General features: G+C 34.4%; 12 protein-coding genes, 1 non-coding gene and 1 pseudogene across 13 annotated transcripts in view; 9 read left to right on the top strand and 5 right to left on the bottom strand.

The window, feature by feature from the left end:
• Positions 1-7,077: 7,077 nt before the first annotated feature.
• Positions 7,078-8,058, bottom strand: LOC126018449 (olfactory receptor 51F2-like). The gene has a single exon (XM_049780583.1). The coding sequence runs from the start codon at positions 8,026-8,028 to the stop codon at positions 7,078-7,080; it is 951 nt and encodes a 316-aa protein (XP_049636540.1). The 5' UTR covers positions 8,029-8,058.
• Positions 8,059-17,679: 9,621 nt separating this feature from the next.
• LOC126018448 (olfactory receptor 52R1) lies at positions 17,680-18,624 on the bottom strand. The gene has a single exon (XM_049780582.1). The coding sequence runs from the start codon at positions 18,622-18,624 to the stop codon at positions 17,680-17,682; it is 945 nt and encodes a 314-aa protein (XP_049636539.1).
• Positions 18,625-19,786: 1,162 nt separating this feature from the next.
• LOC126019616 (U6 spliceosomal RNA) lies at positions 19,787-19,893 on the top strand. The gene has a single exon (XR_007499249.1). It is a non-coding gene; the product is annotated as a U6 spliceosomal RNA (small nuclear RNA).
• An 18,802-nt stretch (positions 19,894-38,695) lies between these two features.
• LOC126018446 (leukocyte immunoglobulin-like receptor subfamily A member 5) lies at positions 38,696-43,282 on the top strand. Its single transcript, XM_049780581.1, has 6 exons — positions 38,696-38,808; positions 38,934-38,969; positions 39,142-39,429; positions 39,543-39,845; positions 42,936-42,986; positions 43,122-43,282. The coding sequence occupies exons 1-6, from the start codon at positions 38,697-38,699 to the stop codon at positions 43,280-43,282; spliced, it is 951 nt and encodes a 316-aa protein (XP_049636538.1). The 5' UTR covers position 38,696.
• An 11,745-nt stretch (positions 43,283-55,027) lies between these two features.
• LOC126018322 (olfactory receptor 52R1-like) lies at positions 55,028-55,981 on the bottom strand. Its single transcript, XM_049780475.1, has one exon. The coding sequence runs from the start codon at positions 55,973-55,975 to the stop codon at positions 55,028-55,030; it is 948 nt and encodes a 315-aa protein (XP_049636432.1). The 5' UTR covers positions 55,976-55,981.
• A 6,408-nt stretch (positions 55,982-62,389) lies between these two features.
• LOC126018445 (olfactory receptor 51F1-like) lies at positions 62,390-70,784 on the top strand (the record flags this gene model as incomplete). The annotated part of the gene is made up of 2 exons (XM_049780580.1): positions 62,390-62,438; positions 69,859-70,784. Coding segments are annotated over 2 exons (975 nt in total), but the record flags the coding sequence as incomplete, so codon positions are not given.
• Positions 70,785-77,050: 6,266 nt separating this feature from the next.
• Positions 77,051-77,992, top strand: LOC126018251 (olfactory receptor 51F1-like). Its single transcript, XM_049780395.1, has one exon. It carries the CDS (start codon positions 77,051-77,053, stop codon positions 77,990-77,992), a length of 942 nt encoding a protein of 313 aa, XP_049636352.1.
• A 6,434-nt stretch (positions 77,993-84,426) lies between these two features.
• LOC126018444 (olfactory receptor 51F1-like) lies at positions 84,427-86,165 on the top strand. The gene is made up of 2 exons (XM_049780579.1): positions 84,427-85,373; positions 86,111-86,165. The coding sequence occupies exons 1-2, from the start codon at positions 84,427-84,429 to the stop codon at positions 86,163-86,165; spliced, it is 1,002 nt and encodes a 333-aa protein (XP_049636536.1).
• Positions 86,166-92,617: 6,452 nt separating this feature from the next.
• On the top strand, positions 92,618-93,576 carry LOC126018198 (olfactory receptor 51F1-like). Its single transcript, XM_049780343.1, is given in 2 exon segments — positions 92,618-92,633; positions 92,636-93,576. Coding segments are annotated over 2 exon segments (957 nt in total).
• Positions 93,577-104,508: 10,932 nt separating this feature from the next.
• Positions 104,509-105,356, top strand: LOC126018443 (olfactory receptor 51F2-like; annotated as a pseudogene).
• A 10,083-nt stretch (positions 105,357-115,439) lies between these two features.
• On the top strand, positions 115,440-116,390 carry LOC126018214 (olfactory receptor 51F2-like). Its single transcript, XM_049780360.1, has one exon. The coding sequence runs from the start codon at positions 115,440-115,442 to the stop codon at positions 116,388-116,390; it is 951 nt and encodes a 316-aa protein (XP_049636317.1).
• A 5,965-nt stretch (positions 116,391-122,355) lies between these two features.
• LOC126018442 (olfactory receptor 51F2-like) lies at positions 122,356-123,303 on the bottom strand. The gene is given in 1 exon segment (XM_049780578.1): positions 122,356-123,303. A coding segment is annotated over 1 exon segment (948 nt).
• A 10,362-nt stretch (positions 123,304-133,665) lies between these two features.
• LOC126018235 (olfactory receptor 51F2-like) lies at positions 133,666-134,610 on the bottom strand. Its single transcript, XM_049780379.1, has one exon. It carries the CDS (start codon positions 134,608-134,610, stop codon positions 133,666-133,668), a length of 945 nt encoding a protein of 314 aa, XP_049636336.1.
• A 9,528-nt stretch (positions 134,611-144,138) lies between these two features.
• The window catches only part of LOC126018441 (olfactory receptor 51F2-like), a 951-nt gene continuing 910 nt past the window's right edge, over positions 144,139-144,179 (top strand). The window contains exon 1 of the mRNA XM_049780577.1: positions 144,139-144,179. This exon is cut by the window's right edge and continues 910 nt beyond it. Coding sequence (XP_049636534.1) covers positions 144,139-144,179 — 41 coding nt within the window.

The raw sequence follows: 144,179 nt of genomic DNA, 5'->3' as shown, positions 1-144,179 counted from the left end.
TCATTGCTATGGTAGTTATCATTGTGGTTAGTGATCTAGCTGCTCTCACCACTCATTGTGGCAAATGGCAAGCTTCGTGCCATGGTCCTCTCAGAATTTAGCTCTGTTGTTTCTAGACATTGCTGTACTGTCTTTTTTTTTTTCCTGTCATACAGATGAGTGAGACTATTCTATGTCTGTACCTCTCCCTCTGGCTCACTTCAGTCAACATAATAGTCTCCATGTCTATCCATGTTAGACAAATTTTATATATACATTTTTCATAATATCTGCATAATATTCCACTGTGTTAATGTACCACAGTTTCTTTATCCATTTATCTGTTTTTGGGAACCTGGGTATAATACATTCCGGCTATTGTAAATAGTGTTGCATTAACATCAGGTGCAGAGACTATTTCTGTATTGTTTTTGTGTTTCTAGGGTACATACCTAAGAGTGCTTTTACTGGATCACATGAAAGCTCAATTTTCAGCATTTTGAAGTCTATCTATATGGTTTTTCAGAAAGATTGAACTAGATGTTATTCCCACCAGCTGTGAATGAGAGTTCTTCCCCCTGCCCCACATCCACACCAGCTCTGGTTGTGCTTGTTCTTTGTGATGTGTGCCAGTCTTTGTAGCATGAGATGATACCTCACTGTTGTTTTGGTTTGCATCTCATTGATGATTAGTGATGTGGAATATTATTTTACGTGCCTTTTAGCCATCTGCATTTCTTCTTTGAGGAAAAGTATGTTCATTTCTTTTCCCATTTTTGTATGAAGTTAGATGTTACTTTCTTTTTAAGTCCTGTCAGTACTTTGTATATCTTGGATATTAGTACTTTATCAGATAGGTTTTGGGTGAATAGTTTCTCCCATTCTGTGGGTAGCCCTTGTATTCTAGTCAGTGTTTCCTTTGAGGTGCAGAAGCTTTTCAATATAATTTATTAAATTTGTCTCATTTTTCTTTTTTTTTTTTTTTTTTTTGGTTTTTGGGCCACATCCGGTGATGCTCAGGGGTTACTCCTGACTATGCGCTCAGAAGTCACTCCTGGCTTGGGGGACCATATGGGACGCCGGGGGATTGGACCACGGTTCACCCAAGGCTAGCACAGGCAAGGCAGGCACCTTACCTCCAGCGCCACCGCCCGGCCCCTGTCTCATTTTTCAATCTCTGCTTCCTCTAGTTTGGACTGTGGTATTTCATCCTTGAATTCCTTTAGGCTCGATGTCATGGAGTATTTTGCTTATGTTTTTTCTATATAACTTATATTTTCATGTCTGATATCAAGGTATTCAATCCATTTTGATTTCACTTTATGAATTGTGTTAGATATAGGTCTGAATTTGCTTTTTGCATGTTGTTGACCAATTGTCACAACACTACATTTTGAAGGTTTTCATGCTCCATTTGTGGTTCTTGCCCTCTTACTATTATGATGAAGCAATAGATATTATGATATACAATAATGATGTAATACTTCAGAATTCTGATGTCATAATGACATGCCATTACAATGTCACAATTTAGGATTATGATGTCACAATGGATATCATGGCATACAATAATGCTGTCACAATTTAGGATTATGGTGTCACTATGAATATTATGAAAAATAATTATAATGTTCCAATTAAGGTTATGCTGTCAAAATAAATATCGTGAAAATTATAACATTACAATTTAGTTTATGTATAAAAATAGATATTATGACATTCTACTATGATGTCACAATTCAGGATTGTGATGTCACAATCCACACTATTACACACCACTATGATGAGAATATTTAAGATTATGATGTCAAAATGGCCATAATGAAAGACCACTATGATGTCATAATTTAAGATTTTAATGTCAACATGAACATTATGACACACAAATATGATATCAAAATTTAGGATTATGATGTCAAAATTGAAATTATTGCACACAATTATATCAAAATTTAGGATTTGTCATAATTTAGGATTATGAAGTCACAATGCATATTATGACACCATTATGATGTGAAATTTAAGATTATGATGCCTCAGTGTATATTGTGACATACAATTATAATGTCACAATTTAGGATTATGATGTCACAATGGATATTATGGTACAACATTAAGATTCACAGTTTAGGATTATGATGTCCCACTGATATTGTGAAAGACCATTCTGATGTCACAATGTAGGATTATGATGTCACTATTGATATCATAACATACCATTAATTGTCAAAATTTAGAATTATGATGTCACACTGCATATTATGGCATACCATTATCTCAAAATTTAGGATTATGAAGTCACAGTGGACATTACGTTATACAATTATGAATTATAATTTAGGATTATGATGTCACAGTGGATGAGATGACATCCAATAATGATATCACAATTTAGGGTTACAACGTCACAGTGGATATAGTGACACACAACTATGATATCATTATTTTGGATCATACTGTCACTATGAACACAATAACACACCATTACTAATTTAGAATTATGATGTCACAATGGTAATGGCATACCATTCTGATGTCACAAATTTGATTATGATGTCACAGTGGGTATTAAGTCATACCATTATAAATCCAAAATCTGGGATTATAATGTCACAGTGGATATTGTAAAACACCACTATGACGTCAAAATTAAGGATAATGATGTAACAATCTACTTTATAAAGTGCCATTCAAATATCACAATTTAGGATTATGATGTCACAGTGGATATTAGGACAAAGCACTATGGTATCACAAATTAGGTTTAGGATGTATCAGTGTATATTCTGATACAATATTATCATGTCACAATTTAGGATTCTGATATAACAGTGGATATTTTGACAAACAACTATGATGTTGCAATTTTGGACTATGATGTCACAGTCAATATTATGATATACAATTTTGATATCAAAATTTTGGAATTATGATATCACAATGGGTATTTTAACATTCCATTATATCACAATTTAGTATTATGATGCTACCAGTGGATACTGTGAAATTGTTAGGTCCAAGAAGTAAGATAACCCAAATGGCACTCAGAGTCAAAAATCACCATTATTTAAATTGCAAAAGGGATTATTTTCAGCTAGCTGTGTCCAGTCTCATGAAAAGACAAAAGCCCTGCATGAAACGGGAAATTTATATAAGGTTAACAGGCTTTAGCAGGCTAAGCATTTTATTGGTTAATGCAAGCAGTTTAACTTCCACACAGTACAGGATTGGTTTTCAGGTCTCACAGTCCCAACTTCTGCCACTTCTTTATCCCGCTTTTAAAGTCTGAGACCATTTGCCCTGAAAAACAGAATGGCCTTTATAACAAGGAGGCCTTGAACACTTTATGGTACAAGCTGACATCTCATTTTCTCAGAATCTGGCCTGGGGATGCAAGGGGGAGCTTATCTTATAGGATGGGGGAGGAGTGAGTAAACTTTCTATCTTCTACAGGCTTGTTGCTCAGAAAGGGACTTATAACTTCAGTGTCTGGGGTCTAACATTGTGATATCACAATTTAGGTTTATGACGCCACTATGAGAATTATGACATCATTATGTTGTCACAATTTATGATTATGATGTCACAGTGGGCATTATGACACACCACCACTGTGATGTCACAATTTGGTTTATACTGTCACAATGGGCATTATGGCACAGCATTATGAGGTCAACATTCAAGATTATAATGTCATATTGGATATAGTGGCACAGGACTGATTCACGATTTTGGATTATGCCGTCACAATGGATATTATGACACAATTTTATGATGTCACAGTATTAGGAATATTATGTCACAAGAAAAATTATGACATAGAATTCTGATGTCACGATTTAGGATTGTGATGTCAAATAGGTATTATGACATACCTTATGACGTCACAATTTTCTATTATGATGTCACATTGGGTGATGGGGCATACCTTTCTGATGTCACAATTTAGATTGTGATTTCACTATGGGTATTGTGACAAAATATTATGATGTCACAATTTAGAATTATGATGTCACATCTGGTCATATGACACACCATTATGCTGTCACAAGTTGGGATTATGATGCCACAGTGGGTGTTCTGAAACACCCACTTTGATATCACAATTTAGAATTATGATTTCACAATGAACATTATGAAGTTTCAATTTAGGAATATGATGTCACCATAGGTATTATGATATACCATTATGTTGTAACAATTTAAGATTATGATGTCACAGTGGACATTATGACACCACACTGTGATGTTACAATTTATGATTAAGATGTCATAAAAGGTATTGTGACATACCATTATGATGCACATTTTGTGGTTAAGATGTCACAGTGGATATTGTGGCATACCATTCTTATGTCACAATTTAGGATTATGATGTCACATTGGAAATTTTGACGTCATTACATTGTCACAATGTAAGGTTTTACATAAGATTGTGATATCAGAATTTACAATTATGATGTCAAAATTAACATTATGAAATGTCATTATAATGTCATATTTAGAATGATGTCACGTGGATATTATGGCATACCTTTATGAAGTAATAATTTAGGATTATGATGTCACAATTAGTATTATTTACCATTATGTTGTTGTTATTTAGGATTCTGATGTCACAATGCATATTACAACACACCACTATCACATCATAATTTAGGATTATGATGCCCCAATGGGTATTATGACATGCCATATGATGTCACAATTCATTATTTTGCTGTCACAATGGGTGTTATTAAATACCATTATTATGTCACAATTTAGATTTAAGAGGTCACAATAGGTATTATGACATTCCATTATGATGTCATCATTTAGTATTGTGCTGTCATGGGAGTATTTTGATGTCACAAATTGGGATTATATCAGTGAATATTGTGACACATCATTATGATGTCATTTTTTGGGATTATGACTTCACAATGGGCATTATGAAAGAGCATTATAATATCACAATTTAGAATTATGATGTCAACGTCACAATGGGTATTATGACATAACATAATGTCACAGGTTGGGATTATGGTGTCACAGTGGATATAATGACACAGCACTGTAATGTTGTGATTTTAGATCATACTGTCACAATATACATCACAACACAAATTATGATATCACAATTTAGGATTTTGATGTCAAATGGATATTATGACATGACACTAATATCATAATTTAGGATTATGATGTGACTATGGATATTATGACATACTATGTGATTTCACAATTTATGAGCTTAGAATTATGAATATTATCTTCCTGGAGCATAAATTCCTGTGATACCAAGAAGTGTCATCTGTTTCCCTTAGTGACTTTTTAAGTTTAAAATTTGTGTCATCTGATATAATTATAGCCATTCCTCTCTTTTTAATGGAGCTTCCTTGAATGATTGTTCTTACACTTTATTCTTTTTGCTCTGACTATTCAAATGTGTTTCATGGAGGCAGTACAATACTGGAATCAACGTTTTGATCCATTTTCCCACTCTATGTCTCTTATCTGGTTCGTTTAGTCTGCTAACATTTGACTTTTCTGTTTATAAATCTAATTATAAAAATATTTCCTTTATACATCATGATGTAATTTTTATATCCACACTAGACTCTGACTAACACAATGTCCAAATAAATAGTTTTGTTATCTTATTGCCTATCCCTCTTTGATTTTATCTGTGGCTCTTTTGAGTTCTGAAACAATAGAGGAAGTGTCTGGTAGTCAAAATAAAATGGACAGAAATAGATTTGTTGATATGAAAATGCCATTTCATGTGAAACTCAGTATTATACCAAGGATACATGGAAATTCTATCAATGTCAATTTTGTTTGTTTGTTTTTGAATTACACCTGGCAGTACTCAGGGGTTGCGCCCTGCTCTGCACTCAGAAAGCACTCCTGGAAGGCTTAGGAGACCATTTGGAATGCCAGGAACCCAACCCAAGGCTGTTCTAAGTCAGCTGAGTACAAGGCAAACACCCTGCTACTGCGCAATCCCTCGATGTCAATTTTTGGCAAAAGCATAAACATATTTTGCAATTTTATTGAATGTATATCTATACATAATAAAAGGACAAATAATATATTATATAAGATGCAATATGAAATTTCTTTAGTTATTTATTAGGATACAATGATAGAACCAGGGTGCAAGTCAAACACCTGCTCTAGTATCTCTTCAGCCACAGGAACATAAAATTGAGTATTAATTTAAAAATGCAGTTAATTGAAAGACTATTGTAGTTTATTTATAAAAATACCCTCTTTACTGTAGTATCTCTTCATCCCCAGGAAACATACAATTGAGTTTTGAGATAAAAATTTAGTTGAAAACTTTTGTATTAATGAAAGTACAGGGGCCAGAGCAGTCGTGTAGTGGTAGGGCATTTGCCTTGCATGCGGCTGGCCTAGGACCAACCACAGTTTGATCCTCCTGTGTACCATATGGTCCCCCAAGCCAGGAGTGATTTCTGAGTGCATAGCCAGAATTAACCCCTCAGTGTCACCAATGGTGGCCCAAAAATCAAAAGTCAAAAAAGGGGAGTGAAATAAAAGTACAAATGAATGATTAACAAAGTCTGCTATATTAAATCTAATCTTTTGTAACAACATGAATATTCTTAGTGAATATTTGATTCATGTTCTATATATTTACAAATATCAATATTATATTACATACATTAGTTTATTTTTGAAATGTCATAAAGATTTAGGTGACATTTAAATGGAGAAAATGACAATAAGATTAAGAAAATATCACTCAATGCATAGTGGTCATCATTTAGACTGTTGAAGGAATATTTAGCAGCTTTTCTAGAAATCACATCTTACTAAAGCACTCACTCATAGTGGCTAAAAAGATAATACAGCAAGGTAAAGTACTTGCTGTACATACAACTGAGAAGTATTTGATGTCCCCATAGAGACCCCCAAATTCTACCAGAAATGATTCCTGAGAACTGAGTAAAACCTTAGCACCACTAAGTGTGCTGGGAATAGCTCAGCTGTATGCACGCACACACACACACATAACACACATACATACACGGAATTTACTCAGGAATTTACTCCGAGTTAGCTTTAACTCTTCTTAGAAATAACTAATTAGAACTGGGTCGGCTTCTGCATTAAAACCTTGACAATTGCATATCGAATCTGCTTAGTCTTCATACTATAGATTATAGGATTTAGCACAGGAGGGATGAGCAAGAACACATTTGCCATAATGGTGTGTACAAATACAGGTGCCGAATGGCCATAGCGATGTACAAGAGACAAGCTGATGAGAGGAATGTAGAAGATAGCAACAGCACTGATATGAGATATGCAGGTGTTGAAGGCTTTTTGCCGTCCCTCTGAGGAGGCAATGCCAAAGACAGAACGAATAATGAAGACATAGGAGATCAATATGCAAGGACAGTCAAACCCTGTTGTGGAGAAGAGTGCAAACAGGCCAAGAATGCTATTGATTCTGTTATCTGTACATGAGAGTTGAATGAGATCAACATGGTAACAGTAAGAATGTGAAAGGACCAATGATCTGCAGAAGGACAACCTCTTGACGAAAAGCACAACTGGCAGCATGACAGCAACATTTCTTATCAACATGCTAACACCAATCTGAGTGATTCTGGCATTGGTAAGTATGGTGGTGTACCTCAGTGGGTTACAGATGGCCACAAAACGATCAAAAGCCATGGCCAGTAGAACCCCAGACTCCATAAAAGTAAATCCATGCAAGAAGAACATCTGGGCAATGCAGGCATTTAAGTTGATCTTTTTCGCTTCAAACCAGAAGACGCCCAGGGTAGTCGAAAGTGTGCACAGGCACAAGCTCAAATCTGTGGCTGAAAGCATAGAGAGGAAATAATACATAGGCTCATGGAGACTTTGCTCACGAAGGACCACAAAGAGGATCATGCTGTTTCCAGTGAGGGCGATGCCATACAGGAGACAGAAAGGGATGGAAATCCAGACCTGGGCTGTTCTCAGGCCTGGGATACCCGTCAGAAAGAAGGTCAGAGTCTGAGGATTGGTGTTATTGAGGACCAACATAAGGAGGGACTGAGAAGACAAGGAGAGATGAATAATTGAAGAGAACATCAAAATATAGCACTTTTTATTTACACTTTCTGGTATTCTCAATGTTCATAGAATTACTATTATATTCACTGAATTACTATTGACCTTAGTATTTTCTGACTTTTATAGAGATGCAAACTCGTAGTTATGATTTCCTGTGTTTACTTATTTTATTTTATTTTGTGGTTTGGGCAACATCCGGTTGTGCTCAAGGCATAATCATCGCTCTTTTCTCAGGTAACATTCCTGATTGGTCAGGGGTCCAGAGAGCCATAGCGAGTATGGGGATCAAACCTGGGTGGGCAAACACTCTATACTATATTATCCCTGCAGCTTCAAATTTTCTTATTTTTATTTTCTTAAACTTTTAGGATAATTTTCAGAGGTATTCACATTAAATTTTAAAGTATCTTTGGTGGTAACCAACGTCATGTTTTAATTTCCTCTTCCAATTTAAATCTATAGTAAAATAACTAATATGGTTTTTAAAAGTTTGACTTTCAAAAATTTTAAATACAGCATTGGGAAATAAAGTCACATTTTACATGTGGATTTTATTGTGTTTTCCTTAGATATTCAAAGACTTTCCAATATTCAAGTACTTTTATACCTATAATGACAACATGATCCAAAGAACCACGCTAAAAACATAAATATAGCTTAAATTTTTGCAATTCCTTGTATTAGTGACATTTTATGTACATGTAATATTGTTATTAAAACGAAGTCATGTAAATTACATAGGTGTATATGCATTTTGCATATTAGAAAAATAAAATGTAACAGCTTAATACTCCAAATTTATTATTATTATTTTGATTATCAGGCCACGCCCAGTGATGCTTATGGCTTACTCATCGTTCTGAGCTCAGACCGTTCACTTCTGAGTTGTCAGGGATAAAACCCATCTGCCCAAGGTTAAATTTGTAATGCACAGCCTAATTGTTGAGATAAACCATATGTGTGAGAGTAAAAGTATATGTGAGTGTGTGTGTGTGTGTGTGTGTGTATGTAAATCACATATAAGAAAGGAATGGAAGAAAAGAGGAAGGGAGGCAGAGATAGAGAGAGAGAGAGGAAGAAAAAGGAGGAAAGGCAAGTTCAAGTGCCATCATATGAACATAGGGAAGTTTTCTCAACATAAGTACAGGCTTTTATTAAACACAAAATCCAGAATTTCTTGAGTACATACCATGTGCCACATAAATCAATCAATAACCAAAGTAATCTAAGCATTTTTAAATGTAAAAATTCAATGAAATAGAAAATATTGTTGTTCCAGATACATATTTGAGAAATTAATATTTAAATGACTACATAATTTTTATATTGTGCAATCGAATAATGAAAGAGCTAAATTGAAATCTACATATATGATCCCAATACATTCTTTCAATTAGACTGAAGAGTGTTAGCACAAATCATTAAATTAATATAAAAATCCTGACAATTTTTACATGTGTGCCTTTTGAGGCACATGATTGAAGTGCAATATCTTTGGGGAAGAATCCTTAGCTCAGATTCTATTGGAACTATGCAAATAAGATGCACTCTAAACATCTTAAGAAAAGAAATTCAGTATTGATATTCCCTGTGTACAAAGATCTCAGAAAATCAATTGTAGTACAAAAGAAATGATCAATCATTGACTCATTTTGTGATTATTTATCAGCCAATACATATAATATACTGATATTTATTTCTGAAATTTCTACTAAAAACCTGGGAAAGGGCCCTGTTTCCTGAATATAGAAATATTAGATCATTAAAAGGCATGAGCAGCTTTTTTTTTGCTAAAAACCTCATAAATTAAAGCATAGTCAATAAAACACACAAGAGTTTTGAATGGATAGAGACAAGATCACAACATCTATCCTATAAATATGCAAATAAATTCAGTTTAATGTTGAAAATGGCAGAAGTAAGACTTTTTCTTTGGTTTATTAAAAGATCATATAAATGTATTTTGAATGACAATTTAAATTCTTCACTAATTCTGTCAATTGATTTATAATGCATACTTCTAAAAGAACCAACCATATTTTTAAAAATAACTGCATAAATGAGGATAAAGAACATAGTGACAATGACGTATTCTATCACTAGAAAAAGAAAAAAATGTGAGAAAAAGACATTGTTAATTGGCTACCAATTAATCAATAAATTAATATCTATTTGATATATCTTGGTATTAAGATAATAAATTCAAGGCAAAAAACCTTTACAGTAATAAAAATAAAATAAAATGACTTTTTTTAGAGATTGCCATCTCAAATACAGATCTAAAGCCATTAATTAACTCATTGATACAGAATACTAAATAAGCTTAAATATTTCTGGCTGCAAATGATCTTGTGAATAAAATAAATCTATGATATTTTATAAAGAAGAAAGGGCAATAAAACTCTGCTGCATCTGCTTTTCTGAGATTGTGTGTTGTTTGATGATAGCCTGTAGTTTGACTGATGGGAAGGAATCTAAAAAAACACCCAAGTAACACTATGCTTATTTTTGTATCCTGAATTTTTTTTGATGAAGATATTTTGACCCAGTAATATAATAATAATTAAAGTACTATATTGATGGTAGGTTAGTAAGTAGATTAGTAAATAGGTTCTTACTAATTAGTAAATAGGTTCTTACTAATCCATTCTGAACTAAGATTTTATTTATTTTGACTAAATTTCCCACTAGTTTCCTTCTCTATTCCTTCTTGTCTTTCAGATTAGCTTTTAAGAGTCCCTTTCTTTATCTGTTCTTTCTTGCTCTATCCATCTTACCTGACACCCGAAAAAGGAAATACAGTCCTTTCCACACTGCTTAGACAAGTATCAATGTGGTGATCTTGGATCAGAGTTTCTATAGAATCCAGCTTGTAACTCAGTCCTGCTGGTGAGTCCCTGGGGAACTTCTAAAAATTGAATCAGATGAGATGTGTGATTCTAGGTATGAGAATTATAATTTTCCCAGGAGATTCACTACACTAAATGAAAGTGGATCAAAATAAGCTATTTAGACCTCCTTTGTTTTTATTATTTGATAATATTTGTAATAGTTAATAATAACATTATTACCCTATCATTGTACTTCAGATATCATTTTCTGCTGTGTAGAATGCAGACAAGAAACATCCTTTTGTTTCTCTGTACTTCTTTCTTGGCTTCCAAATCCAATTATTCCTGTTGGTAAAATACATAGATATGTTCTCTTGTAGTTATGATAAAATATTATATCTAGTAGGATCTCTTGTCATTTGAAATTTAATGAAATAATACTAGCTTTGTTTTTTTTATTTTGGACTGAGCACCCAGAGGTTTGTGGTGGCTACTACTGGCTTTTTTATCTCAGTGGTACTCAGATACCTTGGGATTCTAGGTACAACATGTCTCCAACATGCATGCTAAGTGAATGCTCCATCCCATTGAGCCTATCCCCTGTCTAAAAATGAATTCTGAGTGAGTTAGATTAAATAAATATTGTTCAGCACAAAATCCAAAATATATTGCACAACCAAAAAGAGCCTGAATGTCCTTTTTGATTCCTTAAAATAAATAAATAAAACATTTTTATTAAATATGCATTGTTACTGGAAAAAGAGACATCCAATATCTAAATAACATTGAGCCCTTTGTTTTCTAATACTGATGCAAATGTTGATGTGCAATGTCTATTTATACTGAACAATAATTTTCTGAGAAAACTATATTTTCTCTATAATTAAAATAAATAAACTTTCCTTGTCACCTTACAATACTTACTGCCACATTTAATAGTTAAATTAATTGATTAAAAATATGACTATACTCGGTTAAGAAGTTAGTTCAGAAGAATACATGTGGGATCTTGTACTGAATCCTCCCCACTACTTAGTTTCCTGAGCACAAATTATCATCCTTTAATTTTTTTAAAATAATGGACACACATATATATACTCAAATATTATTGAAAAAATACATTTTTGTAAAGCCTGAGATCTGAGTATCTGGTAATACCGCTCTGAAACCATCTTTTGTTGAAAGTAAACAAAATTACTACTTCATACACTTTCATTCTTTTTCATTTGATGGGGCACAACTAGTTGGAGATGCTAAGGAATTACTTCTGGGAATATTCCTGGCAGTTCTTAGAAGTTCATATGAGGTTCCTGGGATGAATCCCAAGTTGACTGTGTGCAAGACAAACATTTTAACCTCTGTGCTGTCTCTCAAGTCTCTTATTTTTATTTATTAACACATTTTTCTTTCTTGAAGAGTTCTTGTATGCCTAAATAATGTCCATCCAATCTTGGTTATTTGTTCAACTTTATTAGATAAATATTACCTTGTTAAATAGCATATTTGTTTTATTTAGTGAAACACTATGCATGAAATGATAATTTCTGAGCCAGAGAGATATTACAGCAAATAGGGTTGTGCCTTGCACAAGACAAGCTTGATCCCTGATACCCCTGGCTTGGGGAACATATGGGACACTGGGGGATTGAACAGATTTTGGCTATTTAAAATAACAAACTTCTCCACTGGAATAAATATATCTTTTATCCAGCCCTTTGTTGTTTTTTTTGTTTTAATTTTGTAAATTTTATTATTTTATATACTAATACAAGAGTATGATATAAACTGGAAACAGAAGTCCAATCATATCTGGAGCCATATTATCTTCTTGCATCTTCAATAATGTAATGTGTTCTTCAAGAAGAAATTGCTTTAGACCTGTGCTCCTGTTGAGAACTGGACAAGTCATCACTAATCCAAATTACATTATTTTAAGACATTGTAGAATGACTAAGGACAAAAGGAAAAGGCTAAGAAACTTAAAATAAAAAAGAAACTAAAACTAAAACTTTGATGAAGCTGGAAGGACTACTAAAACTGGGTCAGCAGCAAATGGGTCTTGATATAACCAACTGGAACCACAATGTTAGTATCAATTCTAGAAAGCCAAACAAAATGGGATGTTATACATTTATATCCATACTCTCATGCACACTGACATATTAATTTCATATTTGAAACAGTCACCTTCAGAATTCCAATTAAATTTCAACAGAATAGCAGTTCTAAATAAGCATCAGCACTCATTGAATTGAATAAAATGAATACAATCACTCTAATTATGCCTTTCCCTTTAGAAAAGAAATACAAGGCTGGAGAGATTGCACAAGACCAACTTAGGTTCAGTCCCTGGCCTCACATCCTTTATGTGCTCTACCAGAAGTATTCCCAGCACTTTGTTTTTTGGTTCAAGTAATTATGGAATTGAATCTTTACCACCAGGAAATAAAACTCTTCCTCTCTTGGAATAAATGACAGCCTTTTTATACCATGATGAGGATTTTCAGGGTCTGCTCATTTTTGCAGATGAATCTTTTAAAATTCTTATCTTTTTCTTTTCATTTTGGAACCAAACTCAGCAGTGCTCAGGTCTTATTCCTGACTCTGTACTCAAGAATCACTCCACCTGAAAGATCAGATGACCATATAGAATGCTGGCAATCGAACCAGGAACCAGTTTCAGGTGTAGACAGGCAAATGTCATACCATTGTACATCTTTTAAGCCCCTTAAAATTAGCATTTTAGTAACAAGGTTCTTTGTCTTTTCTTCCCATATTTAACAATCTTATCCTTAACACTGTATTATTTTCATTTATTTTTCAGATAAAACCTTCTATTCTCTGGAATCCAATTTAAGATAATTAAAATTGTTATTTTCTTGCCAATATTTCTACTATTAGGAAGACAAAAACTAAAGGACTGAGGTTAATATCACACCATGTATATTACTATTGTCACTAAATCATATCCACAGTGAAAGAGGCCCCAAAAGATGTTGGAGTAGCACTTGAAACAAGAGTACTAAGGTGAGGCTCAGGGAGGCCCAGACAGCACAGAGTCCAACAGTCCTGCCACCATGGCACCACAGAAGTTATCAAACATAGACACATTCTTTTTGCTTTCTTTCTTTTGAATGGTAGAGATTTATGGCCAGAGAATAGACTCAGTTACCAAAATTTGGTTTGCTAACAACTGTTTGTTAATAATAAAATTTTTTTTTGATGTTTGGGCCACACCTGGTGACGCTTAGGGGTTATTCCTGGCTATGTGCTCAGAAATCGCTTCTGGCTTGGGCGACCATATGGGACGCTGGGGGATCGAACCGCAGTCCGTCCTAACTTAGCAGGTCCAAGGCAAACACCCTACTACTTGCGCCACAACTCGAGTCCCTAATCATAATTTATTTTTATTATTATCTTTTTTCTTCCTATAAAAATTTGACTATAAATAATTTTGTAGATCATGATGCTTTAGTAAAATATATTTTAAATACAACATTTTACCTATTTCCTTATACTGGATTTATATGTCTAGAAAAAAAATCATCTGCTACATATAGAGTACTTTCTATATGTTAATCAATAATGTAACCCCTAAAAAAGGTCTCCTGTGTACTTCATTCTGGCTGACTCTGTAAGACATATATCCCACAGTCTTATAAACTGACAACATGCCAACTTTACCTGACCTGACTTGTAAATTCTGGTACTCTGGTCTACACAGAATTGTTTTAGACTCAGGATAAATAAAAGCTTTTTGAGAGCACATAAAACTGTTCTTCATTTTTATGAAGGCAGATTTCCTGCAAAGATTTTATCAAAATGGATGAATGTGCTGTGAACAGCAGGTGCCAGTATGTTATTATGTAGAGAATCAGGACATAGCTGAAAATAAATAGTGCTAATACCAGTTTTGCAGATATAAAACTAAATGTTTCTGAGAACTTGAGTAGAGTTCAAGGGTTTTGGTATTGCCAGGCACTAGCCCCTATGAGCAAAGCTAAAGAAAAGGTGCTGCAGAGGATTGAGAAACTAAAATAATGAAAGGAAAAGCATATTGTTAGGTGATTACAACCTGAGAGCTACAACTGTCCTTCATGTTTAATAGTTTAATTCAAGAATCATTAGGAGAAGGAGAACCACATTATTTGTGATCATGTGCCTATCTTAATCTTAACTGGCTTAATTTATACTTATTCAAGGCCTCAGTGTATCTGGACAAACAAATTTGTGGGAGTATTATTTCAAGGGATTATTTATTTGGGGGAAAACAAGCAAAAACAAGCAGTCATAGGACCTTAGCCTTAATGGCTTTCCATGTCAGCACCAGCTTTCAGGATTTCAGAGTCCTGTTTTTTGGCCATTTTGCATTTTCTGTTATTTTGTCTGTCTTAAGTCTTTGTTCCCAAATATGGTATCAGAAATATACAAAATTATTTCAATTATTCTAATAACTAGACTTTCCCATTTCATTTTTATAGTGCATTATGTTAAGTTATATAATGGTGAGCAAGTATGTTATGCTTTATTTGGAATAGTCAAGCAAGTATATCAAATAATAACTGAGAACTCTGAATTCATAGTATGCTAAGTTGGAAGTGGAAGGGTCAAACACTAAGTGAACTATCTAATTTCACTGGCTACTTTAAATGATATCCACTAAAAAGGAACCAATATAAATAAATAATAGGGTGAGGCTGTGGGAGATAGCAGAAGATAAAAGGAAACCTTTTAGAGAAATAGTACAAAGCATAGGGTGTTTGCCTTGCACTCTGCCAAGCAAGTTCAATCTCTATCACCCTGAAGTTATTCTGGAGTGAACAACCAAATGTAAACCATGAGCATTATGATGTGTGGTCCAAAAATGAACAAAAAGGAGGCTCCCAACAGAACAAAAAGTAAATTCTCTCTTTCTCTCTCTCTCATTCTCCCTCTCCCCCCTCCACATGCAAACTCTCTTCTCTCTCTCATCCTCTCTTTTTATCTCTCTCATGATCCGAGACACAGTAGAATCAGGCAGGACTCTTAACCAAACAGACCACAGACCAAGCAGGGCTCCTATACTCAAACATAGCAAAGTAGCCGAGATCTCTTCTATGGACATGCATCCCTGACTGAAAGAGCAGAAGAGAAGAGCCAAGACATCTAGAAACTGCTTGGGTACAAGTTTAAAAAGGCCCAGCAATAAGATTTCAAATGAAGAAAGCATACATTTATTTGTGGAACATTGTTAGATTTCAGTTTACTATTTCTTCTGAGAATAAATAAATGATTTTCTAGTTGTGTTCAAAACATTTTCATTTTATCTTAGTAAAGCTTGAGTTTCAGCTCTGTATGAATGAGGTTCTGAGTTTGTTTCCAGACACAAATAAGCAAATAAAAAATTACATGAATTCTAAAATATTTTTCAGTGTTGCATTTTACTGGAGCGTGATGAAGACAAATATACAAAAAATAAATACATCTTGATAGATATATTTGGACATATACATATATGTCCAAATATATCTATCAAGATGTATTTATTTCATATGTCAACATTTGTATATTAGTTACACATTAGAAAATTTTAAATTAAAAATCAAATAAAAGGCAGGGAAGCTATTTTAAACAGCTCATATTTTTAATTTAAAATAAAATTGATATGACATAATGTTAAAATTTCTTGTTTCTCATTTTTCACCATATAAAATTCTTATCTTCATAAAATACTTTTTTATTTTTTCCAAAATTAAACGTAATTCTAAAATTTATTGTCATGAGTGAATCAGCAAACATAAAAAGACTGAACTCAAATTATGAAATCATCACCATTATCAGCCTGAAAAAGTTCTGACTCTGGCAGCAATTATAATGTGACATTTTTAACTTACATGGAATATAATCTATTCCAACGTCCACATTCTCTCATCATGTCCACTCAAATATTCCAGGCGTTGGCACCATATTTACCTCTTATAAATTATTTTGGGTTTTTTGTAATTAATTTTTCCTCATAGTAAAATTAAAAGTCCTCCTCAATTAAGGACAGTTTTTTACAAAGCATATTAGTGGAGCAATACCATAGAGTACTCTAGGTATCTGTTATTTCCCTCTATTATTCTAGGTACCTGTTAATAGCCTATAGATGTATTGAACAATAATTGCCTATCATATGCATTCTTTGTGAAAGTTGATGTCAAACTCACAGACAATTTTTTTTTTATTTAATAAACATTGAAAAAATACACATAAATTTAGAATATAGAGATATAGATATAAATTCAGATATTTGCAGATGAAGGAGTTATGTGACACATAACATTATATTAAACTCTGCTTATATATTTTAATGATTCTTATTATTATGGACCTATGTCTTTGGAAATTGATTACAATTCTATTTCTAAAAAGAATTTCCAAAGGAAAAAAGTGTATTCTTCATTGTTTTAATGGAAATTTCTAAACTGTTTTGAAAAAGGTGTAGCAATATTTTAGTTCTATCCACAAAGTAAAATTTATTCTCATCTTTGTAGTTTATGAAACGTTTAATTATTTTAACTTCTTCATTTTTGTTATTTTTGCACCTCTTCTTTAATAGTAAAGGTTATTTTATTTTTCATTATCATTTAAATCTACCAAAAATGCTTATTTTCTGGGTATCTTGAAAATGACTTTCGACTGTAGAGCACTGTCAGCTTCCAAATAAACTGCCCATAGAATTTTCTTTGTACGCGCATGTGATACCTGGAATATTATCATTTATAAAACCATATTAATTTGGGATGGCTCTGATGATTCTCTCAGTGGCTCACTGGCCTTTCCCACAAAATCCTTGAATTACTCTTTCTCTGATCTGTTTAGTTTTAATCCCATAGATAATGGGGTTGAGCATAGGAGGTACCAGTAGATAGAGAATAGCCAACATGATGTGAACCACCCGGGGCACGTGATGTCCAAAGCGGTGTGTAAGGAAAGTGAAGAGAGCTGGGACATAAAAAGCCAAGATAACACAGATGTGGGAAGCACATGTACTAAACGCTTTAACTCTGGCTTCCCCAGAAGGCAAGGCCAGCACTGTTCTTAGAATCATCGCATAAGATATACTGATGATTATCATATCAAAGCCCACCACAGAGAAAGCTACAAAGAGTCCATAGGCACGATTTACTCTAGTATCAGCACATATCAGCTTTAGCACAGCCATGTGTTCACAGTATGACTGAGGAATAATCTGGTTGGAACAAAATGGCATTTTGGAGATCATGAAGCAGAAAGGGCTCACCCACAGCAATCCCCGAATCATCACTGCTGCCCCCAGTTTTCCCACCACAGACGGAGTCAGGATACTAGAGTGACGCAGTGGGAAGCAGATGGCCACATAACGGTCTAAAGCCATAGCCATGAGAACCCCAGATTCCACAGAAGAAAAGGCATGAATGAAGAACACTTGAATGAGGCAAGCATGATATTCTATCTTGTGATCATGAAACCAAAATATAGCAAGCATTTTAGGTTGTGTAGAAGTGGAGAGGACCAGATCAGTGAGAGCCAGCATGGCCAGAAAGAGGTACATGGGTTCATGCAGAGTGTGGTCAATTCGAATGATATGAACTACAGTGATATTGCCAACTACAGCCACAATATACATGGCACAGAACACAAAGGCAATCCAAAACTGAGAATCCTCGAGTCCTGGGATACCAAGCAGAATGAAGTACGTAGAATGAGAAGAGCTGTTCCTAGAAGTCAGCATGATGGGGATCTTTTGTTTAATCCATTTGAATGATGAACCACTCTGCATAGGTGAAAATTAAATATATCATTATTATTAAGTATTTTAATACTTTAAAATAACTTAAAAGAAAAAAAGATTTTTTGGGGGGGCCACACCCGGCAGTGTTCAGGGGTTGCTCCTGGCTGTCTGCTCAGAAATAGCTCCTGGCAGGTACGGGGGACCATATGGGACACCGGGATTCGAACCAACCACCTTTGGTCCTGGATTGCAAGGCAAACGCCGCTGTGCTATCTCTCCGGGCCCCGAAAAAAAGATTTTTAAAAGTATTCTAAAGCAAAAATTTGCTTTAAACCAAAACCCCCAAAATTTAAAATTTAAACCCCAAAACTGGTCAGATTATATTCCTGAAAATAAGAGTAATGTGAACTTGTAGTTATAAAATATTGCAAAATAAAATAATAATATCCTTTATTTATATTTATATCATTAAAATGGCTGAAAAGATACTAGAGAGAATTTTATTTTATTTTTGAAGCCTGCTAAGGGACTATCAACCAAATAAATCATTACTCTTTATTCCTTTTCTTATTTAGATAGAAAAAAATGATTTGTTTAACTTTTGATCTTAGATCCTTTCAATTTCTTTGTTTTAAGTCACACAGAAACTTTTTAGGATTAGAAAGCTAGGTAGAAAATGAAGATTTAAAGAATAACATCTGTGTATTTAGTGATTTTGAGTCAATTTTGATTCTTGGAAAGTTGCTATGAGGATTTTTGTTGAAGATAGCTGACCAATTTTGCATGTATAATTAAAACTATTAACTTTAGGGACGGCATGGAGGTAGGGCGTTTGCCTTGAATGCATAAGAGCAATGGTTTGAATCCCTGCATCCCATATGGTCCCCCATGCCTGCCAGGAGTGATTTCTGAGCATCAAGCCAGGAGTGACCCCTGAGCACTGCCAGGTGTGACTCAAAAAAACAAAACAAAACAAAAAACTATTAACTTTAGTTTGAGTAAATAGTCAATAAACATATTTCTGTTAAATTTTGGTCATAAATATTTTATACTTTTTAAGTCATGTATTCTCTATGTCAAGTAATCAACTTAGAAACAGCATGAAAACACACAAACATAAAAGTATGGCTATAATGTAAGACTTTAAAAAATATAAATTATAGTGCTCGCTTCGGCAGCACATATACTAAAATTGGAACGATACAGAGAAGATTAGCATGGCCCCTGCGCAAGGATGACACGCAAATTCGTGAAGCGTTCCATATTTTTAATAAAAAAAAATATATAAATTATAGATTTTGTTTAATTCTTTAGGTACTAATTATAGTTTTTGTTTAATTCTTTAGGTACTAATGTCAAAAGTACTAATTTTACCTCAGTTCACCTTCAATTGTACATTTTATCTAACAAATATCATGGCAGAAATGATAAATTAACACATTTGCTAAAACAAACCAAAAAATACCATAGCTCATTAACTATATCCTCAAATGTCTGATAAAGACTTTTTTACAAATTTTCTTTTGATAAACACATTTTTTATAATTCTATCACAATTGTGCCAAAGAATATTGAGTAAATTTTTCATAACTGCTAAGGAGCATTCTTAATAATCTTAAACACCATGACAATTAGATATTTATGCCAATTCTCATGCTAAAACTTTCACTGTTGGTCAATGAATGACTATGATTACCATTTTCTTCATTACTTACTGTCATTCTATGACCATATTGGAGCACTAATAACCTGGTGAAATTTCCTTCCTTGGAGTTAATTTTACAAAGCTCAATGGCTCTTACCTCCAACCACCCATTAATTTTAATTTAACTTTTTTTTTCAAGGAGTTTCATATAACTCTTTCATATAACAACCCCCTATGCAAGAAGATTATTATTTTGATTTCTTATCTCCAAGTAAATCAATTGAAGAGTGCAGTTAGGGCAGAGAAGTGATCACTATGACAGTGATAGTTGAAAATGATCACTCTGGACAAGAATTGGGTGCTGAAAGGATATAAAATGATAGTCATGATACCCTTTTAATAGCAATATTGCAAAATAGGAAGAGAGAGAGTTAACAAAAGAGTGAAAAAATAAAAAATCCTGCCCTAGAAGCAGGTGGGAGGGAAAACTGGGGATATTGATGGCAGGGAAAGTTCACTGGTAAAGGATGTTGTACATTGTATGACTAAAACTCAATCTCTAAAACATTTTATCTGGGAGGGAGACAAAACCCTAACTGTATTATGAACATCCTTGTAACTATGGTGTTTAAATAAAGTATAAAATAGGAAGAAACTCAATCATGAAAAAATATGTTTTTTGTAACTTCACTCAATCTCAAATATACCTATCCTAATTCTTATTTTATCTGGATTTCTAACATTATAAGAGGAATAAATACGACTCATACTTTTTAAGTCTTCTTATGAACTAAAAATATATGGATACTAACTTTACTAAACAGAAAAATTTCTTTAAGATATTATTAAAATTCAGAAGCTACATGTCAATGAGGTTTGGAGCTCTGTCATCTATCTGTCAGGTCTGAATCATTGTTACATTATTGATAGTCTTCCTTCATCTCTACATATTTCCCTTGTATGTCACCTAACCCCTCTGAGGACATAATCAGTGAGTTCCAATAGTGCCTGAAAAGACATTAAGGAGATAATCCTTAGTCTGACCAGGCAATGGTAAATATTCTGAAGAAAAATTCAATTATTTTTTTCGGGACACACTTCATGTTGCTCAGGGGTTACTCTTGACTATGCACTCAGAAATCACTCCTGGCTTGGGGAAACATATAGGACACTGGGGGATCGAACTGCGGTCTGTCCTAGGTCAGCTGCATGCAAGGCAAATGCCTTACCGCTGCACTGCAGTAAAGATACAATTTCTTGGGACTGAAGCAATAATAGTACAACAAATAATATGTTTATTTTACATGTGACTAACCAAGGTTTCATCCCTTGAAATTTCCTTAGAGCCTGCTAAGAGTAATCCTTGAGCACAAAACCAGGCATAAGCCCTGAGTACTGCCAGATGTGGGCCCAAAAAAAAAACAAAAACAAATAACAAAAATAAAGATATAATTTCACAAAACTTTTTTAGTAAGTTATATAAAAAAGCATTTTCATGTAGTTTAACTCTATGCTTGTTTTAATTTTTGTTTAGTTATGTAACAGAGCCTCTGTAACTTTATTTGAATAAAAAAATCTGAATGCATAGTCAGTATATGATTTTTTCAAGTCACATAAATTGGTATTAATGAATAACAACATGCTCAAAAATTCTGAAGAAACACAATGTTTATGCTAAAATGTAAGTTAGATAAAGATCAGGTGGGGAGTCCTCCCTGGTTAAGAACAGCAGAGATCATTGCCCTATAATGAGAAGAAAAGTAGTTTGAAAAAGATTGTTTAAATTATATTATAAGTTATTGACAATATGCATTTATTCTCAGATCTCCTGCTACTTCATTGGAATGGCAGCCTCTGCAACAGGCTCCATGATATTCTTTATACAACTTAGGTATGAGTTGATTTCTGGAGAATCATTTTATTGGCTTCTTTTGAGTAATAAAGAAATCTTTTGTAATACTACGTTTGGGGAAGCATACTTTCTTGTTAACCATACTTCATCTAACCATATTCTACATTAAAATTTGTCAGTTTCTGTATTTTTGTGTTTTATAAGATTCCCCAAAAAGTTTATAACACACAAGAGATTCCCCATACCAATGTTTCTAAACCTTTTCATTCCACTATGATTTCTTTCTTGGGAGAAATGTGAAAAGTGATTTAGAAGTCAGTGACAAGACTTTCAATAAGTATATCTATTTTTCATTGTATATTTCTACTTTTGTCTTTTAATTTTTGTTGTCTTAACACTTAGTTATTTTTCTTTTTTTCTTGAAATATATTAACTGCATACATGTAGAGTTAGGGTTTCTATCCTTATTCTGAGTGGTGTTAATATATACTGAAAAGGAAGTAAATGTGGAGCCAACAGGGAGATAACCAGTTTTTGGTCATTTTTATGCAATGTATTAAGTTTTAATGGTATTTATGATGAATACTATAGGTTATCAGCTCCTACTTATGAGGTTTGGAAGTATATACTCTTTAAAGTTTAAAAAGAAAGGAAAAAAATCATTTCATTTCTTGGCCAATATCTTGCCCTCTTTTTCACACTGTTAAATAAACCTGCATATTCAGACTAGAATTAGTTTGATCACAGTGCATATTGAAAAACAAAACTAAGGTACCTTTTTATGCATTGTATCTAAGATAATTCACATTAAACTTCAACTCAACTTTGTTCTTCCACAAAATATAGCTTTTGATAATTTGGTATAGCTTTTATTTTATATAGGACCACATACTCAGAGATAAAGCTCAGCTTCTTTCTTCCTTCCTTCTTCCTTCCTTCCTTCCTTCCTTCCTTCCTTCCTTCCTTCCTTCCTTCCTTCCTTCCTTCCTTCCTTCCTTCCTTCCTTCCTTCCTTCCTTCTTTCTTTCTTTCTTTCTTTCTTTCTTCTCTCTTTCTTTCTTTCTTTTTCTTTCTTTCTTTCTTCCTTCCTTCCTTTCTTCCTTCCTTCCTTCATTCCTTCCTTTTTTCCTTCTTCCTTCTTTCCATCCTTCCTTCCTTCCTTCCTGCCTGCCTTCCTTCCTTCCTTCCTTTCTTTCTCTTTTTCTTTCAGGGGTTACTCATGGCCCTGAGTTCAGAAATTGTTCCTGGCAGGCACAGGGAATCATATGGGATACCCAGATTTAAACCATCATCTGTCCTGAATTGACTGCATACAAGGCAAACACCCTACCACTCTACTATCTCTCTGGCACCAAAGCTCAGCTTCTAACTTCCAATATACATTTGAATATAGTCATGCTACTCAAGAATTGTTTCTTAATTATTATACACATATCTGAAAATGTACATATATCCACATGCATGCACATATACATATGTATGTCTCTAAGTGTTTATAAGTTTGTATTGATTAAGTATCAGTGGATAAAATATCATTAGATATAAGCTTCAGGAAAGCTTATATTCTATTTTCTCACCTTGAGTTATGGCTGACTAAGGTTCCAAACACTAATACTTGAGCAGAATGAGCTTAGATCCAACCTCCTGCACAGTAGCACTAAACATACAAACACTTTTTTAAGTTATATATGAACTTCTCCAGAAGACATGTGTCAACCAGCAAGTGACAAATCCTTGTATCTGAGAATAATGGTTTGTAATCATGGATCTCTGGAGTTGCACCATTATTTACTTAATATACTCTGATTCTGCATGATGCATACCTTGCTTCCAGCTTCTTGGAGTCTTTGTGCTGTACACTCTAAGATGAGCACATATAAATAAACACAAATAGTGACTCATCCAAGGTTATAACTTATCTGAAATCAACTCTGAAGTGCCATGACCAGCTCTTGGCTTTTAAGATTTGTTCCTTACATAAACCTCAGAATAGAAAATATTTAAAGGCCTTTTAAAAACTGCCTTTCCCCCTCCCCAAGCATAAGTTATTTTCTTCCTCCTAAACCACACCTTCATTCTTATAATAGCATCCTTGGAGACTAAGTCTAAACCCATAAGCATTAACCCCTAACAATCCTCTTCTCTTTATACTCAAATGCAAAAATCAGGGAATTTGAATGTAAGTGAATCTGCCTACCATAGTTTAGTGACCCCCTAGATCTGGTGGTGACATATAAGAGCTCAGTAATTCAAACTAATGAGGTCTACCCATCATACAAATCTGGGAAATGAAAGGTATGTGACTCAATGTAATAGTCTGCCTTGTCTTTCCCTAAGACCCTACTACAAACCCTTTTTCTCAGCACTATAGAACCTGTCATGCCATCAGAGTAAAGTAAGAATCTCCAAGTGTAGTATCTTCAGGGGTCACTATTTTCAGGATCAGTGGCTCTGGAAAGTGAACTAATATGATTGTGTCACAGTTTCTCCCTTATACATGGAGAAGAGAGGAAGCATTTGATTTGGAAGGCTGAAAATAAGGAGTGACTAATCATAGCATGGCTTGCACATAGTAGGTACTCAGCTATATAGATGTCATTTCTCAAGTATGATATCAAGTGCACAAGTTGTTTCATGGTGCTGAATGGTCCAATGGGTGTCTTATTGGGCTGTGACAAGCTACTGTGCCTTCTTCTCTCCTCCTGTGCCATCATCTGCTCCTGGGTCACAATAGTCAGTAGGAAAGTCAGAGTTGGGACAGGGTGAGGTGATATCCTGAAAGTACAGGCAAAACCAGCAGATGGTGCTGTAGATTCTGCAAACTGAAGGAGAGACAGCTATGACAAAATATTAAGAGTCCTACCCAAAGTTCTATTGCTCCAGCCCTGTCTTTCAATTTTGTAAGACTTTCATTTATTGTAGCTTCTGTTTTGCTATCACTTTTCAATGCTGTCTTGCTGTTAAAATTTTTTTTCACTTTCTCTGTGATTCCTCTTTAATCCATTGGTTGTTTAAAATACTTTGTTAAATATTCTAAACAAGCTTGCTGTAATGAGTTTGGACAGCATCTGTGGGCTAAGAAATCTGTACATAAAATAATTGCACATATTTGAGCATAATAAAGAATAGTATGAGAATATTACACATAGACTGTAGAAATAAAGGGGGTACAGTCAGGACATAGAAGGGACCACTATAAAAAACATTGTTGGGCCAGAACTGTAGCTCAGGGTGTAAGGCATCTGCCTTGCTCGCGCTAGCCTAGGACGGACCGCATTTCGATCCCCCGGCATCCCATATGGTCCCCCAAGCCAGGAGCTATTTCTGAACGCATAGCCAGAAGTAACCCCTGAGTGTCACCGGATGTGGCCCAAAAACCAAAACAGCAAAAAAAAAAAAAAAAAAAAAAAAAAAAAAAAAAAAAAACCTTTGTTGGAAATTATCACTCTGAACAAGAATTGGGTGCTGAAAAGAAGTAAAGTGATATCAACATATAATTTAAGTAACTATTGCAAACCAAGGAGCCTAAAAAAAGAGAAAAAAGAGCAAAAGAGGAGGAGAGACAGAGGGGAGGGGGGGAGAGAGAGAAGGGGAGAGAGAAAGAGAGAGGGAAAGAGAGAGAGAGAGAGAGAAAGAGAGAGAGAGAAAGAGAGAGAAGTGTCTGCCATAGAGGCTGGCTGGGAGGGTCTATGGGAGGGAAATCAGTTGGTGGCAGGAAATGAATACTGGTGAAGAGATGGGTGTTGGAACATTGCATGATTCAACCATTACAACTTTTTAACTCGGTGCCTCATACTGATTCAATAAAAAATTTGATTTAAAGATATCAGAAACCCCTGAGTTCAAGCAACCAGGTTGGCTTGTATCATTACCCAGAGCACTACTGTAAAAGCTTCTGGCTTTTCTGATATTTCTTGTTTCAAAGTCCTGGAGTATGTGTGGGGTATATAGTCAAGCCTGGATAAATAAATAAGTGAACCAAGCTGCATAGATATTGAGTTGGTGGGGAGAACTGTATTTCCTGAAATGGAAGGTGCTATTATCTGTCTGCGCATGAGGATATTCAGTTGGGAGTTGGTCACTTCATGGGGCCCATGAGCAGGAAGGCTTCAGATGTAACAGCTTGAAGAGAAGAGGAATAGAACTGTCATCACTAAACATAAGTTTAAAATGTACATAGATATAGGACCTTCTGACTTTTCATCTGTTTAGCTTGTTTGTAAGGTCTTCATATTGTGCAATATCACTAATGGGGAGGGAGTATTTTAGGGAAGAAAGGAAGAATACTCCATCTGAGTTCTGAGTGTTTTCCATGGTCATAATTCACTTCTCTGGAGTACTCATAGTCTGTAGGCTAGTTATTTTTTTAGATTTATTTTGTCTCCATTATTACTCTTTCCCTCATGAGCCCAGAGTGTCCACTATGATTTGTAAAACAAATTATGTTAGCCCTGGACAAACTTTTTAATAGCTTTTATTAGACCTTCCCCAGTCTGGTCCCAGTCTGCTGGCCCTACAAACAGTCCAGGTTCCCTCCTTCTGCTTTCTGCCATATAGGACTCTGCTGATCTTGAATAAAGTGGCCTTTTTCACTTCTGAGCCTCTGTTCTGACAGCCTCTTCACTGAAACCCAGCTTATCAATGAAAATATAGCATCCCCTTTTGCCTGAGTTGCTCTATTGACTGCCAGGACAGATACCTGCTAATACTTTCAGATATAAAATCACCTAAATATGAAAAATATACATACACACATGTATGCATCAGAATCTGATGTTATAACTTTATCTGACCATATTCACACTCTTGAGTACTGGGGTTCTTTTTCTCAGGTGATGCAGATAGATGTGCTCAGGAGCAAGGATATATAGGAAAATTCAAAATGATAAAAAAAATTGAGGAATGATGTATCATCTCAATATGCATGTCATTGTAGAGAGATATACATAGAAGAAAATAAAATTAAGTAACAACTTCACTTTAAAGGAAAGCTTAGTATTGGTACCTTTAACAAAACAAAATTAACAAATGTTTCATGGAGAATGTTATGGGGAAAAACTGGACTATTATCACTATCAGAATCGATCTCTGAGCAGCCACTAAGTTAAATGTTTCAGTGGTACAAAATTGGACTAGAAAAAGGATAAGGGTACTGGTCCTCACAACTTAGAGTTGGTGAGAGATAATCATTATCATTGCAGTATTCCTGATGTGATTTGACTTGTTCTTCTGTTAGATTGCTCTCCATTCTTTGAAATCTCTATCTAGACAGAAAACTTCCTGAGAATATGAAGGTGTATACACACCCTTTCACTCTTAGAAAAGTTGTACATTAGATTCATATTTTATTTAAGAGAATAGCCATGTGCTTTAACAAAGAAAATTATTAAGTTTGAATGCTATGTTCAATGCCTATACCTAATATCCTAGGAAGGGAACTGGACCACACAGCATCCAAGAAAATTGAGAAAGTCAAGCTTAGGGAAGAGAAAATGCATACAGACACATCTCAGTGGAACTAAGAACTGAGTGGATTATGTGTCTCTGAATTAATTCACTGACATGCTTATAAGACAATATGTCCCTTTCTCCAGGATGTAGATGCTGCGCTCATCCCAAGTTGCATAGTCTTCAACACCTTGCAATATTGCACAATTATTTAAGACTATTCATTAGAAATCTTCAAAGCACATATTTTCATGGAAATGAAGCATAGGTTTCTCTATTTTAAACACCTGTTGGAACCTTCATGATCATAAAAGAGAATGAAGAGATGTTAGGCAGACAGAATTTTGGTAATGTAAGAAAGGACATGGGATTTATTTCATAGCTTCTGGTAAGGGCGCGGCCATTTACCATGAAAAATATTTGCTAACCCTTCAGCATCCTTTTTATCAGGATTATATTCCAAAAAATTACCTCAGAATAATTGTGGCAGAAACCATCTTCATGATTCTGCTTGTAATTCTGATTGAATTCCAGGCAGAACTATGAGAATCCACAGCTGAAGCATCAGACATGTAGCTGAACGCCTGAAATTAATGAAAGAACTGGAGGAGTCCTCCTACAGCATGACTAAAAAAATCTATGAAACTGCTTGATACTCCAAAAAATAAGAAGATGACAGACTTGATTCCATCATAAACAAGTGCAATTTTATGTTCATCATCAATTTAATGTTGGAATTTGAATTATGCAATGATTCCTTTCCAATCATGGTCTATTACTTTATGTTTATTACTGTTCCTCCTCTATTTCTTCCTCTTCACCTTTCATTTATTTTTCTCTTTGTCTAATGTTCCCTTCTGTTCTACTCTGCTCCTACCAATTTCTTATTTTTCAATTTATTTTAGTATTCTTCAGAGTGTTCTTTTAGCCTTAGGCCCTATGCATGTATGTGATGATTTAAGCAATGTAATGATGAGGCAGAAAAATCCAGAGTCACCTATTAAAGGATGGAAAAGTTCTGATTCCCTAGAAAGTCAGGCACTTAATGCCAAATTTTCACATTTGCATTACATACAAATTTTTCTTGACTAGTGTATTGTTTGTAATTATTTTTTTCCTTTTCAATTACCTTTGTTGTTTAAATGAGCAAGGGCTTGTGTGGTATTTTTGAGCTGCATGATCACACCCTCTAAGGACTTTAGGAAATTGCAGATTGCACACATTTCTCAAGCTGCATAATTCCCTGAACACTGTTGGCTGAATGTGAGCAGCAGCAAGAATCAGACCAAAAAAGTTCTTGGTCAGCAGGAATTTTGAAAATTGAGCAGCCCCAGTTCCATAAATTTTCTTTTGTATAAACTCACTCACCAGTTCTATTTTGAATTGTGGGAGCCATGAAAATGTGTTTGCACTGTTTTACACTCATGTTTACACTCATGTTCACACTTATCACATGCATTTGCACACTCAGATTGCTGTAATCTTTATTTTTCCTCATTTCTGCTCTATGAGTCATTTAAACAAAGCAAACTCATCATTACTGCCAAATCAAAACATAGAAAAAAAGAAAAAGTAAATTTTCCTCTTTCCATTTTCCTCCTCTGCACATGTTTGTGAAAGCTCAGAGATAATGAATATTATATATATGTCATCAGGATCATATATATGTCATCAAAATCACATGATGTGATTTTTGGGTATACTATATAAAAATTCAATTACTAAATATATTTTATTTAATAAAAATGTGTACATTTCTTGGGAGTGGAGCAATAGAAGAGTGAGCAGGAAATTTGTCTTGCACATGGCCAACCTGCGTTTGATTCTCAGCATTACATGTCTCCCAAGCCTGCCAGGAGTGATTTCTGAGTGCAGAACCAGAGTAACCCCTGAGTGCCACTGAGTGTGCTCCCCTGAAAAAAAGTAATGTGCATTTCTATTCATTTGGTCATAGTGGCTCATGTAATTTTCCAAAAATAGTAAAAATAACTGTCCACTCCTTAACTATTGAATAACTTAAAATATGATTCAATTTCACTGGGTAGAGGCAATACTTACATGACCAGGCTAATTTCTACCTCTTCCAGTTGTACAGTGCCTCAAGGAAAGTCCAGAAAAATGATAGCCTCTATAATGTGTCACCAGTGCTTTAAATCCATTTTCTCAAGCATTGTCTCTTCAGTGTATGTTGTATCATCTTGGTTCCTTTTCTTCTCACATTCCTCCATATTATTTATTTTTTAATAAATTAATTGCAACCAGCTTTGGGGGGTCATATTATGTTAATCTGAGTTCTGTACAAAAAATAAGGTTCACTAAAATCACAGCTGCAATTCTTTTAATTTTCCAATCATTTCTTTTAAAATCCAGGCTAAAGGTTGTTCACTTAGGTTTTTTTTAAGATACAAAGTTGTTCATAATTGAGTTTCAGTCATACAATATATAACAATCTTCACCCAGGCACATATCCTACCACCAATGTCCCAGTTCCCTACGATCCTTGACCCTGCCTACATCTGGGGCAGATATTTTCCCTCCCTCCCTTCCTCCTTCTCTCTCACTCTCACTGTCTTTCACTACCTCTGTCTCTCTGTCTCTCTGTCTCTCTGTCTCTCTCTGTCTCTCTGTCTCTGTCTCTGTCTCTGTCTCTCTCTCTCTCTCTCTCTCTCTCTCTCTCTCTCTTCACTCAACTATTTTGGAGCATTTGGGTTGTTTTCAGATTCAGGCTGTTATGAATAGTGTTCTGAAGAACATAGAAATGCAAAAGGGTTTTCTACATTGTGTTTTGGGGCCCCTAGGGCATATTCCTAGAAGTGACATTGGTGGGTCATGTAGAAGCACAATTTCTAGATTTTTAAGGAATATCTATATTGTTTCCTCAAAAAGCTGAACCAGTCAGCATTACCATATTAGTGTCCCTTTCTCCTCATATCTACACCAGTAATGGTTTATCTTGTTCTTTGTTCTGAGTACCAGTCTCTGTGGTGTGAGATGATATCTCATTGTTATTTTGATTTGCATCTTTCTAATGATTAATGATGTATAGCATTTTTCACATGTCCTTTGGACATCTGTATTTCCTCTTTGAGGAATGCCTGCTCATTTCTTCTCCCCATTTGTTGATGGGGTTAGTTCTTTTTTCCTTGCTAAACTACCAATGCCTTCTATATCTTGAATATTAAACCCTTATCGCCTTATCCACTTTATCGGGTGGAAACTGGGTGAACAGTTCTCCAATTTTATAGTCATTGTATCCTAGTCACTGATTCCTTTGAAATGCAGAAGCTTTTTTGTTTAATATATTTTCTTTGCTTCCATTTGCTTAGCCAGTGGTGTTTTATCCTTGAAGCCATTAGCTTCTGTGTCAGGGAATATTCTATCTATATTTTTCTCTATGTACCTTATGGTTAAGGTTTGATATCAAGGTCTTTAATCCACTTAGATCAACTGTTGTGTGTGGCATTAAAGAGAGGTATGTGTTCACTATTTTGCATGTAGATGACCAATTTTTCTAATACCATTTGTTGATGAGGCTTTCCTTGCTCTATTTTATGTTTCTTGCCCTTTAATCAAAGATTACTTGATCATATACCTGAGTGTCAGTTTTAGTATATTAAAGTCTATTCCATTGATCTGAGTATCTGTGTTTATTCCAATACCATGCTGTTTTAATGACTACTGCTTTATAGTACCATTTTCAATTGGAGAAAGTGATGGCTTTTATATTCTTTTTCCTAATGATTGCTTTAACTATTCATGTAGGTTTATTGTTCAACATTAATTTCAAGAGCATTTGATCTATTCCTTTGAAACTGCCATTGGTATTTTATAGAGGTTGCATCAAATGTGTGCAATGCTTCAAGATATAAAAGAGGATATAATAGGATATAAAGAGATATAAAAGTGCTGTGCAAATATTTGTGGACTGGATAAAGACAGAAAAATTCATTTTGAGAGGTTCCCAGAAAATAAGTAGGTCATTCTGTTAGAGATTCTCCAATCACATCCCATTTACAGTAAAAACCTTGGTCACAAAGTCAATTAGCAGGGATTTAGTCTAGGCAGAAGGAATCCTGAGAGCTGGTAAAGCCCAGCCCTAGAATGTCTGAGTCTCTTCTCAAAAGATTCAGATCAAACCAAAATTGTTACCTCCTTCCTGTGTTCCTCTAACTTTTTACCATTAGGAGGTTTCAGTCTTGACTCCTTTGTGTCTGTCTGTGCTTCAGGGCACTGAGTGTCTTCACATTGAAGATGAGAAGTGGAAACAATGAGTGACATTGGGTTCTACCTACCATGGGAAACCTCAAGGTCAGATTATATTCAAGGAATGAACTGATGGAAAATAATAAATTCAGAATCTATGGAGGGGACCACACAATTAAAATAAAGCAAAACAAGATTTTATTGTCATTAACAGCTCCAAATTGACCAGCCAGGGCCACTGCACAGAGGCAAATTCCCAGTGGGATAATAACCAGTTTATATAGGGTTTACACAGGGAACCTTGTAGTTGGGAAATGGAAACTTAGCATTAAGTGGGATGGTCAGATTTATTGGAAGGGGATGATCATGTGTCTTAGACAGTTTGGTCAGATGCCTTAGGTGGTTCCTTGCAGTTTATAACTAGATCTTGCATTATGCCATAGAAAAGAAGAACTCCCAAGAACAAGGAACTATGCTTTCTCTGGTTCAGAGCGCAGTGCAACTTAAGGTCCTTCACGTCCCCTCCTCTTTTTATGCAATTCATCAAATTGACTCCTGATCTAGTTCCTCATCAAGGTCTCTGTCTATGGATACATAGTGGTGTCTTAATACAAGTATTTTAACTGCCTGAATAAAACAGATGAAATCTAGTGAGCATAAGCAGAAACCCTGAACAAGTCACATAAGTCAAAATTTAGGAGAGGGATCCTAAAGGTGAAAGTGTGACTCAGAAGCCCCCATCCACAGTTCAGGTAAGAGTCCAAGTATAGCCCAAAAGCAAATGAGGTTGTTCATTCCAGCCAGTAGTTCAATAGTCTTTGCCATCAGCAGGAGTATCAGGACAATCTGCATTCTACCCTGGTTTTGGGAGCTGAGTCAGCTGAATCTGTAAAGGGGGATCCTTCTTAACTAAGGAGATGACTTCTCACCTCGATAAGGAATGTGATCCCTGCATCTTCTTCAATCCTACAATTTTGACAAGTGTTTAAATGTTGACGACAAAAACATTGGACCCTAGAATCCAGCTGCCTGAAGAAACAGGCTGTGAGGAACTATGCCTTTCCTGTACTGGGTCTGAAAAAAATGCCCCCCCAACTGGTGCTAATTCATTTTTAGGTTAGACTGTAATTCCTTCTAGATTTTAGTTAGAACTGTGTCCCTTCTTAACCACTACTCCGCTGGTAGCTTTCTTGCTGATCTTCCCTAGACATTTTCCCTAGAGATTTCACCATCTTAAAGGTCATTACGGGGAGTTTTTGTAAAGGTCCATTTTATGTAACTTCTTCAGAATGGCAAAAGCATTGTAGACTCTTTCTGCAAAAGGGCTGAACTCTCATGCTACTATCAGAGTCCAGGCAACTGTTTGGTTCGGGTTTGTAGTAACCAACATTTGAAAAGAATCTTCAGTTAGAGAGATGAATATCATATAAAACAATCAGGGCCTGGAGCAGTTAATGGCTCTCTCTATCATTGGGAAGTCAGAGCAGTAGAAGATGCTCCCTTGGGGATGATGACACAGAAGTTAAGCAACAGAACTCAAAACATCATAGGATGCTGTTTCTCTGCATACATGTTTCCCTGCATTGTAGATGCATTGTAGGCATGTGTGTGAGGTCATGCTGCCAGTCTTCTTCAGAAAAGGCATTGGCTTTTTTTCTTCTTATTCTCTTATTCTCTGTGTATCTAACATTCTAATTTCAGTCTCTCTGTTAAAAAATTACTACCTTTTTAATATAATATATCATTTTAGTAATTAGTTATTTAGCTTTATCTTTTCATTAAGGAAAAAGTATTGTTTTTATTAAATTGATTGCTTTCTGGAACCTAATTTTATTTCATTATTTTATTTGCTTATTTATAGTTTGGGGCCACACCTGGTGATACTCAGGGGTTATTACTGTCTCTACACTTAAGAATAACTTTTTGTCAGAGCCCCTAGAATTTAACTCTGTCAAATGTATGCAAGGCAAGCAGCTACCCACTGTTCTATTATTACAGCCTTTGCTAATTTATTTTTGTTTGTTTATGTTTCTCTTTGTTTTCAAATTTCTTATTTTTAAGATTTTATTAAGTAATTATGGTTTACAATAGTATTAATAGTTGATTTTTATACATACTATGTTATATCACTTATCCCACTATCAAAATCATCTTTACTCATTCAATGTATCCAGATTCCCTCTCATAAACCCACATCCCTTCTCCCCTTCTTTCCTATAGCTTGCCATGTTGACCTTTAAAGTTCAATTGTTAAAGTTTTGACCTCATGGTTTCAGTGTTGATGACTCTATGTCTTGGATTTCTAGCAGCTTTTCCATCCCAAAATCATCGATCAGCCTGAATTCCTTAATCCCTGCTCATTGTTTCTCATCTGTCTATTCTCCTTCTTTTTAAATCTACTTCTTTCCTTCTTTATCATATAATCGGGGACCAAAGATGATCTAGGCATCATCAACTTAAATCATTGCATTCCATTGTGCAGTTATTTTAATTACTACACACAAGTGATATCATCCTGTGTTTATCCTTCTGTCTTACTTTATTTAATGTAATATCTTCTGATTCTATTCATGTTGCAGCAAATTGAATTATTTTATAATTTCTTATAGCTGTGTGGTTTTCTGCTGAATATGTATATATACATCTTCATGATTCAATCATTGCTGTTCATATCTCAATTAATTCAAAAACTCAGCTATTGAATTAAGTCCTGCAGTGAATTTTTTTCTATCTTAGGAATAGATACCCAGGACAAAAATAAAATGGAATTGCTTGGTCCTATGGTGCTCAATTCTTGGCTTACTAAAAATCTTCCATACTGTTCCATAGGGGTTGATTCGGTCAACAATCCACCAGCAATGAATGAGAATTTCTTTTTCAACAGATTTCCTGCAACACAGATTGTTCTCAGTATTTTAATATATGCCATTCTCACTAGTTTAAAATGATATCTTGTTGTAATTTTGATTTAGATTTCCTTAATAATAAGTGATGATGAACATTTTTTCATGTGCCTATTGGGCATCATTGGTCTTCCTCAAAGAATTGTCTGTTACCATGAAAAAAAGAAAAATAAAAACTATATGATCATATTAATAGATGCAGAGACAGCATTTGATAAGGTCAAACACTCACTCTTGATAAAAACTCTCACAAGATGGAAATGGAAGGAACTTTTCTAAATATAGTTAAGACCATCTACCACAAACCAAAGATAAATGTTATTCTCAATGGAGATAAACTAAAAGCCTTTCCTCTAAAATTTGGTACAAGACAAGGCTTCCTCCTCTCAACACTCCTACTCAAAATAGTGCTGAAAGTACTTTCCATAACAATTAAGCAAGAAAAAGATATCAGGGGCATACAGATAGGAAAGAAAGAAGTCAAGCTCTCACTGTTTGCAGATGACTTGCTACAATATTTATAAAACACTAAGAACTCTACCAAAAAGCTTCTAGAAATAATGGACTTATATAGCAAAGTGGCAGGCTACAAAATTAGCATGCGAAAGTCAATGGGCTTCTTATATACCAATAATGATAGAGAAGAAATGGACATTTAAAAAGAAATCTCATTCACATTAGGATTTTATTAAATAATGATGGCATACAATGTTATTAGTAGTTGAGTCTTAGACATACAATGTTATATCACTGATTCCACTATCAAAATCATCTTTACTTCACCAATAGACCCAGATTCCCTCTCTTAAACCCACACCTCTCCTTCTCTGTAGCTTGTCTTGTTGACCTTTGTAAGTTCAGTTGTTAAAGTTTGGATCTCATGATTTCAGTGCCACACAAATTCAAATACCTTGGAGTCAACTTAATAAAGACATGAAGAACCTATAAAAAGAAAACTACAAAACACTGCTTCAAGAAATAAAAAGGGGGCCAGAGCTGTGGAACTAGAGGTAAGGCATCTGCCTTGCAAGCGCTAGCCTAGGATGGGCCACTGTTAAATCCCCCAGCATCCCATATGGTCCCCCCAAGCCAGGAGTGATTTCTGAACACATAGCCAGGAGCATCAAAGGGTGTGGCCCAAAAACAAACAAACAAAAAAGAATTAAAAGGGAACACAAAGAAATGGAGACACCTACCCCGCTCATGTATTGGCAGGACTAACATCATTAAAATGGCAATATTCCACAAAGCACTGTACAGATTTCATGCAACAATCAGTTCTGACAGGATGTGGGGAGAAAGGAACTTTCATTCACTGCTGGTAGGAATGCTGTCTAGTCCAGCCTTTATGGAAAACAATATAAAGATTCTTTAAAAAATAAAACTGGACATTGATATCCTATATAATCCAGCTATTCCACTCCTAGCAATATACCCTAGGAACACAAAAACACAATATAAAGATGTCTTCTGCACATCTATATTCATTGCAGCACTATTTACAATAGCCAGAATTTGAAAACAACCAAGATGACCTTCAACAGATTAATGGTTAAAGAAACTGTGGTACATATACACAATGGAATACTATGCAGCCACAAGAATAGATGAAGTCATAAAATTTTCCTACACATGGATAGACATGGAAACTATTATACTGAGTGAAATAAGTCAGAGGGAGAGAGAAAAACACAAAATAGTTTCACTCATCCATGGATTTTAAGGAAAAAGTAAGACATTATTGACTGTAATAATACCCAGAGACAATAGAAATGAGGGCCGAAGGATCGACCCATAATATGAAATTTATCACAAAGTGCTGTGATTTCAATTAGAGAAATAACTTTACTGGCAACTACCATGACAATGGTAGTGAGTAAGAGAAATAGAATGCCTGTCTTGAATACAGTCCTGGGGTTAGAAAGGAAGATGATGAGGGGCTTTGGTAGTAGGAGTAGTGAAGGTAGTAGGTAGTGAAGGAAGGTGTTATTTTTTATAACTAAAACCCAACTACAAACATGTTTATAGTCATGGTGCTTAAATAAAGATATTATTTAAAAATAAAATAAAAGATTGTTAATTTTCTCTCCCAATTTTTGATGAAATTTTTTTTTAGATTTTAGTGGTTGTTGATCTTTGTGAGTACTTTATATATCCTGGATATAAATTTTGTATCTAATGTGTTGAGTACAAATAATTTCTCCCACTCAGTTTTAGCCTGTGTTTCTTTTGCCATACAAAATTATTTTAGTTTTGATTCTGTAGCTTTTTCCAATGGCATTGGATCTCCGAGGACTCCTTTGAAGTCTAGATCTTAGAGCATTCTGCCTATATTTTCCTCAATGTACTTTCTAGATTCATGTTTAATCTCAAGGCCTTTTAAAAATCCACTTTGAGTTGGCTTTTGTGTAAAGTATGAGACTATGGATCCTGTTTTACTAAATTGTTTTAATTGCTAAGAAATTTACTGAATTCACTTTAAAAGTTCTATAAATGCATTCTATTATCATTGCTCTTTTGTATATTTAACATACATTACTTTTAAGATTAAATCACTCTAAAATTATAATAATTTTCTGATTTTCCTAATGTATGTTTGCCTGGGTATAAGAACATCATATCTAAATCTATAGGGATTGGGGATTCTTTCTTATTGCTGGTCATATTTTTAGAATCTATATGATGTTCACACCTAGTAGATAATTCACTGACACATAACTAATTTTCTACATGATTGTTCAGGCTTGTGTCCATTTTCAGTGAGAACATTATTATAATTTCTCATAATTGGCATCCACTACCCTAAATATCATACTGAACAAACAGTATACCTAATAGGAATGAGCCATCACATTCAGCACTATGAGATAATAATCTTGAATGTATGGATCTACTTTATTCCACACATACATGAACACACACAGACACACATATCTCTTATGTATATATAAACAGACCTCTGGGCTGAATCAGCAGCAGAGATGTCCCACTGTCCAATCACAGATATGAAAATGATAAGCACAGATTCTACACTTAGCTTAGTTCTTGTTCCACTCCCTGATTGACAGCTAGAGTGCCTCTACTATCTGCATACAGGACAAATCATTCATAGCGAGAATCTCTTGCCAGACCAGGCTCTACTGCAATTCAGTTTGGAGACTTTTTGCTGTTTTGGCTTTTGGGCCACACTTTGCTGTGATAAGGACTTACTCCTACATTTGTGCTTAATTAACACTCTTTTCAGTGCTCAGGGGACCATATGAAGTTGCTGGAGATAGAACCAGGCTCAGATATATGAAAGGTCAGTGCTTTGCCTCCTGTACTCTCTCTCTCTCTGAATCCTCAATGGGCATCATTTTTCTGGTACCTTGATGAATTTTGAAAACATTCACCCTTATTTTTATGTTTTTACTTTGGTAACATATTCTTCAATTACTGGAATAACTTGGGACTCCTAAGTTGATACAATAGATCACCTCAAGTGTAGAATCCAATATACTGTTCTTCTCTTGTTATGACCACATGTTTAATCAAGTATGCAAATGAAGAAAAATAAATCTCTCTCATGTTCAAGGTACCCTTACCCATAAGTACCTGACAAGTGAGATCCAAAACAACATGCTGCAAAGGAGAAAATTAATCTTAGAAACTGGTGTGAATTGTTAAACCCATAAGCAATGAGCCAAGGAGAAATGTTAAAAAGTAAGCCATCATTACCCTTTCCCATAAATCAGATCATAAACATACTCACTTTCCCCTACATTGAAGACAGAGTCATGGGATGGGGATGAAAACTCCTCCCAGGGAACTGAGAGGACAGAAATGACTCAGAACCTGTTGCAGAGACTGGGTAGAGGCTGTTGGAAGAAAAAGAGAAGCACAGAGAGAGACTGTGACACACAGAAAGCACACTATGGCACAGGAGAGGTTTCCTTCTCTTATTTCCTTTTTGTATTTCTTGAATCTTTCTCTGGGCTTAGTTTAACAGTGTCCTTTCATCTTTGCATATGATTGGAGTAAATATGTCTCAGGAGCAAAGACCCAGAAGGACTGAAGAAGTCTCTCCATCTGCACAACTGGGCTCCAAGGAAAAGGACGCTATGACACTAAGCTTAACAGCTCTCTTCTTTCTGGGTGAGTTGAAGAGGGATCCTACTTCTCAGCCATGCCCTGTATGGTGTGTCAGGATATGTCAGATATGCAAGGCTCTTAGGTAATAGGTTTCTGCTCACAGGCCTCTCACAAGGACTCTCTTTCAGGAATGAGTGTGAGCTCAAGGACCCAAGTGCAGGCAGGTAAGTATTCCGAGAATCACAGCCCTACTTCCCCTTGGGGAAAGAACCTCTGGGAAGCTGGGGATAAAGGATAGCGATTCTAGAATGGCAGGTGGGAAAGAAAGTAGAACTGAGCTGAGAACTTGAACAGTGGATAGAAATGTTTGTCACACATCTTCCGATTTCTTTCCAGAGAATGTCTCCAAACCCAATATCTGGGCTGAACCAGGATCTGTTATCCCTTTGGGAACCCATGTGAATATATGGTGTCAGGGAATCCAGAATACGAAAGTGTTCCATCTACATAAAACGGAAAAATCAGAATCCAGACACAAACAGAGCCTGATTAAGTTTGGGGACAAGGCCAATTTCTCCATACCACATATGACAAATAAACATACAGGGGAATATTTCTGTCACTATCTCACAAAGGCTAATACATGGTCAGAGAATAGTGACACTCTGAATCTGGTGGTAACAGGTGAGATTATGCTCATCTCTCAGAAAGGAGGGCTGTTTTCAAGGGGTTCTTAATGACATCTTTTCTGGAGAATGTAAAGGTTGTATATCTCACTCTGCTTCCTTTTCTCCTAGGATCCTATGATAAACCCTACCTCTCAGCCTGGCCAAGTCCTGTTGTGACCTCTGGAGAAAATGTGACCCTTCAATGTCATTCAGGGCAGAATTTTGACAGGTTCATTCTAATAAAGGAAGGAGAAGTCAAGTTCTCCAGGAACCTGGAATCACAGTCCCACTCTAACAAGCATCACCAAGCCTTGTTTCCTGTAGGCCCTGTGACCCTCTGCCACAAGTGGACTTTCAGATGCTATGGCTATTACAGGAAGAAACCCTCAGTGTGGTCATATCCCAGTGATCCCCTGGAGCTCCTGGTCTCAGGTGAGGAGAATAGGGATAGAGAAGAGTGATTGGAGGCATTACCCATCAATCCCCTCTAATTTGTTCTCTCAGAGAATATTTCCTTCATGACCTCACAGGTCCCATCATTGCATCTGGAAAGAATCTGACCTTCTAGTGTTGTCTGATGTTCTCTCTGACACATTCATTCTGTCAAAGGAGAGGAATCAATATCCTGCCAACTATAGGCTGAGCTGTCTCAGACTGTCTTTTTCCAAAGCCTTATTTTCCTAAACTTTATTCCCTAGCCTAAATCCATGACGGCAGGTACAAGTTCAAGGGTTGACACAAAGTTCTCTTCACCTGAAGCTACCAATATCCTTTGTGCACCTGAGACTCAGAAGGGATCATATGAGATACCTAGGAAACCTAAGGAGTCTTTCTTACAGGCATGTACAACTGTGCCTGGTCTACATTTCTAGAAAAGTAATCTTTACTTTTAATGGTACATCAATTCATAAATTTAAGTGTTATATCATATGGCATTGTTATATAAGAATAAGTAATTCAATCCTTCAATATGTACCACCACAACTTTACAGTTTCAAATACATGTTTTATCAACTTTACAGTTTCAAATACATTTTTTATTAAATTCAGAGGAATTTCAACTTTATTTATAAAATATATAAATTCACAGCCTATTTATTAACACATGTAACATTATTAGTAAAATATATAATATATATCCAATTTAAGAAATGTTCCTCTATATTAATATTTTGAGTAAGTTTTATGTCTATTTATTTTCAAAATAATAAGAAAATGGTTCGTATACACATTGATTTTTATATTCTATAGGTTTGTTATAAGCCCTCTTACTTTCAGCTTATTTTTCAGAGAAACTAAAGACCGACCATACAAATAGTCACATGAATAAGAAACATTCACTTTATATCCCAAACTGCAAATTTATTTTCTCTTTTTATTTATTAGTTGGGTTTTTTATTTGTGTGTTTATTTTTTGCTTTACAGTTTGAGACCATATCCAGTAGTGTACAGGGTTTATTCCTAGCTCTATGCTCAGGGATCACTTCTTGTGGGGTTTGGGAACCATATGTGGTGCAGGTAATAGAACCTATGTTGCTGTATACTCTCCATCTGGCCCCATTTTTCTTACTTTAAATACTATGTTATTTTGATGAAAAAATAAAATGTTCTTGAACTTCATGTCAGGAAAATTAAACAATTTTCATTCAACTATTTTTAAATGAATCCTATAAGATACATATACTTATATATAAAGTATTAGTGTTCAACAAATTTCAATCCACTTTTTTGTTTCATTAGGAATCACTAGCTAATTGATTTTCTCCTGGCAGATTTTCATCTGCTGAACTATGACTATGACGATGTGGAACACACAAAAGCTACAAGTTTTTAAATGTTCGCAATATTAATTCAACAAAAATTTTAAATTCAAGTTTTTAAAATGGTAACTACATATTTCTCATCCAGAACATTTATGCAAGTGTTTGTAATTAGGATTTTATACAATGTATTATTTTATTGTCTTGGTATTTTTTTATCAAAGCTGCATAATAGATTTATACAAATTCCTCAATTTTATAATCCCACACATTTTTTTTCTAAACTTTGAAATAAGAACTTTCTTAGTTCTGGACATTTGCTATAAGTGAGGAATCAAAATGCTCTTTTATTAAAGAAAACTTGCCAAACTAGAATTTTTTTTCAAAATGGAAACTTGCTATGACCTATCTTATGTACTATCTGTGACCCACCATCATTGAGAAAACCCCAGATCTCAATTTCTCTTTAAGATGTGCCACCTTTCATACCACAGACTCAACTTTATCCTTATGGAAGAGTAAAAAAATCACCTGTTTGTATTTCATGGAATTAACAAAATATGCTCTTTAGCATACATAGATATTTATAATAATATATAGGTATATATGGGTTGTTTGTATAAACAAAAAAAAGGGGTCTTCAAATTACGGCCCTCAGGCCACATATTGTATTTGTTCCTGTTTTATTTCTTCACTTCAAAATAAGCTATATGCAGTATACATAGGAATTTGTTCATATTTTTTGTTTTAATTATAGTACGGCACACCAATGGTCTGAGGGACAGTGAACTGGCCCCCTGTTTAAAAAGTTTGAGGACCACTGGTATAAATATTGTTATATATAAACATAATTTGTATATATGAAGTAGCTGATATTTACATAACCAAATATTCACATATTTATGTGTAGTATTCTATAGAATATTAACAAAATACAGGTTATAATTTAGCATATAAGTATATGCATGTGATATATGTCTCTTTATATATATACATCTATGAGCTGGCATATAATATTAAAGTTATGCATATAGGAATGTATTTATATATTTGTTTAAATACTCCATATTTTATATGAAGGTTTTTAACTTGGTTGTTGTTATCTCTTGCATAGAAACAAACTACAAGACAGCAGAGAGCAGCATTTATTTTCCACTGATATAATAACACCTTTATAAAATTCACTTTTGCACATGCAGGTGTATCTCATTCTAAACTATTCCCTTTTTTTATTTTTTTTTCCATGTTTTTAAAGTTTTTCCATGTGTCTCATTCTAAACTTTTTCATGTACAGGTACATGTAAAGAGAATTGATGGCTTTTTATATAATAAATATAATAAATTGATGGAAACTCCAAGTGCATTTTAAATGCAGAACCCAGGATTGGGGGAAGGGTGAACTGGTATAAAAATACCCAAAACCCAAATTATACCTCTGTTCTCCCCACACTTTGAAGATCCCCTCTCATCTGTAGAATAAGCCCATGGTAATATGCATATCTAAGCAGAAAAGAGAGATTTCTCTCTCAATTCTTTCTTCTCTCATGAATCTTGAACTTGGAGAACAAAGTCTGTTCCAAAGTGATTCAGGCAGTTTACAAAACCCTTGAACCTAGGAGGCTCGGAGAACTCAGAAGAGTCTGACAGAGGAGAAAGAAATTAATTAGGGGAGTGTTTATAGTTATGTCATGAGAAGTGGAAACTGAGAAGAAAACCTTTAGGACCCTAACTCGTCATCTTACCCCCACCTTATGATTTATAGGAGCAACTGGCATCATGAACCCATCACAGATCAAGCCACACTGCAGTAATTGTGAGTAGGGGAGATTTTCAGTTATGGGATCGTGAAGAAGATTATTTCTAAGCAAAGGAAAACAGTGCATTGGGTGGATATCAATACTCAGATGACTTGACCTACTTCTCTAACCTCTTTTCCCATCATTTCCAGCTTCACATCTACAAGACTACAGAGTGGAGAATATTATCCGGCTAAATATGGCTGGCTTGATACTACTGGTTCTCGGGATTCTTCTATTGGAAGCTTATCACAGTCAGACAAAGATCAAAAGACAGCCAGGACTCAGATTCAGAGGAAACATAAGCCCTTAAGTCTAAGAGTCTAGGAAGATTCGTCTGTGCAAGGAGAATCTGAAAAGACTGTAGCATATTTTGGTAACTAAATTTGGAGTGGAAACTCTCTGGGTATCTGTCAAGAATTATTCAACCTGTTTGGGCACTTTGGGGATAGTGAGATACATAAAAAACATCAACACATATATGGAAATAAATAATAACCTTTTGATCAATAGAGCTAAAAGGCATGTTAATAAATAATAGCATTACATCATTTCAATGCTGTACTGTATTCATTACTGTATATATGCAATGGATATTTAGGACATTTAGGATAATATAGTACATTTCTTTTCTCTCCTTGATAAAAAGAAGAGTGGAGGAAGCAGGACAAGTTTAGAAATGTGGCCCTAAAGAAAGGGAATCATTGATATGAAATGAAACAAGGGAGGCCTAGGGAATGCCTGATAATCTGGATGACCCCTAGACCCTACACAAAAATGTAGAGCTAATGAACACTAAATAATAACCTCATAATCATTCCCCTGTTTTTTAATTCCCTACATTCTTGGAACATAAGAAAGACATGTTCACCAGCTCATTTTGTTTAAAATGTATAAAAGGGGGAAAGGCTTATAGTCTTTCTATAGAATCCATTTTTAGGAGACAACTCTCAAAGTTTGGGAGCTTCTCTGCATTTTTCTCCTTTCTCTTCCATAAATAAAGTCTCTCTGAATTTTGCCATTCAATCTCCAGCCCTTGATTTATATTTTAACTGCTTAAGGACAAGAGCTTAAGCATTTGTATCTGCTATAGTGATTTTATCTCTAACTCACTAAGTAACTTGCTAAATAACTCTAACTCACTAAGCGACTTAGGAAAACAGTATCAATACAATGTACAAGTAACAAACCAAATTAAATCCAGTACTTAAAAAATAAGCATGGGGTACAGTAAGAAGAATTAAAACAATTTGATTTCTATTGTTTGACTCAGTTGCAATGGGAAATTATTAAGTGTTTGAATATGAAGATATAACAATGCATGTTCTAAAAATGGAGCAATCTTACATTTTAGAACAAGTAGGCAAGCACATTCTGAAAGTAGAAGTGGGGCCAGAGTACAGAAATAGAGTGTTTGTCTTTCACATTCTTGCATTCAATTTCCAGCACCATATATGGTCTCCTGAGCATCACTAGGAGTGATCCCTGGGCACAGAATCAGGAGAAACCCCTGAGCACCACTAGGTGTGGCCAAATTACAAGAAAAAAATATAGAGGAAGTATATATAGATCATAGTGCTAAAAATAATTGACTGATACTTCTAGGTATGGAAAAGAGTAGAGGTGGGGTAAGAATGCAGAATCCTGAGAACCATACATATTAGAGCTGGGATTAGTGGATTGATAGTCAAATAGTTTAGATTTTCTAATGTTTGAAATTGTATAAGAATCCTTTTGACCATCTAAACTATTCTAGGTAAAATTTCTTGATTTGTCCTGAAATAAAATTTTTTTTCATTTATTTCTAATCTATGAAAAATATTTCTGATGAAGAAGGAGGAATACCATAATATTTGGATCATAGATGTTTCCTGAGGCAGTTCACAGCTGTTTCTTTTTGTTTGTTTGTTTGCTTTTTTTGTCAATAATCAATGAAATAAAGGAAAGCAGCAATTCTTAACAGGGTACTGGAACTATTTTCCTGCCATGGTCTTGAGCCTGTATATAACAATATTGTTAAACTGGTTCTGAGAATCAGTTGAGCATACTGATGGAATGGAATCTTTGTGAAGAAGAGTCTTTAGTTGAAACAGGAACAATTTTAGGTGCTGTTTAGAAATATCCTGAGAAAAAAAAACCTTCCTGTGCAGGACAACATAGCAGAATTGGCCCACATTATCAGGCCCGAGAGATCCTCTCTATGGTTTATAGGCCTATGCAGAGGTATTACTTCCAAGTAGACTCAGCAAAACAGGAAAAAAAAATTTTGTGTGTGTTTTTTTTTCTTTTTTTTTATTTACTTAAGCACCTTAATTACATACATGATTGTGTTTGGGTTTCAGTCATGTAAAGAACACCACCCATCACCAGTGCAACATTCCCATCACCAATGTCCCAAGTCTCCCTCCTCCCCACCCGACCCCCGCCTGTACTCTAGACAGGCTCTCCATTTTCCTCATACATTCTCGTTATTAGGACAGTTCAAAATGTAGTTATTTCCCTAACTAAACTCATCACTATTTGTGATGAGCTTCCTGAGGTGAGCTGGAACTTCCAGCTCTTTTCTCTTTTGTGTCTGAAAATTATTATTACAAGGGTGTCTTTCATTTTTCTTAAAACCCATAGATGAGTGAGACCATTCTGCATTTTTCTCTCTCTCTCTGACTTATTTCACTCAGCATAATAGATTCCGTGTACATCCATGTATAGGAAAATTTCATGACTTCATCTCTCCTGACAGCTGCATAATATTCCATTGTGTATATGTACCACAGTTTCTTTAGCCATTCGTCTGTTGAAGGGCATCTTGGTTGTTTCCAGAGTCTTGCTATGGTAAATAGTGCTGCAATGAATATAGGTGTAAGGAAGGGGTTTTTGTATTGTATTTTTGTGTTCCTAGGGTATATTCCTAGGAGTGGTATAGCTGGATCGTATGGGAGCTCGATTTCCAGTTTTTGGAGGAATCTCCATATCGCTTTCCATAAAGGTTGAACTAGACGGCATTCCCACCAGCAGTGGATAAGAGTTCCTTTCTCTCCACATCCCCGCCAACACTGTTTATTCTCATTCTTTGTGATGTGTGCCATTCTCTGGGGTGTGAGGTGGTATCTCATCGTTGTTTTGATTTGCATCTCCCTGATGATTAGTGATGTGGAACATTTTTTCATGTGTCTTTTGGCCATGTGTATTTCTTCTTTGTCAAAGTGTCTGTTCATTTCTTCTCCCCATTTTTTGATAGGGTTAGCAAAGATCCTCAACAAAATCCTGGCAAATAGGATTCAATGCCTCGTTAAGAAGATCATCCACTATGATCAAGTAGGTTTCATCCCAGGAATGCAAGGCTGGTTTAACATCCGTAAATCTATCAACATAATACACAACATCAATAACAAGAAAAATAAAAACCACATGATCATATCAATAGATGCAGAGAAAGCATTTGATAAGGTCCAACACCCATTCTTGATCAAAACTCTCAGCAAGATGGGAATGGAGGGAACCTTTCTCAATACAGTGAAGTCCATCTACCACAAGCCAGTGGCAAATATTATCCTCAATGGAGAAAAACTAACAGCCTTCCCTCTAAATTCTGGCACAAGACAAGGCTGTCTTCTCTCACCACTCCTATTCAACATAGCACTGGAAGTACTTGCTTTCAACATAGCACTGGAAGTAGCGATTAGGCAAGAAAAGGATATCAAGGGAATCCAGATAGGAAAGGAAGAAGTCAAGCTCTCACTGTTTGCAGATGACATGATACTCTACTTAGAAAACCCTAAAGACTCTATCAAAAAGCTTCTAGAAACAATAGACTCATATAGCAAGGTGGCAGGCTACAAAATTAACACACAAAAATCAATGGCCTATCTATACACCAATAGTAATAAGGATGAAATGGACATTAAGAAAACAACCCCATTCACAATAGTGCCACACAAACTCAAATATCTTGGAATCAACTTGACTAAATATGTGAAGGACCTATACAAGGAAAACTATAAAACTCTGCTCCAAGAAATAAGAGAGGACACACGGAAATGGAAACACATACCCTGCTCATGGATTGGCAGGATTAACATCATGAAAATGGCAATACTCCCCAAGGCATTATACAGATTTAATGCCATCCCTCTAAAGATACCCATGACATTCTTCAAAGAAGTGGATCAGACACTTTTGAAATTCATTTGGAACAATAAACACCCTCGAATAGCTAAAGCAATCATTGGGAAAAAGAATATGGGAGGAATTACTTTCCCCAACTTTAAACTGTACTACAAAGCAATAGTTATCAAAACAGCATGGTATTGGAATAAGGACAGGTCCTCATATCAGTGGAATAGGCTTGAATACTCAGAAAATGTTCCCCAGACATACAACCACCTAATTTTTGATAAAGGAGCAGGAAATCCTAAATGAAGCAGGGAAAGCCTCTTCAACAAGTGGTGTTGGCACAATTGGATAGCAACTTGCAAAAAATTGAACTTAGACCCCCAGCTAACATCATGTACGAAGGTAAAATCCAAATGGATTAAAGACCTCGATATCAGCCCCCAAACCATAAGATATATAGAACAGCACATAGGCAAAATACTCCAGGACATTACAGGCATCTTCAAGGAGGTAACTGCACTCTCCTAGCAAGTAAAAGCAGAGATTAACAGATGGGAATATATTAAGCTGAGAAGCTTCTGCACCTCAAAGGAAATAGTGCCCAGGATACAAGAGCCACCCACTGAGTGGGAGAAACTATTCACCCAATACCCATCAGATAAGGGGCTAATCTCCAAAATATACAAGGCACTGACAGAATTTTGTGTGTGTTTAAGGTCACACTAGGCCAAGCTCAGGAGTTACTCCTGGCTCTACTGGCTCTGCACGCAGAAATCACTCCTGGTAGGCTTGGGGAACATATGGGATGCTGGGGATTGAACTCAGGTCTATCCTAAATTATCTTATGCAAGACAAATGCCCTACCACTGTGCTATATCTAAGGTGCTAGAAAACTTTCTTTTTTCCCTTTATTTAAACATCTTGATTATATATATGATTGTGATTAGGTTTCAGTCATGTAAAGAACACCCCCTTCACAAATGCAACATTCCCACCACCAATGTCCCAAATCTCCCTCCATCCCACCCCACCCCCACCTGTACTCCAGACAGGCTTTCCAGATCCCTCATTCATTCACATGATATGGTTGGTAGTTATCTCTGTGTAGTGTAGTATAACTGCACTCACTACTCGTTGTAGTGAACTTCATGAAGTGAGCTGGAAGTTCCAGCCCTCCTCTAATTGTCTCTGAGGATTGTTACAAAAATGACTTTTATTTTTCTTAAAATCCATAGATGAATGAGACTATTCTGAGTCTCTCTCTCCCTCTGACTTATTTCACTCAGCATAATAGATTTTATGTACATTCATGTATAGGAAAATTTCATGACTTCATCTCTCCTGACAGCTGCATAATATTCCATTGTGATTATATATACCACACTTTCTTTAGCCATTCGTCTGTTGAAGGGCATCTTGGTTGTTTCCAGAGCCTGGCTATTGTGAATAGTGGTGCAATAAATATAGGTGTGAGGAAGGGGTTTTTTGTATTGTGTTCTTGTGTTCTTAAGGTATATCCCTAGGAGTGGAATAGATGGATCGAATGGGAGCTCAATTTCCAGATTTTGGAGGAATCTCCATATCGCTTTCTATAGAGGTTGGAATAGACGGCATTCCCACCAGCAGTGGATAAGAGTTCCTTTCTCGGGCCCGGAGAGATAGCACAGCGGCGTTTGCCTGCAAACAGCCGATCCAGGACCAAAGGTGGTTGGTTCAAATCCAGGTGTCCCATATGGTCCCCCGTGCCTGCCAGGAGCTATTTCTGAGCAGACAGCCAGGAGTAACCCCTGAGCACTGCCAGGTGTGACCCAAAAACCAAAAAAAAAAAAAAAAAAAAAAAAAGAGTTCCTTTCTCTTCACATCCCCGCCAGCACTGATTGTTCTCATTCTTTGTGATGTATGCCAATCTCTGTGGTGTGAGATGGTACCTCATCGTTGTTTTTAAATTTGCATCTCCGTGATGATTAGTGACAAGGAGCATTTTTTCATGTGCCTTTTGGCCATTTGTATTTCTTTTTTATCAAAGCATCTGCTCATTTCTTCTCCCCATTTTTTGATGGGATTAGATGTTTTTTATTGTAAAGTTCTGTCAGTGCCCTGTATATTTTGGATATTAGCCCCTTATCTGATGGGTGTTGGGTGAATAGTTTCTCCCACTCAGTGGGTGACTCTTGTATCCTGGGAACTATTTCTTTTGAGATGCAGAAGCTTCTCAGCTTAATGTATTCCCATCTGTTGATCTCTGCTTCCACTTGTTTGGAAAGTGCAGTTTCCTCCTTGAAGATGCCTTTAGCCTCAATGTCATGAAATGTTTTACCGACGTGTTGTTCTATATACCTTATGGTATCCAGTCTGATATCAAGGTCTTTATCCATTTGGATTTTACCTTCGTACATGATGTTAACTGGGGGTCTATGTTCGCTTTTATGCAAATGGCTAACCAGTTCTGCCAACACCACTTGTTGAAGAAATTTTCCCTGCTCCACTTAGGATTTCTTGCTCCTTTGTCAAAAATTAGGTAACTGTATGTCTGGGGAACAATTTCTGAGAACTCAAGCCTATTCCACTGAACTGAGGGTCTGTCTTTATTTCAATACCATGCTGTTTTGATAACTATTGCTTTGTGGTATAGTTTAAAGTTGGGGAAAGTAATGCCTCCCATTTTCTTTTTCCCTAGGAGTGCTTTAGCTATCCGAGGGTGTTTATTGTTCCAGATGAACTTCATAAGTGTTTGATCCACTTCTTTGAAGAATGTCATGGGTATTTTTAAGGGAATTGCATTAAATCTGTATAATGATTTTGGGACTCTTGTCATTTTAATTATGTTAATCCTGCCAATCAAAGAGCAGGGTATGTGTTTCCATTTCCGTATGTCCTCTCTTATTTCTTGGAACAGGGCTTTTTAGTTTTCTTTGTATAGGTTCTTCACATCTTTGGTTAAGTTGACTCCAAGATATTTGAGTTTGTGTGGCACTAATGTGAATGGGATTGCCTTCTTGACTTCCTACTCTTCCCTATCATTATTGGTGTATAGAAAGGCCATTGATTTCTGTGTGTTAATTTTGTAGCCTGCCACCTTGCTATATGAGTCTATTGTTTCTAGAAGCTTTTTGTAGAATCTTTAGAGTTTTCTAAGTAGAGTATCATGTCATCTGCAAACAATGAGAGCTTGACTTCTTCCTTTCCTATCTGGATTCCCTTGATATTTTTTTCTTACCTGATTGCTATAGCAAGCACTTCCAGTACTATGTTGAAGAGGAGTGGTGAGAGCAGACAGCCTTGTCTTGTACCAGAATTTAGAGGAAAGTCTATGGTCGTAGGTAGTGATACATCTTGATTTATTTAATCATTATATTTTAAATTGTTTCCATAAGTAAATCTAAAGTTTTTTATTAATTCTACTCTATCATCTGAAACTTAGTGAGGAGAGAAGAAAAGAACAAAGCCAAGGTGCCTAACTTTAGAGAGTAAAGATTTGACCCCATCCCCAATCAAATAAAATAGGAGTTTCCATTTTTGACAGTCTTGGATTCTGACTTTCAATGAGTCTCTTAGTTCTGACCCATTATAAAAATTAATTGTGATTCTCTAGTTTTCATTTACCTATTCATATTTTCTTATAGGTTTTTTTCACTACACAGGCACATAAGTATAAGGAGTTATAATTAGCTACTTATATTTATAGGTAAGGAAAACAGAAAGAAAATAATCTAATTACAATACAGGGCACCTCCCACCTTGAACATGTCTTGTGGGCCCAATTTAGACTCCAGGTGATTAGACAGTGACCATCTAACCCCAAACCCTAGATCTCAGACATAGAACCTACACAGTTCTTCACAACAGCTCCAGAAACCAAACTCCCTCTGGGACATCTATAATTTTGCTATGACACAATTTGCACCAGTTTTGATATGATATCCTGACAATGAGGAAATGGCAACATCTTGATCTAAGAGCAGGTTGTCTTACCTCATTATCTAATGATAAGATGAAATCAGAAGACTTGTCATCCTTTGATCTGTGCAAAAGCCAAGATCGCTATCGACAGAAGACTGAAGGTGACAAACCATGATTGTGAAGAACATAACCTGGGACCAATAAAAAAGCCCTAGTCTGAGGCTGGAGAGATAGCATGGAGGTGAGGTGTTTGCCTTGCATACAGAAGGATGGTGGTTTGAGTTCCGGCATCCCATATGATCCCCCGAGCCTGCCAGGAGCAATTTCTGAGCATAGAGCCAGGAGTAACCCCCAAGCGCTGCCGGGTGTGACCCAAACACCAAAAAAAAAAAAAAAAAAAAAAAAGGCCTAGTCTAAGATTTGATCTATGATCTGTACAACAACCAAGATCTGTACAACAACCAAGATCTCTAATTCCAGGTGTCTGACTGAGATAACTGCAACTGAACAGGTCTTCTGGAAACATAACGAAAGACTCTACCCTAGGCTTTATCCTAGCATTAATGCAAAAACCAAGACCACCAACTACAGAAGACTGATTAAAACAAAAATGACGGAACAGAACTTCTATAACTGTAAAGAAAGACTCTATCAGAGGCTCCATTCTTTGACCTGTGCAGATACCAAGATCTCTAGATACAAGGTCTGATTTCACCATGCATGACAGAGCAGAAGTTTCCCATATACCACAAAAGAGCATAGGGGAGAGTAAATGAACATGTATGGAGTATGTAGTTATTCTCATGACAGTATACTTCAAGGGTGGAGAAACCCTGTATCTCTTAGGCCAAGGGAATTTCCTTTCTAATTTCCCCAATATCTCCTGTGCCTATGCAGAAAAAAAAGAAGCAGCTCAAAATAATTTTAATGGTTTTATAATTATTATTGTTGTTGTTTTCATTTTTTGTGCTTTGTTTTGTTTTTTATTTCAGGACCATGGTTATTGTGTGGTGGTTGTATTTATTGCTGTAGTGCTTTTTGGATTTTTTTGTTTGATTTTTCTTTTTGTATTGTTGTTGTGTTTCCCTGCTTCCCTTTCTTCTCTCAAATTGATGTTGAGAGCCTCTAGAAGGACTCCGCCCATTTTTTGTTTGTTTTTTATCCTATTCTATTTTTTTTTCTTTAAACTGAACTACAAACTTGAACCATCTTGTTCCATCTCTCAAACTGAGTGGGAAATAATGAAGGGTACCAAGACTAAACATTTGTATGATCACTAAGTAGTAATACAAATGATGGGGCTTAAACACCAAATCCAAAGTCAATGACAACAGAATTAATACCCAATCTACAACAACAAGCTAGACATGGAGGGGACCACTTATACTAGCAGCCTAGGGGGTAAGGAAGGGGATATGGGATACATGCTGGGAATGAGGGTTGAGGGAGGACAACTTTGGTGGTGGTGATTCCCCTGATTCAATGTCAATATGTACCAAAAATATTACTCTGAAAGATATGTAATCCACTTTGGTCAAGATAAAAATTGTTGTTATAAAAATAATTTAACTAGGAGCTGGAGAGGTAGCATGGAGTTAAGGTGTTTTCCTTTCATGCAGAAGGATAGTAGTTCAAATCCTGGCATCCCATATGATCCCCCATGCCTGCCAGGGGCAATTTTATGAGCATAGAGCCAGGAGTAACCCATGAGCACTGCTGAGTGTGACCCCCCCAAAATTAAAAAAAATAATTTAACTAGCATTCTTTGATATATTAATGAGTCAGAATACAAAACAGAAAAAATGTGTGCATTGGGGGAATTGGGGGAAATTTAAAAGATATTGCAAAGAAGTTAGCAAAATAAACTGAACACCTCAGTAGAAATTGATATCTTCAAAAAAGGAGGAGTAGAGAAAGGAAGATAGAGGAGTAGGAAGAAGGAGGAGGAAGGAGGAGGGTGAGTAAGAAGGAGGAAAAAGAAGGAGAAAAAGAAGTGAGTGGGAGAAATAGGAGGAGAAAAAGGAAGGTGAAAGAAGAAAAGAAAGAAAGAAAGAAAGAAAGAGAAAGAAAGAAAGAAAGAAAGAAAGAAAGAAAGAAAGAAAGAAAGAAAGAAAGAAAGAAAGAAAGAAAGAAAGAAAGAAAGAAAGAAAGAAAGAAAGAAAGAAAGAAAGAAAGAAAGAAAGAAAGAAAGAAAGAAAGATAAAGAAAGAGTAAAGAAAGGTAGGAGTTAACACCTGAAAAAATGAGGTAAATTTAAAAAAAAAATAAAGGCATTGAAGACTAAAGAGAGTACTGTATTGCAAGTATATTACTTGCCTTGCACTTACATGGTCTACCTGGGTTCAATTCCTAGTATCCAATACGGTCTCCCAAACACAGTCAGTAGTAGCAACTGAGTGCAGAGCAAGGTGTGACTCGAGAACCAGAAAATAAAATAACAAAATAATAAATACATTAGTGTTTTGTGAAAAAACTTTAATTTAATTTAGAATAATATTAAATATTAATATATACTACTAACATTTCTAGTATATTCTACCATATAGTAATCTTCAGAAGAGAATAGTGTATAATGTTTTTAAAATTTTATCATCATAATTATTGTAATAGCAACATTTGAAAAGAAAATTAACATTCAGAAAAAATTAATTCTTATTATTAAGCCTCAAGATTTTTATTTTGGCAGTGATTCCAATTCTAAATGTCTTGGCTTTTGTGAAACTGTATTTGAGTCTCAGGCATTTATTCAGGTTCCCAAGGTTATCAAACTGAAGTAGTATCACCCGAACACTTTTATTGTTTGTGTAATATTTTTTCTCCTGTGCAAATTAACATGCTCAAATGAGAATAAATGCTAAACATCAATAAAGCTACAAAAAAACCAATATTCTTCAAATACTACTCTGAGTGATCATTTTTAGCTTTTGGATACATTTCACAAATCTTTTTCTATCTATATAGATTTAATTTAGAATCTGTATCTTGATTCTGAATGGTATGTTTCTTATTTAATATTATAGCTAAATAATTTTTATAATCTTGAATATCTTTTGAAAATTTAGTTATCAAATGATACATGATACTCAATGATTCATTGATTCTTCTGCTGCTTTCTTTTTTTATTTTATTTATTTATTTATTTTTGCTTTGGGGGCCATACCCTGTGATTCTCAGGGATTACTCCTGGCTATGCACTCAGAAATTGCTCCTGGTTCAGGGAACCATATGAGACACCAGGGGATTGAACCAAGGTTCGTCCTAGATCGGCTACAAGCAAGGCAAATATACTACTGTGGTGTTATCGCTCCAGACCCTAATTCTTATGCTTTCTTGATAAAAATATTAAATAATTCTTGTTTAGTTTTCATAAAAATTTAATCTATTTATGTTACATTTTCTTGAAAATAGTCTCAAAATATAAACATAAAAGTACATTTTACATATTTAATAAAAGTTTCTCAATTCCCTTAAAACAATCTACTATTTTTAACAAATTATAGCTCTAATAAGATTATAAAATAATTTTAAATGGTCTGTAAATGACTTCATTTTTTTAAAGTTTTCACTACTTGATAAGTAATAAATTAAATCATTTTCAATAAATTCCTGTTAGAGTTAAGATAGGTAAAATGGTATACTTTCAACTATGTCTTACAGAGAAATTTTATGTTCAAATTTCAGTCTTAAGAATTGTTCCATTTAAATTATTTCCTTAGAAACTTTTTCTGCGGTAGAAGCATTATTACTGCAGGAAGTTACTTGCTTTGCACATAGTCAACCTGGATTTGATCCTCAACATCCCATATGGTCTCCCTAAGCCTTGCCAGAATTTATCCCTGAGCTTAGAGTCGGGAGTAATCCCTGAGCACAGTAAGGTATGCTCTTCCCACAAAAACTTTGTTCTGTTTTGGTTTTTTTTTTATCTGAAGCATGCTCATATCCTTAGCCAATGGTTATATAGCTGTCTTCATAAGACCAACAAAACTTTATATCCTCAGATTATTAGTGAGACAAAGAAGATGTTTTATAATACGCTTTGCTTGGTTCAGGGTTTTTTCCTAGAAAACCCTTGGATAACCCTGTCCCTAATCTGTTTGGTTTTAACTCCATAAATAATGGGGTTGAGCATGGGAGATACCAATAGATAGATATTAGCAAACATAATGTGAACCACCCGGGGCACATGATGTCCAAAGCGGTGTGTAAGGAAAGTAAAGAGAGCTGGGACATAAAGAGCCAAGATAACACCAATATGGGAAGCACATGTGCCAAAAGCCTTCATCCTGGCTTCACCAGAGGGCAAAGCCAGCACAGTTCTTATAATCATCACATAAGATATACTGATGACCATCACGTCTAAGCCCACCACAGAGAAAGCTACAAAGAGTCCATAGGCACGATTGACTCTAGTGTCAGCACATATCAGCTTCAGCACAGCCATGTGTTCACAATATGACTGAGGAATAATCTGGTTGGGACAAAATGGCATTTTGGAGATCATGAAGCAGAAGGGGCTCACCCACAGCAACCCACGCATCAGCACTGCTGCTCCTAATTTGCCCACCACAGATGGAGTCAGGATACTAGAGTGACGCAGTGGAAAGCAGATGGCCACATAACGGTCTAAAGCCATAGCCATGAGCACCCCAGACTCCACGGAAGAAAAGGCATGAATGAAGAACACTTGGATAAGGCAGGCATGATATTCAATCTTATGATCATGAAACCAGCAAATAGACAGTGTTTTAGGCTGTGTAGACGTGGAGAGGACCAGATCAGTGAGAGCCAGCATGGCCAAAAAGAGATACATGGGTTCATGCAGAGTGTGGTCAATTCGAATGATGTGAACCACAGTGATATTGCCAACTACAGCCACAATATACATGGCACAGAACAGAAAGGCAATCCAAAATTGAGAATTTTCAAGTCCTGGGATGCCAAGCAGGATGAAGTACAAAGGATGAGAAGAGCTATTTCCGAAAGCCAACATCATGAGATGCTTAATTTGTCTTCATTTTGAAAGCAATGCACTCTATCCTGATGACAAATCATAATATTACACACAATATTTTGGACAACAAATGAATTTCAATAAAATAATTTATAAAATTGATTACAAGCTATATTTGGTTTGTAGGTCATGGTTTTCTACTGCTTATGTTTATATACATATACATATACATATACATATACATATACATATACATATACATATACATATACAGTCAGCATGGTAAGTTTTCATATGCACAGTCCTGAACTTTGAATGGACTATTTTCTTGACTCAGAATATTATTTTAATAAGTATTTGTTAAACTAAGTAACAAATGCCATTATTTAAAAGTAAAAATGCCCTGTATTGTTGCAGTGTTTCAATTACCTTTTTCCTGTCCTCTCTCAAACTGAGGTTGAAAGCCTCTTAAAGGACTCTGCTCATTTTCAGCTTATTTGATTTTTTTAACCCCATACTATTGCTTTTCTTTCCTTCAAACAAAACCACATAACACTATCTAGCTCTGCCTCTCAAATAGAGGGGGAAACAAGGGAGAGTACCAGGACCAAACAGATATATGATCACTAATAGTATGCTAGACACAGAGGGGACCACTTACTCTAGCAGCCCTGGGGGGTGATGGTGGGGGATATGGGTTGCAGGAAGGGAAGTGGGGGAGGACAAATTTGGTGATGGTACTCCCCTGATTCAATGTTAATATGTACCTAAAATACTATTGTGAAAGATATGTAAGCCAATATGGTCAAAATAAAAACTAATAATAAAAAATAAAAGTAAAAGTGCCATTAGTTAAAATAAAAATGTTCATAAGTTAATAGACAGATTAAAGTGTCACAGTACAATGCTCAGCAAATTTCTATTATACATTTTTGTTTCTATCTCATGCTAAAATTTGCCCAATTGGTCATTAGTTTGAGAATATCTTCCTCTACACCAATTTGCATTACATCAGCTGATCTTATTTTATATAATATCCACTATTTTATCTTGGATAGTCTATTATAAAATTGTGCCTTATTCTTACCCAACATCTTTTCACAATTTAATAATAATAAAAGTAGGCTTTGTTTGAAAGCATTAATACTTCCTCCATTATAAATATATATAGGTGAAAAAAGTATCATTTTAATGTGCTTCTTCCCTGAATAATAGAGAACTCACCTGACCAAAAGTCTTCTGTAGTTGCTCTCTTTTCAATCATCATTCATGTTCTAACATCTCTTTCAAAGTTAATTTCATCTGAATTCTAGAAACCCCAGTGGTCTTTTTATTCACAGATCTGCAGTATTTAATGAGCAACATTTCCCAATTTCTTCATTCTATTCTGCTGGTTCTGATTTTCTGCTCTAAGATTTCTTTTGGGGGATTAAAAAAGGGGGGCAGAACTGATGTAAGATCCATGTCTGTAGCAGAAAATATAGATTCTTGAGTTTCTTCTTTTTCCTTTCTGCAAGTCAGAATTCCACACTCAGTAGAACATTCAATAATATTTCTGAGAAGTACAAATTATTGAGTTGTTTCTCATTCTGCAAAGAAAATGTAGATTTTCTAAAGTATGGGAGTAATAATACAATAATGGGAGTAATAATACAATAAGCCCATTTCTATATATATACATAATACAATATATATACATAATACAATAAGCCCATTACTATATATACATATATGTATATACATATATACATATATATGGTAACTTAAGTTATGTAGACTATATATATATACATATATATATATATATATAAAGTGAGAGAGAATTGACACTGTTCAAACCTTTGGATTTAGTCTACATAACTTAAGTTACTAAATAATAGGGTAGGGAACTTCGGAAAGGGAAAGGCAGACAAAGACTAGAAGTGAAACAAGGACAGTGATGGGAAGTGTTTGGTGAAGTTCCAGTAAATGTGCATAAAAATAATAAACATTGGGGCCGGGCGGTGGCGCTAAAGGTAAGGTGCCTGCCTTGCCTGCGCTAGCCTTGGACGGACCGCGGTTCGATCCCCCGGTGTCCCATATGGTCCCCCAAGCCAGGAGCAACTTCTGAGCACATAGCCAGGAGTAACCCCTGAGCGTTACTGGGTGTGGCCCAAAAACCAAAAAAAAAAAAAAAAAAAAAAATAATAATAAACATTAACACTATTGTAATTTCATTTAACAAAATTTTTAAACAAATTAAAATAGTAACAGTCCCCCTTCACATCATATTCTCTTGTTCTTGCTGTTATTAATGTGTTCTCTTCTGTCATCTTCAGTTAAATTCTCAAGATTATAGCACAGATAATAAGATTAAATTTAGATATTTTTTCAAGCATCATGGGATGATCACATAATAAAACTAATATTCCATTTTCTTTTCTCAAGTATAATGTGAAAACTATGTATATTTTGATTTAGAAAATGTAGTTTTAAGAATTATATACTTACAACAATGAGCTAGATTTTAGCTGCGAGTATTATATGAATTTAATGGCTGTAAAATTTTACTCTGTTGAAATTCCATAACTATACTTATTATGTGGAGTCATTATATCCATCTGCCAGACAGGTTACTAAAGCCAGAAAAGATAAATGATAAAGTATAAGATCTTATAAAGAAATAGCTTGAAGAAATCCTACATTTTGTTTTTTTACCCTGAGTTATGACAAAACAAGGCTGAACACTAATGACAGAACATTAATGCTGGAGCAAAATTAGTTTAGATCCATTCAATCTCCTTCACAGCATGATATGCTAAGAGAAACATCTGTTTGAATTTTCTGAAATTTCCCCAAAATATGATTTAAATAGTGAACAGTACATGTTCACATCTGAGAATGAGACCTTATATTTATGCTCTCTGGAGCTGGTCCCACTCTCAGTGTATTCTGTATGACAACTGCCTTACCTCCAACTTCTAAGAACCTCTGAGAGTTCTGCTACCTGGGAAAACATAAATGAGCATAGACAATTACTCTCCCCAATTTATAACTTATCTGAGACCAGTCCTGGCCTCACTATGAAAAATTCTAGTAGCTCCAAAAATTAATTCGTAAGGAGATACCTCAGACTGAAACCTATTTAAAGGTCTATTAAAGACTCGTGTGGCTTTCCCTTCCCAAAGCACAAGTTTGCTCTAAACCATGCTACCACATTTTCATAATATCCTCCTGGGAGACTGATTCTAAAGCCAAAATATTAACCCCTAACTTTCTTCTACTCTGTATATTTAAATACAAAAACAGGGAATCTGAATATAAGTGGAAAAATGTGTATTTTTGAGATGAATTAACTAAGTGTAAGCTTATCAAGTACCTGTATTATTTGTTAGCAAGTGCATTATATTTAAGATATATAAAATGTAATATAAAATATACACAAATAAATTTAACATATATAAAAATTAAAGAGACAGTTTGGACTTTGTGAAAGTGTGTTAAATGTCATTTATGTGATTCATTCACAAGCTGCAGAGGCGAGAGCTGGGCTTGGAGACCCCATATGCCAGGAGTTTGTCCCTTGCAGTGGTATGTGGTGGGCACTGGGCTGGACAACTAGCCAAAGAACCCCCGGACTGCCAGTAAGTCCAGGGGGCCAGATTCCCCCACACCAAAATGGTCTTCATGGCCAGATCTGGTAACCTGGGCCTTGGGGGATGGGATGGGGTGGAGGAAAACTCCTCCCCTATCCATTCATTCACAAGCTGCAGAGGTGAGGGCTAGGCTTGGAGAACCATCATGCCAGGAGTTGGTCCCTTACACTGGTATGTGGTGGGCACTTGGCTGGACAGCTAGCCAAAGAACTCCCGGACTGCCAGTTAGTCCGGGGGCCCAGATTCCCCCACGCCAGAATGGTCTTCATGGCCAGATCTGGTAACCTGGGCCTTGGGGGATGGGATGGGGTGGAGGAAAACTCCTCCCCTATCCATTCATTCACAAGCTGCAGAGGTGAGAGCTGGGCTTGGAGACACCACATGCCAGGACAGCTAGCCAAAGCAGATTTATCTCAACCATAGCAGACCCTCTGTAGGGGTGTCTTTTTTTTTTTTTTTTTTTTTACTGATAACCATTTTCAAAAGCGCAAACATATACCCTTTTTAACATCGTCCAAAAATATTCTAATTCTTGACTCTAGGAAAGGAAATGGAATATCCTATATATGGAGGATAGAGCTCAAATAGATCTCTGAAGTCAGTGTCTAAGTGAACATTACTTTCTATACAATTGTCCTCTCTGACTGAGGAGCCTTATTTGGAGAGTGCTGTTACTTCCTTGAAGATGCCTTTTGTTTCAGTGTCCTAGAGTGTTTTACCTATGTTTTATTCTATATACCTTATGGTTTCAGGTGTGATATCACGGTCTTTAATCCATTTGCATTTGACCTTTGTGCATAGTGTTATCTGGAGGTCTGAATTCATTTATTTTCAATTGGCTGACCAATTGTGCCAACACCATTTGAAGAGACTTTATTTGCTCCATTTTACATTTCTTTCCCCTTTATCAAAGAATAATTGATGGTATATTTGGGAAGCATTCTCTGAATACTCAAGTATATTCCACTGATCTGAGGGTATGTCTTTATTCCAATATCATGCTGTTTCAATGAATATTGCTTTGTAATACAATTTAAAGTTGGGAAAAGTGATACTTCCCATAATTTTTCCAAAGGGTTGCTCTAGCTATTCTTGGGTATTTATTTTTCCAGATGAATTCCAGAAGTTTTTGATCCACTACTTTGAAGACTGTTATGGGTATCTTTAGAGGGATTGCATTAATTCTGTAAAACGCTTTGGGGAGTATTGCCATTTTAATGATATTAAACCTCCCAATTCATGAGCAGAGTATATGCGTTCATTTCTGTGTATCATCTTTTATTTCTTGAAGCAGGGTTTTGTAGTTTTCTTTGTATAAGTCCTTCACATCTTTAGTTAAGTTGATTCCAAGATATTTGAGTTTGTGTGGCACTAATGTCACTGGGATTGTTCTTTTGATATCCATTTCTTCTCTATCATTATTGGTGTATAAGAAGGCCATTAATTTTTTTTTAGTGTTAATTTTGTAGCCTGCCACTTTGCTAAATGAGTCTATTATTTCTAGAAGTTTTTTGGCAGAGTCTTTAGGTTTTCTAAATACAGTATCATGTCATCTGCAAACAATCAGAGCTTGACTTCTTCCTTTCCTATCTGGATTCACTTGATATCTTTTTCTTACCTAATCACTATGGCAAGAACTTCCAGCACTATTTTGAATAGGAGTGGTAAAAGAGGGCAGCCTTGTCTGTACCAGATTTTAGAGGAAAGACTTTTAGTTTATTTCCATTGAGAATAATATTTGCCATTGGCTTGTGGTAGATTGCCTCTACTATATTGAGAAAAGTTTCTTCTATTCCCATCTTGATGAGAGATTTTATCAAAAACGAGTGTTGGACCTTATCAAATGCTTTCTCTTGCAGCTATTAATATGATCATACAGATTTTATTTTTCTTTTTGTTTATATGATGTATTATGTTGATTGATTTACAGATGTTAAACTATCCTTGCATTCCTGGGATGAAACCTACTTGGTCGAGGTGAATGACCTTCTTAATAAAACATTGTATCCTGTTTGACAAATTTTGTTGAGTATCTTTGCATCTGTGTTCATCAGGGATATTGGTCTGTAGTTTTCTTTTTTTCAGCATCTCTGTCTGGTTTTGGTATGAAGGTGATGTTAGTTTTGTAAACACTATTTGGGAGTGTTCCTGATTCTTCAATTTCATGAAAGAGCCTAAAAAGGATTGGTAGTACTTCTTCTTGAAAGGTTTGAAAGAATTCATTAGTGAATCCATCAGGACCTGGGCTTTTGTTTTGGTAAGAGTCTTGAACCATTTTAATTTCCTCAGTTGTGATGTATCTGTTTAGCTATGCAAATCATTCTGGTTTAATCGTGGAAGATTCTAACAGTCCAAGAATTTATCCATTTTCTCCAGGTTTTTATGTTTCATGGCATAGTTTTCTCAAAGTAGTCTCTGATTACCCATTAATCTCTGCAGTAACTGTGGTGATCTCCTCCTTTTCATTCCTACTCCGGTGTATTAGATTTCTCTCTTTCCATTTCTTTGTGAGTTTTGCTAGTGGTTTATCAATCTTCTTTATTTATTCAAAGAACCAACTTTTGCTTTTGTTGATCTTTCGAATTGTATTTTAGATTTCCATTTCATTGATTTCTGCTCTAAGCTTTGTTATTTTTTTCTGCCTACCTATTTTTGGTTCCTTTTGATGGACATTTTCTAATTCTAATGGCTGTGTCATTAAGCTTTTTATATAGGCCCCTTCTTCCTTTCTGATGTGTGCTTGCAAGGCTATAAATTTTCCTCTTAGTACTGCTTTTGTTGTGTCCCACAAATTCTGACAATTTGTGTTTTCATTGTCATTTGTTTCCAGGAAAGTTTTGATTTCCTTTCTGATTTCAACTCTGACCCACTGATTGTTCAGTAATGAACTGTTTAGTTTCCAGGTGTTAAAGTTTTTCTTCTGTGTTTCTTTGAAGTTCACATCTAATTTCAGTGCCTTGTGGTCAACGAAGGTAGTTTGTACAATTTCTATTCTAATGGCTTTATGGAGATATGTTTTATGGGCCAGCATGTTGTTTATCCTGAAGAATGACCCCTGTGCATTGCAGAAGAATTTGTATTCAGGTTTCTGGGAATGGAGTGCAATGTGTGTGTGTGTGTGTGTGTGTGTGTGTGTGTGTGTGTGTGTGTGTGTATTAGTCCACTTTCTTTCATTTCTCTTTTTAGAGCTAATATATTCTTGTTGGGTTTCAGCCTTGTTGACCTATCAAGGGGTGTCAAGGCAGTGTTGAGTTCTTGCACAATTATTGTGCTGGTATTGATACTTTCTGTCAGATTTGTCAAGAGTTGTATTAAATATTTTGCAGTTCCATCACTGGTTGTGTATATGTATAGGAGTGTTATTTATTCTTGTTATACATATTCTTTGATTAGTAAAAAATTACCATCTTTGTCTCATAACTTTTCTGATTCTAAAGTTTGTTTCATCTGATATTAATATGGCTACTCCAGCTTTTTAAAGGGTGTTGTTTTCTTAGATGATTTTCTGTAGCCTTTGATTTTGAGTCTATACTTGTTTTGATTATTCAGATGTGTTTCTTATAGGCAGCAAAACGTTGGATTTATCTTTCTTATCCATTTAGCCACTCTGTGTCTCTTAACAGGTGCATTTAGTCCATTGATGTTGAGAGAGATAATTGTCATGGGATTTAGTGTAATCTTTGTGTACAACTTTGGTGTATCTGTTGGTCTTTCTTTCCTTAAGGTAGACCTTTCTGCTTTTCTTTTAGGGCTGATTTGAATCTTTAAAGTTTCTGAGCTGCTGTTTATTTGTAAAGCCACGTATACTTCCTTCAAACCTGAAAGTGAGTATGGCTGGGTGTACTATTCTAAGTGAAGCATTTATTTCATTGAGTTTTGTCACTATATCCCGCCACTGCCTTTATCTGCTGTAAATCTTAAGAATCCTCCTTTAAATGTAATTTCCCTTTTTGATCTTGCTGCTTTCAGTATTCTATCCCTATCTGTGGGATTTGTCATTGTGACTATGATGTGTCTTGGGGTGGTTTTCTTGAGGTCTCTTTTAGCTGGACCTCTTCTGGCATGTAGGATTTGGTTGCATGCAGTCTTTACCTCTGGAATTTTTCAATAATGATGTTCTTCACTGTTGATTCTTCCTGGGGATTTTCTTCCTGGGTTCCTGGGACTCCAATGATTCTTATGTTGTTTGTGTGGAATTTATAGAACATTTCTATTTTCATCTGTTCAAATTGTTTGAGTATTTTTTTCATTGTCTGATCATTTGCTTTGAGGTTCTTTTCCAATCTCTTCTGCTGTATGGAGTTATTATGCATCTCATCTTCCAGTTCACTAATTCTGTCTGCAGCTGCTATTACTCTATTGGAGACGCTTTCCATAGAGTTTTTCATTTCCTCTACTGCATTTTTCAGTCCCGTTATTTCAGTTTGAATTTTTATGATTTCTATATTTGTGGTCTCTTCAGATCAATCTGTGTTTTCTTTGAGTTCTACGAAAATTCTCCATATTTCTATTCTAAAATCCTTATCTGAAAGGTTAATTAAGTGGTTGGCATTTTTTGGGTCACCAGAGCTGCTCATGAATGAATTTCAGTCATACAATGTCCAACATCTTTCACATCACCAGTGCACATTTCCTAATACTTCCATCATGAAACTTGAAATCTCAAAGTCTACACAAAATTCTTTCTCTCTTCATTTCTGTTGATATTTCTGATATTTATATTATTTTTAATCAAATTCAAGTAATGCTAATTGATTCCAATTGTGTTTTCCCCTTTTTTCACTTCCCTGTGTCTTTAATTTAAAATAACAATCTATTTTAAGAATTTATTCTAGGGGCCGGAGTGATAGCACAGCAGTAGGGGCATTACCTTGCAAGTGGCCAATTGATGAACCTTGGTTAAATCCCCCAGTGTCCCATATGGTTCCCCCAAGTCAGGAGTGATTTCTGAGCACAAAACTAGGAGTAACCCCTGAACATCACAGGGTATGACCCAAAAAGCAAAAAGAAAGAAAGAAATTTATTCAAAAAGGAAAATTTTTGTATAGACTAATTTATACATAGCCATTAGTGACTAAAAAGGATCATTATCAAAATTAAAAGAATTTAATTTGGTTAATATGACAGATAAAAATATATAACTATAATTTAAAGATTTATGTGAAATATCTTTTAATAAAATATTAGTCAGAAAACATTAAATTAAAAAATATTTCAAAATACTGCTGATTTCCCTAATGAGTCGTTTTAACTCATAAAGACTCATTAGGGAAATTAGCAATATTTTGAAATATTTTTGAAATATAGCTAAATTACAGAGATTAGCCACATGAAAGAAAAGTGCCTTAATTCCCATAATATTTCTCTAGACTCTCCTTCTGACCTAACATGAGACCCTCAATTTCCATCCAAGTTGACTGAAATGCAATTTTCTAATAACTGAATTGTATTCAATTTGCATATCACATATAGGTTAAGTTTCTCTCTACTAAAAGAAAAATATCCAAAGAATGAATAAAAGACAGTCATGAAACCCAGTTGTTGCTGTTATTTTTAAATCAGCAAGAGAATTTTCTAAGGAAAGATGGATTTGATATCCCAGAAAGAAAATAACTATAATGACATTTTTCTCCTGTGTATTAGGTACCCAAAGATTTTCCTTTGTGTTTGGTTAGGAGGACCCCTGGGATCAGGATTCTGCACTGGAGATGTCAATCACCTGGGGAATATCTTTTTAAAAGTACGTTGCTCTTACCAGTAAGAGATAAGTGTAGGTTCTTCCTACATGATGATTTAGGAACAAATTCCAGCATCACAGCCATTTCCTTCTCTTTGGTAGGATCTACTGAGGATACAGTAACTTTCCAATCTGTCTATTAGAAGGTAAGGGACAAAGATAAGAGGTAATGCATGAGAAGTCCCAGCCAGAACCAAATCCAAATTTGAATAATGGAGAAATAATCATTCTAACTCATTTCTTTCTAGTCTTTGTTCATTCTGGAGAAGTAAAAATCGGGGTGAGTGAGACAATATAAAAGTATCCTGAGAACAGTCTCTAAAACTTTAAAATAATAATGAATAGTCAAACTTTGCACCCCAATTCAGAATCATAAATGTTCCTTGAGATTTCATTCATGAAGGGAAGAACATGAAACTGTTGAAGTACAGTTTATAATGAACAGTAACTGCTAATAACCAAGAATACAATTAAAAGACAGTGCAGCATTTAGGAGAGAGGAAAAGAACAACAATATGCTGAGTAATACTTTAATGCGTTATTAACAAAGATAAATAATTTCTATATTTAGTGATTAATAAAATATCAAAATTTAAATAAAGACATCTGGTATGTCAAGTCATTTTATAGACTAAGACTAAAATAAAACATGTTTTCTGATTTTCATAGAAGAAAAATGTTATCAATAGGTTTATATAGCTCTGCAGGTTTAAGGATCATATTGCTGCTAGAGATTAAAGTCAGTTGGCTGCATGACAGATAGTACCCTACTTACTGTATGATCTTTTGATTTCCTCAATAATATCAAAATAACTGTCTATATTTCTAAACTTTAAGTTACAAGTGCCATTTTTGAAATTTTGGCAGCATAAGCAATCAAAATATAAATTAGGGCTGAAGTAAAATTATAATAAATTCTACCTTATATAAAATACATAGGTGCTGGAAAGATAGTACAGGGATCTCTCCTAGCACTCAATATCTCTGGATTTGATCCCTGATGCTCCAAATGGCCTCATAAATTCTGCAGAAGTGATCCTTGAGTTCAGAGACAGAAGTAAGTTCTGATCACCTCCGTGTGATTATATTTAAGGAATAAGTAAAAATATTAAATGTAAAACAATGCTGAGGAATTTCACACAATTACTTTTTAATTTTCAAATATCACTACCTTATAAAAATATTAATTATTAAAAATAATAAAACTTGTATAAGGTGTACAATTTAAGTTTTGCCTCAAATTTCATTTAGTCTTAATATATACCTCTAGTCTATATTCATAATATTTCCGTAAGAAATTTCTGTTATAATTTCATTTTTCTAATAAAGAAATGTTTTATATATACATATATAATTCTAAATTTTGTCATGCAAGTACCCACTGGGAATATCCGGCAGGTAGGGGACCTGAAGTCTCTCTTTTGCCCTGTCACCCAAGGGGGCCACCATATCTGGAGATATTACAATAGCAGGTCGATGCAGGGAATGGATGGAGAAAGTTCCTATCCCATTTCCTAGTAAACTAATAAGAACAGATCTTAGCCAAATGGTCAAGAGTGACTAATATGATTTTTACATACTGCACAAAATACCATATTTTGGGTCAGTGTCTGACAGAAACTTAGAAATCTTAAATAAATATATAAAATATTATTTAATAAAAGTTTAGGTTTCTAACATCTTTATAATATTTTCTACCCAGGAAAATGCCTTACTTACCTCACCAATGTCTTAAGCCTAAATGTGCTTTTATCATGTGCTAAGCCAGATACTATGAGATAGAAAAAAGAAAACCTGGGCCTTAAGGACAGAACAGTAGGTATAGAGCATTTGCCTTGCAAGTGGTTGACAAGAGTTCAATCAATCAGCAAGAAGACAGAGCAAAGTGGAATTAACCCTGAGAGTTGCCTGCAATGGCCCAAGAACCAAAAACAAGACAAAACAAAACAAAACAACAATAAAAAAGAGTTACTTGTGTTTAATGAAGTTACTTTACCTTGCTAAATATCTGTTTATAACTTAAATGAAGATGATTGGTAAGAGCCATTATCTGTATAGAATAGGGCCTGAACTGCTGAATTGTATCTTGGTTGTGAAAACTGTGTATTAAGTTTATATTCTATGCTAGTCTAAATCAGAATATTTTGATTCATATAATTTGAAAAATCAGCTTTAGAAGATATCCTCCCTCACAGGTTTAGTTAAATACACTTAAGAGGACAATTGCAGCTATCCACCCAGATGCTGTGAGAAGATAAATTTGGTCATGAAGGACAAAACTTCATAGAAATACTAACGCATAGTCTATATCATCAACTCTAGAGCAAATTTGGTGATTTATTCACTTTGTCTTTTTTTGGGGGGTGGGGGGGCTAACCAGTGACTCTCAAGGCTATGAGCTCAGAAATCGCTCCTGGCTTAGGAGACCATATGGGACACAAGGAGATTGATCCATGGTCCATCCTAGGTTAAGTGTGTGCAAGGCAAACGCCCTACCACTGTTCTACTACTCAGGTCCCTCACTTTGTCTTTCAAACTCCAGGTAAAACATAGAGCAAAAACATAGAGCAAAAAGACTTCTGAGATTGCAAGTGCCACTTAAGATAAAACTGAAAAGAGGCCTGGAGAGATAGCACAGCGGCTTTTGCCTTGCAAACAGCCGATCCAGGACCAAAGGTGGTTGGTTCGAATCCCGGTGTCCCATATGGTCCCCCGTGCCTGCCAGGAGCTATTTCTGAGCAGACAGCCAGGAGTTAACCCTGACACCGCCGGGTGTGGCCCAAAACCAAAAAAAAAAAAAAAAAAGAAAAAGAAAAAGAAAAAAACTGAAAAGAAATTTAGATGTTCCTTATTTCTTCAGATTACTCTTAAAATATGTGTTTTCAAATGATTTAACAAATAAAATGCAAAATATTATGAATATGTCTTCATGGTAAATATTTTTTCTCAAAGGATAGTCTTACCTCATCTGAATTCTCTCCCATGGCCTCTTTACTCAATAACAGTATTATTTTATTAAAGGATATAGTTATTTTCAGGGAAAAGACAATTTCTTACTTTATCTTTCATTACCATTTCTTTTAAAATACTTAGTTGATTTTTATTTAGACTCTCTGATTGTCATATTGTCTTGGACCCAAGAATATACAGAAACACAAGGCAGGGTAAATAAAATTATTTTTTCCAACAGAAGAAAAAACATAGTGTTTTTAACACTACATAGGTAGTGTTAATACAAAACTTATATCTAGAGACCTCATCTAAAATGAATCATCAGCCCTTGGCATTAACATTTTAGTTGATTGTACCCAAAGAAAATTTAAAATAATATTAAAAGGAGCTCAGGAGCCTGGCGGTGGCACAAGTGGTAGAGTGTTTGCCTTGCATGCTTCTAACCTAGGAAGACCATGGTTCGATCCCCCAGAGTCCCATATGGCCCCCAAGCCAGGAGCGATTTCTGGACATATAGCCAGGAGTAACCCCTGAGCGTCACTAGGTGTGGCCCAAACAAACAAACAAACAAAAAGACCTTAGACCTCAAAAATAAAGACTTTCAGCACAAGAAATCTTAAGGGTATATTTAAGATCATTTTTATTCAGATAATTCTAAAAAATAAAGCTGACAAAAGTCAGGATGGTAGCTCAGATATAGAAAGAGCACTTGCCTTTTGAATGTGTAAGACCCCATTTTGATTCCAAGGAACATTACAACCCACACACACATTCTGAAGATAGAGTCAAATTGCTCCTTTTATATTTAAAGGCCTTTTGTATTACTTTTTTAATGGTTTTTGGGACAAACCCAGAAACATTCAGGGCTTTTTCCTGACCCTGTGTTCAAAATCACTCCTGGCAGGCTCTGGGACCATATGAGATGCCGGGTTTAGCCTGTATTGACCACCTTCAAGAAAAATGCCTACATACTGTGCTATTGCTCTGGCCCATTTGTGTTATTCATAATACAAAAATACTTAAAGTGTACAATAGTCTCAAAGCAATGTATATACTCTTTTAAGTAACAAGACATTGACCTTCTTGGCCCAATTTTTGTTGTTACTATTGCTGTTAACTAGTTTTTTGCGGGGTTTATTTGTTTGTTTGTTTATTTTTGTTTTTAGTTTTTATCTCTGCCTTGACCTGACAAAGACCATGCTCATTGGTCATGTTACTTTGTACTCTGTGTTTTATTTTAAAAATAGCAAAACTTCATGGAAGTGAGGAGGAACAGTGACTTTTCATTCTGGGTACAGTTTAAATATTAGGAAATTAAACCTGTTCTAAATATACTAACTTGAATTAATTCTATGTAACATTATTTGTGAAATAAAATTATTAAGTATTATAACACATTGCTGTAATTTTTTACTTTTTTATTTTAAACATAGCCACCTCTGAAATAACTGTAAGAATGATATTACAGATAATAATTATAACAATACAAAATGCCAGACAGAAAGTAACTTTGACTCAATAAAATGTGTCATTGCAGGAATTTACTGAAGGGGAGTGGCATATACAGCCCATCATGCTATCTACTGGTAATTTTACCCCTGCAACTTTCTTTCTAACGGGAGTTCCAGGACTGGAAGCTTTTCACATCTGGTTTTCCATCCCCTTTTGCTGCCTTTGTGTTGCCTCCCTCTTGGGCAACAGCACAATTTTATATGTAGTAATCGCTGACTCTAGCCTCCATGAGCCCATGTACTACTTCCTCTCTATGCTTTCTGCCACTGATGTGGGCATCACTATTTCTTCTCTCCCTACAACACTGGGTGTACTTTGGTTCAATGCCAGGATTATAAGTCTAGATAGCTGCATTGTACAGATGTTCTTTCTGCATGGGTTCACCCTCATTGAATCCTCTGTACTTTTGGCCATGGCTTTCGACCGCTTTGTTGCCATCTGCAATCCCTTAAGATATTCTATGATTCTAACCAACTCTAGAATCATCAAAGCTGGTGTGGTGATATATGTAAGAATGTTGATCAACCTGCTGCCATTGCTCTTGCTCCTTAAGCGACTGTCCTTCTGTAAGACTAATGTGCTTTCTCACTCCTACTGCTACCATCCTGATGTGCTTAAGTGTTCATGCTCAAGTGTCAAAGTCAACAGCATCTGTGGCTTAGTTGCTCTCATTCTGACATCAGGAATAGATATTCCCTGTATTTTCCTTTCCTATGTGCTGATTGTCAAATCCGTACTCAGCATTGCATCCCCAGAAGAGAGACATAAGGCATTTAGCACCTGCATTTCTCACATTGCCGCTGTTGCTATTTTCTATATACCATGGGTTATCTTGGCTTTGGTTCATCGATTTGCCCATAGTGCTCCTCCATATGTTCATACACTGATGTCAAATATTCATTTTTTAATTCCTCCAGTGATGAACCCCATTATATACAGTGTGAAGACCAAACAAATTCGTAAAGCTTTTCTCAAGCTCTTTCCAAAGAGAGTAACCAACCTGAGCATGCATTGACATGATAAAATCAACATTTTATAGAGAATTATTAGGAGTTTTTTCCTAAGTGGTAATAATGGAAAGCTACATAAGGAACATCCACATAGTTTAGTAGCATAATATATAAATAAATTACAAAATAGAGAACTATAATAAAAATTATAATAAAGTATAGAATTCAAGAATTCTATACATGCACTGAAGACTATATCTAAATAATATCATACTCAAAGTATTCTTAAAAGATGTGACTATTGGACAAATATTTATATAAAGTAAAAATATAAGTCTCTTTTCAGTTCTAGTATACACAACTGTAAAAATCAGTGTAATAATATAGATATAAATATATATTGGCAAACTAAGAACTGAAAGTAGGTCATCAGTTAAGGATGTGTTTGATAACAGAAAGGAGAAGCGATTATACATGATTTTACACAATGATCTTTGTGCTCAAAAAAGATATAACAACATCAAAAAATAATAAGAATAATTGAAATTGAGAAATTGTTAGATTTGCTTTGAAGTCACATTCACTGTCCTTTAAAGAAAAGCATTGTCATTAATCTTACATTTTTTCCTATGATTTGACTATTATATAAAAAAGCTTGAATGGTAAAATAGTTCAAAGAGCTTGAATGCATACTGTGAATGTGAAGTCCTGGGTTCAAATCTTGTTATATCATCAACTGAGCACTGCTTTATGTGTCCCTCACCAAAGAAGAAATCTTGTCTTCTAGTATTCCTCTGTTTATATATTGAGTTACTGTGCAATGATCTTCACAGTTTAAATATCACATAATAAACGTTTTCTCATTTTTATATATGAATCTGCTCAAGTATTATAATCTACTGTTGCTTAATGATTTGGAGTTTAAGACTTTTACTATGAGATTATATCATTAACTCCTCCACAGCAGTTAATAAAAATGAGTATATTACAAGATTCTCAAGTGAATGACCAAATCAGTAGCAAAATGTAGTGGTTTCAAATTGCTTCTAGTAATATGGTTTTCAAATACTCACAAAGTTATCCTTTCAAAAATATTCTGTGATATATAATGTAAGCTATATATTGAGTTAGGAAACATGGGTTAAACGCATAAAATCTCACTGACTTAGGCATTCTCTTTAGTCTCTTGTTTTATGTTTTGTAGGAAACATTACATCTTTGAGTGATTTATATATATAATTAGTCATTAGGCATAGGAAATAATAGTATATATGCCATTAGACTCAGAAACATAATAGTATTTTTGAACTTGTGATAGGAAATATTATTTCCTTTGTTAAATTTATTATAAATACCAGTAAAGTAACAATAGTAAAAAGGTAAATTAGAATTGTCATATTAATTATGCTTATAAAAATGCACTGTTTACCTAACAAATGATTCTGTCATGAACATTCACACTTCACAAATATCTCTTGCCATTTCATGTGTCTTTCCTGACATGTCATTATATATTTTGAATATTTTTTCATTTTATCTCTAAAAATAAAAATATTGGATCTACAATGAATCCTGGATAAAATTTTAGTTTAAGATGGCTGTATAAAGACTGAAAATAATGTTATTAACTGTTTTTCATAATTAAAAGTAAATATAGAAAAGAATAATATGCAAATAATAAATATAAGTGCCTTTTTTCCTTTTCTTTTTTCATGTTCTCTTTTTCTGGCAGAGCTAGGATTTGAGCCCAAGGTCTTATACACACAAGGAAAGCATGCTACTTTCACACTAAATCCCCCAATTCCAAAATATGCACTTTAAAAGCCACCATACTTTAAAATAAATGTATCACTTATCAGAAGGCAAACTCAACTCACAAAAATTATCATTTTATATTTGAAAAAATTAAGAACTCAAATAAGACGATACAAGCATTGGTACTTGGATTATTCCATGCTCAATGTTCAGAGATTGTCTTTATTGCTGTAGTTTATTAAAATAGTTTTATTGGGGCCAGAAAGATAGCATGGTGGTAATGCATTTGCCTTGCATGCAGAAGGTCAGTGGTTCAAATCCTGGCATCCCATATGGTCCCCCGAACCTGCCAGGAGCAAATTCTGAGTGTAGAACCAGGAGAAACCCCTGAGCGCTGCCGGGTGTGATACCCCTCCCCCCAAAAATAAAAAAGTAAAAATAAAATAGGTTTATTTTTACAAGTAAAAAAAGGTGTATAGTGAAAAGAGGATTAGCACCCTGCATATAAAAGAAAGGCTATAAAATCAATAAGAAAAATGAAACAAATTAATGTTAAACTAGTAAATGTGGAAAAATGATGGAAGTTTAGAACTGCTATTTCATTAAAAAAAAAAGTGGAGGGGGGAGAGAACTATATATTTTGATAGGGAATACTATGAAGCCCTGTGAGCACCACTAGGTGTATGTTTTCCTAGAAGTCCCCAAGCACTGCAATGGTAGCCCTGATATTCCCTAGTATCACAGGGCTGAGCGACACTACATATTAAGATTGGTACATTGATCTACTCCTATGGATGGCATAGAGTGCCCCATGGCACTGCCCCTCCAATCCCCAAACTAAATATTTAAAGTACATCTAAGAGTGGGGGAGAAAAAGGGGCATTGAAAAAAAAAGAAAACAAAAATAAATAAAGTACATCTAAATATATGCAATGAATAAAGTATCATTAATTTAAAAATAACCTACCACCCAAATCATAAAAACTATAAAACCACAGGACCAAATATTGATCAAGAAATTAATCAGCAGTAGGTCTCAAATATCCTGGTCTGTGTGCGAATTTGAAGAAATGTTCATCATCTGGTACTACTTTAAAGTAACAGAAATGTAAATGTAAATAATTAAAAATGCAAATTACATTTACTTAAAAATTATGTTTATATGAGCATACTTAATTATAACCAAAACTTAAATGCACGGTGAACATATCCAGGAAAATTTAAAATACAACATTGTTAGATGTGCTCATACAATTAAACATTAAATGCAATAAACAACTGAAGTATACACACAACATAAAATAAGTAATCTCAAAAAGATAATGTGAGGCAAGAGAATTAACTTGAGACAGAGCACAAGCTTAAAGTAAAGTCTTAAATTCAATTCCCAACATTATTTAACCTCTGAATTCCACTGAAGGTAACCCTCAAACACTGAACTGGAAATATTCCCCAAGGAATTGTCTACTGCTGGCCAAAAACCTAATAGGGGTAGATACAGGGGCTAGTGACTTACTCAATTCAAATTACCCAATTCAAATCTCTGGCACCATGTATGGTTTCCAGAATTGATTGCTAGGAATAACTCCTGAGCATAGACTTCTAAGCATAGTTGACTGTGACCCATAACCAAAAAAAAAGATCAACCAATAAACAGACAAATCCTTTTACATTTTGCCATTAAAAATCCTCAAATATGGGGTCAGAAAGATAGTACAGTGGGTAGGTGCTTGCCATGCACATGACAAACCTAGATTTAATTTATGACATCCCATATGGTTCCCTGAGCTACCCAGAATTTCTATCTAAGTGCAGAGCCAAGAGGAACCCCCAAAACCACCAGGTGTGGCCCCAAATCTCCTCCCCCAAAAAGGATTATCAAAGGTCTAAAAATATTTCAAGAATAATAGATAAATAAGAAAAATTACCATTTTTACTGAGATTTATACAAACAGAAGACTACCGATATATAGTTCTCTATGAGAGAACAATACTTGGGCTACAGAACTGTTCCTAAACTGCAGAATTTTAACTCTGAAAAGTAGTCTTTATATTATCCAATTTTTCACTTTGATTAGGAGAGTCAAATTCCCCTTATAGTCTAGGGCCCTCGTTATTTTCTTAAGAAACAGCATGGACAAGAGCAAAAACGCATTTGTGGGTTCCCATCATCATCAATTTACAATGACCATGTTCACTAGAAAACTCCAGCTCAGTTCATGTACCCTGAACAGACCTATGTCTTAGGTAAAAACTAGTGAAAGACTATATATGTGCAGGCATATCGTCCCTTTAACTTCAAGTCAATGTAGTGTTTTTTTCTTTTTTTTAATTTATTATTATTTTGACCAAAGTGGATTAGTAATCTTTCACAGTAATTTTTAAGTACATAGTGACATTGAATCGGGGCATTCCTATCATCAATGTTGTCCTCCCTCCACCCCTATTCTCAGCATGCATCCCATGTAGTTTTATGGCAAAATAGGTTTGGAGACTGAAATTAATATTTTATTTTCAATTTGAAACCAAAATTAGTCCAATAATCATTGATTTGTTTTCCTAATTTAGGCACACTAATAATTAAGAACTAATGCCATTATCAGAATATGTCTAAAATTTTATTTTTATGAATTATTGAGTCATTTTTCTTTAACAATTCTGAGATTCATTTAAGACTTGATTTTGTAACTAAATCCTCTGAGACTTCACATGCCTGTATTTATTATAGATGGAGGAATGGGATTACGGACTTTTTGTCATCTCCAGGGTGTTTCATAATTGTAATTGCTCTATACTTAAATCATATTTACTATAAAGCTCATGACTTCAAACCACAACCTGTTTTATCTTTGCTGGTGAAGACAAGATGTTTGTTCTTTCTACATGATGCTGGTAAGAAGATTGAGAAAGGTCCTGTTTGGGTTGATTTTGCATTTTTATTTTTACTTTTCCACAAATAATTATATAGTCTGACAAAAAATGGAGCTCCCAGGACCCACACTATTCTAGGTAACCAATAATACATAGATCCCTTTAAATGTACACACACACACACATATATATATACATACAAATACATATATATGAATATATATACATTGTCCCAAAGCAAATCCAAGTGTCTAGACACTCCTGAGCATTATCACCCTGAAGACCTCTCTAATGCAACCAGGTCCAAATAATCCATAGCACTGCAGAGCAAGCAGTACCAAATAATTGTACTTCTCACTACACAAGGTAGCAGTAAAGTATATGTACTCTTATACATATATATGTATATACATATATATACATATATATGCAGATATATAAGTAGAAAGATATTTAATCCAAGGACTAAAGTGTGTTTAGTAAAGATTTTTAAAGCTTGACTGAAGAATATATTATATGATAAATGCTGCATTTTAAATATTTTGATCATTTAAAATATTTCTATACTTTATTGCAATAATGTTTCTTTTAAATTATTGCAAATTTATTAACTTGTATCAACTGTTATTACCTAAAATGTCTACTGATAAATATTGCTTTCACCTCATTACATATTCATTGTCTCATACTTTTTGAAGACCCATAAATGTTGCCCTAACAATTGATGAAGTATTAAAAATTGGATTCAAAGAAAGAAAATTCAGCATAGTGCAAAATATAGATGACTGCTGAAAACACTATTTTTAGTGAAGTAATAAATTACAAAATATAAGTATTTCTTTTCTAATGTATTTTAGCTTTAATTTAGAAATATAGGGGCCGGGTAGGTGGCGCTGGAGGTAAGGTGTCTGCCTTGCAAGCGCTAGCCAAGGAAGGACCGCGGTTCGATCCCCCGGCGTCCCATATGGTCCTCCCAAGCCAGAGGCGATTTCTGAGCATATAGCCAGGAGTAACCCCTGAGCGTCAAACGGGTGTGGCCCAAAAACCAAAAAAAAAAAAAAAAAAAGAAATATAGACACTTCTGGGGTCAGAGCTATAATGCAGCAATAGGGTGTTTGCCTTGCACACAATTGACCTGGACGAACATCGGTTAGATGCCCTGCATCCCATATGGTACCCGAGCCAGGAACAATTTCTGAGTGCATAGCCAGAAGTAATCCCTGAATATTACCAGGTGTCGACCAAAACCAAAACCAAAAAATAGAGACACATTTTTATAAGTCTTTTCAAAATTACTAAAATTTCCTATGTACCATGATGTTTTTTACTTCTTATTATTCATGTCTTTTAAATATGTGATTTTTTTCTTAGTCATTTATATAGTACATATTTAAAATTGATAGATACATTTAGTAACTAATTATCTTAGTGCAACTTTAGATATAATGGAGATAAACATTGTATAAAATATCAAAATGTGAAAATCATATTGACATATTTATTAAACATTCAAGAATAAAAGAGTAAAAACTGTAATAAAAATTCCTGATTCTTATGGAGAGAAAGAATAGCATAACACTTTATAATGAATTGACATTTCTCCTACAAATACAAGATTTATTTACAGAATTTTGTTTAACAAATATTGTTTATTACTTCTACAGGAATTGTGAATTATGAGACATACCTTACAAGTCCATGACACATGGAGAGCATAAGTAACATAACATTTTCAACTTTCTTGCTGACTGGCATTCCTGGCCTAGAGTCTGTCCATGCCTGGATCTCCATTCCTTTCTGTTGTCTTTATGCCATCGCTGTCTCTGGGAACAGCATGATCCTCTTTGTCATCATTGTTCAACAGAGTCTCCATGAGCCTATGTACTACTTCCTCTCCATGTTGTCAACCATGGATTTGGGCTTAACAGTTTCTACAATGTCAACAACATTAGCTATACTATGGTTTAATGCAAGGGAAATCAGTCTTGATTCCTGTATTACTCAAATGTTTTTCCTTCATGGATTTACTGCAATGGAATCTGGAGTACTGGTTGCTATGGCCTTTGACCGCTATGTGGCTATATGTAACCCTCTGAGGTATACTATAATTCTCACCAATTCCAGAATCATTCAGTTGTGTCTAATAATTATAATACGCACTGTCTTTTTAATTGGAACAGTACTGGTGCTACTGAAGCCCCTTTCTTTTTGTAGAACAAATGTTCTTATCCACTCCTACTGTTATCACCCAGATGTGCTTAAATTATCATGTTCAGATACTAGGACCAATAGTATCTTTGGGTTATTTGGACTTGCCCTGACAACAGGGATAGATATACCAAGTATTATTGCCTCTTATATTTTGATCATCCGCTCTGTTCTCAGTATTGCTTCTCCTGAAGAACGACACAAGGCCTTTAGCACCTGTGTCTCCCACATTGGAGCAGTTGCTATTTTCTACATCCCCTTGATGAGTTTGTCATTGGTACATCGGTATAGTCATTCAGCACCCAAAGTAGTTCATTCAATGATGGCCAATATATACCTTATTTTGCCTCCAGTGCTCAACCCTATTATATATAGTGTAAAAACTAAACAGATTCGCAAAGCTATTCTCCGTCTTCTTCTTACAAATAAGCAAAAATAATTACATTATATTTGAAGGAAACTTTAGGGGTAAGGTCTCCTTGTACTCAGGCCAAACGTTTTTCCTTTCCATGACCCCATACCTTGGTGGGCTCATGCAAATGATAATTGCCACTCTAACATTGTTTATACAGTCCTCCTTTGACTCTAAACCTTTAAGAAATCACTAGTAAAAATATCTGAAACTGCAACATTAGTGTTAACATATATGCTTTTAGTTAAACTAGCATTCTGGGGGATAAAGGAAGAAGAAAGGGATATATGCTTGGGAACAGGGATGAACGGAGGACAACACTGGGGGTGATGGATATTCCCCTGATTCAATGTTAATATGTACCTAAAATACTACTTTGAAAGATATGTAAGTCATTATGATAAAAATTGTGTTTTATTTAGAAATGATCTTTGACTTACATGTATTATTATATTATATTAATTATATGTTATGGTATGTTACTATATTATGCTATGTCAGTTTACCTCAATATGTTAATCAATTTTGTGTCTTGAATAAATTTCTACAATAAAAATAAATAAATAAAGCACTGATAAAAAGTGATTTTCAGTGTACAGAAAAAGCCCCTATAGTTAACTATATCATTAAATTTTGAAACATTGGTAAAGTCTATGAAATTGAATATTAGGAATTTGGGGCAAGAAGATCATAAACTTTTGGATAATATCCTGTCACAACCTATTGAATTCTGTGAACCAATCTAAAAATATAATTATAAAGTCTCATAAAATATTGGGAAGGAAGAGGCTCATTAGTAGTCACTTAAGGATAGTGGGGATGCTCTTGGGCTTTTGGTATTTGTGAAGAAATTTTACTTTTTAATCAAAACCATAAGCATCAACACTATCATAATCTCCTTAACAAGATCCATAGAAATAAAAATTCTAAATATTTAAAAAGTTATAAAATTTTATAAAGTATTTACATGTTATTCTAAACCAACCAACCAACTATTCAAAGTAAAGTTAACCAAACTATTACATAATTATCTATTATTTTGTCTACTGAAAAGGAACTTACAGTACTAACTATATCAAAGTATGAAGTATACAAAGCTTAAAACTGTTGGGACTGGAGAGATAGCACAGTGGTAGGGAGTTTGCCTTGCAAGTAGCCCACCCAAGACCAATGATGGTTCTAATCCCAGCATCCCATATGGTCCCCTGTGCCTGCCAGGAGCGATTTCTTTTTTTTTTTAAGTCAGTCAAATTGAGCAGTAGGGGGGGGGGTTATATACCAACTTTTGTGATACTAATGTTAATAAGTTCTGATAAACCACTACCATCGGCCCAGCCTAACCAGGAGCGATTTCTGAGTACAGAGTCAGGAGTAAACCCCTGAGCGCAGCGGGTGTGACCCAAAACCCAAAACCAAAAAAAAAAAAAAAGAACCTGTTGAATACTATGTTAGAGAATGTCATAAGAAATAAAGTGGAGGGGCCGGCGACGTGACACTAGAGGTAAGGTGTCTGTCTGCCTTGCGAGCACTAGCCAAGGAAGGACCTTGGTTCGATCCCCCGGCTTCCCATATAGATTAGTACAGGGAAGAAAATAAGCTAAATAGGGGAAACTAAGAAAGAAATAAGAAATTTGCTTGTAAATGGATTGATACGGAGACTATTATACTCATTGAAATGAGTCAGTGAAAGGGATTGACAAAGAATAATCTCGCTCATATTTTTGGAATAAGAAAACTAAAAGAAACTAGGGTAATAATAACCAGAGACAATAGAAATGAGGGCCAAGATGACCAGTTTATGGTAAAAGCTTGCCACAAAGAGCAGTGAGGAAAATAATATGAACACTTAGAAAACTAGGATTGAACTTCAATACAACCCATCAAATTTAATTCTTGACATCTCTCCCAAGGGCTAATACTTCCATTCAAAAAATATACTGGTGCACCTATGTTCATTGTAGCACTATTCACAGTAGTTAAATTTTGGAAATAGGCAAATGTCTCAGGACAAATGACTGCAGAAAAAAAAACTATGCTATATATACCTACTACATTGTTTTTGTTCTTTTTAATGTTCTTTTTTATTTAAAGCATTGTGATTTAAAAGTTATTTATGGTTAAATTTTAGACATAGAATGTTTCAGCACCAACTCCACCACCACTGTCAGTCTCCTACCACTTCCCAAAGTTCATCCCATCACACACACACACACACACACACACACACACACACACACACACACACACTTTAAGCCTGCTGGTGTGTTTTTAAGTTTGTTTGTTAAAATTTTTGTCTCATGATTTTATTGTTGTTCACTCTTACTTGAGTATTTAGGTTTTTTCCTTCATTAACAACACCAATGCACCTGAGTTTCCTTGGACCCTCTCCCCAGTCATTCCATTTAATATACCACATATACTCGAGTATAAGCCGACCTGAGTATAAACCGACCCCCTAATTTTACCCTAAAAACTGGGAAGAGTTAGTGACTTGAGTATAAGCCGAGGTGGAAAATGCAGCAAGTCACTGGTAAATTTCAAAAATAAAAATTTATACCCAAAACAATTACAATAATTGAGGAATCAGTAGGTTAAATGTTTTAAATATTTATTGCTAAAGAAAAACAGTAAACTAGCAACAATAACTTTAAAACTTTAAAAACCATAACTTAACAGGTAATCAAAGCTGAAACACAAAGGTCAAAATCCTTCAAAACTGGATTCCTCTTCATCATCATGTGCATGTCCAAAGAGAGCTTCAGTTGTATCTGATGTGAGGGTATAAGCATAGACATTGTCATCATCACTGAGTTTGCAGATATCATCATCACTGCTCTTGGTTTCATACAAAGTGCAGAATATTGTGGGTTAAATAGTTCAGTGGCATAAAGTTAAGCTCAGCTGCCTACCTCTTCAGCTTAGCCATGACTTGTGGACTGATCTGAAGCACCACCTCCTCCAGCAGACGGCAGAAGACGACTGGAGACTATGTGCATTTTTGTTTGTTTGTTTTTGGGTCACACCCGCAGCGCTCAGGGGTTATTCCTGGCTCTGTGCTCAAAAATTGCTCCTGGCAGGCTGGTGGGGGGACCATGGGATGCCGGGATTCGAACCACCATCTGTCCTAGTCAGCTGCATGCATGCATCAGCTGCATGTAGGGCTAATGCCCTACCACTGTGCTATCTCTCTGGCCCCAACTATGTGCATTTGATTAGATGAGCTCACACAGAATCAAATAACCTGTATGGCCAGAGTATAAGCCGAGTTAGGGTTTTTCGGCACAAATTTTGTGCCAAAAAACCTGGCTTATACTCGAGTATATAGATACAACATATTCAAAACTGAAATATTGAGTTCTATATCTAATTATCTATTCTAAATATTTAATCTAATGGATTTTAAAACTATCAGCATGGGACCCGAGAGAAAGCATGGAGGTTAGGCATTCCCATATGGACCCTGAGCCTGCCAGGAGTGATTTCTGGACATAGAGCCAAAAGTAACCCCTGAGCGCTGCCGGGTGTGACCCAGAAAACAAAACAAAACAAAACAAAAACAAAAATAACAAAAATAAACTAACAGCACAATCAATTATAATAATCAAAATATACAATGGTGATAGATGTATTTCTCAAAATTCTAAAGTTAAAATGATTATAAATTTGCCTAATATCCTTAATTATGAATGCAAAAAAATTAGAATAGTTTTCAGAAATATCTCTTTTTCTGATTTTGATAATGTGCCAACTAATAAAACAGTTATCTTTATAATTTTATAAACAATATTATTTATTATTTCTATAGGAATTGAAAAGTATGAGAACATATGCTAGAATCAATGATACATTAGGAGCCTATATAAATTGGCATATAAGTTTCCCATTTTTATTGACCTTATTAGAATAACTCAACATTTATCCATAATAGTCAAGTATATTATAAAACTTGAGCTCATATCAAATTTTGATATGATATGAGCCCATATCATAATGCTATATTTCTTAGGTAAACGATAAAGACTTGCTATCAACATGTGATTATACTCATCCTATTAGTCATTATGGTACTATCTGAATAAGGGATGAAGACTTGAATGAATAATTTATTTTCTCTTTATGACACTAAAATTATCCTAGCAAATATTGGTTTGCTATTTTACCACAAGCAAGTCAATAATAGAGAAACAGTTACATCGATCCCAGTAAACTCCATTAATTAGAACAATGTCTAAAAGTTTTTCATTTAAATAGATTATATTATTTACTTTGGTTTACATTATATGTAAACCATTATATGTAAATGTAATCATTTATGCTTAATTTTGTAGATTAAAATCCTTTTGAGACTTCATCATCTTATCCTATATTTATAAATGGAGGATAGGGATTTCATAATTTTTTCTTTTTCCCCAAAGAGTTAAATAACTGTTAATTTTCCCTATAGCTCAAATGTCCCTACTATAAATTCTTTGACTTCAGACTACAATCTGTTCTCTCTTTGCTGTTGAATACAAAGAAGCCTCCTCTATCCACATTATGATGGTAAGAAGATAAAACAAGATTCTCCTTAGGTGATTTCACATTTTTATTGTTAAGAGGTTAACAGTGAAATGAGTTTCCATTATGGCCTAATCTATCCTAAGGATTCAATATCACCCTGATAACTAAACCAAAGAAAGTAAAGCCAAAATAAAGTATATCAAAATTGTAAATAAAATGGTAAGATAAATGTCTACTTTTTATTCTCATGAAAAAGTATATTATTTTTAAGCTTTATATAAAAATACAATATTGAATTTTTATTTTAATATTTTAAGTATTTCTAGATTTTAGTTGAAAAATGTATGTTTATTACTTTGAATTATTTTTACATTTAAATCAGAGATAGAATATAATGGTTAAGACACTTGCCTTAGAAAAAAGAAGACTCTTGCCTTGCATAAAATAGACTCCAGGTTGATTCTTGACACATATGGTCTCCCAAGCACCTTAAGAAGTGATCCTTTAGTACAGAGCAAGGAAGGTCTGGGCATAGCCAGATTTGGCCCAAGTCCTAAATTACTTTTAATTTCTGACTACTGAATACTTCATTATATTTATAATACTATGTAAATTCACTCATTAGTACATACTAATTATACTGAACATCTTTGCTTAACTTCAGATCATATTCACAACTTCAGGCTCTTGACAGTAAATAATTTCTTCCTTACAATTCTCAGTACTAATTATAGGTCTTGGCTAAAAAATAAGAAAATTGTTACAAAAACTGCAAATGGATGAAGCCTGAAGACATCATTAATTATAGAAGAATAAATATTTCATCTCAACTATATCATTAACATTGGTTTATAAAAATATGAATTTTTGTAAGACTTTTCAAGGTTGCTTAAGTTCACTTTTATCTTAGAGTTTTTCTTATATTTCTAAAACGACTACTCTAAGTAGAGCTGAGCCAGGTACAGGTTTCTGATGTTCAAGAACCCACTGACCACATAAGGGGTAGTAGAGGGGACATGTAGCAATTGAGTACCTCTATAGACTTTTATAATCTGCTTTAATCGTGTACTATTTCCTTCTTTCTTTTAATAATTTTTTTAAAAAAGCTAGTTTTATAAAATAAAAAAAATTACATACTAACACTTCTTAATCTTCAATTCCTTGCTCAAGGCACTGTAGCAGTTTCTCAGCTTTCATTGATTAACCTAACCTGTTATTTTTTTGGTCTTTATATAGTCACAGAATATTTCATTTTTTTAAGTTTTAATAGACAGACTTGACCATAAGGTAATGCTACATCATTGTTTTGAAAAATTTAATCCTTACTCCTTGTTATCTTGGTTTTATTGTTTTCTATTATACAATACAATCTACAAGCTTGTTTTTAGGTAATGAATGGAAAAGATTTTAATATTTTCTAATAAATTCAATAAAGTTATATTTTCACTGGATTATTTTTGGAAATAACTAATTCTAGTCACCCCTAACATAAAATGATACTTTAACAATAATGTGTTATAAATAAATGTAACTCCAGAATTTTTTTAGATTTACACAAAGAATCTGCATACTACAGATTAATATATTTAGTTACTTCTAATTATGTAAAATGAACTCAAAATATAATTTCGTTTTAGGCTTTCAAAAATATTCTAATCTCTGAGCAATAGAGGGTGTGCCCCTAAACAATAACAACAAAATGTTCTAATCTAATAAATATTTGTATCCTATCACTATAAAAATAATACTAAAACAAAGAAATTCATTGTATACATATAGTTTCAGAACTTGAGTAAAAAGTTAAATAATATTTTTTGAATATTGATTAAGACTGAAGAAAATTGTTATACTTTAAGTGTTTTCTCAATAATTCATTATTTTTATGAACTTATATATTTATGCTAGAAACAAAATACAAAGTTTAACAATGTCATTTATCATTCCTGTAGGAAATGAGCATGATGAGGACGTTTGCTACAAATTCAAAACACATAAAGATCCTAAGTAACATAACATCTACATTTCCAACTTTCTTGCTGACTGGCATTCCTGGCTTAGAGTCTGCCCATGCCTGGATCTCCATTCCCTTCTCTTGTCTTTATGTCATTGCTCTCTCTGGGAACAGCATGATCCTATTTGTCATCATAACTCAGCAGAGCCTCCACGAACCGATGTATTATTTCCTCTCCATGTTGTCAGTCACAGACTTAGGCTTGACTGTATCTACAATGTCAACAACTTTAGCTGTTCTCTGGTTTAATGCAAGAGAAATCAGTCTTGATTCCTGCCTTATTCAAATGTTTTTCCTCCATGGATTTACTGTCATGGAATCTGGGGTATTGATGGCTATGGCCTTTGACCGCTATGTGGCTATATGTAACCCTCTGAGGTATACTACAATTCTCACCAATTCCAGAATTTTTCAGCTGGGTCTAGTAATGACTATACGCACTGTAGTGTTAATTGTTACCATAATTGTACTGCTTAAGCCCCTTTCTTTCTGTAGAATAAATGTCCTTTCCCACTCTTACTGCTATCATCCAGACATTCTTAAATTATCATGTTCAGATACTAGGGCCAATAGTATCTTTGGATTAATTGCCCTTGTCTTGACAACTGGGATAGATACTCCAAGTATTGTTGTCTCTTATATTTTGATCATCCGCTCTGTTCTCAGTATTGCTTCTCCTGAAGAACGACACAAGGCCTTTAGCACCTGTGTCTCCCACATTGGAGCAGTTGCTATTTTCTACATCCCCATGACAACCCTGTCCCTGGTGCATCGCTATGGTCATTCAGTCCCCAAAGTGGTTCATTCCATGATGGCCAATATATACCTTATTTTGCCTCCAGTTCTCAACCCTATCATTTATAGTGTAAAAACTAAACAGATTCGCAAAGCTATCTTCAGTCTTCTTACAAATAAATAGAGATCATTACATGCTCAAAAATAAACAAATAAGCAAACAAGTAATAATTTATACAAAAGTTTTCTCTGTAGAAAATAAATCATAGTAACTGACCATCAGCAAATTTTAGAGGACTAAAAATATTCATGAAGTTGAATATTAAGGAATTTTGATATCTTAAACTTTTTCTACTGGTGGTCCTTTGGACTCTATTAAAATTCATGAACTATTATAACAGAAAACACACTCAGCGTTCTTATAAAATTTTCTAGTTTTAGTCAATGTTATGAAGTATTTACTATACTCTTTTTGGGGGGCGGGCCACACCCAGCGACTCTCAGGAGTTACTCCTGGCTATGCACTCAGAAATCGCTCATGGCTTGGGGGACCTATGGGGCACTGGAGGATTGAACCAGTTCATCCTAGGTTAGCATGTGCAAAGCAAATGCCCTACCACTTGCTCCACTGCTATGGCCCCCTTTACTATTTTTTTTAAACAACCAGCCATCCAACGTTAGAAAGTCATGATGTTCAGTCTGTAAGGATTTGGAAATAATTGTCCAATGTATGACTCTGAGTTGAGGAATAACTTCTGTTGGGCTTAGGGGATGAGGAAGGGTACCAAATCGAAGCCAGGAATCAAACCTAGACTGGCTGCATGCAAGAAAAATGCCCTAGCCACTGTACTATTGCTTTGATATCTCTAGATAAATTCTATTCAAATCTTCCTATTAAAAAAAATCCTGCATCCAAGTCTTACTTCAAATGTGGTAAATCCAATTCCATTCTAATTTTATAATAAAAAGAAATGTCATCACTCTGCTGTAATCAGTCTGTTGATGCATGAGATTATTTCTGATAATAAGCATGAGATAATTAATATTCACCTCTTTTAATAATGATCTGATTATCACTGACAGTATATATTTCTGTTTAAATTTACGCTTGATAAAAAATAAACATTTTTCTCTGTGCTTACTCTTTCAAATATTTAATATCATGTAATATATTTTCTTCAATAGTAATGATCTTAACAAGCATGAGGTGATACTTTATTGTGCTTCCTTTTAACATATTTTGTGTAGATCTTAACTTTATTATTAATAATTGCATACTACATAAATATTGCATACTAAAGTTTTCTCGGAGGGTATATATTCTGTATATATTCTGAAATTCTGTTTACATAGAGTAAATAATAAAAAGTGGAAGAAAGTTTGGGAAATTATTAATATGTTTATATCTTCAATGGTTACATGGTTTTATGGTTGCATGTTTGACCCTAAATTGTCAACATTTTCACCTACAAAATACAGTTTTTATATGCATATCATTCTCCCATAAAGTATTTTTAAAGATATTTATTAAGTATTAGTAAACTCAATAAATTAGTCAATAAATAATTATTCGTCTGTCAAATATACAGATTTATATTCCATTTCAATTAAACACAATTCACTTCTCCACATAATAAATCTACTGTACTCAATTAGTGAACAATAAACTACTTACTTTTAGTCATAAAATTATTTTAATTTTAATTTTATGTAATTTTATATAATATATTAAAATAATTTATTAAAGAAAGACAACATAGATTACCAATGAGTTCCCATCTATAAGAACTAAAGTATAAATAACTTAGATACTTAAGTTTTAAGTAAAAGTAAATGTTGATTCTGGGTTACCATTTTTATGAACTATATATTTAGCCAAATGTTAGCTAATAATTTAACTACCAACCAAATAGGTTTAATAGAAAGACTTACATCACTCATTAATTTAGTCTTTAACTGCATTTTAGGATACATCTTCAGGAATGAAGAATAGGTCTTTTAACTATAAACAAATACCTGTGTTATTCAGTGAATGGTCAAGTAAATTTTAAATGTTTATTTTTGCTTTAACAAATAATTGTTTAACAAATAATTCACAATCATTATTAAATTATTGTCAATAAAATTAACAATAATAATTACTCTCCTAACTGAGAGTAAATAAAAATGTAATGACAATTAGTTGGAAAGCAGGCCAGAAGTAGTACCAGTCCATGGTAGGAAGCTTGCCATAAATAGTGGAGCAGTGTAGAAAAATGACCACTATGACCATGATAGTTGGAACTGATCACTCTGGACAAAACAAAGTGCTAAAGGGAATAAAGTGATATGCATATTACATACTCATCCTTTAACAATAGTACAAGCCACAGTGTCTTCATTCTATACACAAGGATTCCAGAACTTAATTATCTTATATATGCAAATTACACCATTTTACCAGCATCTTAATTTTCAGCCATCCCATATCTACAAAGGCATCCTATATGTTTAAAATAATTTTATTTAGTTAAACAATTGTGATTTAAAATGATTTATAGTTGAGTTTTAGGCAGATAATATTTTATCACCAGTGTCAACTTCCCTCCACCTTCACTCCTCTCTCTCCCCCTGCCTACACTTTTTGTTTGTTTTGTTATGTTTTGTTTTGTTTTGGGGTCAAACCTGGTGTTGCTCAGGGGTTACTCCTATGAGCTCAGAAATCTCTCCTGTTTTGGGGGACTATATGGGATGCTGAGGATCTAACCAAGGTCTGTCCTAGGTCAGTCGAATGCAAGGCAAACGCCCTACCACTGTGCTATCGCTCCAACCCCTACCACTTTTTTAAATTTATTTATTTAAAGAAAACATGTCACACAGTTAACATAACTGATCATAACATTTGTTTCAGGATTACAGAAAGCAAAGTTACTAAAAAATAGAAAATAGAAAATCTAAAAAAAATGGAAAAAGAAGAGTAGAGAGTTTATTAGCAGTCATATTTGAAAAAAATATCGTATCATCAATAGTCATTAACACAATAGTCAAAAGTTTAGTACACAATTGGGGTTTCTCTCCAGGAAACCCAGGGAGAGGACATAGTGCAGGAATAATGAGGTTAAAGATATCAGAGTCCTTGATGCACATCCTTTTGTTGGCATACCATATCTGTAGTTCAGGAATCCCCCTTGGCAATTATCAGCATCTTATATCTTTTAACTATTTCCCTTTATCTTTACTTAGTTGTAATAATTATAATTGTGACCTGTAGGAATGGAACTCTTAATGATTATACCAGAATATATTTGGGTACAGTGAGCCAGAGATTAGACACTTGTTATACCAGGGATCACAATGTTTGTATATATTTGATCACATTCAAAGATGTGGGCCAGTGTGGGGAAGTGAAATTGTGGTCTCTCACTTGCAAGACAGTTTCTTCCTCTGAGCCATAGTCATATCACTATTTCTCTAGATAAAATGAAAATACAGAAAAAATAAATTGGAAAAAATTATGATGTATTGATGTATTTGGAATACATCTTTTGGGGGCACATCCGATGGCACTCAGGGGTTACTCCTGGCTATATGCTCAGAAATTGCTCCTAGCTTGAGGGACCATATGGGAGGAGGGGGTAGAACCATGATCCGTCCTAGGTCAGCGTGTACAAGGCAAATGCCCTACCACTTGCTCCACCGTTCAGGCTCCTGGAATACATCTTTTTAAGTAATAAGAAAAATATTTAATTAACTTTATTAGAAATCTAATAAGCATCTATGATATTGCATATAAATCTTATTTAATATTAAGGTGTATAAACAGGTATTAAATTTAGTATGTAGCATGGTTTCAGGAAAATTTTAAATTAACATTATAATTATTTCAACAAACATTGACTTGTTTTTTACCTTCAGAAAAAAATCACATCTCCATCTTCTGCCTGTCTAGAATAATGTCTAAAGTTTCTACTTGTCTAGATTATGTTTTCTTTTGCTTTTCTTTTTCATTTACTTCCCCTGCAGACCAGTTGAACAGGATTTAGTAATAACAACCCTTCTGAGACTATACAGCACACTAAGTACTTAAAGAAACAGAGAGAGATAGGGGGAGAGATTGCTGTTTACTTCTTATTTATGACCCCTGGGATTCCTATTTTGCCAACTTCTCCACAGCTTAATCTAATTTACTATAAATCTGTGGCAACAGAACTATATCCTATTCGTTCTACACTGGTGAAGTCAGAGAAGTCTCATTTTCCACAAGAAACCGGTAAGAAGTTAGAGAAAGCTGCTCTAATAATAAGTAAATAGCAATTGTGTTCTGTTAATGAGCCATATATTCATCCGATAATAGAAAATTCAGTACAATTCTCTGAGTCCCATATAAACAAAATTAGAATTTTAATAATTTGCATATAAAATATGTGATTGTTTTCTGAAGTCTGTTCAAAATGTTAAGAATTAGAGGGGCCGGGCGGTGGCGCTCGAGGTAAGGTGCCTGCCTTACCTGCGCTAGCCTAGGAGACGGACCGCGGTTCGATCCCCCCGTGTCCCATATGGTCCCCCAAGCCAGGAGCGACTTCTGAGCGCATAGCCAGGAGTAACCCCTGAGCGTCACTGGGTGTGGCCCAAAAAAAAAAATAAGAATTAGAGATTGCCACATCACAAATAAATTGTAACATACTAAGGATATCTACTCTCAGAGATAAACTTTACTTAGTATTTTTAACAGCTTAACTTAGAAAAAAATATAATAAATGCTGCTCTTTATTTTTCTTCTACAATTTATTTTAACAATGTAAAATACTCTCAAAGTTAGCTTTAAATTTTAATTACATTGTTGGAGAGACAGTGCAGGACTTCAGGTATATATAGTCCACCAATCCTTGCAAACTGCATCTCTGAAGGCCCATGACCTAGAAATCCTAACCATTGTGGTCCAAAAAATCCCTACTACATTGGGGATTCAAGTAACATCACATCTTTAGGTACATGCATGAACCACCAATCTGTTTATATGAGAATTTCAAAGAAGGATCCCTAGGTCTCCTGAGTTCTGGAAGACTTTCCACTAACCAAAAAAAAAATTTTTTTTAACTTCTCAGAATATTTATAACAAGTCTCTGTGTAGTATTCAGTTGTCTGATAAAATCTTCTATTTTAGTCTAAACTTACACATACCTCTGAGGCTTCATAGTATTTCAACAACTATTATTGCCCTCAAATAATTCACAAAAAATATAGATAGTAGGTACTTGTTAAAAAGGGAAGGAAGCTGTCATTCAGATGACTCCCATTCAAAGAAACTATGTTAAGGTAAGTGAAATTAGCTAGTCATAAGAGACAAATACGTAATTCTAAAAGCAGAGATACTTAACATGCTGAAAACCTATATAGAATAAAAGTGAAATGATAGTTTATATACTAACAAAAAAACACTAACTCCTTAATACAAGTTATTGTTTTAGTATTTATAGTTAATGTTTTATAAAATTAAGAAGTCATGAAGATGAATAGTAGAGATAGTTGCAGATTGTTAATACAACTGTAGGTTGTTAATTTAATACCTGTGGCTGGTTTTTGTTTTAAAAATTAAGATGCAGGGCCCAAGAGATAGCATAGAGGTAGAGCATTTGCCTTGCATGTAGAAGGACAGTGGTTCAAATTCCGGCATCCCCTGAGCCTGCCAGAAGCGATTTCTGAGCATAGATCCAGGAGTAACCCCTGAGCACTGCCGTGTGTGACCCAAAAACAAAACAAAACAAAACAAAACAAAAAAAAACTAAGATGCAATTTTCATTTGAATTTATTTGACCACACTTAAAAAACTGGTAAAATAAAACAAAGCTCTATGAGCATATTTCTTACCTCTTTGAGTGCTAAGTACTGCCATGCTCTAAAATCAATCTATTCATTTTAAAGATATTTTATGTTGATTCCTTACTTTATATATTTTAAGCTCACACTATCTTTTGTGTTTCTAACCTGACTTTATAAATATACATACGCCTGTCTTTAACTCTTCTCAGTTCTCTATAATTCTATTCACTCCATACTCCTATTCTGTCAATGTATGCCAACACTGCTGCTTTTCATTTATCCTCAAACCACTGAAGTAGCTGTCAGTTTTCTTTACTATACTTCAACTGCTTTTTCTAATATCTGTAATGTATTCTTAGATGCTTCTGAAATCTTCAAACTTACTGATTCACTATTTAAGTACTTCAATTCTATTTTTTTCTTTTTTTGGTTTTTGGGCCACACCTGGTGACACTCAGGGGTTACTCCTGGCTAAGCGCTCAGAAATTGCCCCTGACTTGGGGGGGACCATATGGGATGCCGGGCTAGCGCTTGCAAGGCAGACACCTTACCTCTAGCGCCACCTCGCCGGCCCCAATACTATATATTTAACACAAATTCCTTACACTTTGCTTTGTTTATTTGTTTTGGTTTGGGGGCCACACCTGGTGATGCTCAGGGGTTACTCTTGGCTATGTGCTCAGAAATTGCTCCTGACTTGGGGGACTATATGGGACGCCAGGGATTGAACCACTGTCTGTCTTAGGTCAGCCGCATACAAGGCAAATGCCCTACTGTGACATCAGTGCTCTGGCCCCCACTTTGATTTCTTGCCATAATACTTTCTAAAAGTTGTCCAATTTTACCCCAGTGCCAATAGACCTTATAATGTCTGTTGTTACCTCTTTACCAGTTTTTTCTTATAAATCTGCTTTATAAAGTTGTTCAACCACATTGTTAGGTTAAAATGGCACAACTAGAATTTCTTCTTTTTGTTATTGTTGTTTTGTTTTGTATTGGGGCCACACCAGGTGATGCTCAAGGGTTACTCCTGACTATGCGCTCAGAAATCGCTCCTGGCTTGGGGAACCATATGGGACACCAGGGATCGAACTGAGGTCTGTCCTGGATCAGCAGGTGGAAGGCAGACGCCCTTCCACTGCACTACTGGCCGACAACTAGAATTTCTAAGAAAATGGATATCACTTAAAAAATCTCATAAGCATGTATATACTTTTACCTATGAATTTATATTAAAATTCCATTCTTATTAACTATTCAGTAATTTATATTCATCATTCAAATAAATATATTTTAAAAGATTTAATTTTCAAATACTATTTTATTGATACTAGAGCTTACTTTCCGCTACTATAAAATAATTTTAATCAAAATATGTAATCTATATATATTTCCCATATGAGGCAAAATATATTTATATATTTCATAAATATAGCTGATTGTGAATGCATACAGTTGGTAAACTGAGTTTCTTACTAATAATTTTCCTAATGACATAGCATTTATTCATAAACTTAGTAACTCTCTGAATATTACAAATATTTTCTACAGTTTTTAATAACAATGCAATTTATTATTTCTATAGGATGTGAATATTGTGAGGACATATGCTACAGATCCAAGATACATGGCGAGCTATAGTAACAGAACATCTACATTGCCAACCTTCTTGTTGACTGGCATTTCCGGCCTAGAGACAGCCCATGCCTGGATCTCTATTCCCTTCTGTTGTCTTTATGCCATTGCTCTCTCGGGGAACAGCATGATCCTCTTTGTCATCACTACACAGCAGAACCTCCATGAGCCCATGTACTATTTCCTCTCCATGCTGTCAGCCACGGACTTAGGCTTGACCATATCTACAATGTCAACAACATTAGCTATCCTCTGGTTTAATGCAAGAAAAATTAGTCTTGATTCCTGTATTATTCAGATGTTTTTCCTTCATGGATTCACCTTCATGGAATCTGGGGTATTGGTGGCTATGGCCTTTGATCGTTATGTGGCTATTTGTAACCCTCTGAGATACACTACAATTCTCACCAATTCCAGAATCATTCAGTTAGGTATAGCTATGAGTATACGTTCCATAGTATTGATAGTACCACTACTTTTGCTCCTTAAGCCTCTCTCTTTCTGTAAGACAATTGTTCTCTCCCATTCTTACTGCTATCATCCAGATGTCATTAAGTTAGCTTGTTCTGATATTCGGGCCAACAGCATCTGTGGGTTAATTGATCTTATCCTGACAACAGGGGTAGATACACCATGCATTCTTGTGTCTTATGTATTAATCATCCGCTCTGTTATCGGTATTGCTTCCCCTGAAGAGCGACACAAGGCCTTTAGCACCTGTGTCTCTCACATTGGAGCAGTTGCTATTTTCTACATTCCCATGATTAGTCTGTCCTTGGTGCATCGCTATGGTCATTCAGCCCCCAAACTGCTTCATTCAATGATGGCCAATATATATCTACTTTTACCGCCCATACTCAACCCTATCATCTATAGTGTAAAAACAAAACAAATCCGTAGAGCTATAGTTAGTCTTATCAATAAAAAATAAACAAAGATTAAGTTTCTGAAAAGCTGATAGAAGTGATTTTTCACTGCAGATAAAAAGCCTGGAAGGTGATTTCATATAATTTATTTTCAATTATATTTTAACTTACTTCAAAAATATTTTCTAAATTTGTTTGAATTTTTTAAATTTATGTACTTTAATTACTATGGTAATTATATATAAAATTATTGTAGCCGCCAACACCAAAATGTCCAGGAATCTCTTTTATTGTTCCCATGTCTCATCTTGTCTAAATTTTTTTCTGCTCATGACCCCAACCTCACTTTAGTAACTGATTTTCTATTCTAATTCCTAGGACTTGTTATTTTATTCACATATATTGGCTGTATATACTCCATAAATCATTTGTCTTCTCCCTTGGACTTATTTCACTTAACAGAATTCCTTTCAATGGTGCAGTAAACTAAATGCTTTCTTCTTTCTTACATAACTGATGTAGCATTCCATTGTGTATATACATATATATATATCACAATTTTTATTTTTAATAATATCTTTTATTTTATTATTATTTTTATTTTTTATTATTATTATTTATTATTATTTTATTTTATTTAAACACCTTGATTACACAAATGATTGTATTAGGTTTCAGTCATGTAAAGAACACTACCCTTCACCAGTGCAACATTCTCACCACCAATGTCCCAAATCTCCCTCCACCCCACCCCACCCCCACCTGTACTCTAGATAGGCTTTCCAGTTCCCTCATTCATTCACATGGTTATGATAGTTCTCAGTATAGTTATTTCTCTAACTGCACTCACCACTCTGTGGTGAGTTTCATGAAGTGAGATGGAAGTTCCAGCAGCCCTCCTCTCTTTGTCTCTAAGGATTGTTGCAAAAATGTCTTTCATTTTCCTTAAAACCCATAGATGAGTGAGACTATTCTGCATCTATCTCTATCCCTCTGACTTATTTCACTCAGCATGATAGATTCCATGTACATGTATAGGAAAATTTCATGACTTCATCTCTCCTAATGGCTGCATAATATTCCATTGTTTATATGTACCACATTTCTTTAGCCATTCGTCTGTTGAAGGAATCATGGTGTTTCCAGAGTCTGGCTTTTGTGAATAGTGCTGCAATAAATATAGGTGTGAGAAAGGGATTTTTGTATTCTTGTGTTCCTAGGGTATATTCCTAAGAGTGGAGATATTGCAATTTTTTGATCCACTCATCTGAAGCTGGGCATTTGGATTGTTTGCATATTCTAATGATTGTACTAAACACTGCAAGAAACACAATATCTCATTATTTTGATTTTATTTTCTTAATAATAAGTGATGATAATCACTTTTATATGTCTATTAGCCATCTGTATATTTTATTAGAGAGACTTTCTGTTCATCTCATCTTTCTATTTTGAATGAAGTTATAGGATTTTTTTGTTGTTGAGCTTTGTGACTGTTATACATATCTTGGATTTTAACCTATTATCTAAAATGCAAATATTTTCTCTTATCTAGTAGTTTCCCAACATTTTTTCATGAAAACATTTTTATTTTGACATCATCCAATTTGTTATTCTCATATATTTATTTTAACCACAAGATATAAATATGATATCCCAAATGATTATCAGTAAAAATTTTACAAAAATAATTATAATAAATAATTAAACTACTATTCATGTTAAGTAATTATTAGTTTATAGTATCTTTTCTTATGATTTTAATGTATACTTCTTGTCTATTCAAAATAACTCAATCAATTTTATTATCAATTATAATTGAGATATGTTAAAACTAAAGTCTAATATATTTATGTTACCAAGAGAATAGCATTTAACATATATCAGTGTCAAATTTTAATCCAAGATTCCTGTATGAGATTCCTCAGTATGAGAGTCTTGCCTGCTATAATGCATCGTATGCCAAAATCATCAAGGAATAATATTCGAAGACTAAACGGTAGGACAGGACCTTTATGTCCTTTTAAAAATTGTGTTGTCTTTTTTAGTATATAATTTAGTTCATTTTATGTACTATAGTTGCTATCAGAAAAAGTAGAAATAAATATTTCTAGGTATAGAAATAAAAATGAGAATCCATACTGGACAACCAAAAGAAAAGATTAAAGACACGTACTAACTTTTTTTTGTCTTTTTTTTTATTTTGTTTTGTTTTGTTTTTGGATCACACCCGGTGGCACTCAGGGGCTACTTCAATTCTGTGCTCAGAAAAGTTCCTGGCAGGCACAGAGGACCATATGGTATGCCAGGATTCTAACCACCATCTGTCCTGGGTAGGCTATGTGCAAGGCAAACGCCCTACCACTGTGCTATCTCTCTGGCCCCAACATTCACAAATTTTTATATAAAATAAGACTTTGGATAAACATAAAGTAGAACCTAAGAAACTGGAATTGAGATTCTGGTCTTTATTGTTAACATTTTTAGACTTCAATATAATAGGAGAGATAACATAAAAGATAAGGCATGTCTTGCATGCTGCTGTGCTTGTGGGATCCCCAGTACCACATGGTCCCCTGATCATCACAGGCTGCAGCCATAAACGGTCCAAGAACTACCAAAATGGCCCCACAGTTAATTATCAGTCATGATAGACCAAGAATTGCTCATGGACTCCTCAAACCTTCTGACAATGTCTTCGGATGTCCCTGTCAAAAATAAAAAGAAAATGTATAAATCTTATTGTTATATAATTAATAAAATTGAATAAAATATATAAAAACAACTATAAAATGACCATAATTTGTTTTTTTTCTGTTCTCATTGTCCTAAGTACTGTAAGAGAAATAGGAAAATCATCATTCCATACTAATTTCCACAAAATTTATTCAATCTTCATTATTTAATGAATATTTATTAACACACATGTAGAAATAGAAGAAATATGGTCTTGAATATTACTCTATAAAGTAATTCATCATTTTTCCTGTGAAAAATAAATTTATGCTCCCTTAGTTACCTTAAAATACAAGTTGGGCCGGGTAGGTGGCGCTAGAGGTAAGGTGTCTGCCTTGCAAGCGCTAGCGTTGGACGGACCGTGGTTCGATCCCCCGGCGTCCCATATGGTCCACCCAAGCCAGGGGCGATTTCTGAGTGTGTAGCCAGGAATAACCCCTGAGCGTCAAACGGGTGTGGCCCAAAAACCAAAAAAAAAAAAAAAAAATACAACAAGTTCAAAGCTAAGTTAATTTTTTACTATATTAATATTGTGGGTATACTATGAAATTATTTTTTGATAGTCATAATGTTAGATAATTAAATGTATCCCTTTTTAGTAAAAGGTCAAGAGAGCTTCTAAGCCCTGACATTTTTATGTTTAAATTTCTATCTGATCAGACAAAATATTTTCTACCTTTCTGAAACAACTTTTTTTATCTGATTTATTATATCATCTATAATGTTTTTAATATAAAAAGTTCCATAACATTGACAATTTCCTAAATGTACACTTAATATACTTTGATTATTTTTCAGAGGGAGACTTACTCTGCTATGCTCAGGGCTTACTCTTGAATTTGCTCAGAGAATACTCAAAAAGGTGCTTAGGTGATACTAGGAAATCAAACCCCCGTTGGCCTCGTACAAAACAATCTCCCAGTTCACTGTGCTATCTTTCTAGCACTACACTTTCATTTTTACTTCAGAATCTATAGACATGTTCCTTTGTTGATCTTTTTTTATTATATTTTCCCTAAGCAAAATACAGATTATTCTAATAAAATCATACTATTACTTGTTAGAACATTCAATACCTTGTCTTGATGTTACTCCACTGCCCAATAAAATGCTAATTTGTAGTCACATTAAAGAAACTAAATTAATAAAACATTAAGGAACTATAATTTATCACTATATTTTGCAAGTCAAAATAACAGGGGTCTTAGCTAAGGTGTCTTTTCTTCAAACCAGTCATTTGATTCTAGGAGCAAAGTGCATTTTCTGATTTTATGAAACAGGATTCTTAGAATTATAATGTGCTTCCCATTCCAACTATAGAAATGCTTCTTTTTGCAAATATCATGTTCAGTGAGTTTCACTCTGTCCTTATATTTTATCATTAGTTATTTTCACTTTTTCTTTTTTACCATAGTAAAAATATATTAAGATATGTAAGGTAAAAATGAACATGCAAGTGAACATTGAAATATAAATGCTGCCTTTAGATCCTGCTTTGAATTCTTTGGGTAAATGCCCAGAAGTGAACTCTCTGAATCAGATCATTCTATTTTTAGCTTTTGAGGAACCACTTTGTTTTCTTTATTGACTTTACAAAGTTTAGTTCCCACCGACAGTGCATAAAACTTCCTTTTTTTCAAATCTGATTATTAATCGTTTCATATCCTTTTTTAGTAATATTATCCTATAATTATAAACTGATGTATTATTGTTTTAGCTTTTTATTTACTGTGGTAATTGTGAGTGTTCTATAAGCTTCAAGCTAATATTAATTTATACATACAAATTTGCCTATATTTATATATTTAAAATTTGCTAAAGAATAAATATTGTGTTCTTACTATACATATAAAAATAATGGGTGGAGGACATTAGTATATTTGTACCTTTAATTTTGGTGATGGTTTTATGGTTATATACTTAATCCCAAATAGATTAAGTTGTACATATAAAATGCATATAGGTTTTAATACCAATAATACCTTAATAAAGTTAAAATAAATTTTAAATATTCCTGTGACTGCTCTACTGATTAAACTTAGTAAATTAATTAAGAGAATTAAACAATTAGTTTTTCCTTCAAGTAGCAAATCCTCAATGCTCATGATAACTGTATTGTAGATCATTTGTTAGTTCTTAATAATTATAACTTTTAAAGAAAAAATATGAAGAGTATTAAACATACAGTTCATAAAAGGAAGAAAATATGAATTTTTTGCACACTAAGTTAAAAGGCTTTCACTATAAATTGAATGATGAATAAAGTATATCTAAAATGTTCAGGTTGAAATATATGTTGTTATATATTAAATCTATTATGACTCATATTTTCTCATCTATATTGGCACATTAACTTCACCATAAATATACTATTTAATAACATGATTTCTGTTTATCTGTCACCTCTTTTCTTTATACAATTCTATCTGACACTATGAGATATATATTAATTCGATAAAATACAATTAACAGTGATTTTGTGTAAGGCAAAATCTTTACCATACATGACAACACAGCAAAAGTATATTTTACCACTATAAAAATAAAATCATAAATCATATTATATACCATAAATTACTTGGGAAATGTTAATCACCATATATATGTTAAATAATAATTCAGAAAGTCAATTTGCATTGTTTTCTGAATGTTGCTCCTACTAATCATGACATTTTGACAATTGTATCTTCAATAGAAATACCTCTCCCAACAGTAGCCATTTGACTTAATAATGTTCTTGCTTCTGAATTGTAGAAGGCAATTTCTCATCTTAATGAGCATAGTGATTGTGCACCTGGTTCTACGATATTGCCTGGAAATCCTTTAAAACCCCTGATATTCCATTTAACTGCAGAAAAATTCTGATAAATGAATTACTCACAAAGCAAAACAAAACATGAGCATAACAGAATTAAAATAAATAAGAAATACTGAATCTGGGGCCGGGCGGTGGCGCTGGAGGTAAGGTGTCTGCCTTGCCTGCGCTAGCCTAGGACGGACCTCGGTTCGATCCCCCGGCGTCCCATATGGTCCCCCAAGAAGCCAGGAGCAACTTCTGAGTGCATAGCCAGGAGTAACCCCTGAGCGTCACAGGGTGTGGCCCAAAAACCAAAAAAAAAAAAAAAAAAAAAAAGAAATACTGAATCTTCCTATGTGTTCATGTTGTAAACAATGATTCTATTTTTTTGTTTTTTGTTTTGTTTTTGAGCCAGTGACGCTCAGGGGTTACTCCTGAATATGCTCTCAGAAATCGCTCCTAGCTTGGGGGACCATATGGGACTCCGGGAATCAAACTGAGGTTCGTCCTGGATCAGCCACATGCAAGGCAAATGCCCTACCACTGCGCTATCGCTCTGGCCCACAATGATTCTATTTTTAAAATAAAATATGTAAAACTGAGATACGAGATCAAAGTTTTCATTTTTCTTTAGTTCTTTTCTCTTGCCTTAATTTCCATATTTTGGTGCCATATAATTAATAAACAGACAGGTGAATGAAGCAAAACAGAAGAATGCAGAAATTTCTCAAGGGTGTATTTATCCCAAGTGGATAAATAATTACATCATCAACAAGTTTTATAAATATTCTCCATTTATAGAAGCAAAAAGGAAACCTTGTTATCTCTGGTCTAATTAAGAGGGAGAGAAATTTCTTCTAAGGGTAACATCAAGTTAGTTCTCTCAGATCAGTGCTTAGTGGTATTTGTAGTAGAATATACCAAATGACTTTAATGCTAATCATGAGAAATTTAAGTTAAAGAAAAAATTTTCTTGGCATTAATATTATAATTAATCTTGTCTTCTGGAATTGTTCTTTCCACAACCTTATTACTATCCCTTCAAACTATCTTCATCTTGGAAGGTAAGACTCTCTGGGTACACCTAGATTTTGATCTGCATGTGTTCTAGTTCCTAATTATATTTACCATCCAGTATTTTTTTTACTTTTAATAGCCCGATGCCCATTTTAAAAATTAAAATATTGTAGAGAAGTTTTGTTTTTATCTATTTTATTAATTATTGTAAGATTTCCTTCTTACATATATACATTTCCCGACACCAAGCACTATATACAACTACTGACGTCCTTAGCATTGTTTAACATACATATTGTATATTAACACCAGGATGCATTTACTCCATTCAAAAATTTAAGTCTAAAGCAATTTCCTTCTTTAGGGTGGAAACTCCAGAGCACTCCTCAGAATATCTGGGGGTCCATCCCATAAAATCTCAGTCAGCAGGGTTGAAATTCAGTGTGATGATCTGAAGATGCAGTGTTCCTTATGCCTTGCTTTGTCAAGAATTACTTCAGACACACAAGGAGGTCTCTAGGATCGCACACAGATATTGAGTTGCACTATATTGCCAGTTTTGTGAATCTTTTCCATTTTTAATATGGGGTTTTGGCTTTGAAATTTTTTTTTAGGAAGGGTGAGGTTTGGGCCACATCCTGCTTTTCTTGGGGCTTATTATTTTTTAGAGCTAAGGAATCACTCCTGGGAGGCTTTGTGGACTACATGGGTGTCAATGATCAAGCACACATAGATAGACCTCATGCAAAGAAAGCACTTTATTAACTATACTATTCCTCTAGCCTCTTAATTTTCATGGACTTTAACCAGAATATTTGAGTTTATTTAATCTCAAAACAATAAAGGTTTAAGGTGTTGGCTTTTTTATTATTTTTAGTGGCCAAATTTCTTCCATTTACCTAATTATTTTCTTCCTGTTATAAGTTCTAAACTTTAAAGTAGTATTTTTCAAATGTTTTCTCCAAATTGAACCTACATAAGTAAATTATATTAATTCTGATTTCAATTGCATGTAACATTTATACTTGATTTTAAAGAAATATTTTTTAACAATGGTTCTAGTATCTCATTGGAACTTCTAACCAATTTTTTAACTTTTATGATACATAATGATATTACCTACATTTCCTCATGATCTTTTCTTCTTAGGTGTAGAGAGGTTGTAACCTGCATCCCTATGAATGTGTTGTATGATTTACAGACATTCTTATATATTCATGTTGCCTGACTTCAAATGTTGCTCCTTTTACTTTTATGAGACATTATATAAATTCCAGGCTATTATTTTTCATGTCATATACTTCCTAGTACAAAGAAAAATATTTTCTCATTTTATTCCAACGAATTATGTGGGTGGTTTGCTACTAGCTGCTATCTCAACAGGAACAGCTTCTGTTTCTGTTTCTCAACAGAGAACAGTTTCTGTTCCAGTTCCAATTTCTGGTAATAACACTTTCATGAAGTTAACACCCATGCCAGCAACATGCTCTAGCTCTTTATCTTTTTCACATAGTAATTAAATCCTAAATACTTTCTTCTGTTTCCATCTTGGCTGACAATGTTAAACTTGACAATGCTGACAATGCTGAACTTGAGTGAGTGAATGTGTATTTCAAAACATAATACTCTTTGTCCTTATTTTTATATTTTTCCCATGACATATAAATGTGGTACAAGTTATTCTATTACCTTACATCTAAACATTTTTAAAGTGTAACAATAAATTAGGAAATATTTTCAGCTTGTAATAGCTAAAGTTAAATTGGAAGTCTACCTTACATCTAAGAAAAGTATAAAGTTTGTAGTAGAGACATTATTTTGCTCAACAGAGGGTTACTGAAAGTAACTTAAAAATTCTGAACTCAGCATGCAGAAGAATCAACCTATTAAAGATCTAATAGACCTAGTAGTCAAAATTGAAAATTGAAATAAAAAATTGAAAGGCTATGAGGATGAATTTACATGATGTTTACTTTGACATTTAAATAAAGAATTATAAAATAAATATGAATTAAATTGTAGAAGATTAACTTGAGTTGGAAACAAATATTTTAAATTAAAAAATTGGTTAATTTAAAATATAGTATATGAATGTTAATAGGGTTACAAATAAGTAGAAATATATAAGTAATAGAACTAAGAGAAATTAAAGACATGATTCAAAAACTGGTTAAATTTTTTATTTACAATAAAAAGTAAGTTACATAGTCAATTAGATAATAAAGTTGTATAAAATGGACATAATTGGGCCAAAGAAATAGGAAAACAAACAGAGAAATTGCCTTGCACATAGTCTACCTGGATTTGATCCTGAAAAGTGCATATGGTCTCCCAAATATGGCCTGAAGGATGCTCTGAATACTGAGCACTGTTAGGCATAGCTTCAAACCAAACAAACAAAATTTAATAATTTCTAAAGGAACAATGAAAAATCCTAAAATATTTGAGCAATGGCTTTATTTTCATAATAATATATTATCTATACCTTAATTTAAATTATAACATCCAATGTTGTGGTCAAGAATTTACTATGAAATAAAATTAAGTTTCAGTAATATAATATACATAAATTGTATTTTATATATAATATAAATATACATATGTTTATAAATAAATTATTTTGTAACATAAAATATATATATCATATATCATTTATGTGATACATTTAATAGAATTAATTCTTAAAATTCAACTCTGGATGGTAAAATGTCATCATAAAGGGGCTGGAGAGATAGCACAATGGTAAGGCATTTTTCTTGTACATAGCCAACTCAGGATGGATGATGGTTTGAATCCCGGCATCCTATATGGCACCCCAAGCCTGCCAGGAGCGATTTCTGAGTGCAGAGCCAGGAGTTACCCCTGAGTGCCACTAGGTGTGACAAAAAAATAAAAAATAAAAAATGTCATCATTGAAATGTCTATTAAGTATTTGCTACCTGGAAGACTCTAACACAATCTCTCATTTTGTTAATAAATAAAGTATTGATTTCTAGAACCAGAGAGATACAAGTATTAAGGCACTTTCCGTGCATTAGGCTGATTCCAATTTAGTTACAACAATATGATCCCTGAGCACTACTGAATATGGCCCAAAAATTACAGCCTAAAATAAAGAACATTGTATAATTTTTGGAATAAAATAGCATAATTATGTTTGTCATTATGTAATTATTGTTACCACATTTCTAAACAGAAGTTATCAATTTTGGGGTCGATAGCTTCCTTTTCAAATGAAAAATTACTCAGTACCACCCTAAGCTACTACTGCTACCTTGGGTGATTTCAGAATCCCTACTCCATCCATAAAGGTATTGACAACTTTAGGAAACATTATTTTAAAATCTTATTTTCTCTGATTTTCTGCATCCTTTCTTTTAGGTTTTTGGTCTTCAGCTATTTTAAACATCTAAACTTTATGCATTTATTTCAAAAATACATCTCCATTTTGAACTAATCAATAACATTTAAATAAAAGCATATTTAAAGCATCCTAAAAGAAATGAATTCTTCTAAATGAGGACCATTTAAAAATATCCCTTTAGAGACAGAAGCAGTGGCTCAGCCATGGGGAGTTTGCCTTGCACGCAGCTGACCTAGAAAGACCTCTGTTCGATCCCCCAGTGTCCCATATGGTCCCCCAAGCCGGAGCGATTTCTGAGCGCAGAGCCAGGAGTAATCCCTGAGCATCACCAGGTGTGCCTCCCTAAAAAAGCCTCCTTTAGTCTCATGACTTTATAATCCTATTGAGGGATAAAAATGTTGGTGAGTACAAGTAAATTTAACTGAACTTAATTATCTTGTTTTAGTAATAAATTTCATGGACATAATATCAAGGGACAGAAGACATATGTGATGGTGGGTATAATTCTATTTGTATCAAAATAGAGCAAAAACAAAAGTAATTTTAATAAGGAAGGCCTAATAATAGTATTATAGAAGATACTTATGAGGATAAGGCAGTAAGAAGTCTTCTGTGAGTGAACAGAGAAATAGAACAGTTATTAAGGTGTTTGCCTTGCATGTGGCCAATTCCTTTTGATTACTAGTACCAATGTGGTCCCTTGAGGACTCCAGGTTCACCCCCAAAAGTTATTTGAGTACTGTCCAGGATGACCAGTAATATTCAAATAACTACATTCCCAAGCAAGCTCTATTATTGAAGTCCCCCAGCTTGATTTGACAGGAATCACTCACTGTAAGGATCCCTGAATCATTTGAGCGTCACTGAAACCCACCCTTACCCAAAATTATGCAGGGTTACTGGTAGAATTCTCCTAGCTGATTGTTAAAAATGGGTGCATATACAAGAAAAACTTCATTGAATTGTATGTTAAAATTTTGTGTACTTTACTGAATATATATTGAATATTTTCTAAAAATGATTTTTAATTACAAATTTAGAAAATCAAGATCTTGTCAAAGAATCCCACCCTTGTGGATTATAATGCCAACCTTCTATAATTCTACTTTCCCTATATTCCTCTTAACTGGAGTTCCAGGACTTGAGTGGGCCCATGCCTGGATTTCCATCCCTTTCTGCTGCCTCTATTTACAGCACTTTCTGGGAATACCTTGAATCCTTTTTGTAGTCTTAACTGAGCCAAGCCTCCATGAACCTATGTACTATTTTCTCTCCATGTTGTCTACAACTGACATTGGGTTAATGGCATCTCTACACTGGGTGACGAGTACTTGGAATATTCTGGGTTTAATGCCCTGGGAAATCAGCTTTAAACGCTTGCTTATCACAGATGTTTTTTATTCAACCTCTTCACTTTCATGGAATCTTCAGTGCTTCTGGCTATGGCCTTTGATCGTTTTGTGGCCATTTCTAATCCCTGAGATATGCTAATCAATTCTAACTCATGCAAGAATTGCACAGATTGGTTTAGCAGTTGTTACTCCAGGGGGGAACTAACATTCTAACACCTCTAGTCCTGCTTTCTGAAGCGTCTATCGTTTTGCCATAACCAAATGCTCCATCATTCCTACTGCTTCCACCCCGATGTGATGAAGCTCTCCTGTTCAGACACGAAAATCAATAGTGCATTTGGACTAACTGCAATTATCTCAACTGCTGGAGTAGACTCTATCTTTATTCTTATTTCTTACATCTTGATCATTCACTCAGTTCTCAACATTGCATCCCCAGCAGAAAGGAAAAAGGCCTTCAGCACCTGCATTTCTCATATCACCGCTGTGGCCCATATTCTACATCCTTTGATCAGCCTGTCCTTTGGTTCACAAGATTTGGAAACGTTGCTCCACCCTATGTACCTACACTCTTGCTAATTTGTACTTGCTCTTATCCTCCTGTTTATGAATCCCATCATCTATAGTGTGAAAACAAAGCAGATTGCAAAAAAGCTATCCTCAAGCGTGTGTGTTTCAAGAGAACTCATATTTAACAATTATGGTTACCATAAAGACCTACTTCAAAGTTAGTGAAAATCTATCACAAACAGTAATTCCGATAACACGTTAGAATCATAAACCCATGATATCTTTTTTTTTTTTTTTTGGTTTTTGGGGCCACACCCGGTAACGCTCAGGGGTTACTCCTGGCTATGCGCTCAGAAGTCGCTCCTGCTTGGGGGACCATATGGGGACCGCCCGGGGAGATCGAACCGCGGTCCGTCTCCTAGGCTAGCGCAGGTAACGGCAGGCACCTTACCTCCAGCGCCTCCTGGTCCCGGTTACCGCCACCCATGATATCTGTAGGGTTTGAGTTTATCTTTTAGGATATAGAATCACTGACCTCAAACATTTTCACAAAAAGTAAATACTAGTCTCAGCGCAATATTTTCTAGCAACCAAATACTAATTCATATTCTCAATACCAACTGCTGCCTCTACCTACTTATTTGGCTACTTTACTTATTCGCTTGTTCAAATTCTTATGCCATTCCTGCAAAAATGAAACCATAATTCTCATTGATGTATCAAATAGATAGCTCAATATTAAATATAAAATTGTATAAAAACAAATTCATAAATATATCTTCCATGTTTGTTTCTACTTACTTATTTGCTTCAATTCATATGCCATTCCTGCAAATATTGAAACCATAATTCTCATTGATGTATCAAATAGATAGCTCAATATTAAATATAAAATTGTATAAAAACAAATCCATAAATATATCTTCCATGTTTGTTTATCATCAACAATAAAATAAAGCAATAACATCTGTCTATGAAAAATTTCTCCAAATTTTTGGTTTAACTTTTTGGGGGGGTTTAACTTTTTTTATACAATCTAATCCATCTCTATATATTTTACATATTCTGCAATCCAAGAAAACCAATCTGCTAACTGATTCTTTATATGTATACATTTTTCAAACAATTGGCCTTATTGTTGACACCACTGCTATCCTGACTCCCATTTCTCCATCTTAAAATTTGACATACATGTCAAAATTCAGACTTTATATGTTTTCATTAAAATTTTAATATTTCTATTAATATTTTGTCATGTTATAAGTTGACATTTCTAGTTCTCAGTATCTTCTGTAATAGTTTCTGTGATAATACATATATAAAGTAGCATTTACAAATCTGTAATTTTTTTATAAATATCTTTATTTTCTTCATGATTTCTAAGAATAGCTAATATAATTTCTTTCATATAAAAGACACAGAATGATAGTTAATTGAACAAAACATAATAAACTATCAAACAATTTATCTGAATTATTTTAGTAATGTCCTTTGTTATAATGTTTAAGAAATATAGCACAAAAATTTATTTTTATAACTGTGGTCAATGTTTCTCTCTACTAATCATAGTTCTAATTTTCCAAATTATATAGACCAACTGCTTTTCTGGAACAATAATTAGAAAAGTATTTGTACTCCTATGTTCATAATTGTCAAATATGTAAACCATTCAAGAACAAATGACAAATGACTGGATAATGAAACCGTGGTACTTATACACAATGGAATATTAGTTAGCTATAAGAAAAGATAAAATCAATACATATATAAATCAAGTAATTTCTGCTACATAGAACTAGCTGGATAATATGAGAAGCAGACCCAAAATTATCTCTTTCATGCATGGAATGTGGAAAAATATAGTAGGAGAATAACAAATGTCCAAAGGACAAAGAAACTAAGAACTGTACTTCAGTAAGAAACTTACAAGGGAGGGAATGGGAAAAAAGTATTAATGGGGCCACTGTGACCATGGTAGAGGTTAGTGGTTGCTTTGATTTGAGGGTGTGGGTCTGGAATATGTTTTGCATGAAATCCTATCAGTAAGAGTATTGTAAACCATGTTGAATGTGGCTTAGAAATTTTTTAAATAGTGCTTGTCAAACAGCAGGTGCAAAAAAAAAAAAACCCCAAAAATCAGGGACATTAGTAATTTATGATTAGACCTAAATATATTGGTGTATATATACATAGAATATACTTATAATAAAATCTCTTGGCATATGCAAAACATAAATCATTGCATTAAATAAATTGTCCATTAAATCTCTTTAATTTTTTATTCCAATCTAATATTTGCTTTGATCTCTGTATTAACGGAGAAGCATCTTTCTCACGATAGAATCACTAGGTGCAAATTCCATATTTAAACAATTATTTTAGCTATCTCCATTCTCACAGAACGTGTGAAAATTATATTCATACACTTTTCATGTTTTTTCACTTTAATTTTCCTAGAACATAATTTTCAATATGAATAATAGTAAATAAATTATTCACCTACTGCAGTGAATCAAATCACATAGGAAGACAAATAAATTTATAAAAACAAAAAAGCTGGCACTAAATAAAAAATCAAAATAAACAAATAGTTTGACTAGAAACAAATAAGTTGACTAGAAATGCCCTAGGAATATTTTTTCTAATGAGTAAATAATCATCAGGGGAATATTTTCCTCATAAATATATCCACTTTGAGACTTGAATGGGATTGTACAGCTCTGTTCCTTTCTTCTCTTCACTTTATGTAAGTATGGGCCACCATAAAGACACTAAATATGCATTTATGTTAAAAGTTATGTCTGGGTTCACTTTGAAACAAGATATTTGACTTCATGGAATAAATATTTCCACACAATAAGTTACACATGCTATATAAACATGAGATTCTCTGGAATTACTTCTGATTGAAAAATTTACAAAGAAAAATATCCCAATATTTTATTGTTTTCAGTATTTTTTAGAAGTAAAATATAGAGCCATGGATAATATCTGAGCTAATCCTGTATTATGAAACTAGCCCTCACTGATTCTCAGCACTGTAAACAGTGCCTGAATATGGTCAGGGTTGGTGTCTGAGCAGAGAGCCAGAAGTAAGCCCTGAGAACTTCTAGGTGTGTTAAAATAAAAATATAAAATGTAAAAGATTATTTATAATTCTCTTTCCTAGAAAAACCATCCACAAATAGTAATAAAATAGTATTCTAAATGATCGGTTTAAATTCTGGCAAGAACTTGTTATATATAATATTTACAACAGGTCTATCCATATAATCTCTGAAGATAATTTCATTATCCATGTATATTTTTCCATAAAGAAAAATAATATGATTTATTTAAGCAGAGTACAGAATATAGGATATATTAGGTCATCTACCCTAAATATAGTATTTATCATTAAGAGATTACAAAATTGTTCCCTAAATAGTGACATATTAGTACATGGGTTTTCCCTTGCATGCAAATAATTCCAGTTCGATCCCCAGCACTGAATATGGTCCCCTGAGCATTGTCAGGAGTGATTAATCTTTAAGTACAAAGCTAGGAATAAGCCCTGAACACAACTGGATATGTCCCAAAAATTGCAACAACAAAAATAGTGACTTACCATTAATAAGATTAGTGTGCTAATTCTCTAGAAATAGAAGGATGTCGCTGTATTCTTAATAGATTATTGGTTATTCAAATATTAAAATATAAGTACTTGCAAAAGTGATTATTAAGAATATGTATTTGAAGATAATCACATAGTTAAATATGTAAACTATGGTTATAAAGCTGAGCAGAAATCGAGTCGTACAAATCCAAGACTTTCAGTATACCCCATTATGTAACATTTGCTAATAACTTTATCAGTACTTATAATAGTTTAGCATATAAGAATATAAAGTGCTTGCCTATATACAATTACATAATTTACAATTTTGCTTTTAATGATAGTGTTAAAAATGACACATTTAGTAGAAATCACTATTACCATTTTTGTTGTTACTGAATAGTTAAACTCAGCTACCCATTTGCATGATTGCCTTATAATTGATTTTTGTTGGATTCATGGCAATATAACTTCACAGCAAGTTAAAGAAGATCTGTAATAGTTTTTCTTTTTCATCTTTTTTCTTTATCAGCCTCCCTTAATATTAGTTAGATAAATTATTTTAAATATAGCAACAAAAGTATGGACATAACAAACCAGGCTATCAAATGACATAAATTTGATATCTTAGGGACCAGGGCGATAGCACAATAGTAGGGCATTTACCTTGCACACGGCAGATCCAGGACGGACCTGATTCTATCCCCATCATCCCATATAGTCCCCCTACCTAGGAGTGATTTCTGAGCGCAAACCAGGCGTAAGCCCTGAGCGTCATCAAGTGTGGCCTGAAAAAAAAAGGAAAATAATTTGATATCCCAGTACATATCTATTTACACTACTATTTAGAGCCAATAAATAATGTCAATATAAACTCATAAAGGGTAAAAATTTTATGTAAAGTAACAATGTAGTAATTCATATGCATATGTAATGCAGCAGTTTATTTGCCACATGGAGAAATTGAGATGCCACACTGAATACAATAAGAAAGTTTTAATTTAGTAAATAGACTCAAAATGAAAAGAAATGAACAAATAAGGGAAATAAAGAAAAATGAGGAAAAGAAGAGAAAAATAGTAAATAAGAAGAGAAAAACAGAATAAAAGAAAAAAGAAAGAAATTGAGAGAGGATGAAAGGGAGAGAAAGTAGGAAAAGGGAAAGAAAGGAAAGAAAGAAAGAAAGAGAAAGAGAAAGAAAGAAAGAAAGAAGAAAGAAAGAAAGAAGAAAAAGAAAGAAAGAAAAGAAAGAAAGAAAGAAGAAGAAGAAAGAAAGAAAGAAAGAAAGAAAGAAAGAAAGAAAGAAAAGAAAGAGAAAGAAAGAAAGAAAGAAGAAAGAAAGAAAGAAAGAAAGAAAGAAAAAGAAAGAAAGAAAAAGAAAGAAAGAAAGAAAGAAAGAAAGAAGAAAGAAAGAAAGAAAGAAAGAGAAAGAGAGAAAGAGAGGGAAAGAAAGAAAGAGAGAAAGAGAGAAAGAAGGAGGGAGGAGGGAGAGAGGAAGTATTACTACAGATTGCACAATTTCATAATTTTTAGTTTCATAATTGTGACACACAATTTACAGTTGAAGACAGAAGAAAAACATGATATAGTTCCAATCCAAACCTAAAAGCCTAAGAATAACCAATGGTTTAAATCTTTCTCTACAAACACCCATGAGAAGACCAAAGTTCTATATATAAAATACACAGAAAGAGAAAAAAAAATCTTATCTGGACTTTTTTGATTAATCCTCTCTTTAGAGGGGTCTCAAAAAATTGAATGAGGTCCACCAGACTAGCAAAGGCAATCTACTTACCCTACAGATTTAAATGTTAATCTCGTCCAGAAATACCCTCATCAGCACAAAAATGATATTCTATCAGTTAGATAGACATTCTGTGGTATAATCAAATAATATCCATTAGATGTACACACACATTACAACCATTTCTTGTGAACTCTACTAAGAACTTAGGTTTCAAAATAAACATTATTTACTGAAAATAATTTTTTTTTTTTTTTTTTGGTTTTTGGGCCACACCCGGCAGTGCTCAGGGCTTACTCCTGGCTGTCTGCTCAGAAATAGCTCCTGGCAGGCACGGGGGACCATATGGGACATCGGGATTCGAACCAACCACTTTAGGTCCTGGATCGGCTGCTTGCAAGGCAAACACCGCTGTGCTATCTGTCCGGGCCCTGAAAATAATTTCTAACCCCCACAATGAGATCATTGTCCTCTTAATTCCTATGATATTCTAGATTTACTCTTACACTTTATAATTCAATGTTATTTGTCTATGTTCCATGGTAAGTTAAGTATTTTCAGGGACAGGAACATAACTGTTCTTAATATTTACACTTATATATTCCAAAGCAAATGAGCAAGCTGTATTTTATTACTAATGGAATGAATGCATGTTTTCTTTTTCAATATTTGTAATCGAGCCATTTCACTGTTCTTGTTTATTTATCAATCTTAAAGTTTATGGGGCCGGAGAGATGGCACAGCAGTAGGGCATTTGCCTTGCACACTTCTGAGCCAGGACGTACAGCAGTTCGATTCCCTGGGTCCCATATGGTCCTCCAAGCCAGGAGCAATTTCTGAGTGCATAGACAAAATAACCCCTGAGCATCACCGGGTGTGGCCCAAAAAATAAAAAAAAAAAAATCTTCTTAAAGTTTAATTAATGGTTTCAACCATGGTGTATGATTTTTCCAATGTAACATGTCCCTGTTATTCTATATGGACAACTTTGAAATGCTCTTCTAAACTTATCTGATTAACGAGAATGTTTATTAATGGAGCTGGAGCAATCGCACAGCTGGGAGGGTATTTGCCATGCACATGGCCAAATCAGGTTCAACAGCAGCAACCCTTATGATCCCCCAAGCCTGTCAGGAGTGACTTTTGAGCACACATCCAGGAATAACCTCTGAGAGCAGCAGTTGTGATGCCCCCAAAAATAAACAAACAAACAAAAGCTCAATAGTATTTATATTAATTTTAAATCATGTGTAGAAAAAAAGATGATAAGTTGATTTTAAATTGTCTACATTGGGGCCTTTCCCTAATATCTCAGATATTCAGTGTATAAAGTAATGTCACACGCTTGTTGATGTTAAAACTTTAGTTCTTAGAATCAAAAGCAATAGAGGTTACCTACTTCAATTAATATTTACATTAAATGGTAAGTCTGGCAGGACCCAAATTGAAAAAATTAAGATATACATTATTTTAGATTAGGAGAGCAGGAATAAAAATTGAGACTAAACAGCAATAGTAGCTGAGGATAAACCAACTGCAATAGAAGGCACAAAGAATATCAGAAATTACTATTTGAAGACAATATTTCACTGAGTATGTAAAATTTTGTAAGTATAAAACAGTTTTAGGAGCATATTCTCCAGTTAAATGGTTGGAAGTATCAGGGTTCTGAAAGTTCCTTAATGACCAGTGGGATTCCAGTGACTGGGACTATGAGGAAAGAAAACAAAAATTGAAAATATTCAGAGCATCACCTTGTAAATTCAGATTTTCTAAGAGTGACTTAGTGAACAATTTAGCACATCTTTTCAGTATATAAGATAAGACATGACAAGGGGCAATCAATATGGGAAAGAAGAAAATTCATTCAGGACCTGCATAACAGCAATCTCATTTCCGATGCTATCTACTAATGTAGTTGAACATTCAAATGTATTATTTATCTTCATGGATTGAACCTAAATGCATGAGGCTCTAATAGTGGTCCTCAAACTATGGCCCGTGGGCCACATATTGTATTTGTATCTGTTTTGTTTCTTCATTGCAAAATAAGATATATGCAGTGTGCATACGAGTTCGTTCATAAGTTTTGTTTTTACTACAGTCAGACCCTCCAATGGTCTGAGGGACAGTGAACTGGCCCCCTGTTTAAAAAGTTTGAGGACCCCTGAAAGGATGCCAAGGAGTAATTCACTCATGATTCACTCAGTTCTGAAATTGAATATAATTGACTCTGACTGACATGACACATTGTTTTATTTTATTTTTAATTGCTTTATTTAAGCTCTATGATTGCAAAACTGTTCATTGTTGGGCTTCAGTCATACAATTACAACATCCGTCCCATCACTGATATCTTTGGTTTCCCTCCCACCACCCCCCACCCTCATCTCTAACTTGCTTTAGGGCAGACAAAATGCTTCTCTCTCCTTCTCTCTCTTTCTTTTTTGACACTGTGCTGTGCACTATTGTTAATAGAGATGTGCCTTGCTTGTTAGTTTGTCCACTTTCAACACCTAGTTCTGTCCAGAGCAATCAGTTTCAACTAGCATTATCTGAGGAGAACCTTCTCTACACTAGATATATTCATCACTCTATGGTGAGCTTTCTACCTAATGGCCTTTGTTTCTATTGTCTCTGGGTATTATTACCATACTGCCTCTTTATTTTCAAATAACCTAGCTATTCTTAAAAGGTAAGATAGAGACATAAGATAATACATTAATATTTTAAAAACAAATACAGATTTCCATTATACTAAAATATTATGTTTTTATGAAACTCTTTGTAAACCAAAATGCTATGAAACAAATTCCATCACATTATATATAAATATATATATTAATTTAACATTTCAAATCCAAAATTGAGCCTGCTCAATATATCTACATATATCTATATATATCTAACACAATAACACAGTAAAAGCAGATATTATATATCTTAAATTATAAACTGTATAATCTAAAATCAATGTGCACACAATGTGGTTTCATTCACCAGAATTGAGGAAAAAATAGCACAGCTGAAGCACTGAGCTCTGTGATGGTGGTATGTTAGGTGGTATGTGATGAAGGTATATTAGTCCCTGGAGATTGGGATACAGGATGTACAGTGAATTGGGGCAGGAGAGAGAAGGAGAATTGTCTCTTCTCTTCATTAAGTCTCTGTGTAACTTCATTTTCTGTGAAGTAGCTGCATTTGGTTTTAATTTATGTCCTTTCTCTTGTGAATGCATTAACTCCTTATTTCAGTTCTTACTCCAAGAATGCCCAGTCTTATACAACACCATCTTTGCCAACTTCTAATTAATGCTACGATGCGGAGTTTAGTTCTTATAAAGGAGTTCAGTGCTCACTTTTGTGGCTCAAGGTGTGTGTTGCCTCTCTCTAAAATAGCTGATGAGGGGGAAATTAGGGGAAGAGAACTTTTGCTTTCCAATTTTGATTCTGGAAACAAAATTTAAAAAATACTTCCTCCAATTATCTTTCTTTTAAATAGGTATAGGGTCAGAGATACAACACAAAGGCTAGGATGCTTTTTTCTGTACTTGGCCACTTCTGGTTAAATCCCCAGCATCACCAATGGTCCCCTTAACTACCAATAGGAGTGATTTCTGAGCTGTCAGAAATGATCTATGACAGTAGATTTAGGAGTGATCCCTGAGCACAGATGTATGTGGTCCAAACAAAAATTTTTAGAATGTTTTTCCTTTCATTTAAACACCATTGTTATAAAGTTGTGATTGAGTTGCAATCTATCTTACACCACACTTCACCCACGCACATTTCCCACTACCAATGTCCCCAGTTTCCCACCCATCTTTTTGTGCATGCCTCTGGGGCACATAGTTTACTACTCTCCTTCTGTCTCTCTATGTCTCTCTCTTCCTTTTCCCTTTTTTCCTTGTCTACACTATGATTTTCACATGTTAATGAAGGGTTACCATGCCTAACACTTTATTTCTGTTCTAGCACACAGTTCTTGTCCAGAGTGATCACTTCCAACTATTATTGTCTTAGTGGTTCCTAACTTCACTTCTAACTAGCTTCATATAAAGCTCAATTTCTAGCTTTTTGAGAAATATCTATATTATTTTCCAAAAAGGCTGAACTAGTCAGCATTCCCACAAGCAGTGAATCAGAGTACTTTTCTCCTCAAATCTATGCCAATACTAGTTGTTCTTGTTCTTTGTGATGTGTGCCAGTTTGTAGTGTGAAATAATATCTCATTCTTGTTTTGATTTGCATCTTCTGATTATTAGTGATTGGAGCATTTTTCATGTGCATTTTGGCCAAAATATTTTTAAATAAAGAAGCAAAGAAATATACTGTCTTCATAAAATACAAGTGGCAAAAAAGTGAACTTTCAAAAATAGATGATATTTGTATTTAGACAGGTATAATAATGTTTTTCCTGATATTAATCTTATTCTAAAGTCTACAATAAATCATGTGTATTTTCTGATTGTTTTGGCCTAATTATTAAACTCTATTAGCTGTGTGTGTAATTCAAAGAAAGGAGAATCAAGTGTAAAGTCTATTGAAAGAAGGCAAAATGTACCTTTTGAGAATCAAAGTAAAAGGTTTATTTCTCTATTGTGAATCAGAACATGATAATAAATGAAGGGAAGCTCAAAAGGCAAGAAGAAATTTAAAGTAATGAGCCAAATACATCCAGAAAAGCAAGTCTAAAATATTCTTTAATTTATTTTCTTTAGCTACCAATTATTAGAAATTTCAATTAAATTGTTTAATTTTTTTCTCTCTCATTTTAGGACATTTTTAAATGCAAATATACTTCTAGAATAACCATGTCATCTTTTCCTAATATCACTTCCTCTTCTCTCATCTTTTACCTGACGGGAGTTCCAGGATTAGAATTTGCCCACGTATGGATCTCCGTGCCCTTCTGTTGTCTCTACATTACTGCTCTCTCTGGGAATGGTATAATCCTATTTATTATCATCACTGAATCAAGTCTCCATGAACCAATGTACTATTTCCTCTCCATGCTTTCAACTACCGACCTGGGCTTGTGTATTTCAACACTAGTTACTATGCTAGGCATATTCTGGTTCAACGCAAGACAGATCACTTTCCATGCCTGTGTTACCCAGATGTTCTTTATGCAACTCTTTACTGTCATGGAGTCCTCCGTGCTTCTGGCAATGGCTTTTGATCGTTTCATTGCCATTTGTAACCCATTGAGATATGCTACCATTTTGACTGATTCCATAATCATAAAAGTGTGGTTTGCCATTCTTGTCAGGGGGACAGTTGTTCTGTTGCCTTTAGTCCTTCTTCTGAAGCGTCTATCATTTTGCCAAAGTCACGTGCTCCATCATTCTTACTGTTTTCATCCTGATATAATCCAGCTCTCTTGTACTGACAACAAGATTAACAGTGTTTTAGGACTTACTGCCCTCATAGTTACAGCAGGAGTGGACTCCATTTTTATTCTTCTCTCCTATATTCTGATTATAAAGACCATACTAAGCATTGCTTCTCCAGAGGAACGGCATAAGGCCTTTAGTACTTGTATCTCCCACATAGGTGCTGTTGCTATTTTCTACATTCCTCTCATTAGCCTGTGTTTTGTCCATCGATTTGGGAAAAGTGCACCTCCCTTTGTACACACTCTTATGGCCAATGCTTACCTGCTTATTCCTCCAGTGATGAATCCCATTATTTATAGTGTGAAAACCAAGCAGATTCGTAAAGCCATTAAAAAAGTCCTCTTATCAAAAACTTCTGAGGTTTGATATAAAATCTCTACAATAAAACATACTCCTCAGCTATCACTTCCTAGATACAGTAATTAATTAATATAATCTCTTAAAAATAAGTGACCAGAAAATTTTAAAAAGTAGGTTAGATGAATGGGTAAGGTATGTGTTTAAAAATATATAAAAATAGAGGGGGAGGGTGGGGAGAAATAAATATATAAATAATTATTGTTTTCAATTAAACTATTGCTAATCTACTCTTCAGTAATGAGAAATGAATTCTGACATTGTGAAAATGGCAGTAATATTTTGAAGCATAAATGATAATGACTAAACTTAATATTTTGCTCATTATAAAACCTCCAAAATATACTTAGTAACTCATAACTTTCTGTACTTTATTAATGTTTGCATAATAAAATATTACATTTTATTTGGCTTGAGGTTACTTTTATCCTTTTATCTATTATTCTCATTTAGTACTTAACCACTACTGGGTTGATTTATTTTCTAAGTTATTGAGTATCTACTATTGTCAGGCACTGAGCAAAATTAAATATGTGGCAAAGACAAAGAAATACTATCATAATTAGTGAATATATACACAAGAAAGCAACTACTGAAAAATTTGATGTGCTATCTGATATACTACAAAATATACATAGAAGCTAATGTGTGGTAAGTACCTCTAGAAAGAATGTTTATTCCAGTCTGAAAAGATCAGAATGCCTTCACACCTCATTGTTAGAGCATTAAAGTCAATAATTGTAGAAATTTACTGCCAAAATTGCCACAAAGAAATGAAGAAAACTATGAACATGTTTCCCATGGAAGCAAACATACATTCTAAAGGTAGAGATAAATGCTTAAGTTCTCTGTAAATATCCCAAGAGGAGAGAGCAAGGTAAAACCATTTCCTTAAGAAAACCTAATAAATCACTATAGAGAATTGTAATATCAGTGGCACTTGAATCAACCAGCTTTTGCTTCTTTCTTTCTCACCTCCTACCTCATTTCGTAAAAAACTCCACTTAAAGAGAGGCTCCTAAGAAAACAGGGATTCCTTCTCATCAGTCTCCCCCACCCTCAGCCACTGTCCTATTCCTCATTCTAAGGCTATGGAATCTGCCAAGATGGGCAGAACATGGTGTTGCTTATATCTCTTACCCCAATTATGGAAACTCCTTTCCTGGTGAGCACCAAGAATTCAATGAATCTCTTCCTTTTCTCAGTCCCCAATCAGAGGCAGAGATAATCCAGGCAAGACAGGCAGAGAATATTGGTTCTTATTGACCTTTTTGTGTTCTGTCACAAGGGAGAGAACTCAGAACTAGAGTTGCAAGATGAAATGATATAAGATACCTGACCCAGGGTCTTGCTTGTTAAAACAATAAATTCATCTGAGAGTTAGATTAAAGGAGATTAATTGGAAATTAATAACACAAAATTGGAAGTTTACATGTATATGTTTATTAAATTATGCCCTTTGGGCAAAAAATATCACAAAGTGAATTAGAATATACTTGGAGATGTTACAGTTGACAGATTACTTCTTGGTGGCTTATCTCAAGCGGGAAGAAAAGGTGACAGTCTTGAAAGGTGGGTCTGTTGCTACCTTTTCTACCCACTTTATCACCCAGGGAAGTTCCTGAGGAAGTTCAGACTGATGAAAGCCTGCTATGAGCATCTGCACAAAACTGATCATACGTCTTACTAGCCCTATAAGGTTTTATTTGAGAAAATAGGAAAGAGGGTGAGTGAGTGAGAGAGAGATAGAGAGAAAGAAAAATACAGCAAGGCTTCTCTGGAGTGGAGAAAACAAAGTGGCTTTTGGGGAATGGCGATATGTGAATATTTTCTATAACTACTGCCTTAGTTTGGAATTCTTTGCACAAGTAGAAGTTAATAAGGATTTTCTTGGTGGGGGGGGAGGAAGCATTGCATTCCTTGTGGTTTCTTCTTGATTTTTTTTTTATGGCAGCCATTGTCCTTGTATTCCTGGGACCTTTCCTTTCAGGGATTTATCCCTGCTTTGGGCCTGGAATTCACAAATGCTTTCTGGGCTCCTCCTTCATGACTTTGGGCTGGTTTAGGTTCCAGACTGTTTTCCTCCCAATATATTTTCCCTGAGCTCTTCCTCTCTTACCTGCAATTGAGATCTATAAAAATGCAACATGATAACACTTGTAGGATGCAGTTAGTACTTAAAGAAAAATGCAAACCCTCATGCAAACAATAAAAAGGAGAAAAAGGGGGCCTGCTGGTGAGATAGTGCAGTGGTAGGTCATTTGCCTTGTAGGAGGCTGACCCAGGATTTACATAGGTTGGATCTCCAGTGTTCCATATGGTCCCCCAAGCCAGGAGCGATTTCTGAGCATATAACCAGGAGTAACCCCTGAGCATCACCGGGTGTGGTCAAAAAAAGGGAGGGGGGACAGGGAATAATAGGCAATAAGCTTGCTCTTTAAGTGTTCTCCCATGATCATGTATCTCACCTGTTTGTCTCTGTAGAATAAAAATATAAAGTCCACGATTTGGGTAAGGCTCCCCAGGCACAAAAATGAAGTAGGGTAGCATCAGAAAATATAATGCAGAGTAGTCAGATAAGATAGTCATTGGGGTCAGCTCACTTTAATCCTCATGGCTTTTCTCTGCCATGTGTCTCTCTGCCATGTGCTTTCTTTGCCTAGCTCTCCCTGCCCTGTACTAAGCCCTGTCATTCCCTCCTTTTTTCAAGCCCAAAGCTGTCACTTATTTTTATCTATCCAGAATCCCACCCACTAAGGTGGGGGAAGGCCTTGTAATCCAAGTGGACTTTTACATACCAAAAGAAGCAGTTGAGGAAACAGGAAATTTGGGGAAGTGTTACAGTCTGTTTCTTTGCTTGCTTATTTGCACTCTGGAGAAGCCTATTTCTCTCTTGAATACACACCTCTCCCCCACTTCCCCATTATATCTTTTTACACAAGTTTCAATAAATACTTAAGTTTCATCTTGCTTCACAAAAAAATGGAGAAATATTTTCTAACAATAACTTAAACTTATATTTAAGATACTGTTAAAAAAGAAATTATGCCTTCTTTCTTAGCATAAATCAAGCAAAAGAAAGTAAGAATGATTACACTAACTAGTTGATTTGTCAGAATTAATTTGATAATAGAAGTTTATGGCACATCTGCATAATTCAAACAGTATTGTAGATATCAGACATCTAGATAAATGAAATATAATTGACACTTTTGGAATACACCACATTTCTAGTCAATTGATACTTTACTTAGATCTCAAGAAAGAACAACAAGGAAATATTAGTGTTTTCAACATAAAAATGGTGTGGCACTCAAATGACTACCATTAAAAACATGGCTAACTAAGCATAAACACATACTAGATCTGCACAATGGAATATTACTTGTCAACAAAGGAAAGTAAAATGTCTATGCATACTACAAAATGTATAAATGTTGAAAATATACTAAAAAAAAAACAGAACAAAAGAAACCTACCCAAAAGGAATTAGGAGTTGAATTTAATACAAAACAGAAATTCAATTTAATTTTTAATAATTTAATAATTTATTTAAATTTATTTATTTATATAAACAATTTATTTAATTGTTCATTTGATTTGAAGATTTAATTTAATGCAAACTAGAAAGCTTGTCTAGTTAAGTCTCAGTGGTCTAGGGTGTAGGCTTCAAAAAAAGAAAAACCCATAGCTATCCAGACACAGAGTGGTTCAGTTCCACCTTTCGGGTGCCATTTGTAGAATAAAATAATAAAATGGCCCTTTGGATGGGGCTGGATGGTGATGAATGGTGATGGAGGGGCTTTTCTCTGCCATCCCAGGCCATGGTGCTCCAATCCCCTCCAGCCAGCAGATATCTGGGTTCAGGAGAGCATCGGATAGAAAACTCACAGGCAGGCTTCTTCAGGAGTTAACATTTTATTTGCCCTGGTCAACATGTGTGGCCTATATTATACACCTATTTAAGCTATCCTCAGCTTGCCCTGCGTCTTTGCTTCTTTCAGCCATCTCTTCTCCTGCCCTTTCTCCAACCTTCATCCGTGCAAATGCCCTCACCCCTGAAGCCAAACCTTTTTGTTTCCTACCAAAGACTCTGCCCAGATATGGGTAATAAAAAATCATATTTTGCTTTTATATTGAGAGTGTGCCTCAGGAAATTAGCTCCTCAAAATTTTATCTCCTGTTCTTTATTTCTATAAAACTGCTCCTCATGACTGTGTAGACAAGAGAGTTATTTGGGATATGAGTCTACCATAACTCAAGACACTTGCCCATAAATATATTTATCCTCATGAACACTTACTTCTTGAATACTGGCCTTCATGTTGCAAGCACCAAAATTCATGTGATAATTATTTAAACAAGCTATCCAAATGTATTTAGATATGTATACCTCACATGTTTTAATCTTCTCAGTTTCCAACAACCAGAACACTTAGCCGCAACAGTGTGACAAGACTTACTAGTGAAAATCATCAGGTTTTAGGCTACCAATTATGATTAGATAGCTCTAAAAAAGAAACCTTAGGTACTTCTGAAGTTACTAAAACTCACTTATCTTTGCAATTCTCTCTTTCCTCCTTCACTAAACAGTGTCAGTTTTTAGAATCTGGAAACAACCCAGATGCCCAACAATAGATGAATGGCTAAAGAAACTGTGGTACATATACACAATGGAATACTTTGCAGCTATCAGGAAAAATGAAGCCATAACATTTTCCTATCATGGATGGACATGTAAACTATTATGCTGAGTGAAATAAGTCAGAGGGAGAGACATAGACACAGAATAGTCTCACTCATCTATGGGTTTTAAGAAAAATAAAAGATATTATTGTAATAATAGCCAAAGACAATAGAAATGAGGGCAGAAGGACCGGCCCATGGTATGAAGCTTGCCACAATGAGTATTGAATTTAGTTAAAGAAATAACTACTCTGACAACTATCATTATTATTATTTTTATCTTTTACAGTTTCCTTTAGTCAAGACTGGAATATTCCTGCAACAGTGAGATAGCACATTGCCTAGAGTACTGGCATGAAACCAAGCTGAGCTTGGTACTCTGAACTCTGCCATGAATAGTTTCTGATTGCAGAGCCAAGAGTAACTTCTGAGCATCACCAGAAATCAGACTCACAAATACCTGCATAGACCCACAACAGTTTGGAATGTTTCTATCTCAAATTCTTCTGATATAAATATAATCTTTGATTAATCAGGATGTGTAAATTTCCATAAATCTGCTAAACAATACATACTTTGTTTTCTCCTAACTTATTTCACACACAAAATTTTCTTCTAAAGAATTCACCTTATTTAGTCAAAAATTAAATATAATTTAAAGTTTAAAATCTGTGCTTAAAAGAGAAAATAATGAGTTTACTCTGACTTCTTCCTCAGAGTAGCCCTTAAAACTCTAAAGTAATTAAAAGTCTTTAATTCATTCGAGTGTAGAAATGGTTTATTTTAGTTGAAAACAGCATAATATGTTGACATGTACATGCACTGTAAAGATTAGCACAATAAATTTAACATCCATCATCACATAGGTACATATTTTTTTTTATTTTCTTAGTGATACAAACCTGTAGGTTCTTTTCTCATAATTTTCCTAAATACAATGCAGTTTTGTTTACTATATCACTTGCTGTAATTGTATTCCTAGTACATTCCCCTTTTAAACTTTGGGTTCACAATGAAAATCACATGTGTAACAATGAATGAATTTTCTCAACTTCATGTTTTAGCAATTGAAAATGTCATAAAACTGCCCTTACACTAGTGAAGAAAATCCCAGGGAGAAAAAATATATAATTTCTTTTCCCAGTCTGGAATTTGTTTATTTTTGTTTCCACCAAAAGAAGAAAAATGGCTAGCTGTTTATCCAGCTTCTCCCACACCAACTCAGCAAAAGTCAAATCACTTCATGCAACTTTCTGATCTCAGGCTTGACAAGGTAAAAAGAACCCATTTACTTGATTGCATTGGAATGGAAATTTTTTATCACAGCCCTACATATCTGATTGGTCTTCACACTGTAAATGATAGGGTTCATCACTGGAGGAATTAGCAAATAGGCATTGGCAATCAGAGTATGTACATAAGGAGGGGCCCGTTTACCAAATCTGTGAACAAATGACAAACTGATCAATGGGATATAGAAGATAGCAACAGCCCCAATATGGGAGATACATGTGCTGAAGGCTTTCTTTCTCTCTTCTGGGGAGGCAATGCTGAGGATGGTTTTAATGATCAAAACATAAGAAAAAAAAATGAGGATTGAGTCCACTTCTGCAGTACTTAACAAAGCAGTCAACCCAAGGACACTATTGATCCTAGTGTCTGAGCATGGAAGTTTTATCACATCAGAATGAAAACAGTAGGAGTGATGGAGAACATGGCTTCGACAAAATGATAGATGTTTCAGAAGCACTTGTAACAGTATTAATACTAATGTCCCCCTGGTGATGATTGCCACTCCAATTTGTGCTATTTTAGCTTCAGTTAGGATAGAAACATATTTCAGAGGATTAGAAATGGCCACAAAATAATCAAAGGCCATGGCCAATTACACTGAAGATTCCAAAACAGTGAAAAATTGAATAAAAAACATCTGTGATGAGCAGGCATTAAATCTGATTTCCATGGCATTGAACCAGAATATACCCATCATTGTGACTAGAGTAGATATGGACAAGCCAAGGTCTGTGATGGACAGCATGGAGAGAAAATAATACATGGGTTCATGGAGGTTGGACTGGGTAACAATAGCAAAGAGAATAAGGCTGTTCCCTGATAGAGCAGTTATATAGAGAAAACAAAAGGGAATGGAGATCCAGTTGTGGAAGGCTGCCAATCCAGGGACACCAGTTAGCAGAAAAATGGCAGAAGAGGATGAGGTATTCTGGAAACTTGACATGTTGAATTCAAGCTGCTGAATATCTTTCAATGATAAACTTACTTTATTTATTTTATATTTGACATGAAAACAATTATCTCACCATTTACCACTTATATAATTAATATATATTATGTAAGTTATTTACATAAATAATTTAAAATGACATATTGCAAAATCTGTATATAAATGGAACAATGTACATAATGGAACAATGGCCTATTTATAAGTTCAAAAATCCATTAAATGATTCAACTGGCATTTTACGTGCATAAGGAAAATGAGTGAATTACATAATGAAAAAAGTGAATAGATTTCCCTGAAAATATTCCCAAAGCACTATAAATAGTTAAGAGAATAGCATCTTCAGTAATTCTGATACTGATAAGGATAGAAAACTTTATTAACTAAAGGAGTCCCAAAAGAAACTCTTTATTTGAATGGTTTCAAACTATGACTGATGCATTACTCTGTTAACAATGATACATTATATGTACTTGAATGTCTCAGTCTTTAAGATTATAATGATATATAAATTCATAGAATAATCTGAATTAAATTAATGTATGTGGGTATCTTGCAGAGTACCTTATTGTGGCTAAAAACTCACAAATTTTAGCTATTCTTAATTTGAAAAGAAAAAAAGTAATGCAAAATAGTCATTTTTTCTGCTTCAATCCCTATATATAGATCTCTGCTGTTATCTTATCTCATGATCTGACTGCTAAATCTGACTTAAACAATGATTTTACAAGTTAATATTTTCTACATGTGGTCCTGTCTTCCTCTCAAACTGTCATTTTCTCAAACTTTCTTCATTCTTTCCTGATTTCGGTGAATTATTTTGCCTTTTTCTTTGACAACCCTACTGCCTATCCTCTCAAACCAATTCTGAATGTTAGTTTATAAATGACTTAGTACATGTTATATATCAAACTATCAGATTATGAAACCAAATTAAATATAGCACTCTATATATCTAGAAGGACACTTGAGACAAGATGTAAAATTTAAGAAAACCTGTAAGCAAATAATAAGTGTGGTTAGTACACTAATTTATATCATATAATAATATAAAATATATATTCATATAATGTATGTTTATATATAAATATATTAAATGTTTATATATTAAAATATATAATATAAAATAGAGGTTATACTTAATAGATAAATGGTGAAGAAAAAGCTTTAGAAAGACTTCTTTAAAACATAAGGACTACTTCTTCTAATATCCTTCATTAAAATTCTTCTTTGTTTTTTTGGGGGGCACACCTGGTGATGGCACTCAAGGGTTACTCCTGGCTCTGCACTCAGAAATCACTCCTGGAAGGCTCGGGGGATCATATGAGATGTCAGGAATTGAACTCAGGTCCTTCCCAGGTGAGCTGAGTAAAAGGAAAATGCCCTATAGCTGTGCTCTCTCCAGCCCCTCATTTTATATTAGAAATGTCACTAAAGTATAAAAGTCAAAGCACTGAAATTTTAAATATTAAAAAATGGAAGAAATATAGAATTTTATTGTAGCCTTTTTAAGTGGAAAGAAACAGGACCAGAAATATAGCACAGGGGCTAAGGTATACCTCATTTCAGAGCCAACCAAGGTTTGATCCTTAGCACCATATGATTTCCTGAGCATGACCCAAGGAACATTGCCTCCTTCAGCTCCTCACACTGCTGAAGGGCACCACTTGGACTAGAATTATCAGGAAGTGCTCCCAGACTTCCTAAGCACAATTTGGGACAACCTCCATGTAAAATAAAAGGATAAAAAATATGAACATTTCTAATCAATGGGAAGAATATATTATAGGTCTCTTTTCTTGAAAATAGCCTCACTTCAGGGGCTGTTCTCAGAAAACTCCACATGCTAGGACTTCTGGGTGTCTTCCACTGGTATGTTGGGGGCTCTGGGCAGGACAGCTAGCCATAGGCCTCCTGGCTGACCACTTAGTCCAGGGAACTTAGATTTCCCCCCCCCCCCACGCCAGACTGGTCTTCAGGGCCAGGCCTGGTAAATAGGGCCCTGTGGGGAGGGTTGGGGAAACAAACTCCTGTCGTATGCATACTGGACCCCACTCAGGGTTTCTTTTCTTATTAGTATTCATTTTCAAAAGCACGCGGGCGCAAATGTGCCTGTGTGATATATATACTTTTTAACTTCACCCAAAATTGTTCTTAATTCTTAATTGTTTCTAGGGAAAAAATGGAATGCCATAGATTTGGAGGATAGCATTCAAATAGGTCTCTAAAATCAGTGTATATGTAGACATGACTTCCTATACAGTGTTCCTCTCTGACTGTCAAGCCTAATCCATAAACAATTCATCTATACAATGTATATAGCCCCTCTGATATATTTCCCCTCCCCCACACCAGAGCCCCTTCTACTCCTTCATCTCCCAATCTGGATTCGTTATCTTCCCTTAATTAACCCTCTTTACCCTCAGTTCTTAACTTGTTAGGCACCAAGACCGACCTCCTGCCCCAACAGATTCTGCCTTTTCACACACCCCTACAAAGCTCATTTTTTCTCCTTAACTCTCTCACCCCCAACCATCAGTACCCCACATTTACTCTTTTTAACTTCAGTACTGCACAGTCCTAATCACAGACCAAAATCGTGCATTTGATTTAACAACCCCCAACTATTTCAAAAGACAAAATGGACCCATATGTCTTTGAATATTTTATGTGTATTTCCTTTAACAACTATAACTCTTTCTAACTATTCTTTTACCGTGACGATTCTTCCCACTGTTTATCTTGTGTTCTCTTTGTGAGCTGTTCAATAAGGAATTTTGGTGAAAGAGTCCCATAGTTTAATGCTTATGATTGAACCATGTCATGGGGATTGTTGAACTTGTTCTAACGGTCCCCATAAGTGCCGATAACGCCATGTGGCATTGTTCTTTGTTTGCATAGGCACATTAAAATGGGAAAATACTACACATACAAATAATTTCTTATCTAATAGAGATTGGAACACACAAATCTTGTAGTGCAATGGGACCTTACACCCTGAACATTGATATAATGACCAGGCACAGGCCTCAGAAGAATGGGTATTCTCCATTCACCCCTGAACCACGGAAGCTGTCTAAGAAACATACAAGGTTTGTTATAACAACATCTGGAAGCTATCTTCTACCAGGGAAGACCCTACCACTGCTCTGACATAGACCTGCTCAAAAGAGACTTCCCTTAACACTAAGAAGACTTGACAACAACAACGACCTGCTTACAGGACAGGGCTCTCTGCATTGCCCTTTAATTGTGAGGTGAAATGAGAGGACGCTCTGCACCATCCTGACTGCAATGTAGGATATGCAGGTTCCAGGATCTTTAATACAGAAACATGATACCAACAACTGAGACTGTGTGAAAAATAAAAGTGTAATGGCACTACAGACAATGACTTGGATTGGACAAACTAGTTTGTCTAGAGCAAGAATTGGTCTTATGCCAGGAAACTTCAAGGGTAGGGTCTCCTTGTATTTAGGCCAAGGCTTTTCCTTTCCATGTTCCTCATATTTTGGTGGGCCTATGCAAACAATAATTGCCACTCTAACACCATTTTACTGTGTTCCTTTGACTCTAATCCTTAAGAAAAAGCAACCCACTTAAACTTTTGAGGTTAACTTAAACTAATATGCATGTGCATGGAAATGTAAAAAAGTACTTTGCCTTCAATGTTTAAGGAGTTACATAAGTTACATAAGTTTTATGGTTTTAGATTGCTTTGTCTACTGCTAAGAAATGTTATGTATTACTATCTGGGGACTTGTGGGACAAAGTAATTGTACATGGGTTCTGTTTTATTTTTCTTAATGTTCTTTGGCTGAAAGTTTAAAGTTCAGATATCAGCAAGGGGATTTCTGAGAATTCTGTTTATGGGTGATTGTCCTTCCACTGTAACTTTACCTTGTCCTCTTTATTTGCATCTTTGTTCTCATAATTAAAAATAAAAAATTTAAAAAAAGAAAATAGCCTCACTTATTTCTTGTCTTTTAAAATTTATGTTCTCATTTGAATCAAAAATGTTTTATCAAAATTTTAATGTATAAACATTTAAAGTTACTCTTTTAAAAATATAATTTAAAATACAAACATAAAAATAAAACACTCACTACCTCTTATATGCTCACACTTCCTCTTGCAGGAAAGTTGTCTCTTTCCCTTCACCCAACAACTCATCTCTCCTCAACAATAAACACACACACACACACACACACACACACACACACACAAAATAGCCCAGATTCTATCAGCCCAGGCTCCTTGTCTTTACCACCAATTTACATTCCTGTTAACAATACCAAACAAACAACACATACTCCCTCTTAGCTCAGACTTCCTCCAGAAAAGAAATTGTCTCCTCTCATATACAAACTGACTACCCCTCAACAATTTACTGTATTTAAATTTTCTGAAAAGGGTAGTAGATGGAGGATTTTACAGATCAAATCAGGATTCTCATAAATATGGAACATGCCCCCTTACTACTGAGCTACTTACCTGACTCCTAATCCGGTTAGTAGAGTAAGTAAGTAAGTAGAATAAGAGACCCCTGACTCTCCTAGATAGTTCACACTTACATCAAAATTTATTTTTGTTTTTGTTTTTGAAGGAAAAATAGATTTATGTGGAGGTACTGAGGAAACAAAAGGAGAGACTAAGAAAGAGAGAAAGTAATGCACTCAAGAGAGAACACAGGCTTCTCTAAAGATAGAGAGGGCCCCAGTACATATCTTAGAGCGAATGGATGAAAACATGAAAGTACCTATCCCAAGAGGGGATATGCAGAAGAAGGTAGTTTGGTACCATTACCCAGGCACATGTGTCAAAATATGTTAAACTAAAATATTTTTTCTAGTTATGTATTGTTGAATTAAAAATATCAGGTATTAATAATTTAAAGTAGGATAAATTCATTATTGAATTTTATTAACTCATTCTACTGAGCATGAGTAGAATTTACTAATAAATAAGTACACTAATAAGGAGGATTTACAGTGAAAATATCAGTGAATTTTCTTCATTTCTATCTAATGAATAGTGTGAGTAGAGTGTGTGGGGTATGTGTGTGAGAAACAAAGGTTAGTGTATTTTGAATCTTTTTGATTGGTAAAAGACTTTTCTATAAGTGTAGAAAAACTTTTATGATATTGTTTATATTTGTTAATAGTAATCATCTCAAAAATAAAGATAATAATTTAAACTTACTGTGAGAACAAACTTCAGAGTCTATGCTTGACAGTCTTGGGTTATCTTTCTGCTATAAATACAAAAGGTCACAAATATGACTGTGAGGACTAGTCAAATTAGGTGCAAATGCTGATTTTCTCAAAAGAAGTACTTTAAATTGTATTCAAGTCTGCTAAATTTATGTCTTAAATAGCATTAATTTATAATAATTTAATAGTATAATAATTGTACAGTGTTTAGTATGCTAACTAGAATAGGATAAATTTTAATAATGGTAAAGTAGAAAGAAATAGAAGAGAATTATTTTGTAGTTATTGTTGGCAGTAGTGCCAACTGATCTTATATGATCATTTTTAAAAGTTGCAAATTTGCAAGAAGTTGAAGAATAAGACTTACAATCATAGGCCTACAAACATATAAACTATATTATGACCCCAGTAACATATATCTCAGAAAAAAATTTCAATAGTTTCCTTAGACACCCATGATGGCTTTTGCAATTACTAAAATATTCCTTGTTCTTAAGAAACAAGTGTGCATAACGTCTAATATTTTCTCTAAGAGCAGCATTCTTACTAACAAAATATGAAATTTTTCCTGCCCTATTTTCCTGGATAGGACTGAATAGCTGAGGAGATTTGCTATTTAGGAGTAGGTGACATTATAATGAACATCAGGCTACGGATACTCTTAATTAGTAAACTCCTGGTGGATGTGTTAGTGGCCTCTAGAATATGAAGTTCCCCATAGGTTCATTTTATCTCATGGCTTCCCCTTCTACTTCATATTAACTTTTGTCATTTCCATGCAAGGACTGATAATATGGCTTCTTGCCCTTATATACTGATGAAATTTTCTTAAAAGTAAAATTTGAATAAAAATTCATAGATAGTAGTTCTCAGGTCTTACTCCTGGCTCTTAGTTCAAGGATCATTCATATGTACAGGAAACTATATGTACTGTAAGGCATCCAGTGGGGTTTGCCACTGGTAAATGCCTTGAATTATATACTGTCTTCCTAGCCTTCCTTTTTAATATTATATTACTGCATTATATTATAGACACTTGTAGACAACATGTTATAGATGATTAAAAACAAAACAATTAAAATGTATAGCCCTCTGTTGAACATGTTGAATTCTCAGAAATACACAGCTGATAGGAAAATAAAAGTATTGCATATTCCTAAAATAAAATGTATTACCTTTCCTAAGAGGAAGCTAATTTAAGAGGTTTTCTGTGAATTGCATTACTTTATAAAAGTATAAAAAAGAGGGGCTGGAGCAGTGGCACAAGCAGTAAGGCATCTGTCTTGCACATACTAGCCTAGGACGGACCATGATTAGATCTCCCAGCTTCCCATATGGTCCCCCAAGCCAGGAGCGATTTCTGAGCACATAGCCAGCAGTAACCCCTGAGCATCACAGGGTGTGCCCCCCCCCAAAAAAAAAAGTGTGTGAAAAAAAGTCCCACAAACACATTCAGCTTGTCTGTATATATATATATATATATATATATATATATATATATATATATATATATATATATATATATATATATACCAAGCATTGAAAAATCATGAGTACACCAACTACTGCAGTGCTGAATATGGAAGTGTCAGGAGAAATCTGGTCATGTCACTTCTCTTTCAAAGCCACACCAGCTGCACCCACAACTTCTACCTTACCAATGGCCCAGCTTTACCGCTTAACAACTAATCTCTGCAGAGAACCCAAACCTACCAAAACTCCAGGGATGCCAGTATTGAGCTGACACCACCAGGACTTTTTTGGAGTTTCTGAGGGCACCTTCTTGTACTTCCAAAAGTCCTGGATGCCAAAATCACACTACAAAAGCTATAATATTAGCCACAAAGCTTGCCGTTTCTGGATTGTTTGGAAACTACAAAATATTTCAATACTGTCATCCTACTAAGAACATAAAAATTTAGACATCAGCATGAATTCAAAGTCATCTAATGTTCAGAAATAAAACAAATAACAGAAAATCAACCAGCAACAAATTGCTTGCTTAGCAAACCTTCTGACAATGACTAAATGTTATATATGGAGGCTTTTATAATATTGCTCTATAATTTCCTTATCTCTGCCTGTTGTCCCACCTACAACCTTCCAGGTGGGGCCACTTTTGAGAGCCTAATAAATAGTTGTCGAGGGAGGTGCTCAGGGTCTTTTGGGCAGCTAGCTGGCAGGCTCTGAGCTTTTGGAGCTGCTAGCAGGCTGACAAAAGATTCTGGTTCCAACCTTCTTGCCTTTTTACCCTCCTCTCTGTTTGGATTATTTGCCACGGATAACTATTACTAGGATCGCTTCCTAGGGGATAGGGGAATGGGAATCAATTTCTCATTTTGGAAGCTCTTTGAGGATCCATCGATAACCAGTCTAGGAGTAAACCTGAGTCAACAACTAATGACTCATGCAAGATACATTAATTTGTACAATTTTTCTTAATGTTATACTTTTTTAAATTGTTTTTATTAACACTTACCTACAAAGTAACAGTATAAAAATATTATTTGGGGAAGGATTGGATCACACTGGGGGCGCTCTGGGGTTCCTCCTGGCTCTGCGCTCAGAAATCACTCCTGGTAGGTTTGGGGGACCATATGAGATGCCAGAAATCCAACCCAGGTCCGTCCTGGGTTGGCCAAATGCGAGGTAAATGTCCTACAGCTGTGCTATTACTCAGGCCCAAATATTTTATTTTATGCCTGCCAAAGTGCTAGGCTTGGGAATGGGTGGGAATCTGGGGGCACTGATGGAGTGAATTTAATATTGGTAGTAAAATTGGTATTGGAAAAAATTTATTATGAGGATAAGTAATATATAGTCTTTATAAAAATAAAAGGAATATAAATAAACAAAAGTGTAAGAGTGTTGGAGTGCTAATATAGCAGGTAGAATGATTTCCTTGCATGTAACTGAATTTTGATCCCCCAGCATCCCAAATCATCCTGAGTTGACCAGAAAAGGTCCTTTAGTGTAAAACAGAAGTTATTCCTGATACCACCAGGTGTCTTCACAGGTGTTTACACAAAAATGTGTAAACAAAGTATATTTTAAATGAATACATTTTGTAGGGAGCCCTTAAGAACAGGCTGAAATGCAGGGCCTTGTGACAGGAATTGGATTCTGATTTGCCTGGAATCCTTTTCCCACTTTTGTCTTTGTCTGTCTTTGTCTTTGTGTATGCACGATCTCCCTCCAAGAAAGAATAACCACATCTTAATTGTTGTTTCCTGCAGGTAGGGGCACCCACAACATTTAACATGCATTTGGCTATACTATATAAAATGTAAGTGGCATGTCATGAGTCACCTGTCTCTTTGCACCATAAATTGATGTTATAACTTCTATACGATAACTTTGTAGCATTCTCTAATGCATGTATTTAACAACAAACATAGTTAGGGAATAACAAACTCCCAAAAGCAATAGAGTCTGAAAATTAGACTATAGAACTAAGCTTCCTAGAATTGTAATGTAGAAAGGGCAACAGTTTAGTGGAAGATGTAGTTTATGGATATTCATGTTGGAATGAATAAATGTTACTAAAATAAAATTTAAACATATGCTAAAATTTTAGTTTTCCTGTCTCCAAAAATCTCCATTTTCAAAATCATTTCTTAGCATCAATAAAAGTTTGATGATTTGCTATACTTTAACTGCTTATATTTGAATATAAATGCTTTATTAAATAATTTTTCTCATGAAACTATGTGTTTTCTGGTTGATTTTTCCCTTTTGTGTCTTCCCAGAAAAGAGGGGAATTACTATCTATATGTGAAGACTTTTGTAACTGAGAGTTCACAGTATGATTCATAAGAAATCAACTAAAATGCAAATTCAACTTAGGGGAACAGGGAGATAGTTAGCACAAGGTTCAAAGAGATGATTTGCATGTTTAGGGACCAATTTGCTCCCTAACACTTTAAGACCCCCCCTAAACAGCACCAAGTATAGCCCAGATAACTGCCATACATTGCTGGGGTGATACCGGTGGTTACCAGAAAAGCAGGGTTTAAGCAGCATCGTATCTTAGCATTGAACTGTAGGCCAATTGTCCACTGTGGTCCCCAATACCTTTATAATATATACAAGTGAGTGTACATGTGTGTTCCTGTATGCTTACTCACATAAAATAAGTACACATACAGTAACTAGTATTCTATATATCAGTCTGCCTTTTCTCTTAACAATATATCATTTACTTTATTATCAGTTTTTAGACTGTTGCATTATCACTCATTGTTTTCTTTTGGCTTTTAGATCACAGCCAACAATATTTATACCCGACCCTCTCTTAAGGTTACTCATTTGTAATAAGGCAGATCACAATGATATTTTTTTGGTAATAGGCATGATCTCTAGTCCTTTGAGTGATCTCATACTTTATTCTGTCAGTATTCTAAAGTAAAAATAGTTATAAAATTCTCATCACAATAGATAATGGTGCATTTAGTATCCTAGGACATCACTGCATTCTCTCTTACGTTCTCATTTAGATAGGTGAATCCCCATACACTGCATAAAGCTGACTAGGCTTACCACAAGGCTTGAAAACTGAAGTATATGCTTTTTATGCAAGAGCTATGAGTTGATTTCTAGCATCACATGGTCCCTAAGCACTGCTGGGAGAAACTTCAAGCACAGGAAGTAGGAGGACAGAGGAAATTGAAGAAACTTTTAAAAATAAATAAACTACTATTTCCTTGCATGCTTCTTGTTTATTGTGTTCATTAATGTTTTTTAGTCATTAATAACCTATTGGGGTGATAAATCAATACCAGTAATTGTTATCATCACTGAAACATAGACTTCCACTGATCTAAATTACATCAGCCATATCTTGATTGCTACTTATACCAAAGGTGGTATAACTGGATCTCAATAAATGATTTTATTCTCCAATTTCCATACACATAACTGAGGTTTAATTTCATGCCAAACATAGCACTTGTGATAAGATTAGAGGACATAATACATAGCACCTGTTCACAAAGAATTAAGTCTAAATTTCTATAAATAGTAAGTTGTATAATCAGAATAAAATAAAAATGTACACAAACTTCTTTAATGTACAATGATATAGATTAACAAATGATCAAATATCTGCCAGAGAAAACTATATACCAGAAGAATACTTTAAACTTTTCTAAATGTCCTTAGAATGGAATATTTTGAGTATGGCCTTACGAATTTGTTTTGTTTTCACACTGTAGATTATTGGATTCATTACAGGAGGGATAAGCAGATAAACATTAGCAATGAGAGTATGCACAAGGGGAGAGGCATGCTTCCCAAATCTATGTACCAGTGATAAGCTGATCATGGGAATGTAGAATATGGCAACAGCACTTATATGTGAAACACAGGTACCAAATGCCTTTTTCCGCTCTTCTGGGGAGGCAATGCTGAGTACAGAGTGAATTATCAGAACATAAGAGAGGAGGATCAAAACTGAGTCCAAACCAGCAGTAGAGATGACAATTGTCAGACCAAAAACACTGTTGATCTTGGTATCTGTGCAGGAAAGCTTCATCACATCTGGGTGAAAACAATATGAGTGGTGCAGAATATGACTACGGCAGAAGGACAGACGCTTTAAAAGAAGGAGTAAAGGCACTAGAGCTGTTGTCCCCCTAATAACAATTACAAAGCCCATCTTGATGATCCTTGAAGTAGTTAATATGGTAGCATATCTCAGTGGGTTACAAATGGCTATGAAGCGGTCAAAGGCCATTGCTAGGAGTACTGAGGACTCCATGAATGTGAAACCATGAATAAAGAACATTTGGGCAATGCAGGCATCAAAGCTGATTTCTCGAATATTAAACCAGAAAATACCCAGCATAGTGACCAAAGTGGAAAAACACAGCCCAAGGTCGGTGAAGGATAGCATGGAAAGGAAATAGTACATGGGTTCATGGAGGCTTGACTCTGTGATAATAACAAACAAAATCATGCCATTCCCAGATATAGCAACTGCATAGAGACAACAGAATGGTATAGAGATCCAGGCATGGTAAGCTTCAAAACCAGGGACACCAGTAAGCGAAAATACAGGAGGGTGTAAGAAGCTCTGGTTGAAGGACAGCATGATGTGTAAAGGAAGCTCGTTTTCTCAAAAGAAATAAACAGCCATATCCTGCAAAAATAGGGGAGGAAAAAGCTTTCACTCTTTCTACAAGTGAGACAACTTTAAGATTATTAGTAAACTTGTGTTTGTCAGTGGTAATCTTTACATAGATTTGAAATTAATTACTAGTAAACTAGAGAAGAGGCAAAGTAAACTGTAAGAGGTCACCAGAAAATCAGCTAGGGTTCCACATGAATAAATGAAGTGATATTCAACATATTTTCATAGACATAAAGAAGAGGAGTTTAGATTAGATAATGGAAATGTATTTTCCATTCTATGAGAATATGATTTTATGTACATGGACAGAAAGGACATTTCTGCACATATATTGAACAATGTAAAAGCTATTCAACCCAACTGCTTCTCTTAATTTTAAAGGTTAAATTTTGAATTTCACTAATTCTTTGTGTACCCAATTAAAGTAGAATAATAAGGATAATATGAAAAAATGTTTTTTACTTTGCATGTGTGAAGTCTTAGGTTCTGTCCCTATACCACAAAAATGCATACAGCTACACATACATAAACACAGAAACATCCCCAGCTGATACATACACACAGAAAGCATGTCTTCAGAATCAACTAGTTTCCTCTATATTATCTATAAAGCTAAATTTTTAGAACATCCTGTTTTTATCTATAAAATAAGAGTTGGTTTCTACAATATATATTCCTCCTTTTACCCTCATATATGCATGTGTTCTCTAAACCAATATATAAATAATTAAAATGTCAGTAAATGGTGAAAACAGAATTAGACCTAATACTTAAAAGGTTTTTACATGACTTCAGGAAAATTAAATATCTAATGTGATTCAATTTGCTGAGTTTTGTTTTTAATCAATGAATGGGCAGGCAATGAACTTCAACTTTAGTGAGAATAATTGGTTACACCTAGTGTGGTGAAAAGGGCATTTTAAAAGAAAAGGGAAAAATGTGCAACACAAGAAACCAGTTGTGCATTCACACACATCCCCAAAACATTAATACTTTTAGTTAGTTCATGGGGAGGGAATGCTTAACCAGGTAAAATTCACGAGTTTTGATTCAGCCATGACATCTGAGTTGGATAAAAAGTCTTACTTTTCTTTTATTATTTTTCTTCTTTTTGCTTTTAAATTGTTTTGGTACCACATTCAGCTGTGCTCATGGTTTTCTTCTATTTCTGCTCTCAGGGATCATTCCTGGAAAGGCTTTAGGGCCATTCCTGGTGCCAGGGACTTAAACTGGTCAGCTGTGAGCAAAGGTAAATGCCATACCTTCTGTACTATCATTCATTTTTTTGACTTGTCACTTAATTACTTGCAAAAATTAGAATATGTCCTTACCTTTACATTCCAAAAAAAAATGATGTCTGCTCTGACAATAAGATCAAGAGTGGTAAAATCGATGTCTGGGTTGAAGTCACATGAATAACAAAAATAGCTTGGAGTAAATAAACTTAAAGGGAACAAGAGTCTAAAAAAATGAATAAATAAGTGTAGTAGTTAATCCAGAGCAGCACCTCCTGAAACTAAAAGATAAAAACTCAGGTACAAGGGACCCCAAGAAAATAAGCTCACATAGGTTTTTCTCAGATTTCTAACCAAAGTCAGGAAAAATATGCCTTGCATGAAGGTTTCTAAGTATATCTATTAAATAAATGAACAAATTATAGCTAATCAAAATAACAGAAAGTAAATATTTTATAGCATATATAATGTCATTTTGGCATTTGGTTCCCTTAAATTAGAGAGGGTTTAGTAATCATATACATATAGTAAATAGGAGATAAACTACATTCTCTTTAATCTTTTATTAATTAGTATCTATACAAAATTTACTTATAGTAAATAAATCAATTTATTTCAATAATCAAATACTAATTAATCTATTAAATAATAATGAAGTCTAAAACAATCCTTACTACTATGAATTTGTTCAAATTTAATCCTAATATTAAAAGTAATTATTTCCAGATGAAGTTTTAAGAATCACTCAATCATGTGCTCTTTATACTCTTATACATAAGGATGTAGACGCTTAACTCATTTTTCTTTTTGTGATTGCAAATAAATTAAGTGTCATCATTGGATTATCTGTGTATTCCAATTACTCCGAATAATAATAATAGTGAAACTGATAAAAATGCCTATGTGCTAATTTGTGGCATTCTCTGTTTTACTCTCTCTTTTTTACTCTTTCTCTCCAGTACTCTTCATATTCATCTTTGCACCTTTTATATACAATTCATAGAATCAAAGGAAAATAGTAGTGTACTTCAATGTAGTGAGCTCTTATTAGTAAAATTTGTGGGACAAAATTTGTGTTTATAGTCAATGACTCTTAAATCACCCTTGAATGTTCTTAAACTAATGAGAAATAAATAAAACTAATGAGCATATATTAAGTAACTATTCTTGGAAAGGTATTTTGGAATTAGAAGAGGAAAATGGGAGGGGAGTACTTGCACCCCGTAGTGCTCAGGGTACCAGTAAGCCATGTGCCAGGCAAGTACCTTAACCTGAACTGTCTCTGTGTCCCTGGAAAAGTATTTTCACATGTTTCTAACCTATGGTAATTCGTAGATAAGAACTATAACTTAAACATCCTTGTAATTAAACCACATATAATTTCCAACGCAAAACTACACATCCATCACTAGCATAACAACATGCAATAGAAATCAGGAGTTCTCTTCAGCAGATGATAAAACTGATACAAAGATTAGAAAATCAAGATTTTAGAGAATTATTTATTATTTTCTCAAATAATCTAGCATATCAATGACAGGGCCAAAAATTAATTTTGTTTTATCTTGCTTCAAATGCTCTGTTTTGTAACTCCTAATTTTAAAATAATTTATTTGGGTTAGGGATGTGGTTTAGTGGTAGAGTACTTGCCTTATTTGTGAAATTCTGATTAAAATTCCACTATCAAAAAATATAATAAAGAAATTTGTTTAAGGTGAAGTAAGAAGTCCAGGATCATACTTACAGTCTACTTTCAGAGATATTTTGAAAATATAACTTTTGAGGTATAAAAATATATACAATATAAATATAGAAAACTATATGTATAATTATAATCTATAAATACAAAACTATAAATATAAAACTATAAATATTAGCTTATCTATTTCCTCTAAGATTATTTTGTTGAGGTTTTTTTACTCTCTGAAGTTTATATATTTCTGATATACTTTTAAAAAAAAACTTTATATACCAAAAATATCATCTAAAGAATTTTTGAGTCTCGAAAGAAAGAATTTGGTCCTAATTCATGCTTTCATGCTGGGGAATGAGAGAACAAGAAAGATAGAATGAGAGAGAGAGAGGGAGAGAGAGAGAGAGTTTCTCAAACCTCACCGACTTACAGGCATAAAGATCCTTTTCTCCTAAGGCTATAGAAACATTCTCTGTACAGTCTTGTCCTTTAAAAATTTTCTCCAAAGAGGTATCCCCCTTCACAGTCCTAGATAATGTACCAAATGTACTGGAAGTCCTTAGAATAGGGACACTACCAGAAGATTTGAGAGAGAAAGCCTTTATAAGGAGGTCAGAAGCTGCCTGGTGAGAACAATTTACTCAGAAGAAAAACAAATTCCTAGGAGAGAGCTTTATATAGCTGTGTCCTGCTAACCCTTTGTGTCTCAGAAACCAAACTACAAAATGTATTCTTTTCCTAATTTTATAATTATTATAGTTCATGGAACATATGTCTAACAGTGTTAATGTTTATTTTTTATTTTAATTGTTTTATTTAAACATCGTGGTTACAAATTTGTTCATTTTTTTGGGTTTAAGTCATACAATTATTAATGGTAAGGTGACTTGCCTATTAGTTTATGGTCTTGATATACAGTTATCACAGTTCATCACTACCAAAGCTTAACTTTATTTCCCTTCTCCAAAGGAGAATCCTAGAGATGAGTCACAATTCCAATTCTCATTCAAAAGAAATGTAACCACTGAGTAATAATAATACAAAGTTTTGGACTCACAAAATGAGAAGTGATTTAATGAATCTTCAAGTTTCCTCATCAGTCATTTTCCATGTTCGTGACAATCATAAGACAAAGAAACAAACAAAATAAGGTTGTCACCACTGGGCCTAGACAGAGAGATAATACAGCGTTTACTTTTCATGCAGCTGGCCTGGGTTAGTTCCTTAGCATCAGGTGTGATCCCCTAAGCACTGCCAGGAGTGATCTCTGAACACAGAGTCGGGAATGATTCCTGCCTTAACCTGCCAGGTATTGCCCCAGAAAATACCCTTAAAAAAAAAAAAGAAAATTTGTTGCTAAGAATTACTTTTATTGCGTCTATTCAGATACTATATAGTTTAGAGCTCAGGTCCTTTCCTGAGCATTATAAATATCTAGGAAGTTATTACTAATTAATGCAGAGGTACAGAAAATAACACAAAAGCAAATAAGGTTATAAAAACATGCTTCATATTACATGTTATAGGAAATGGAAATTTAAACAATAATGAGAAACTACTACAGACCAATTAGAAAAAGTTAAAATCTTGAACTTTGATAACAACTAATTCTGAACAATATGTGGAATAATGAAAACTATCATTCATTGCTTGTAGAAATGCAAAATAAAACTGTGACATTACAAAATAGATGATTTCTTAGAATATAAATAAACTTTTACCTTAAACTCAGTATTTATACATTTTGATATCTAAAGTATCTAAAAACTAATGTCCCATTCTTTGACATCCTGGTTCCTTGAATCTGGCCTTTCCATTTGACTCCATCTCAAAAGCACTGTCTTCACTCTCTCTGCTTCAACCTTATTTAACTCATCTTCAGATCTCTGAAAATGACATGAACATCTCTCAGTCTTGTTTCATCCCAAAGCAGTCCTGAACTGTTTAGTACCTCAAATATAATTCAAAAATGTCTTAAATTTGCATTAAAATTAAATTAAATGCATCTGAATTAAAAGTTAAATGTATTATAATCAAATCCTTTTCCCTAGTTTTTATTATTTCAAAGTTGAAGATAAATTAATGGAAGCTGAGTTTTGTGCCTTTATTTTTTCTTTTTGGTTTTCATTTTTGTGTTGCTCTTTTGCCTATTGTTGCTTTGTTTTTTATTTTCTGCTTCAGGATTACTTCATGCTGTGCAGTCTTTCAATGGCTAAACCACCATAGTTATTCACTGTAACTGGAATATTTTTTTAATCTCTCATCTCATCCATGTATTCTCTACTCACTTGTTCTAATTTCTAGTACCCTGGGAAAATCCTTCTTCTTTCCTTAGATTTTATTTCAGAAGCTATTTTTGGTTAGTCTTTTTTGATTTCACAGAACAAAGGCTATGTTGTGTTGTAGCTCATATGTTGAGCTATGAGACAACATCAGTGCTTCTCATACTTAAATTTCACATAAATCCCTTAAATGTCATATAAAGTGGTATATTAAAATTCAGTATAGCTGAAATGGCGTGAGCAGAAGAAATGAATAAACAGGAACAAAGAGAATAGTCTAAGAAATTTATACAGAGAAGAAATCAAGAGCTACATTTTTATTTTATGTATGTTTCATTTTTCTTTATTTAAGCACCATGTTTACAAACATGCTTGTAATTTGGTTTTAGTTATAAATAAAAAAGAACACATTTTTAAAGAGTCTTGGTATCAAATCTGGAGGTACTCATGAACTACTCTGAATAATGTTCTTGGGATCTACTTTGTGTCAAGAATCAAACCCAGTGTTCCTGCATGAAAAATATGTGCTCCACTTCTTTAAGCTACTTCCCTTGTCCAGCTATCTTTATTTCCTAATATTTAATGCTGATTTTTGACCAAGTCTACAAAGGTGGACAATTGCTAATGGGTGGTCACTATTAGGTGTAGGAGAAAATATATGTCAATTAATTGCTAGTTTTCCTTTACCAATGTGTTTAAAACTTTAAAACTACATTGAATAATAAAAAATAGAAAAAACAACTTTTTTCCTCACAGTTTAAATGATAAATTGAGACTTTCACTTACAGAATGCCTTCTTGTATTGACTGACCCTTCTAAAATAGCCTCATAATTAGTCATTTGTGTTGGTAATTTCAGTTATCTACTTACTACAATAGGAGATAATGAGTTGTCAGAACCACTGTATTTATGGAGAGGAGTCCAGAGAGATAGTATAGAGGGTAATTTATTTGTCTTAGAGACAGCTGACCAGATACTATCCCCAATATCCCATATGGTCCTCAAGCCCAGCCATGAGTGATCTTTGAGTGTAGATTCAGAAGTAAGCCCTGAGCAATTCAAGATAGAAAAGAAAAAAAAATCAAAGAAAAAAATAAAGAACTGCTATGTTTTTATAATATCTAATAGTATGATCTTTAGAGATCAGACACATATAAAAATTATCTGGAGATATATAAAAGATTTTTAAAAAATTACGTAAGGGAAACCCTGTGAAAAATAATAGGCAATCTAATAAATGTTAAGTTACAGAGTGATATGTGAATTACAGTAATTTCTTAGTAATTACTATTTCTTAGTAATTTGAAATATTTTATTTTTTAAATCTTCTTCAAAGAGACTTCTAATGAAAATATTTGGGATATTTAGCAAGTGCCTGAAAAAAAATTTAAAATTTGACTGCAATTATGGTTGTCACAATCCTCTGAGAATCAACTAAAACTTAAAACACATTCTAACAAATGAACGTTAAGGTATGTGTTTTAATTTCACAACAGTTGTCATTGAAAAAAATTCAATAAAAGAACACAAGGATAAATATTATTACATCAGCTTATAAAGCACATAGCCATAAAAAGAAACAGATATAAAAAGACTGCAAGGCAAAAGAAGTCATCTGGGAACCAAAAGGCTCTGGAGACACACAATATGTGCACCAACACTAGGAACTGACCCTGAGCTCTACGCCTCCATCTCCAACCAAGTTGCAATAAGACTTCTATCTAGCTGGCCCTCCTCTGAACTTGGACCCTTGATCTGCTTTTGAGTTAGCCTGAGTCGAAGAAACAGAACCATTTTATGAACTGTGTAAGTAAAAGTATTTCATTCCATGAAAATAATTTGATGCATTGAGCTAATATTTTTAAATTTTATTTTAGCAATGGCTTTATCTATAACTTTCAGTGCTCAGGGGTTATACTCTGCTCTAGGCATGAGGATCATGTGTCCAGTCCTTTGAGTATCTCTCCAGTATGAGATCATATATTTTTATCCACAAGAAGAAATGATCTTACAAGTTGCATAGTTAGATCAGATTGGGAGATGAGGGGATAAGGTATAAAATATGATAGGTGCATTTACTTATTCCAGGAAACTATAGATAATACACAGTTTATTCTACCTTTAGTGAAAAAATTATTATGGTTCATTAGTCCAATTGCTAAATCAGTGTCTCATACTTTTATCATGATTAAACATGATTATTTGGTGATTAAAATTGCAAAGAATTATTATAATTTGGTGACTGAGAAATGTAAAGAAATTATAAATGTCTGAGAAATTTATTTGTATGCTCAAATAGTCTTAATGAAAATTTATATTGTACAGTCTGACCATCTACCAGACACCAGGTACCTTTCCAACTTTAGAGACATAGAAAGAATCTAGACTATTGAAGACCTTATATTACTCATAGGTGAAGGATATTTATGAGAATATGAGAATTGGGAGCTTAAAAGAATCCCAATTATAAAATGAGTTAGTTGTGTGAAATTTTGGAAATATTTTAGAATATGAATGATATGTAGTTTATATATCAAAAAAATAAATTTAAAGTGAATTTTAAAATACAGGTCACAAGATATTCTAGTAAAAGTTTTAAAAATGGAATGCTTATAAAATACTTGCAGTATTTACATAACAAGTTACAAATAATTGAGTGCTATTTTTAAGAGAAATTTCTTTTTTATTAGTTACTGTTGAGCATATCTGAAAAATAATATAGTGATTGAGCCAGAATATGAATCTAGAATTCACACAATATAACCATGCTATTACCGTGTTTTTTGTTTGTTTCTTTTTTTTTATTTTTGTGTCACACCCTGTGACACTCAGACTATGTGCTTAGAAATAAATCCTGGCTCGGGGGATCATATGGGACATTGGAGGATCAATCCAAGGTCCTTCCTGGATCAGCCGTGTGCAAGGCAAATGCCCTACTGCTGTGCTATTACTCCTGCCCCTCTTGCCACGTTTTGAACAATATTAATAACACCATAAAGTACTGCCAGATATGATCCTAGTGATGCCTAGGCATAACACCACTACCAAAGTGCCAAAACAACACAGGGCTAGATCATAAAAAAGAAATTAAAAGAAAAGTTTGTTTTTCTTAATGATTGTTACTTTTATGTAAACTCCAATTTTATTGTGAGATTTAATCATTTTAAATTAATTTTATTGGCTCTCTGAGTACATATATTAGTATGAACTTTATGCCATGCTTCACTTATTAATCAACTCTTAATACAAAAACTAAGCACTTTTTCTCTTTTTATCCTCTATTTATCCATTCATTTCTATTTTAAATGTAAAATTCCTTCAAGGAATAGTTGAAGTGGTACTTCATATGGGTGACCTTGTATAACCTGCAAATATTTAGGTTTCTGCTTTAATTTACAGTTGCCTTAACATTAATTGTTCCTTGCTATTTGAACTTTTCTCATGGAAGTCCTAATTTCTGTTATTTTCCAGACAGCATTTTCCAATTCATATCTACAAGTTACTCTGCAACTCTCAATTCTACTACTCACTGAAAAAAAAGAAATGCAATGTTGTGATAAATATACATCTTTTTCTCTGAAATAAAAATATTATTCTGTTAGAAATTCCTCAAAAAGTCCATTTTAACAAAATGAATAAAAACAGGTTTTAGAGTTACTTAGTCTTCAAGCAGATTGAAAAACAAATATATCTGAATATGGTACCATATCTTATATAGGCCAAGTTTTCTATAGGTATCAAATTTCCAGAATGGAGAACATTTTTTATATTAAGCAATTGCACTTACTGTATTAGTGTCTCAAGTCTAAGTACTATCACTGTATATGTGTTGTTTTGTATTATAAGTACTTGTCTCCATATTTTCTGACTCATAAATTTGTCTTTACTATTTTCCTGTGATTCTATTTTTTTTCTGATTCCAACTCTACCAAAAAATGATACTTTCTATCTATCACTATTTAAACATCCAGAAAGGAGAGAATATGATTAGTCCATCTTGGGTAAAGCATATTTTCAAAATCTAGTCAAATCTAATTAGAAGAGTGAGAAAGAAGAAAGTTTGCATAGCTTAAATGTAACTACCATGAACAATACCAGGAAACAAAATGTGGAACAAGGTAAACAGACACACACCTCATATTGTATTGGTGCTATATTAATTTAAATTTTACAATATTTAAGTCACTAATATGTATCAGTAATTGTGGTAATTTATTTTAAATGTAGTTTTGTTGTTTTTCCAGCATTTCATCTTGGAATTTTGTACTTTTAATTCAGCATGTCCGAGGTACAGAATGTCACATCCTCTTCCCTCATTTT

The sequence above is a fragment of the Suncus etruscus genome, chromosome 9, assembly GCF_024139225.1.
Source record: "Suncus etruscus isolate mSunEtr1 chromosome 9, mSunEtr1.pri.cur, whole genome shotgun sequence".
Taxonomy (NCBI): Eukaryota; Metazoa; Chordata; class Mammalia; order Eulipotyphla; family Soricidae; genus Suncus; species Suncus etruscus.
The sequence above is the reverse complement of the archived record's forward strand: the minus strand, read 5'-3'. Positions and strand labels throughout refer to the sequence as shown.

Coding starts and splice junctions, on each gene's coding strand:
- LOC126018449 (XM_049780583.1), bottom strand. CDS start 8,028: ATGTTGGTCCTCAATAACACCAATCCTCAGACTCTGACCTTCTTTCTG.
- LOC126018448 (XM_049780582.1), bottom strand. CDS start 18,624: ATGCTGACTTCTAGGAACAGCTCTTCTCATTCTACGTACTTCATTCTG.
- LOC126018446 (XM_049780581.1), top strand. CDS start 38,697: ATGTCTCAGGAGCAAAGACCCAGAAGGACTGAAGAAGTCTCTCCATCT. Junction 39,430..39,542: donor TCTGAATCTGGTGGTAACAG/GTGAGATTATGC, acceptor CTTTTCTCCTAG/GATCCTATGATAAACCCTAC. Junction 39,846..42,935: donor CCTGGAGCTCCTGGTCTCAG/GTGAGGAGAATA, acceptor TATGATTTATAG/GAGCAACTGGCATCATGAAC.
- LOC126018322 (XM_049780475.1), bottom strand. CDS start 55,975: ATGATGTTGGCTTTCGGAAATAGCTCTTCTCATCCTTTGTACTTCATC.
- LOC126018251 (XM_049780395.1), top strand. CDS start 77,051: ATGGAGAGCATAAGTAACATAACATTTTCAACTTTCTTGCTGACTGGC.
- LOC126018444 (XM_049780579.1), top strand. CDS start 84,427: ATGAGGACGTTTGCTACAAATTCAAAACACATAAAGATCCTAAGTAAC. Junction 85,374..86,110: donor CAGATTCGCAAAGCTATCTT/CAGTCTTCTTAC, acceptor CTTCCTATTAAA/AAAAATCCTGCATCCAAGTC.
- LOC126018214 (XM_049780360.1), top strand. CDS start 115,440: ATGTCATCTTTTCCTAATATCACTTCCTCTTCTCTCATCTTTTACCTG.
- LOC126018235 (XM_049780379.1), bottom strand. CDS start 134,610: ATGCTGTCCTTCAACCAGAGCTTCTTACACCCTCCTGTATTTTCGCTT.